This window comes from Polyodon spathula, chromosome 6 (assembly GCF_017654505.1).
Source record: "Polyodon spathula isolate WHYD16114869_AA chromosome 6, ASM1765450v1, whole genome shotgun sequence".
In the NCBI taxonomy this organism is placed as follows: Eukaryota; Metazoa; Chordata; class Actinopteri; order Acipenseriformes; family Polyodontidae; genus Polyodon; species Polyodon spathula.
In genome coordinates, this window is record NC_054539.1 from 60,731,123 (window position 1) to 60,846,530 (window position 115,408).

At 39.2% G+C, this 115,408-nt stretch overlaps 2 protein-coding genes across 7 annotated transcripts; one reads left to right on the plus strand and one right to left on the minus strand.

The window, feature by feature from the left end:
* Positions 1 to 22,856: 22,856 nt before the first annotated feature.
* On the minus strand, positions 22,857 to 91,153 carry LOC121317418 (sestrin-1-like). 6 transcript variants are annotated; one of them, XM_041253337.1, is made up of 11 exons: positions 31,117 to 31,205; positions 27,426 to 27,474; positions 27,049 to 27,114; positions 26,596 to 26,796; positions 26,307 to 26,489; positions 25,893 to 26,123; positions 25,469 to 25,616; positions 24,975 to 25,087; positions 24,669 to 24,859; positions 24,427 to 24,571; positions 22,857 to 24,180 (listed from the first exon to the last, which is right to left on the minus strand). In XM_041253337.1, the coding sequence occupies exons 4-11, from the start codon at positions 26,701 to 26,703 to the stop codon at positions 24,094 to 24,096; spliced, it is 1,206 nt and encodes a 401-aa protein (XP_041109271.1). In that variant the 5' UTR covers positions 26,704 to 26,796; positions 27,049 to 27,114; positions 27,426 to 27,474; positions 31,117 to 31,205; the 3' UTR covers positions 22,857 to 24,093. The 6 variants fall into 6 exon arrangements, with proteins under 6 accessions (XP_041109271.1, XP_041109267.1, XP_041109270.1 ...); XM_041253333.1 differs by lacking the exons at positions 27,426 to 27,474; positions 31,117 to 31,205 and adding an exon at positions 90,672 to 91,153; XM_041253336.1 differs by lacking the exons at positions 27,426 to 27,474; positions 31,117 to 31,205 and adding an exon at positions 82,113 to 82,313.
* Positions 91,154 to 95,857: 4,704 nt separating this feature from the next.
* cep57l1 (centrosomal protein 57, like 1) lies at positions 95,858 to 102,832 on the plus strand. The gene is made up of 11 exons (XM_041251619.1): positions 95,858 to 95,931; positions 96,580 to 96,757; positions 97,376 to 97,552; positions 97,885 to 98,006; positions 98,232 to 98,348; positions 98,448 to 98,525; positions 99,196 to 99,288; positions 99,720 to 99,800; positions 100,254 to 100,495; positions 101,667 to 101,811; positions 102,560 to 102,832. The coding sequence occupies exons 2-11, from the start codon at positions 96,583 to 96,585 to the stop codon at positions 102,785 to 102,787; spliced, it is 1,458 nt and encodes a 485-aa protein (XP_041107553.1). The 5' UTR covers positions 95,858 to 95,931; positions 96,580 to 96,582; the 3' UTR covers positions 102,788 to 102,832.
* The last annotated feature ends 12,576 nt before the right edge of the window (positions 102,833 to 115,408 follow it).

Below are 115,408 nucleotides of genomic sequence, written 5' to 3' on the forward strand. Positions count from 1 at the left end.
CAGATATAATTTATAAATCTAATTACAAGATTGAGCAAATGAGCTCTGCCCACTTTGTGTTATTGTGTAATAGAGCCAATCAAATTGCGTGAAAGCATTCATTTGCATACAAACTCCAGATTTAGCTGGCCAGTTAAGTATTTAGCTAAATGTTAAGTCTTGTAGTTAGATTTATAAATTCTATCTGAATGTATACATGTAAAAAAAATATTTATTTATTTTCACAACATTTAAAATCTGGGGAAAAAATACAAGATTTAAGTTAAATCTGGATAAAAAGACAATTATTAATGTTAAAATATTAATGCTTTTTTTTTTACACTTGGCACCCCATATGTTTCCTGTCATTAACCAACCAGCAAGTAACATGCTTGGACCCAGTCAGTGGCATCGTTTGTCCCACGGTGTCCAAAGCTTGATTCCGGGGCCCCTATTCCCTATTCCTACCAGTAATACTATGTTATGATACCATAACTTTCAAAAAGGGCAACAATGACATTATTAAATATATAGAGCATAAGAACATAAGAAAGTTAACAAACGAACAAACGAGAAGAGGCTATTCGGCCCATCTTGCTTGTTTGGTTGTTAGTAGCTCATTGATCCCAGAATCTCATCAATCAGCTTCTTGAAGGATCCCAGGGTGTCAGCTTCAACAACATTACTGGGGAGTTGGCTCCAAACCCTCACAATTCTATGTGTAAAAAAGTGCCTCCTATTTTCTGTTCTGAATGCACCTTTGTCTAATCTTCATTTGTGAACCCTTGTCCTTGTTTCTTTCTTCAGGTCGAAAAAGTCCCTTGGGTTGACATTGTCAATACCTTTTAGAATTTTGAATGTTTGTTTAACTATTATGCACAACAGTGTTTTTAGTTATTGGATCTTCTGTTTAAAAAACTGTGTTCTTTATTTTGAAAAAGATGTCATCGATTACCACTGATAAATGCCTATACGATAATCGAATAAGAAATGAGGTTGCCGATTGCACCACTACACTGTACATATACTAGTCTCCACAGTAATAAATGAAAAGGGCTTCCTTATCTGTCAATGCCACCACATATTTAGAGCATTCAGGTGTATCCTTGACAAGGGGCGTGATTTCCTGCCATTATGCTTGGAGTATATGAGTTTATTAAAGGGTACATCATGCCAATTCAACAACACATACACAAGTTTAGAAAATGACATGTTTAACGATGTGATTACAATCAAAGTGCCAATTGGTCATATTAAGTCACCCTAGTGCTTTGACTTCTTGAACCTAATGTTGACATAATGTTCATCTCACAGAACAAAACGTTAAATGCTAAATTAAATGTTAGCCTGCGTAGGGGGGGGGGGGGGGTGCAGCAGGGGGCTTAAAATTTCCTGTCAATAAGTACATATTCTCTATTTAAGCCCTGATCACTTGCACTTTCGCTGTCTAATGTTTCGTTTTTACGAGCAGGCCTCCCTCCTCTCCTCTATCCTTGCCTCCAGAGCAGGCCTCCCTCCTCTTCTCCACCCTCGCCTCCTGGGCAGGCCTCCCTCCTCTCCTCCACCCTCGCCTCCGAGCAGGCCTCCCTCCACTCCATCCTCACCTCCGAGCAAGCCTCCCTCCACTCCATCCTCACCTCCGAGCAGGCCTCCCTCCACTCCATCCTCACCTCCGAGCAAGCCTCCCTCCACTCCATCCTCACCTCCGAGCAGGCCTCCCTCCACTCCATCCTCACATCTAGAGCAGGCCTTCCTCCACCCTCGCCTCCGAGCAAGCATCCCTCATCTCCATTCCTACTTTCATTCATCCTTCTCCGATATAGTTGCTGCTCCATCTAAAATTGCTAGTATGCCCAGAGTGGGGGCTTCCTGTCTGCCAGGGCCACTAGAGGTTTTCCCCTAATTAGCCTCAAGGGTTTTTTCTTCTCCAGTGAGCAGCAGGTATACACATAGTCACACCATACTAAATTACTAGCCATCCTCCTGTTTGTCCTGTTTGTCCTCCTGGTCTTTTGTTTGTTATGCGCTGGCATGTGCTGTCTTTTGTTCATCTCACAGTGTGGGAGATTTCGTAAGGAGCCGGGGGTCCATCCTTTGGGGGGCAAGTAAGTCTTACTTACCCGACCTCAGAACTAGGCATCAGCCTTCCCTTTACCTTCAGGGGGGTTCTCACCATATGAGTCAGAGAGGACCCCTGGCCACACTCTGTCCTTTCACAGCTCCCGCGCTTACCTTACCTCACTCGAGGCTCTGTTCTATACTCAGCTCTTCCTGTTTGATGATTTTTGACAGACCTGTAAGTTTCACACACACACACACACACACATATATATATATATATATATATATATATATATATATATATATATATATATATATATATATATATATATATATATATATATATATATATATTAGTTTGATTCAGAGGATAGATTTACAGAAAACTGTTATTCAATGGTTTCACAAAATTAAATTTTTAGCATTGATTAGGCCCTAGTCATATTAACTGGTATGATCAAACCAATCTATATACAAATACTATATAAAATACTATACTGCATAGCATTGCATATGAATGATACATAAAAGATTACGATGGCAGTAGAATATGAAATACATAACATATATTACAACTGACCTGCATTTCTAAAGAACCAATTGTCTGCATAATTACCTTTATGTGCGTTTCCAGGTTCCATTTTGCTTTTTCACAGGATACTATATTAAATTCTGATTATGGCTAAAGCATGGTTACTAAAATGTTATTTATTGTTTTGAGGACTTTGTGGTCCGTATTTTTTTCACTCTGGATAATTTGACCACCAAAAACAATAAAACTCAAGAACAGTTCTTTAAGAAAGATGGTAGCATCGACAATGGAGTTGTTCCGCGTTTACTATGAGCTGGATTTTACCTCAAAAGCCCATCCGAGTGTTGAGGAAGAACAGGAATATGTCCAAATACACCCCTCCGAAGCTGAAGATGTCCTCATAAAGCTAATCAGTCCCCGAATGACTCGCCTGGTAAAAGCAGTGCCACTCGGCATGCAGGGTATGAGTCATACAACCAGAGATCGCAAGTTCGAATCCTGTTTGTGCAAGGCAGCCGGGGGGTGGGGGGAACATTGGCTTAAGTGCTCCCGGTGTTGGGGTGGTGGGATCCGGCCGCCTTATCTCATGTGTGAATGCTCGAAAAATGAAAAGGCGGCCCTGGGCCAGGTGAAATTTAGACCAGCTTTTTGATGCAGGCTATAGTATCAATGCCACCTCAGGGCCGGCCTGTCTGCGTGTGTGAACCCAACGCAGGCCATGGGCTGGCCTTAACGCATCAGTTCGGTGACGTCACTCAAACCACTCCCCTACTAGGTTGAGTGTAGTAAATCAAACAATGTCGGTTTTAAGGGGTAGCAGCTGCGACGATGCAGAAATTAACCCTTAGCGGTCCATTTATTTTGCGCTTGTCAGACGCGTGAGGTCCAATTTATTTTCACATGCGCTGTTTTAATTATTATTTTTTTTCCCAGAGTAAAGCAGGTTTAAAGGGTATTGAATTGCAAAAGGACAGTCCTGCATCTCCAACGAAGCCCCCACTCCTTGTTCACTGTATTTTTCACATACCTCTTTGTAGACGTAGATACTCTCCCGATCCTCCTCAATAATGCGATCCAAGTCACTATTTTATTACTATAACATCTCAAATAGCTCTGCAAATGTCCGTGATATTCTTTGAACACTGCATGCAGAAGCAGATTTTTCCTTTATGTCCGTGTTATCTCTGGTGAAAACCTGCAAGTTTGTCCGAGAACTCTTGGAAATACTGAGCAGCAGGCCAGAAATAAACCCACCACGGATCTTGGATTTTATGGAACCCACAGTGATCTCCAGCCCGTTAAATAGCAATGGGGAATGCACTGAATACACCGAAACTTTTGACGATGATGATGGGTCAGTCATGAATGGTAAGTATTTCTTCATCGTACAGCTTTCATTAAAATGATAAAACTTGCGCTCTCTCGCACTCTGTGTGTGTGTATACACACATTTCAGATTGTAGCTAAGATTATAAATCTCAATATTGATACATTATGCACACACTGTTGCATATTCAGTCACCATTAATATAATAATCTGTACTGTGACTAATGTAATGTACATGTCCTTGTTTGCTGCATTTACGCATGATCCAACACGATCGCTTCTTTCCACAGTAACCGACTGCACTGTCAACACACGCCTTTATCGTATCTTATGCAATAAGTACAGTACCAACAGTGTTGCAAAAAATAAATTGCCATATTTACGTCTGCAAATTTCCTAGCTCAATCTCTTATGTTGACTTCCAGGAATGCGGTGTTTACGTCACTGTTTACATTCCCGACAAGCACTTTGCCACAATTTAGGCTTCCTTTTCAGCCACATATGTGAACGCACTTAGGCCCCCTAAAAACTCAACTGTGAACGGAAATTTTGAGGCAGCCCAGAGACGGCCCAAGGCTGGCTCAGAAAGTGTGAACGGGGTGTTAGACGTTTCTCTTCACTGCTCTGCAGACACCCCTACAGGTCAGGCCGAGTGAGCATGGGGGGCAGAGATTTGCTGGGCTGGTCTTTGTCTTCCAGAGACGGTAGCCTACAAACATCGCTGTCAAGTTCCTGGGTCTAAAAAGACATCAATTTGCTCGTGGGATTGGAGGACGCCCACTGAGCCTCAGTTCCCAGAGCTGTTTGAGGAATTGCCACGGTGAAGGAGAAAAATAATAATATCGGGCATTACAAATTGAGAGAAAATTAAAAATAATTGGAAATTATTTAAATTGGGGATTATCAATTTTTTTTTATTTAAAAAAATAAATAAATAAAAAATAATCAGAGTGTTAGCAAATGTATCAATTCACCTTACTGTAGGCACCGCAATGGCTACTAACCCAACACGCACACGACTGCTGGTCAAAGTACTTGGTTATGTAATTTGGTTTAAATTGTGCATACTGTTTCACCATTTTTTTTTTTTTTTTTAGCAAAACTGTATAATCTTTGGGGAGGATAAACATTTAATTGTTACTAAATGTTTAAATAGATTATCACTGTTGTCATGTTTTAAGTTCCTGTTTAATGGTGGATTGGATACAGGGTTACTACAGGTATGAACAATTGTCTGTCCAAAATACCACGCAGATTTTTATTAAGAAAACAATTTTGGGGGGCTCCCGAGTGGCAGATCTGGTAAAGGCACTCACCCCAGAGTGCAGGTTGCTCCCTTATAGCTTCAAGATCGCCAGTTTGAATCCAAGCTATGCCACTGCCGACCATGGACTGGCGTTCCCAGGGGGTGGCGCACAACTGGCCAAGCACTGCCCGGGTGGGGTCGGGGTCACACCACACCAGCAATCCCTATGGCTGGCCAGGCACCTGCAGGCCAGCCTGTACACAATTCAGAACTGCGTGGTCCTCCAACGCTGTAAGTTCTGGATATGGCTGCACGCATGCGGCAGACAGCACTTGTTTCGGATACCTCTATCAAAATGGAAAAGATACCGGAATTCTTTTGTACTATATCGGATACCGGGCAGTAATTGTCGACAATTTATGTAAGGCTTGAGGTCTGAAAAATACATTAACATGAATCAAACAGGAAATCATAATTGGTTAGTTTTATATATATTTAAATTGGAATTACTGGGACAAAATGTTATCCTGCAGAGTGATATCCTGTTTTGATCACATTTGTAACTCATATTCAATCTGATTGTATAGGTTTAGACAGCACACAAAATGCTTGTTTGGAAACGTTGCACCACATAAAAGCACATTTCCAGTTAAGATTTAAAGTGAGAATATGACTCATGTATGGTACCTGATGTAGTATAATTAGGAGCAGTATTTTACCAAATAACCACAATTGCTCACAAATGGAGACTTATAATACAGTGTATAGACATTCACTCTTTGGAAACTGTTTTTAAATGAATAATAAATATTATGCATGTTTTGCAAGTTGCAACAATTGGAATAGATTAAGTAAAAAAAAAACTGGTTTGGTTAAAAACATCTGGTTTGGTTAAATTCCAACATGTAGTAATCAGCCATCCACAATACTGTTTATATTAGCAATTTATTTAAGTGAAAAGCCATATTCTACTCTTATTCATAGTACACTATCTGCCAATTATTGCAAAGTGACTAAACAATAAAGATGTAATGGTTCAATGAGGTCACTATACAGACTCAAAAGAGATAACTCTTTGTAGTCTAAAATGGGAGCAGTGGCAACATTGTATTGTTATCTAATAAGAGGTTGACATCATAATATTACATGGTTGAGCACAGTGAGAAGTATGGTGATGCAGCGGTCTCTTGTCACCTAGACTATAATGAATATCATTGTTGCACCACTAATGAGCACACTAAATCAACTTGTTTGTTGCATTGTTTTGACTCCGAGTGCAAATCGATTGATGAATGCGAGGAGCTAGTGATCAATGCTGCAGCGACCATCAACAATCTGTCCTTCTACCCAGTAAGAAACTCAGAGCCGAGCACCTGCATCTTGCTGTGTAAGCCAATCTTTTATTTATCTACATTACACTACTGGTCTTATTTGTTAAAAAAAGGACATTTATTTTGTCAAATGTATACATTGTGAGCATATTTCCTTCTGTTACAATGTTGTCAGCATTGGATGTTCTGTTTAAAACAATCACTGGCTTTCTTTACACAAATAAAGACAATCATGTGAAGAAAGCTTTGAAAGCCCATAATAAACACATTACCACAAACTGCTTTTATAATGTTTTGTGTGTGTGTGTGTGTGTGTGTGTGTGTGCAAATCATTAACTTTTGGTCTATACTGCATCCAAAACGCTCTAGAAATCATAATCTCTCACAACTGCTTTGCCCACACCTAAGCAACTGATTGTCTGCTCTCTGTTCCATTGTCTGTGTAGTGTTGCACATGCAGTTTTGCTTGCTTAAGGGCTCTATTGCTATATTTATAGATAAAGCCTGATCTGCATTGTGTCAGAATATATATATACCAAGCATCCAAACAAACTCATCAATATTATAACACATTTATTTATGGAAATGATGGACATTGACTAAATGTTTTTGGTTTCTTTTCAATCACTCAATCATTCATCCTTGACCATGACACGCTTGAGTGACTATGACTGAAGCATGTGCACTTAATCACCTCATTAGTGAGACAGTTGATTGGACACTGGATATGGAGTGATGTCAGCTGTTGAATTGCAAGCTTGAATGAAAGCAGAAAAGAAAATCATAGAAAAAAAAACAATATGGCACGTATGTAAAGAGAGCATCACCTCCATGCTTTCGGCATGTTGGAGTCTGGACTAGGGCAGCGTACTGTGGCTTGCCGTCTTCGGTGCTCACAGCCAGCAATTTCAAGCCTGGCAAGACGGTATAACCAGATACACTCTGTCAATGACAGGCCACGAACTGGGAGACCAAGAGTCACAACACCTGCCCAAGATCGACAGATCATTTTGCAGCATCTTCGTAATGTCAATTGTTAATCCGCACAATAAAAAGTCACTGCACCTGCTCTAAAACAGAGTTTGTTATTTTTCGATCACATGTAGTGCATTTTATCCAAATATAAGTGATACATTTCTTCTGATGCTCAAATATAAGTGATACATTTATTTTAATGCTGTAATATAAATGATACGTTTCTTTTAATGCTGTAATATAAGTGATACGTTTCTTTTGATATATAGTATTATATATATATATATATATATATATATATATATAATATATATATATATATATATATATATTATATAGCTCCCGATCCAATTAACAGAGTAATCAGACTTATTGATCAACTAAAGAGTTGATAGCAGATTTTGTTTTACAATTTCATAGTGCCGAATTATTATTTTTTATATAAAATAAAATCAACCAATAGAAGATCCGCATTTTCTCTGCGACAGTCCGATGATAAGTGAGTGGAGGCAGGAAATAAACACCTGAAGGTATTCTCTGCCTCGGTTGAAGGTCTTGAGTAAGTTTAACAAATGGGAATGTCAAAGATCTGCCTTGGTTTTGTAGCTGTTGAATCATTAATGAGCAGGAGTGGGGCATAAATATGCTAGGGTAAGTGAAGAATAGCTGAATTTCGCATGATATTGCCTATTATAGAGTGTTATTGAAAATTACAATATATTGAGAGTGTCAACGTAATATTTTTAATGACTTTTTACAAATAATCGAAGGCATCGTAGTCAAATCAATTTTCAAGAACTTCTTTCTCAGAAAAAAATGGAGATTGTTTAAAAATGGAGACATATACCACAAATACCTGAACCAACACAGGAAGGGAACAGATTTACTCGCCACTTCCGAAATGTAAATTATGAAAGGTGACTTACTGCTGAGAAAAGACTGACCAAAATTGTACTGCCCAATCTCGAATCATCCCTGACATACAGGCAGCCATTTTCAAAGAAGCGTCATTAGCTTCCTGAGGGATTCAAAGAGAAGCTTTTACAATTTCAGCATTTCTAACAAACTGCACCAGCCTGGACAGATCAGAAATGCTGATCAGACCCACATTTTTTTTGACATGCCAAGCAATACTACAGTTCACAAATAGGGAGAAAAACAGGTGTGAGTAATCACACCTGGAAATGAGAAGCAGCACATAACTGTTAGCAGCCGCAGACTGCCTCCACATGCATAATTGAGGCTGTATCTTTGTAAATGCATATTTATTTGATGTAGTATTTTTTCCTCAAAATTGAGGGTGGGAAATTTGGGCTGTGTCTTAAATTTGAAGGAATAGTGTATATATTTTTTTGTTTATACTGTCTTTAATTTCTACAGAGATGTAACTGTGTTAAATAGAAAGCAATAAAGTCACAAATTAATTCAGGCAGCAGTGTTGTTAGTGGGAGCTGTGCCAAGTATGATGTCATCCCCATCCAAGGGCAAAGCAGATTCAGTGTGGTATGTAAGCCAGCATTACACCTGGCTGTTTTAAAAAGCCCTTGTTAAAATAATCTGTTTATTGCATACTTTAATGCTTCAACCAATACAATGTTATGTCTGCATTTTGTAGTACATTAAGTACTGTATTGTGCTATTTCAGCTTAGGAGAGATAGAACAAGAATGGATCAACTGAAGTCCAACTCCTCAAAAAAATCTACTTTAAAAATTAAATAAGTTATTGTTAAATCACTTAAAACGTATTACATTACCTTGTAGAAATGTTTAATTTAACACAGCATCTAAAACTAGGCTTGCCTCCCCAAATCTATTAATATTTATAATCAGGAGAATTACCATTTCAATAACATTCTAAGCTCTAATGAAACTGGTTTATCTAGCGGTCATTGCATAGAAAATAAAGAAAGCAATCATTTCATTGAATGCTCTGTGTGTTTAGTGAATTGGTATATAAAACTAATACACTTCTAGTTGTATTTACTGTGTTGTAAAAGGATTGTTTTAATAGATATAGTAATATTCTCTTGTTATCTCTTGCCAGAAGATCTAGCTTTAGACGACAGCTCAAAGACCTAAGAGAATTCCATAAAGTATGCTGGGAGATGGAAGTCATCCCCATGGCTCAGCAGCTAATGAATAGGGATCCAGTCACTTTGCTTTCCTGGAGCCTCTCACAGCTTCATCATAGCAGCAACATGGGATGTTTTCAAAACACTGCAAAGTGCACTAAAGCAATATTTCCTTTGATTGCTGACTGTGTAGCAGAACCCTTGATTTAGGCTTTGTTAATTGTATTGTGCTTCAACAGTATATTATGTAATCTTACCTGCTGAAGATAATACATCATACAATAGATTAGCTGGAGATTGCACAATATATTATGCACAAAATAAGCAGTACAATTTAGTATTAATGCAATGCAGATGGAAATATTTCAGGTTTTGTGAAATAAAAGAAGCTTGCTAAGCAACATTATTAATAATATATTGACTGTAAAATAAATGTAAATAAATCAGTGGTTCATTGGTGTACAGTGTATAAAAGTGAAAGGGAAGCTTGACAATTGTACGAGGGTGCATGTTTTAAAGATCCACAACCATGTTACAGTACTTTATTTTAAATGAGATTAGAAATGGTATGTAAGATGATCTTTTATACAGAACCTCTAAAGCAGGGGTGTCAAACTCCAGTCCTCGAGGGCTGCAGGGTCTTCTGGTTTTCATTCCAATTAAGCTCTCAATTAACATAATTGATTTAATTATTTGTTGAATTTGCCATATTTAATATTTTTCAAGGTCTTTTACAGTTGATGGTTTTAAAAATGTATTTGATTCAAGGTACACTACCTATGAAACATTTTGAGGCCTGAAGAGAAGTGTTAAATGTGTCCAGCTAATCAAATAATTAGACCAATTAAGTAACTGAGAGCTCGGGTAGAAAAAAAGCCAGAACTGAGTTTGACACCCCTGCTCTAAAGGGACATGATGTGATTTTAAAAAAGGGTTTGTATCTCCTGCACACAAGTTAGTCATTATTACTAGTAAGATTGTGTTGGCCTCATTTGATTTTCTCTTTTATAATTTCTCTCTCAGCCTTTGCAATACTTTCATTTTGGTAGATGAGTCATTATTTTGCGTTGCAGTTGCACCCACTTACTGAGAACAAAAGCAGAATCAGCCTCAATCATCAACGTGTAAGTCTCAGTATTAACTTGCAAATCACTGAGACACACATGACTCAATTTATTCCTTATCATGAAGGCCTTTATGGGGTAAAATAGCTTTCTCATGCAAGTTAGTCTTCAGGATCTATGAACTCCTGTATGACGTAGCCTGCTGTATAATGTAAAGGACATATACAGTACCTATAGAAAGTCTACACCCCCTTGAACTTTTTTCACATTTTGCTGTGTCAGTGCCTCAGTTTGCATTTAAATGAGGATTTTTTTCCACTTATCTACAGACCATACTCCACACTGTTAAGGGGAAAAAGTTTCTATTGAGAAACAAACTATATATTAAAAATACAAAACTGAAAGATCATGAATTGGATAAGTCTCCACCCCCCTGAGTTAATACTTGGTGGAAGCACCTTTGGCAGCAATTGCAGCTGTGAGTCTGTTGGGATAGGTCTCTACCAACTTTGCACACCTAGATTTGGCACTATTTGACCATTCCTCTTTACAAAACTGTTCAAGCTCTGACAAATTCCTTGGGGAGCATTGATGGACAGCAATCTTCAAGTCATGTCACAAATTTTCGATTGGATTTAGGTCTGGGATTGACTGGTCCACTCAAGGACATTTAAATTTTTGTTCCTTAGTCACTCAAGTGTACCTTTGGCTGTGTGCTTTGGGTCATTGTCATGCTGAAAGGTGAACTTCCGTCCCAGTTTCAGCTTTCTTGCAGAGGGCATCAAGCTTTCCTTAAGAACTTCTTTGTACTTTGCTCCATTTATTTTCCCTTCTATCCTGACAAGTGCCCCAGTCCCTGCTGATGACAAACATCCTCATAACATGATGCTGCCACCACCATGCTTCACAGTAGGGATGGTGTTCTTTGGGTGATGTGCTGTGTTGGGTTTGCGCCAAACATAATGCTTTGCATTTAGGCCGAAAAGTTCAATTTTACCAGTCTTGACCATAAAAGCCTCTAGCTCTTGTAAAGTTGCCACTGGCCTCTTGGTAGCTTCTTTGATTAGTTTCCTTCTTGCTCAGTCATCCAGTTTGGAGGGACGGCCTGATCTAGGCAGGGTCTTGGTGGTGCCATACACCTTCCACTTCTTAATAATCGTCTTGACTGTGCTCCAAGGGATACTCAAGGCCTTTCATATTTTTTTATACCCATACCCTGATCTGTGCCTTTCAACAACTTTGTCCCGGAGTTCTTTTGAAAGCGCCTTGGTGCTCATGGTTGAGTCTTTGCTTTGAAATGCTCACAGGAATGGCTGAATTTATCTTGAAATCATGTGAATCAGTACAATTTAACACAGGTGGAGGCCACTTAACTTGGTGTATGATTTTGAAGGTGATTGGTTAAACCTGAGCTAATTTAAGATTGCTATTACAAGGGGGATGGACACTTATCCAACCAAGCTATTTCAGTTTTTATTTTTAATTAATTTTCTACAAATTTCTAGAATTTTTTTTTTCACTTGGAAGTTGTGGGGTAGGATGTGTAGATAAATGAAAACAAACTATTTTAATGCATTTTAATTCCAGGCTATAAGGCAACAAAAGGTGAAAATTTTGAAAGGGGGAGACTTTCTATGTGCATATTTTTCTTGGTGATAAATCGAGATAATGAAGTCATGAATCCAGTAAGAGAATGCAATTGGATGCAATACATAATGTTTTTATGTTAAAATAGCATGAGTCTAAAAGCACGAGTTTTGCATATTTGTAATGCAATGAGAAAAATATGGCGATTGTCTCCTAACCAACTGAGCTCTCAGTTACTTAATGAAACCCTTAATTGAGCTAACAAGTAGCTTCATTAGGCCTTGTTAATTGTTCTCAGCTCTTAAAAAGTTGCAGACTTCAAGATAAGATTTTATAGTTAAGCTGAAATCTCCAACTGTTTAAGAGCAGAAAACAATTAAAAAGGCCTAATTAACTGAATTAATATTTCAATTAAGGGTTTAGTTATGTAACTGACAGCTCAGTCGGAATGAAAACCAGAAGACACAGGGGTCCCCTGAGGACCAGGATTGAGAACCACTGTCCTAACTTATCCATGAGAACGCCAGGTGTCTGCTGCAGTCAGCAAGATATTAACTACCAAAGTTTAAATAATTATAATAGGTCCCTCTGTAGCAGTGCACACAAGTCTCCAACGTTTACATCAATTAAATAGATCGCTTAAAGCACCCTCTGAAGCCGTCGGCTTTTTAAATTGTAAGATTTGTATGGAATTTTATACTTTCAGATAATTTACTCGATGAGAACCACCCTGGAGCAAGGAAGAGGTATCGTGGTGATCTGCACTTCGTGGTGAATCCACACTTACCCCTCCAGAGGAGACTGATGCAAAGGCATGAGAAAAAGAGGAGGGGAGGAGGAGAAAGCAAAACACTAGACAGAGGAGTGTGAGATTGGGGTTTAAATGGAAGGTTAACCCTATGCGGTCCTATATCGGACCAGGTCCGACATTACAATCTTTTCTTTACGGTCAGATGTCATCAAAAAGACATCATCAAAAAGACGTCAAGCACAGGTCTCTAGTCGTTTTTGCTCTGGAAAAAGCCAAGAAAACCTTTCAGCGAAGGAAGGACAGTGCCTCACATCACAAGCTGTGAAAGTATGATGTGGCCAGGGGTCCCCTCTGACTCACTCGGTGAGAAACCCCTAAAGCAAGGACGAGGTATCGTGGTGGTCTGAGGTCGGGGGAATGAATCCGCACTTACCCCCCAAAGGATTGACCCCTGGCTCACCGTAGAGATCCTCACTGTGAGACAAGCAATAGTGTCACCCCAGTACATAGCATAAAAGAAACAGCTGGAAAAGATGGGAAAGGGACATACGAGACAAACTGGATAGGTTAAAATAGTGTTTGTGTGATATGGTTATGTGATTACCTGCTGCTCAGTGGAGAGGAAAAAAAACCCTTCCTAGAAGGGGGAAACCTCTGATGGCCCCAGAGGTCAGGTAGCCCCCACTCCAGGCATGCCAGCTAGTCTTTTATAGCTATTGCTATGTTTGTAGGGGATGAATGGATGTATGAATCGATGCTGCAGAGGACCAGCACCCCATGCTTCTTGACCGGATGGAGATCGATGTTGACTGTAGCTGCGGAAGTAGCTGCTCAATACGAAATGATTGGGGAGAAAGACAGTTCTGGAGATGAGAGTGGCAAGACCATCCTATGTGTTAGTTAAGTATTGAAAAAGCGTTAGGTATTGAAAAGCGGTTTGCTACCATCATATCTGCTTGAAATGGAAAAGGAGAACTCACATTCAGAGATTTGGTTAACTCCATTCTCCTAATAGTGGAACTATAATCAAGACAGATTACCAGGTTCGTAACACTTCTGTTACCACTTATTAATGTTTGTAGTATTTGAAAGGATGAGCGGACATACAAATAGATTGCTGAGGAAGTCAAGCGGAAATGGCTGCCACGATCTGAGTATTGGAGGCAAGCTAGAGCATTGGAAACTCTGGAGGAGGACAGCTGTAGATTTAAGCGGTAAACTAAAGAAACTTTTGCCTGCTGCAACAGTGAGCAGATCTGAAGAGGGAGCCGAGATCTGCTGTAGTGAGGAGTGATTGAGAGTAGAGGGAGGGATTTACTGAACAGTGTAGAGATCTGAGGAAGTAAACAATGGAGTGCTGTCAGTAGCGTACAGTGGCCCAGCTGTAGAAAACAGAGATCTGCTGAAGCAGGGTAGGAGGTCACCATGACTGAAACGTTGATAATAGTAGGGAATGGTTTCTGTATCCGACATGTGTCTCATATCAAATGAACGACGGTGTGAAACTTAATGTCGCATGACCTGAGTGTAACATTGATATCTTTACCGTCAATTATTTATTTGGTAAAAGTCCTGAATGTTATTTAAACTATTGTTTCCAGTTGGTGGAAATGAATATCTTCTATTATTTGATTTTGAATGTTTGGAGAGAGTGTGGTGCCTAATGGTAGAGGCTGAATGAGAACCAGATTGCTGATACTAAATTTTACTCGGGCTATGCCTGATGATTCCTTGCAGTATGAGAAGGACTGTTGGGATAGACAGCAAGATATGGGAAAAACTGCCAAAAAAATACTGGATATTGGATCCCACTAATGTATGATTTAATTGTGCCTAGAGCCAAATAGAGATCTTGTGTGTGCGATGAAAGCAAGGATCCAGTCTTGATTGAACGGATAGGCAGAATCCAGTTTTGAGCAAAGAAGACTGATAGCAGTTACAGCCTGTGGTGCAAGACCACCTTTTGGATGGAACACCTGCAGTGGGACTGGAGCTGCTGCTGTGATGAGCTTGCGGAATTTGATGATTCATGAAACCCCTGAATCCTAGAAATGAGGCGTCTGTGAAAAGGGACGAGTCATGGGGGGCTGAGATGTAGTCGTTGTAGAATAGTGAAAACCTGTTACAATTTTGAATTAATAATGCACACATTTTGATGTCCTTCCTGGATTGCGCGGATATGCTTTTCTCAGCTTCTTGCTGTAGAAAAGGAGCAACGAGACGTGAAATGAAGGTGCTGTAGGATGATGCGAATTGCGTAATTGAAATGGCCCAGTAAGGATAGCAGGTCCCATTTTATTTATATATATATATATATATATATATATTTTTGTCGCAACATTTTTTTTGTATTATTATTTTTTCCCAATTTAGTCGTGTCCAATTATTTTTAGGCTCAGCTCACCGCTACCACCCCTGCGCCGACTCGGGAGTGGTGAAAGAGAACACATGCTGTCCTCTGAAGCGTGTACTGTCAGCCAAACGCTTCTTTGCACACTGCAGACTAACCACGCAGCCACCTCAGAGCTATAGTGTCTGAGGACAATGCAGCCCTGGGCAGCTTACAGGCAAGCCTGCAGGCGCGGAGTGTTTTTACTGGATGCGCCACTCGGGAGCCCTATTTATTTATTTTTTAATATAAATTAAGGATCCGAGGTTGCCGAGTGTAAGTTATTGCGAATGTGTGATGATACATTATGAAAATATCTGTAGTTCGGTAGCAGTGAAACTGGATGTGTACAGGATGGGTAAGTCCAGTACGAATAGCAATGTGAAGCCCGTTTCTAAAAATAAACTTCACAAAAAAACAACTCAGCCATTTCTTTTACTACTTTCAAGCAGTCTTAAATTAGAACTGTTGATTTAGGATGTTGATATTGTTGTCAAGCAGGGTTTTTTAAAGTTAGGCGAGTGGCCAATCCTTATAAAATAGCGGCTCCGAAGGCTGAGCATCCTGGCGGGGGCATTTTGATCTCCATAGTGCGGGAGCAGCAGGTCTGGTTGCTGGGAGAAGTCTGCAATAGAAGTAGACGGTACTGAGTTTCCATTGGAGAAATTAATGAGATATTGTTGAGGAGAATCCGGCAGGGAGGTTTCCTGATCTGAGTTGGAGTTGTTTCAGGATGAAAATTAATTTTTTTATTTTATGCAGAGAACAGGTTGCATCGCATGCAAGAAATCAAAACACTAGACAGAATGAGTGTGAGATTGGGGTTTAAATAGAAGGTTAATGACCCGTCCGCGTAGACCCTTTAAAAACATAGCTGAGCAGGCTAGTAAGCCGGCAGCGTAGGACGGTGATCCGGGTCACACGGGCAGCAGCGACCGGGATATTGCTGCAGAGTGCAGCACCTTTTCTTCATAGTTTTGTTACAGGTTTATTTTCCCTGTTTCTTTGTGCCTTCTGTTTTGAATTATTGTTTCGAAGCACCTGCAAGGGCGCCGGTATTGTGTACCCTCTCTTGGTATGCCCGTGGTTCTGTTTACCATTGTTGGTAAATCAGACCACGGACCCACAGCGCCATCTGCGGGCTAAAAAGAAATAAGGCATCCTTCAAAATAAAACTGGGCACCTGTGTGGTGTTTTCAAGTACACCTGTCTGTCTCCTGGTCAGTGAATTACCCACAACCCTTCCACACGTGGTGTCAGAAGTGGGATTCACTGGAATTGCCCCAAGAAGTGCATCCACAGGAGCAGACGGGCAATGGATGCTACACAGTTTGCTGCGATGATGGACCTCCTGCACCAGACGCTCACCGCAGCATTGCAGGGGGCGGCTAGACCAGCAGCTTCAGACCCCCAGTTACAATGCCCCACAAAAATGACGGCCGAGGATCGACCCGACGCCTATTTAGAGATGTTTGAGGCCATGGCGACCTCGGCCGGGTAGGATCCAGCACAGTGGGCTAGCTACCTGCTGCCTCAGCTCACGGGTGAGGCGCAAGCAGAGGCGAGAACGCTGTCCCAGGATCGGATGATGGATTACCCCACGTTGAAAACCGTCATCCTTAATCGCGTGGGGGCCACACCGGAGGGGTATCGGAAGAAATTCCGGGAGGAGCAGTTTGCGGCAGGGGAGCACCCACGAGCCATTGCCCACCGTCTGAAGGATTACGCCCTGGGTTGGTTGAACCCGGATCTGAACACCAAAGCCAGGGTGTTGGAGATGATCGTGGTGGAGCGCTTCCTGGAGTGTCTAGCCCCGGGACCTCGGCTGTGGGTCCAGCGACAGCCACCAGATACACTGGACCGGGCGCCGAACTCGCCGAGCAGTACCAAGCAGCGGAGCCAACGCCTGCGAAACTGCCCGGGAGGAGTGCGGCTACTGGATCGTCCCCTCAACCGGCCCCGGAGAGGGCAAAGGGACTGGGGGGAAGGGGTAGTCCAGGATTTGGTCGGGGGGTGTCGGAGGGAGCTTCCGGCCCAGGAACTGGGGCAGGGTGGGGATACCTACGGGCTGCTGCAGTGTCGGACCAGGGTCTCACGCGGACGCCTTATCGGCGAGCCCCTTTTATGACTCCAGTGTTTCCCCCTTTTGCCAAAACTTCAGGGAGAGAAACCAGCCCGCCGAGGTGTTGAACGTGCAGGGAGGTGGGCCACCTTGCCCGGGACTGCCCCGTGATGGAGTGTGACCTCAGCCGACCAGGTAGGCGCGTTCAATTATCTCAGTCACTTCAGCACCCGGCTTTTGTTATTCCTGTGACAGTGGATGGTACAAAAACCCAGGCTCTCCTGGACTCAGGGTGTGGTCAGTCTCTTGTACAGGAGAGCCTAATCTCACCCGGGCATAAACGCATATTGGGACGGTGCATATTAAATGTATTCATGGGGATGTCCGCTCTTATCCCAAGATCAATGTGTGTATGACTATTGGCCAGCAGGTGACGCAGGTGCAGGTAGGATTATGTCCTCGATTGCTGGTACCAGTAGTTCTGGGATGGGACTGTGAGCAGTTTAAAGATTGGTTGGCTGCCCTGACAACCCCGTCCTCTTTATTGGCTAAGAAAGAGGAAGTAATTGGAGAGATCTTTCCCTTTCACGATCCAAAATGGTTTTGCTATAAATTTAGACCCCGTAAAACTAAACGGGAGTGCCGGCAATGGAGGGAGTCGGAGAAGTTTCAGGTGGGGGTGGTTGGTGAAGAGTCCAGGGGGGAGGTCGCGGAGCCAGCGCAGGGGTCTGGCTTGGTTACCTCTGCTCAGGACCGACCTGACCCCGAGTTGGAAGCCATGGGAGCTGATTTCTTAGCTCGCTCCCATGACTTCCGACTCGAGCAAGGGCGTGACGATGTGCTGGGCAGGCTCTTTGACCAAGCAGCAGTGGTTAATGGTCGGGTCGAGCCCAGACGCGCCGCCACGTACCCCCACTTTGAAATTGATCGAGACCTACTGTACCGTGTTGATAAATTACCCCAGACCAGTGAAGTGCGTCATCAGTTGCTCATTCCTCAGCCCTTTAAGGAGGATTTGTTGCAGCTGGCTCACGCTATTCCCCTGTCTGGTCATTTGGGAAGGGATAAAACTAAAGCAAGGCTTGTGTCACGGTTCTTCTGGCTGGGACTGGATGGTGATGTTAAGCGGTTTTGTGAGCGTTGTGGGGAATGTCAAAAGGCCAGCCCTAAGCCGTTCCACGAGCCCCACTGGTGCCTTTGCCCCTAGTGGAAGCTCCGTTTGAGCGTATTGGGATGGACATAGTTGGGCCACTAGAAAGGAGCGCGGCAGGATACACCCACCTACTTGTCATTCTGGATTATGCTACGCGTTATCCAGAGGCAATTCCTCTCCGATCTATGTCCGCTAGGTCTGTTGCCAACAAGCTTGTGAAGGTTTTCTCCTGGGTGGGGATTCCCAAGGAGATACTCACCGATCAAGGCACCAATTTTATGTCCCGGCTAATCTGCGGAACATGTAAGCTTTTGGGAATTAAGACCATTAGGACCTCGTTGTTTCATCCTCAGACCGACAGTTTGGTGGAACGCTTTAATAAGACCCTTAAGAACATGTTGTGCAGGTTTATTTGTAGTGATATGCTTTACTGGGACCAGCTGATTCCTCCCCTTCTCTTTGCGATCAGAGAGGTACCCCAGGCTTCTACGGGGTTTTCACCATTTGAGCTGTTGTATGGGCAGAGACCCCGGGGAGTGCTCGATCTGGTCAGAGAGATGTGGGAGGAGCAGCAGGACAATTCGACCAATACCGTCCGGTATGTGTTGGACCTGCGCAAACTCCTTGAGTCTGTTGGGAAATGGGCGCATGACAATTTGCAGCAGGCACAGCACAGACAGGAGACCCAGTATAACCGAGGAGCCCAGTTGCGCAAATTTCAGCCGGGGGATAAGGTACTTCTATTATTACCCAGTTCTGAGTTGAAACTTTTGGCTAAGTGGCAAGGACCCTTTGAGGTTACACGCCAGGTTGGGAAAGTGGACTATGAGATCTGCCAGCCAGAGCGACAGAGAAACACATTTATCATATCAACCTCTTAAAGCCTTGGTTGCAACCACAGGCGTTGTTAGTGGCGCATGCAGATGACGTCACGGACCTGGGACCTGATCTTTCTGTGTTGGCAAGAAAAGGATCGGTACAGACTGCAGAGAATCTGACACCAGCACAGAAATGTCAGGCTCACGGTCTGGTGGCGGAGTTTCCTGACGTGTTCTCTTCCGTCCCGGGGCAGACTCAAGTAGCCCATCATCACATTGATATTGAGCCGGGGGCGCTAGTTCTCCAGAGGCCGTACCATATACCTGAACGTAAAAGACAGATAATAAAAGCGGAAATTGACGAAATGCTGAGACTGGGGGTAATAGAAGAGTCCCAAAGTGACTGGAACAGTCCAATCGTTTTAGTCGATAAGCCAAACGGGTCAACTCGATTTTGCATTGATTTTAGACAAATCAATGAGAAATCGAAATTTAACGCTTATCTGATGCCCCGGGTAGATGAGTTGCTGGAGCTTCTAGGCACAGCTCATTTTATGACGACACTGGATTTAACGAAGGGGTACTGGCAGATACCCCTGACTCCGGAATCTAAAGAGAGGATGGCGTTTTTGACTCCCTTCGGGTTGTACCAATTTAGAACCATGCCCTTTGGGTTACACGGAGCACCCGCCACTTTCCAGCGGATGATGGATCGCATCTTGCGGCCCCATCAGCAGTACGCCGCTGCTTACATAGATGACGTGGTTATCCACAGTGAGGATTGGCCGAGTCATCTGTGTAAGGTGGCGGCGGTGCTGCAATCCTTGCGGGAGGCGGGGCTCACTGCTAACCCAAAGAAGTGTGCCATTGGGAAGAGTGAGTCGGAGTATTTGGGGTATTGAGTAGGGGGCGGCCAGATCAGACCGCTGGTTGCTAAGGTGAAAGGCTTGGCTGACTGGCCAGTTCCTACAACCAAAACCCAGGTGCGCTCTTTCTTGGGACTAGCGGGCTATTATAGAAAGTTCATCCCGAGCTTTGCTACGCTTGCTGCTCCCTTGACAGACCTCACCCGGAAGGGGTGGGAAAGTGGGTGTGTGGACTTTCCCCCTCTCTTAATGGCTGAGAGGCGAGTCTTGGGCGATTGCTAGCCCTATAAAAAAATGCTCTGCTGTTTCCTCAGGGTTGCCCTTTAAACGCGCCGAGAGTGCGGAAGCGCTGGTCCACGACCGAGAACCAGTCGGAGAGAACGGAACGGAGGTTCAGAGCAAGACAGTGAGGGCAGGGAACCCTTTGGCAGACCCCTCAAAAGTATAGCTGAGCAGGCTAGTAAGCCGGCAGCGTAGGACAGTGATCCGGGTCGCACGGGCAGTGGCGACCGGGATATTGCTGCAGAGTGCAGCACCTTTTCTTCATAGTTTTGTTACAGGTTTATTTTCCCTGTTTCTTTGTGCCTTCTGTTTTGAATTATTGTTTCGAAGCACCTGCAAGGGCGCCGGTATTGTGTACCCTCTCTTGGTATGCCCGTGGTTCTGTTTACCATCGTTGGTAAATCAGACCACGGACCCACAGTGCCATCTGCGGGCTAAAAAGAAATAAGGCATCCTTCAAAATAAAACTGGGCACCTGTGTGGTGTTTTCAAGTACACCTGTCTGTCTCCTGGTCAGTGAATTACCCACAACCCTTCCACACCAGGATTCAACAGGATCCAACCCAGCTTTTAAAAAACAAAATGACAGGGTGGTTCTGGGACTGATTAAAACGTGCACTGTGTTCTACTGACTTTAGCTTGGAAAAATAACATTGCTAAATTATTACCACTAAGAACTGCATACTGAGCTTTTTAATGATCATTTCAGCAAAGCCCATTGTTTTAACTACAGCAGAACACTTTTTTTTTTAATGAATTTGACAGTTGCAAAGTGATTGCTAAATGATTTGAACACAAGAAATCAGTTATTCCATGTTAAACTGTTTGTATCAGTGGTTTCTGTGGTTATATTGCCTGTACAGACACATAATTCTTAGCTGTATTAGTCATGCTCTAAAATATAAAAAAAAAACATTCTTGTGGAAGGAAAAGGAGTGAGCCATATCAGTTTTCAATAGGAAGCAGCTGCACTAGACTCTTGAGCTGCGGTGAAACTTCTACCAAATTGCCAGTACTTTCATGTTCATTCAAGCGTTGACAGTTATGTTGCTGTGACTAAAAAAATAATGATTTATTGTCATTTGCCTCAGTGTTATGACCACAGATAATGTAAGTCCTATTGACAATATTTTAAATGGCTCTATCCTATTATGTAAACAGGACATCCAGCACTAAACTCCTCGCTATTTTTGATACAATAGAGAGCATTATTGTGCAGGGAGACAGCATGTTTTTGTAATCAATGAAAGCAACAGAAAATGAATCAGTAACTGTGGCTTAATTATGCCTAATTTAGAGTATAAGAGGTTTACATTTGTTGCTAATTACTGTACATGTTTTTAAAAAGCAAAGCTTGTATTTTTCCCATGAGCAAATCTGTAGCCCCAGGGTGTGAATGGGAAAGTCTAATAATTGCTTTATGTGATACCGTGCACAACACAACCCCCAATGTTTTTTTTTTTTGTTTTGCTTTTTTTAATCCACAGCTACATATAATTACCATTCCAGTAAATAATCTTTCTTACTAATTAGTAATACATAAGTATTAGCGATAATCTCCTTGTTTATTCGTAGGATGTAGTATATATTTTGGCACAACATATTTATTATGCAGTACTGTAGCTCAGCACGTGTCACAACCTAAAGTATCTTTTTATTTGAATTGTTTTACATATCAACTTCAGTTATGATTATACCATTCAAGAAAAGAACCCTGGAATGTAGCACTTTGTATATTGCAAGGGTACAAGCTAACAGGCCAGACATTTCACATCTGGTGTATTTTTCTATTTGAATGTTTGCTCTTTAGGGAGATACTGAAAAGCACTAGCAGCTGAGGAGGTCTACAATGGAAAGCCGCTCTGGGTTATGTGTCTAGGGAGCTGGATGGACTTCTTAGAGCAAGGCTGTGGTTGTGGAGTTTGAACCTTAATTGCAAGATATTAGTCAAGATCACCCAATTACAGAATGTGAGGGTTAAGATTGTACTGGTTAGGTGGCACAGTGTGCTGAACAGAGACTTGGCAAGTTTGGTAGTTCAATTTTGCTTTTCCCATAGAAAATACAATACTAAAGGTACTATCCAAAACACTAATTTACTATACTACACCACAGTACATTACAGGAAACTATTGTGTTTTTCTACAGTATTATAGTAATGCTTTATATTGGTTGGAAGTCAGTAGTCTGACCTCCACATCATAAAGCACACATACAATTCAACACTGTGCACCTATATATCAAATAGGGTTGTCCTTCCAAGTAGGCTTGAGGTAGGTTGGCTGGAAAATGCAGGGATCATTTGAAACACGTACGTGGATATGAAACATTGTATGTTATTCAATGAAAACATAAACATGCTTTTTCTTGGACTGCTTTATTTAAAATGCAATACTGAAATGTCTGGAAACATTTAAGCTCCTTATAGGTTTAATACAAGCATTTTGATGCATTTAAATCATTTTTGTTTTAAACCCCTACAAAAAACATGCGTTTACACATTGATGTTCATGTTCTTCAAAATCAAGTACAGTACTGGTTATTTTTTAGTACACAAAACATGATATACCAGCTTTGTCATGAAAACTGTTGATGGGTAAGCTCACATAACCATGGTGAGAACTGACATCTCAAAAGATTGCAGAAGCACTGTCAATATAATACCATTCTCCCTGAAGCTCAGCTGCCAAGAACAAAAATGCAGTAGCATCAAAGGGAGGATAAGTGCAAAACAATAATTTTGCCCACATAGAGCATATAAGGATGTATTCAAATTTGAAGGCATAACTATGTTAAAATGTTAGATGAACATCTACGGAAGACATAGGGAAGAAAACCCCTAAAATGTAACAAATCCACTTCTCTTAGGAAGACAGATATTTATTGAGTTACTATAAGGTGAAGGTGCATTTACAACAAAGCTTCTTCAAATAACATTTTGTATACTACAGAAAAAACAAGAGAAAAAACTGACAACCTTCAAACTGCTGCAAATGGAGAAGTTTCAAATTCCAAAGTGTATAGCAAAATAAATAAATAATAAAAAAACTCAGCAATACAGTAATTAACAACACCAGCTGTTTCTTACAGTAAACCACAGGCTCAGTTGCAGTGTTTTTTTTTTTTACTTTCATTTGTTTTAGCTTACATGGACAGCCAGTGGTCAACTGATTCCACTGGCTGGAAAGAGTACTGGAACAGCACATTACACATTAGGCACATGTTTCAAAGCCCTATTTCTTTAATGCATTTAACTCCTGTTTCAATATCAACGTTAAACACAACACAATACTAAACACTCAATGCAGCTTGATGCACTGCTACAAAGATTTAAAAGTTGCACATGTTGCATTCGATGATGATGTCAAGTACAGATGAAATTGAATACTGAAGTTTGCTGCTTCTTCACAGTCTTCTATCTGTATATTCTGCTGAAGCCAACCTCTGAGTATTAGCCTTGATGCAACCACAGCACATTATGGCACAATGGAACTCATAGCCAGCTAACCAACTCCCGGTTCAGATGACTCAGCACCCACAATGAAGATCTACAGTACGTCCCATTCAGGCTCCCTCGACGCGTCCCAAAATAGCACTTCATGTCATATAACCAGTAATTGCTCTTAAAGCATAGAGCAGCTCTGCTTGCATACGAGCTTCCATAAGAAGCAAATTTACATGTACCTACAAAACAAATAATAAATATAAAACTGTTTTATTCTTCCCCTTTATTAGTACAGTTAAGACTAACAAAGTTAAAAAAAATACATAAAATAAATAAATAAAATGCTCCGTTACATTGCAATATATAAAGTAAATTTGTTTTAACAAATAAATCATAAAAGTCTAACTATACATTTACAACTGGGAAATTATTAACTTCCTTGTAAACTACCTTCATATAGGTCAAAGCACAAAAATAACCCTCACCTTCTCAGAATGTTTAAATTCCCTCCAGAAGCTGTCATACATTCTTTTGGTGATCTTCTCGGGGCTGCAGACCACGGTCTTGATGTAAACTTTAAAGCTGCGATCCAACAGCTGATTGATTTCCCCATAATCATAGTCGTCGTATCTGTGGAAAAAGGGAAACAAAAACACTTGCAGGCTGTTTTTTAGTTTTAAAAAACATTAGATCTGTATCTAATATATGCTGTTTAATGCGCACAAACCTTATTCCAAACATGCAGTGGATGTAGTTCCAGATTGCCCTCCTCAGCATGGAGGTGTCCACATCCTGGTGCATCGCCATGGTGTTGTATGTTAAGTTGTAAGTGATCTGGAACTTCTCATCAAGCAGCTGACCCACATCGGGGTAAAGACGATTCACCAAGGAGTAGCCGTGGTCCTCCCAGCTGTAGTCCTGCAAGTTAACAATAAAAATCACTTCAGTCAGTGCAATTTCAATCTTCCATGCAATGTGTACATTTCATCAGACTAGTATTTACAGAACTACTGTCCGTGTCTGAAGATCTTACCTGAGCGCGAAAGGTAGGCACATGCTCCCCACGTCTTGAGAAGTCTTTATATCCGTAACTCGTGTCTTCGAAGTGACGGGAGACATCCCTGGTTGGCACTGAATCTTCTTCCTCTGTAAATTATAAGAACACAACATTCAGAATTTGCGACAGTGCAAAACCATTTAAAAAAAATTCAAAGTGCAAAACCAAATCAATTCTAGAGTTACAGCTTACATTGTATTTTTAAATCTCCAACATTAAAAGCAAGCAGTGCATTTACCACTCTCCAATTCAACAAAGAGGAGTTTCAGATAAAGCCAAATATATTTATATATAAAAATGAATAAATAAATAAATAAATAAATAAAATTATTATTAATAATAATAATAATAATAATAATAATAAATAATAATAATAAATAAATAAATAGATAAATAAATAACATGTTCTCCTCCTTCTGGACTGATTTGGTGTATGTTATGATCTTTAAGATGGTGAGATTTCTTCTCACCTGCAGCTGCTACCAGCATGCTTTCAGTTTTCTCCCTCTCAAAGCGGGTTGCCATCTCCTCTTGACTCGCCTCTTCCTCGTCTCTGCATTCCTGCAGCAGCTTCATCTTCTCCATTAGTGCCTCCACCTCACAAGGGGCATCAGTCAACTGGAAAACAAAGACAATTTACAGATTTACTCACCACGCTCTGCCACAGCAGCTACACTGCAGATAATTAAGAAAAATAAACACTTCCATGGGTCAGAAGCTGTAATGACAATGCTAAGACTCCACAGTAACAGAGTGGAGGCTGGCCACAAAGTGGAAACAATGCACAGAAATCTAAAACGTCACACAGCTGTCTTTTGTTATTTGGGACTACAGGTACTGCACTGTTTAAAAAGTGTAAGAGTAAAAGTGTGTCACTAAAATCCTCACACTCACCGCATGTTTGCCTTGAATCTCATCCGGCGTGCCGTTTCCATTGGCGATGTCGCAGGCGCAGTAGTTGCTGACGGAAGGGGGTTGGAAAATGTGCCCTCCATCACAGTGAATTTCAGGACTGATTCCACAACCGAATGTGAAGGAGGCCAGCGAGTGGTAGTGTGTGAGAAGGACCACTGCATGAATGAGCTCGGCTAGGGACCAGCTGTGCTCTTCAGCCTTCAACAGTTGCTAAGAAAAACACACACAAAAAAAGGAAAAGATAATAAGATCATATGTTGTTTCCAGCAAACAGGATTTATATCTGAGACTCAAGGAAGTAAAATGTGAACTAGCTTATGACAAGAAGCCCCAACTGTAATCTGTGGTTTCTCGTGGTCGGTTTCGTTCGAGAAAGCTCCTTTGAATTCATACCTTGATGTGAGCTTTTGTGACAAGCCATGGTCGGTGTGCGAGTATTTTATTCAGCTCCCCCAAATGCTGCAGCTTCTGTGGGGCTCCTTCCAAACCATTCAGCCACTTGGAGTCCCCTCCCACTTGAAGGAAATCATTCACGTGCAAGTTCACCAGATAGGAACACTGATGCCTGGCTGCAGCCTGAAACAAATAAAAAACATGTAATTTAACACAAAGAGCCACTAAGATGAACACCACTTGCCACAGAATAATCATTTCCTAGTCTGTGTGCTCGGTCTACACTCACCATGATCCCAATGTAGTGCCGGCAATGGAGTGAAAGGGGGCCATCCATCTGCAGCAGGTAGTGCTGTGTCCTAAGAAAGCTCTCCAGGTACTGAGGGTGGAATCCCATTACTAGAGAAATGTTGTCAAGGCGACCCAAGGCAGCAAAAGTGTCTTCAAAAATCGCCTGTGTCTTATCATTTACTTTACTTACTTGAAGTATCTGTCAAACAGGAAAACAGGTCTAGGATTACAATTGTTAAAATCTACTGAACTGCAGTGCCCTCTGTCTAACCAAGTTGTAAGTGTATTTCATCTAAACAGATTACTGTGGCAATGCCACATCTCACAGGACTATTACATAAAAGCCTAAATCCCATCGCCATTCTCTTGACACCCAGCTCCAGCAAACTGCACTGCAAACCACTGGTCTTGTCTCTGTCAGACTCCAGATTTATTTATTCAAAAGATTTACCTCTTTTTCAGGGATAAATCTGCTTGGTCCATGTCCCAGAGTCCTTGGAATTTGAACTCCAATGTCCTGAAGAGAAGGAAAAAAAAAAAGAATGTTACGAATAAAAAACGATTTTACCTGTGTAAATGCTTTCGTATTCACAGTAGTCATCATGAAACATCCTAAAGGTTATAAAGTTCAAACATTATGTGGTGTAGTGACCTAGATACATGGCAATCCATTGCATAGAGATCAATGGTGTGAAACATGCTTGAAACAAAGATCTAAAGGGACAATAAAAACAATTAAAGTACTACCGTTGGTGGAATCCACTTGGCCCAGTGCCTAGGACACAGAGTACAGTTCAAATTCAGCAAGAATGAAGTTTTGACACTTACAGCACCTTGGTTTCATACTTCAGCGCTCTGACAAATTGAGCTTCTACATCTGTCAGGAAATCAACAGAGTAAGAACATCAGCCTCTTAAAAAGCAGAGAGACCGAGGACTACTGCAAATAGAACCACAACTGAGCTCTACCAGCACTTATGTATGAAAGAGTACTTGTGAGAACTCCAATTTGATTTAAATGCACAAGACCTTTAATGTTTAATAGCAATTCCCGAGCACCATCACCTTCGTGCACTTTCACTTTGCAACCAAACACACAACATTATTCATTGTCCGAGACGGAGATAGACATGTAAACAATCGCGTTGTTATAAAAATTGTTGCCCCATTATTTGTATTAATCCATCCAATATTTGTTTATTTCTTCTTTAAAAGCAACTATGTGCTGTTTTTGTAAATATTTGACATGGTGCATTTTCCTGTCCGATAAATTGAATTGCACAATATTAAAAAAAAATTAAAAAGCAATAAATCAGAGAGATAGATAGATAGATAGATAGATAGACAGATAGATAGATAGACAGATAGATAGTGGCTGTGTGCAAGGATTTATAAAAAAATAAAAGTAAGAATATGCTGTGAAGTTCTTTTATTTTGTAATTCAATTTCAATTTTTTGCATGGTGGGTATTTTAGTCAACAAATAGGTCCGACACTCATCACTTAATTCTATCCATGGCCTGCTCATAATGTAAAATGTTATTTCAGAATGCAGACTATTCTTAAGGCAACTGCTTCCTCAAATGAGTCATTTAGTTTGACAAGCACCCATGGATCCTGTCATTATGGTCATGTAGTATCAGGTCGGAGAGAGTACAGTGGTTAAAGCCTGGCAATTGCACTGCTTTATTTCACAGTCATGCCTGTGTCATAAACTCACCCAGTCCTGTTTACTGTAGTAGTAATAATAATAACAATAATAAAATAAAATACATTTTAGAGTGTCCTTCTATCATTTAAGAAACATTGCAAAAGTTTGATCATTCTTGTCTTGGATGATGCAAAGAAAATAGTACATGCTTTTGTTTTTTCTAGGTTAGAATACTGTAACATCTTAATTTTCTGGACTTACAAGTCACGCTATATCACGCCTACAGCTAGTGCAAAATGCTGCTGCTAGAACGCTAACTAGAACAGAAAACAGGGCTCACGTTATGCCTGTGTTGGCATCATTGCATTGGCTTCCTGTGCATTACAGAATGATTTTAAAATTCTATTACTAGTTTTTAAAGCACTGAATGGACTATCTCCACAATATCTAAATGATATTCTAATTCCTTATCAGCCTAAACGATCTGCAAATGCTGGCCTTTTATGTATTCCGAAGGTGAATGGTTTAAGGACGGGTGAGGCTGCTTTCTGTTTTAATGCCCCCCATACTCTGGAACTCCTTACCCCCTTTTATCAGAGATTCACCTTCAATTGCAATCTTCAAATCTCGATTAAAAACATACCTTTTTAATATAGCTTTTCCATAACAGTTTTATGTTTTATTCTGAATTTTACTGTTACTTCTGTTTTTAATAATTGTACTCTTTTCTTACTGTTTATTATTGTATTGCTGTATTTTTTTATCTGTATGTAAAGCGCTTTGAATTGTATTGTACATGACTTGCGCTATATAAATAAAGGTTTATTATTATTATTATTATTATTATTATTATTATTATTACACTATGTAACACCATTTTTGTTCCTTGGTAGTAAGTGTTATTTCCTAATTGCTTATGCCTCAAAAGTATAGAAAATGGCTATTATTCCCCACAAACTTTGCTTTTGTGACCAGGACAGTGATATTTCAAAATATCACTATTTCCAATGGGAAAACAGGCAAATGTGTGTCTTTTCGTTCACATAAAGTCAGAAAAAACAACATATGAATCCAAATTAACATGTATTTATACTAAAGTAATACAAAAATGACTACAAAAGATTTAGAAGTGAGCAGTTTTTCGAGATTTACGATATTACAGTATTTACAGTATAATCGTAAATCTCGAAAAACTACTCACTTCTAAATCTTTTGTAGTCATTTTTGTCGAAAAGGCACACATTTGCCCGTTTTACCACTGGAAATAGTGATATTTTGAAATATCACTGTCCCGGTCACAAAAGCAAAGTTTGTGGGGAATAATAGCCATTTTTCATGCTTTTGAGGCATAAGCAATTAGGAAATAACACTTACTACCCAGGAACCAAAAAAAAAAAAAAAAAAAAAAAAAGTTACACGGTGTTATTATTATTATTATTATTATTATTATTATTATTATTATTATTATTATTATAACAACAACAACAATAATAATAAAATATTAACAACAACAACAACAATAATAATAATAATAATAATAATAATAATAATAATAATAAATAATAATAATAATAAATAATAATAATAATAAAGTTGCTATCTGGCTTGTATAAACTGAAGAGGTCATCACTTATCGCCATGCAGCCAACCATAATTGCCATTTGAATGTATAATTCAGTACGACTAGTGCTGGCAATTAATGGATCATTATATGCTCACCTAACAAAGTCTATGAAACAATAATAAAAAGTAACAGTGACATTAATACATAACTAACGTAAATGGCAGCAGCAGAATTTATTTATATTATATTACTTATTTCTCATCAGACGCCCTTTTCCAAAAAATTATACTGCGTCATGACACGTAGGGCAAATTTATTATTTATTATTATTATTATTATTATTATTATATTGGACGTTTTTTTGTTACTTGGTTGTTCCAACTGCGGTCACGTGCAGAAACTTTTTTTACGTCAGTAACGTCGGAAAATTTACTCAGTCACTAACATTACAATGAATTTCGTTCGATAAAAAAAAGATGAACTTTTCTTTTTTTTTTTTTTTTTTTTTTTTTTTTTTTTTTTTTTCTAAAGCAAGCTATTTAAAAAAATATCAATAATAATAATAATAATAATAATAATATAATAATAATAATAATAATAATAATTAGTTATGACCGTGAAGATTAACAGTCGATTGTATTTCAGAAGATGATGGTTACGGCAATACAATATTAATATCTATATTCCATCTGTCTCACATATGCGTCTCGTCGTACTCAAAATGAACCAGTTTATAAACGCAAAATGAAAAAAAAAAAAACAACATAAAGAACAAACACATTCTCTTTGTCTGTACTGCTATAGCTAAAACACTATCTAGCCTAATCTGTTCTCGTCTCGGCTCCCTCGGCTCCGGCCCCCCCCCCCCCCCCCCCCCCCCCCAAAAAAAAGATGCCCCAACAAGTACAGTATCTGCGTTTAAGATTTTTTAGTTTTAAGATGATCACGCTTTGTTATAAACAAGCACTTGGCAGGTACGCCACTTGTAAGATCGCTCAGATATTTGAAAGTGCACGTTCTACAGAGGAAGATAGTGGTAAAAAATACATAATTATGAAATACGTTACAGAAATATAAATCGAATATATTACTAACTGATCCTATAAGTTCCAAGTATCAGTGCAACGCACGGTGTATATATCCACAATCAACTCTCTAAATTGGAGTTGTACTGTATTTATTTTATTTTTTTAACTCATGAAAAGCATTTACACTTGTAAAATGCATTTAAAACTAATGACGGGTTGTGCAAGAGCTACAATTATTGGATATTGTTATACCGACATTTTCTGTCACTTTCTCTTACCTTGGAAAGCCTTTTACAATGAGAGCAAATCTTCAATAAATCGCTAACCATCAGAGAAGTGGTTTCGACCGCTTTGTTTGGTCTTGTTGCATGCCTCATACTTTGGCTTGTCGATATTTTCAGACAATTTTTTATTTTATTATTTTTTTATTGAATTCTTCGGTGTTTTTCGCCATAAGCAGTTCTAGCCTGAATGTATCGGTGTTTCTGTTCAGGGCAAATAAATGGCACGCTCCAAAAGTGACGTTTACGACCCGTGACCAATCAGGACCAGCACGGAATGCATGGTAAACAACTCCTGCATACATTAGCTGCATATCCCCCCCGAAAGCAACTTCGGCTATTCACTGAGTAAAGCTGCAAAGCAGCGATCCAACCAACAGGCTTACTGTGCAATGAGAGGGTGGGCACCCTGACACCCGGAGGCTGTTATTTGTGCTGTAAAATGAAACGCGATGATTAACAGGCCTGACACCTCAAAAAAGAAACAATTGGAACACAGTGACCCTTTGATTGTGAAGCAATATTTAGCTTCGGAAAAACTAAATGTTTTGTACCACCACCTTATATAGCACGTAAACTGTTTGTTTATGACGGTGTGTGCTTTAAGTTAATTTCAATGCACTGATATGACAACAACACTTCCTTAAATAACCCCCACAAATCTACAGAATACAACAGTATTCATATATTTATATTTAAAAACAAACACAAATAGTATACACCCTCATATCTTGTTTTATACTACAGTAAGTAGGAAAGCATTTAGTAGTATAACAAAGAAAATAATTAAATACCTTGTATGAAAATAAATAAATAAATAAATAATAAAAATAACACCCTGGCGAGATCTGCAAAAAACATGTCTTTTCTTGTCCTAATCAAGTCAAATCAAATCTTATGCTTTCCTGACAGGGTTGTAAATATACACAATTAGAGCTATTAGTATAGTGAAAAGTATATAACCGTGACCTACCGTACACAGTATGTACATGGTAAAATATACTGGAAGCGTGAGGTGGATACTGTAGGCAGACAGGTTCTTCCCTACTATACAGATCTTGATTCTGGGTCATTCCATGAAAATGGTATGTTTACAGTAACACAAAACAGAGGGGAAGCCCGATATTTTTGTGGTCAGCAGTCTATCCTGAAACACAAATGTAGAGCACTTCTCTAGATACTTCAACATACAGTACGTTTAACATACAATGCTTCCTCAGTGACCTCCTTCTCATCTCTTTGCGTGGTGCAAATGACAGCACTGGTAGTTAACCTCTAGCGTAGTAGATATAGAAGAAAAGCTAACCTCTTAGGATTACTGTACATCAATACTTGTATACTGACAGTTACCCTGAACATTAAATTAATACTGATGAGAACATTTGTAAGTGTAAGAGCTCTATGTTATCTTGTCTTTTCTGAAACAAACAAGACACCTTTAAAACTGGAGTTTGTTTTCACAGGAAGTAAGGCAAACAATCGGTTCCTAGTTATTATGGTACTGCACCCAAAAGACACTCCCAATTTGTATTGCTTTTGCTGCAACACATCTCTGCCTCGAAAGGTACAGGGGACAGAATGTTTGGTGGAACAACATCTGGTTATCCTTGATTACACCACGTAACAATTTTTTTTTTTTTTTTTTTTTGTTCCTGGGTAGTAAGTGTTATTTCCTAACTGCTTATGCCTCAAAAGTATAGAAAATGGCTATTATTCCCCACAAACTTTGCTTTTGTGACCAAGACAGTGATATTTCAAAATATCACTATTTCCAATGGGAAAACGGGCAAATGTGTGTCTTTTTGTTCACATAAAGTCAGAAAAAAACAACATATTAATCCAAATTAACATGTATTTATACTAAAGTAATATAAAAATGACTACAAAAGATTTAAAAGTGAGCAGTTTTCGAGATTTACGATTATACTGTATTTACCCATTGGAAATAGTGATATTTTGAAATATCACTGTCCTGGTTACAAAAGCAAAGTTTGTGGGGAATAATAGCAATTTTCTATACTTTTGAGGCATAAGCAATTAGGAAATAATACTTACTACCCAGGAACAAAAATTATGTTACATAGTGTTATTGTATGTGGCATTGTTACAGCATAGCCTGAAAAATGTTCTTACTGGATATGCTATGAGCTAACTACAAATTAACTTGCTTACATACATTTCTACATGTTTCATGTAATTCTGTTGTAAGCTTGATTTGTGGAACATATACCAACACCCATATTTTGAACCTGCTGCAGGTATTATGATATAAAAATTCAATCTAAGCTGCTATTGACAACTGCTGAGAATTAAGGCTTACCCCTACCTACTGTACACTAAAAGGCAGTCACTGTAAAGTGAACGGTAAAATGATAAATGTCAATATACGTGGGGCCGTTATGAAATTGATTAACTTAAAGCTCCTGTCTCTTTAGTCACACGACTGAACTGAAGAACAGTCTTTGAAACTCTGCTGCTGCTGCCAGCAGGCATATCATTTTTTTGTTCCTCAAAAGTGATTTCACTAAATGTTGAATAAAAAAAATATAAAAGCAGGAAATGATCAGCTAATTTTAAGCCACTTGCTCCGATCCACTGCCTTGCGATAACATGGCAAAACTGCACTAAAAGAGAGACTGCTCCACTATTGACCAAACCATCTGGTTTATATATAACTGCACGATCAAAATGAGGAAGTTCAGCCTCTACACAAGAATGAGAACTGTAAAAGACACAGGAAGAAGCCTACAACGGGAAGAAAGCTACCGCCAACACTTAAAGCACCTGTAAAATAATTATGCTGGCACTAGATTAGTTATCTTAATTGTTGTTCTTAATTCCACCCCTCCCCCTGACCTATCTATATATTCAGAAAAGGCTCAATCACAGACATACAGGAATTCAATATTCCATTTTTTGATTGGTTCACTTGCTAGTTTCATGAAAAAAACAATACATTTTAAGTAAGAGAAAGGATATATTGGTCTATTCACCCACACACATATTGTATTTAGTGTAAATATATGTATTTGTGTGTTTAGACACTGATCATTGCAAGAATGGATGCGACTCACTGAAATTTCAGTCGTGTATTCAAAGTTTCCAAAATAGCTGGGAATTTCCTGGCCATTTCCTTCCGTGTTAATAGTGCCTTTACTGAAACACAGTCAAGAGTTCTTACATTTTAACACAAGACACATTTCAGGTTTTTAAAATAATCAAACCTGAAAAAGCGGACCAAATGGTACAAGTTCAAGATGGTTTTATGAGAATGATCTGTCCCCTTACAATAACACTTCCATTTAGAAAGTGCTTTTCTTTTCACGTCTGATATCCCCAAGCAAGCATACAACATTTCAATTTGACTTTACATGCTAGTCCACTTGTGCTTGGCTTCAAAAAGAAAAGGAAAATAAAGAGAAAAAAAATTCAGAACAACGTAAGGTTGCGGATACAACCCCGGTTCTCTGAAAGAGAAAATAGCCATCAACGAATGGGTATCGCCGTCAGGTGATAGGATTATGCTGAGCTTAATATAAAAGCTGCCTTTAGGCCTCTGTAGCATTGATGTCAGTGCCCAGCCCCTCGGGTGCTGAATGACTATGCAGAGCGTAGTCTTTTGCTTCAGGCCGCAAGGGCTACTGAAGCGACCTCGTTGCTTGATGGCTATTTTCTCTTTCAGAGAACCGGGGCTGCATCTGCAACTTTACGTTCTCTTTCAATTCGAAAATAGCCATCAACTAATGGGTACTGTGCACCAAAGCAGTCGCGAGGGAGATCATGCTGAAGCAATAGCCAGCACAAACGCATAAGGACATGAGCTTCAGATCCACAGTGTGGAGTGGCTCAAATGGGGCTTTTGCAAGGGCTTCCAGCACCACATCAAGGCGCCACGAGCAGAGGCTAGATGTCCTGGGAGGACGCAGCCTCCTCGCACCCTTAAGAAATTGGGATGCCAGGAAATGGTTTCGAGGCGATAACCCATCTATGCGTGTGTGACAAGCAGATATGGCTGCCAGGTACACCTTTAATGTGGAAGGGGACATACCATCATCTAATAGTCTCTGGAGAAACTGTAAGATAACTGCCATGGGGCAGGTAACTGGGTCCTGGCCCTGGGCCAGACACCAGTCCTGAAATAACTGCCATTTATAAGCGTATTACGACCTGGTAGAGGGAGCTCTTGCGCTCTGAATAGTGGCTAACTGCCAATGACAGCCCTACAGCTGACAGGCATTCCCATTCAGGGGCCAGACCCATAGCTGCATCAGCTGGGGGTTCGGGTGCCACAGATCGCCCTGGGCCTGAGAGAGGAGATCCGTCCCCAGGTCGAAAACCAGGTCCTTCAGGGCCACCGAGGAGCTACCACAAGCACTGTAGCTTTCTCTACCCTGACCTTCTCTAGGAAGGCGGGAGCAGTGGTATCAGTGGGAAGGCATATAGGAGACAAACCAGCCATTCGTGGGCCGCGTCGACTCCTAAGAGACTGTTGAGGTCTCTCATCGAGAACCAAAGAGGGCAGTGCGTAGCCTCCCATGAGGCGAAGAGATCTACGTCTGCTCTGCCAAACCACTCCCAGATGTGTTCCACCACCCTGGGGTGGAGAAGCCATTCCGAGGCCAGGGGACCTCCTCTGGAGAGGAGATCCGTGGCGTTGTTGAGTCGGCCCAGTAAGTACTGCTCGAAGAGAAGTCAGACGGGGCTGCGACCACAGTAACAGCTGAACCGCCATGCGGTGAAAGCTCGGAGATCTCAGCCTGCGATGTCTGTCTCATTGCGGGTGAAGTGCAAACGAGTTGAACCAGGCCTGGAAATGCCTTTGGTGGAGAAGGCCCAAAGGAAAGGCCTACGAGGCAGCAGCCATCAACCCCAGTATGCGCTCACACAGCACCATGCTTACTGTCTCTCTTAACCTGAATAGTGAGAGGCAAGACTGAACCTTAGGCCACGTGGGGGGGCGCAGTCGTGGGACCCTTGGATAGCTGGCGATTGCCGCCACCTCCCCTAGGGCGCCAATTGCCCCTCTTTGCAGGCCGACCGCACTGCGGGGCAGGTGCTGCCGGGTGTGCCGTAGGAGCATGAGCAGGCCTGAGCATAGGCTGTCGCCCCTACAGGGGGGAATCCCTCCACTGTGGGGCCAAACGTATGGCCAGGAGTGATAGGGACGTCCAGGAGAGACGTTCTGCTCCTGAACTCTAGCCTGGGAAAGCCAGAGTTGCCGTCTGGTGACCACCAGCGCCGCAAGGCATCGGACCTCCGCTCTGGCCGTGAGTTGGGCCAGTCTGGTGACTGCCTCAGAGACCTGGTTCAGCTCTTGTCTGTGAGCCACCATATCAGGGAGCTCCTTAATAAGGATGGCCTGATAGACAGAGAGCATGCTTGACATATTGGAAAGCTGGGCAGCTTGGGAGCAAGCGGCATACGCCTTCTTGAGGTGCATCTTTGTGGTCCGACACTGTCTGTTTGGACATTGTAGGTCGTTGGCCGATCCAATGCCCAGTGCCTGTACGAGGGCCGCAATGGCGGAGTCCACCGGGGGGAAGGCTGCCAAGCCGGCACCCTCCACTCCCTGCATGGAAGAAAAAACCTGAGCTCCAGCCACCGTCCTAAGTGCTGACACTGGGTTGGACCAGGAAGACTGGTTCTCCCTGACAAAGTCGGGGAAAGGGGGCAGTGTCCTGTCCTGTACTGGCTTAACTGATGAGAACCAGGAGGCCTGGGGCTCCTTGTCTCTGGGCCATTCCACCCGTAGACGTTGATCCGCTCACTCAACCAAAGCCTCAAATTCTGGCCCTGGAGATACCTCTGGTTCCTGTTGCAGCTGGTCCACTGAGTTGCAAGAAGGTCCCTCTTGCACAAGCTCGTCGTCACCAGACACCTGCAGAGAGAGGATGTCCTCTTCATAGTCTGAGATGGCCTCAGACTCAAGCTCAAGCTCAACAGTCGGAACGGGCTGCTGGGGAACCGGAGCAGCCGTGGTGCCAGGGGCCGACAACATACTCATCATGAGTGACTGTTGTCCCATCACCACCTCCATAAAATGACCAATCTGGTCCGTGAGGGCCAAGATCCCGCTAGGCTGTTTGTCCCTAGGGGACCTGGAGTGCGCACACTTCCGTGTGGGAGGTGAACGCTCCTTAGGAGGGGAGAGCCAAAGCTGCCCCATGCTCCTGGTAGGTGAGCGAGAGTGTCGCCCGAGAGACGGGGTGATCTGGATAGTTGCAGGCGGGCAGGAGAGAGATGCTGTACCACCTGAAGGGGGAACAGACTCACAATTAGATCCCCTGCTAGAAGGAGATCCCAGCCCCACTGCCCTGTTGGCTCTAGCCTTTAGGACCCACCTCTGGAACTTCCTGCAGATAGCGCAGAATGCTGTGTCGGACAGAGCCAATGCAGCATGTTCTGGACCCAGACATGAAACACAGAATTCATGCGGGTCCTCTGGGGGCATTTTTCAGCTACAAAAGCCGCATTCACGGAAACCCAGCATAGTGCACAGCACTTGCCCAGGTTGCACGGCGGGTACAAGCCGAATATGAGAGCTAAAGGTGGGTGCAAAATTCAACCGAGCAGTCCACACTCAGCGGACGTAACTAGGTTTTCAGTGACATAAACCCGGGGAAGGGGCAGCCGCCAGCTTCCCCTGCACAATTAAGGCAACGGAGGGTACAAACACTGAATTTTATTTTTTAATAACAGACTGTTAGAACAACAAATAGATTACGCTCAATCCTGATTAGCAACTGAAAGCAAAAGAGGCTGGGCTTTCTACGCTCTGCATAGTCATTCAGCACCCGAGGGGCGGGGCGCTGACATCAGAGCTACGGAGGCCTAAAGGCAGCTTTTATATTAAGCTCAGCATAATCCTATCACCTGACGGCGATACCCATTAGTTGATGGCTATTTTCGAATTGAAAGAGAACCATGCATTTGCTTTGTACTTGATTTCAGCAAAGTGGGTTGATGCAGTGTGCAATTAAAAACCCCATCCCTATTAAGATGACCTCACAGAAAAGCTGCCACTGAATAGAACTGTGGATGTGTAGCTCCTTCACTCCTGACTGTAATTAATATATTGTACACAGAGACGGTTAGAGAGTTATCTTTTCAAATCCCCAGGACATGAGAAGGAAGAAGTGGTGAACAGCAAACAAAGCCTAGAGGCTGCCAGCAGGCATGTTGTTTTGCAGACTTATCTCTTCAGCACCCCCTCCCCCCAACCACTTCTAAAACAAGATAAGAAGTCTGACTTGTGCAAGAATCCAGGCTTTTGTCTGGTGTTTACAGAACTCAGCGGAATCATGCAGCCTATGCTGTGCTGAAGGCTCTGCTGCCAGTGCTCATTATCAGCCTTCTCTCCCCCACAGCTGCAAGTCCGATTTGTCTCCATCGTTATCGGCCAGATGGCACCGAGATCCTTGAGTCCCGCTGGTACACGGAGCTGTGAGAGCTGTCCACTGAACATAGAACAGGGGGAGTGGAAAAGGGGAGAGAAGGGCAAGAGGTTTGTAAGTGGGATGTGATCAAATAATGCTCAAACGTATTCTTTCATGGAACAGCCAGGGTGCATGATATTATTAAAAAGCCTACCTACCCTGGGGTGAGATCTGGATACTAAGCGGCACAAACATTATAATGTGATGTAAGGATTTTGCCTTGCACTTAGGCAATTGCTGACCCACCAAAAACCTTACACCTTTATAAAAGGTGCAAACCATTGCAGAGGCGAGTAACTAAGAGTTGTATAAAAGCACACACGTGCAGATACCTGAGTTTGGCTTCAGGATGGCTGCTGTGTTACACTTTCTGATGCGGCAACATTTGGCTCTTATTGAGGAGAGGCAGAAACACTTTGTTTGGGATTCGGTGCTTACTCCACAGGTCATCCTAGACCTAATAGCTGAATTGAAGGATGAGCTAAACCCCAGCGTCACTCTAGGGACCGCTATCCCTGCACATGTGATACTGCTGTGTTCTTTGCACTACTTAGCCTCTGTTTCCTTTAAGACAATAGTTGGAATGTCTAGAAAAGGTGGACTGGGCTATCTCTCCAGAGTGCTAGGCAAATTTCTGGATGTCATGCTGAAACAAGCAGGCCAACACATAGCATTTTCTAAGGATACTAGCATAACTGATGTTGGCTGAGGCTTTTCCAAATAACTGCTTCATGCTGAGTGATAGATGGATTGATCTAGCAAGTAGAATAAAATTAAAAGGGAGATGAAAAAAACTCAAATGAGGAAGAAAAATGTACCTAAATATAATTAATTGGTGAAGTAGCTGTTGCTAGTACAGTCACCACCACTTACACCTTACAGGGTTATTTTGGGCAGCCGTTTATATCGGACAAATAGTGTTTGTCCTTTGCCATTTTTATTGATTTCAATAACAAAGGCACTGTTTATAATGTGTTAAGCATGCTGTATATTTCAGACAAACTGAGCTGTTTGGATCTTGTTATATGCCATTAACATAGATTTCAATAACAAACACACTGCTTATACTGTAGTAATCGCTCATTTTCAGATGTTTTCACCTCATTACCTTGTAATTCACATAGATTTCAATAAAAAAAAGGCAGCACTACTGTAATAATAAAGCTTGTCAGGTTGATCAATCAGCTGTTTGCGCCTCATTACTGAGCGATTACCCCTGTACTGTACCTTGGCTATTTAATCCCTGTATCAGTGTCGGGTTTACAGTTTGAAAAAACAGCACTGACTGCAACAGCAAGCAAGCATGGCTGGAAAGAGAAAAGCGATGAGCAACAGCATGAAAACTCAGTGTAAATAAAATGTCTGTTAGATGCTGCTGTGCGCTTGCTAAAGCATGCTTGGAACACTGTCAGTCATAAGAACATAAGAACATAAGAAAGTTTACAAACGAGAGGAGGCCATTCGGCCCATCTTGCTCGTTTGGTTGTTAGTAGCTTATTGATCCCAAAATCTCATCAAGCAGCTTCTTGAAGGATCCCAGGGTGTCAGCTTCAACAACATTACTGGGGAGTTGATTCCAGACCCTCACAATTCTCTGTGTAAAAAAGTGTCTCCTATTTTCTGTTCTGAATGCCCCTTTTTCTAAACTCCATTTGTGACCCCTGGTCCTTGTTTCTTTTTTCAGGCTGAAAAAGTCCCTTGCGTCGACACTGTCAATACCTTTTAGAATTTTGAATGCTTGAATTAGGTCGCCACGTAGTCTTCTTTGTTCAAGACTGAACAGATTCAATTCTTTTAGCCTGTCTGCATATGACATGCCTTTTAAGCCCGGAATAATTCTGGTCGCTCTTCTTTGCACTCTTTCTAGAGCAGCAATATCTTTTTTATAGCGAGGTGACCAGAACTGCACACAATATTCAAGATGAGGTCTTACAAGTGCATTGTACAGTTTTAACATTACTTCCCTTGATTTAAATTCAACACTTTTCACAATGTATCCGAGCATCTTGTTAGCCTTTTTTATAGCTTCCCCACATTGCCTAGATGAAGACATTTCTGAGTCAACAAAAACTCCTAGGTCTTTTTCATAGATTCCTTCTCCAATTTCAATATCTCCCATATGATATTTATAATGTACATTTTTATTTCCTGCGTGCAGTACCTTACACTTTTCTCTATTAAATGTCATTTGCCATGTGTCTGCCCAGTTCTGAATCTTGTCTAGATCATTTTGAATGACCTTTGCTGCTGCAACAGTGTTTGCCACTCCTCCTACTTTTGTGTCGTCTGCAAATTTAACAAGTTTGCTTACTATACCAGAATCTAAATCATTAATGTAGATTAGGAATAGCAGAGGACCTAATACTGATCCCTGTGGTACACCACTGGTTACCACACTCCATTCTGAGGTTTTTCCTCTAATCAGTACTTTCTGTTTTCTACATGTTAACCACTCCCTAATCCATGTACATGTGTTTCCTTGAATCCCAACTGCGTTCAGTTTGAGAATTAATCTTTTGTGCGGGACTTTGTCAAAAGCTTTCTGGAAATCTAAATAAACCATGTCATATGCTTTGCAATTATCCATTATCGATGTTGCATCCTCAAAAAAATCAAGCAAGTTAGTTAGACACGATCTCCCTTTCCTAAAACCATGTTGACTGTCTCCCAGTACCCTGTTACCATATAGGTAATTTTCCATTTTGGATCTTATTATAGTTTCCATAAGTTTGCATATAATAGAAGTCAGGCTTACTGGTCTGTAGTTACCTGGTTCAGTTTTGTTTCCCTTTTTGTGGATCGGTATTACGTTTGCAATTTTCCAGTCTGTCGGTACCACCCCTGTGTCAAGAGACTGCTGCATGATCTTGGTTAGCGGTTTGTAAATTACTTCTTTCATTTCTTTGAGTACTACTGGGAGGATCTCATCCGGCCCAGGGGATTTGTTTATTTTAAGAGCTCCTAGTCCCTTTAACACTTCTGCCTCAGTTATGCTAAAGTTATTTAAAACTGGATAGGAACTGGATGACATGTGGGGCATGTTGTCAGTATCTTCCTTTGTAAAAACTTGTGAAAAGTAATCATTTAACATATTTGCTATTTTTTTTTCTTCCTCTATGATTTTGCCATTTGTATCTCTTAAACATTTAATCTCCTCTTTGAATGTTCTCTTGCTGTTGTAATATTGGAAAAACATTTTGGAATTGGTTTTAGCTCCCTTAGCAATGTTCATTTCTATTTCTCTCTTGGCCTTTCTAACTTCCTTTTTGACTTGCATTTGCAGTTCTGTGTACTCTTTCTGTGTACTTTCTTTTTGGTCCTTTTTTAATGCTCTGTAAAGTGCCTTTTTTCGCTGAATATTTTTTTTAATTGATCTATTAAACCATTTTGGCAATTTAGTTTTACATTTAGATTTGTCTACTTTAGGGATATAATTGTTTTGCGCCTCTAGTACTACATTTTTGAAGAACAACCATCCTTCTTCTGTGGGTGTTTTCTCTATTTTACTCCAATCTACTTCTGTTAGTCTCTGTTTCATGCCTTCATAGTTTGCTTTTCTAAAATTGTAAACCTTAGCTTTAGTCTTTACTTTTGAGGATTTAAAAAACACTTCAAATGAGACCATGTTGTGGTCTGAGTTTGCCAGTGGTTCTCTGACCTCTGTTTTAGTTATTCTATCTTCGTTATTTGAAAAGACTAAATCAAGGCATGCCTCCCCTCTAGTGGGTGCCTTCACAAATTGTGTTAGGAAGCAGTCATTTGTCATTTCCACCATTTCTATTTCATCCTTCGTGCTACCCACCGGGTTTTCCCATTTTATTTGGGGGAAGTTGAAATCCCCCATTAGTATGGCTTCTCCTTTGCTACACACATTTCTAATGTCATTGTATAACAGATTATTTTGCTCACCGTCTGAATCTGGCGGTCTATAGCATGCTCCTATTATTATGCCTTTTGAATTTTTGTCTGTTATTCTGACCCATATTGATTCGGTTTTATTTTCTTTGTCCAGGTTTAACACCTGGGCTTCAAGACTGTTTCTTATGTATAGCGCTACCCCTCCTCCTCTTCTGTCCTGCCTGTCTTTCCTATACAGTGTATACCCACAAATATTATATTCGTCCCCATCACTCTCAGATAACCACGTTTCTGTAACACCTATCACATCATAGTTACTTGTTAGTGCAGTAGCTTCAAGTTCTAGAATTTTGTTTCTGATACTTCTAGCATTTAGATAAATACATTTAATGGTTGTCTTACCTGAGTTGTTGTTCTTGTTTTGATGCGGTCTCCCTTCTGTTTTTTTGTTGATTTCTCCCCCCTTCCTTTCTAGTTTAAATGCTTCTGAACCTGCTCGAGGATCTTTTCTCCAAGTAGACTGGTTCCCTTGTTATTTAAATGCAGTCCATCCCGTCTATACAGATAGTCCTCGTTGTAGAATGTGGTCCAATGATCAAGATAGGTGAAGCCTTCCCGTGTGCACCACGTCTTCAACCATTGGTTTTGATTAATTATTTCCAGCTGTCCATATGGTCCTTTGCAAGGTGCGGGTAGTATACCAGAAAATACCACAGTTTTGGTTTTCTCTTTTAATTTCCTTCCTAGCTCTCTGAATTTGTTTTGCAGGGATTTTGGTCTGTCTCTTCCAATGTTGTTTGTACCGATGTGGACGACTACTACCGGGTCGTCTCCTGTTCGTTCTAGGAGCCTGTCCACGTTTTCAGTGATGTGCTTGACCGAGGCTCCCGGAAGGCAGCACACTGTTGTAGTAAGGGGGTCCAAACTGCGAACTGAACTTGCTGTGTTTCTCAATATGGAGTCCCCAACAATCATGACCTCCCTTCTTTTTACTGTCTTGTCACCACTGTCAATAGGGTCCTGGATGTTGTTCCTTTCATTCTCTTGTTGTTGGTTCTGCTCATCACAATTCTGAAGTGACTCAAATCTGTTGGTTGTTTTGATTTCTGGTGGTGTTTGACGAAGTTTCTTTTTTTCCCTGCTTCTGCCTACCTGAACCCAGCTGTTCTGACCTTCTATCTCCCTGGTGGCTTTCAGTCTGTTAGGGGTGATGCAGACTTCCATGAATTGTGGGTGTGCCAGTTCCTCAAGATCCTGTTGCTGTCTCACTTCTTCCAGCTCCATTTCTAGCATGCTTACTAGTTTATGCAAATCCTGGATCGTGCGGCACTTTACGCACACTTGGTTTAGCTCCGCTGGGTTTTCTCGGATTTCCCACATCAAGCAGGTGTCACAGATTACTGGCTTGAAGACCATGTTGAGGGTTTTTTTTTTTTGAAGTTTAGTTTCTTCTGCAGCTGTCCACCTGCTTTCAAACTGCTTCGAAACTGCTCTGTACTTTTCCACGCCTGTACTTCTCCCACTCGCTGTCGCTTCCACTCGCTGTCGCTGGGAAGACTGCCTCGTTTAACTGCGTTGTTCTGCTGTGCTGTCGGCTCCTCCCCTCGCCCGTGTCTCAAAACGGCGCTGAATTTGAATCAGCTGCTCCGAGTTTCAGCTTGTTTGTTATCAGAAAAACACACGCGGCTGTGTTTCCCCAATGTCCTCTGTTTTCTGATTAAAGCAATTCAAGATGCAATTTCTCCTTTCTGCTTCGAAACTGCTCTGTACTTTTCCACGCCTGTACTTCTCCCACTCGCTGTCGCTTCCACTCGCTGTCGCTGGGAAGACTGCCTCGTTTAACTGTCAGCAAACAATGTAAATTTGCTTCAAAAAGCTGGGGACAATGTGGGAATTGACCTGATTGTGGACTGGGGAAGAGGGTGGGAGTACTCTGTAAATAATGTGTGTTTGTAAACTGTGTTATTCTTGTTTAGATCTGTTAGCATTCTCTGTGGGTTTTAGTGCTTGTGTGACTTAGAGCTGAAGAGCCTGTGTGTGAGTGCATCACTAAGGGGGGTGGGAGAAGGTCTGACACGAGCAGAGAGTGTTGGACCAATGAGTGAGGAAGAGGGAGGGACTTGTGTGTGTGTGTGGAGATGACAGTTTGAGAGAGAGAAGCGGGATCTGGCGGCGGGAGAATTGAGAGAGGGAGAGTTGAGTTTGTGAGTGACGGGAGAGGAATGAAAGCTATTGTTCACTAAAAAATAAAAAAATAATAAATTCAGCAGTTTCCTACTGCTTTGAACCGTAACTGTTGTCTGTCTCATTATATCTTGTAAAGACTGCAGCTCGGTGCTAGTATATGTAAATAAATCCTGTTCGCCTGCGGGGCGTATCAACTTCGATCTCCTGCCTGTCACTCAGCAGCGAATGCACACACCCATACTGCAGACGGCTACTCTGTCACAAGCATTGATACCCTGTATCTTCCTAAACAAGGGATTTAGGGGAGCTCCCTAATAAAAGCTGAATCTCAAAACTATAATAATATAGTGCAGTAATTGTTCCAGCTGTGTATAATGGTATCCGCCTTTTTACATATCCACCCTTACTCTGGCCCCATCGCAGTTGGATACGTGATGGATTACTGTACTTATTACATTCACAGGTTTTAATACATCTTTATTCGTGTAATGAGTGCCTTAATAAATATTTTTAACTGCATACATGCTTGTTTGTTTTGATTAATGTACTGGGACATTTTGAATGTCAGGTTATTGTGTGAGAGTTTATACCGTCCATCACTTACTGTGGGTGAATCACATTAACACAAACGCGCCCATTCTAAGCTGTGGTGACTGTACTGAGAGAGGATTTGAAAAAGTAAAAACAAAAAAGAAAAGCAGATAGCAAAGCTCTTCCTGCTGCCTTTAACCCAACGCATGTAACATGTCTTTTGTTATCCATCTAGGCAATAATGAAAATATATAGTTATCTTACACAACTTGTTAATAAAATGCATTATTACTATTATTATCATCATCATCATCATCTTACCTACTGTCGCCCAATATCTCATCACGAATATGTCCACTGGCAAGGCGATCGGCAACATCACAATTTGCCTAAATGAAACTGCCGCTCGTACTCCCATTGTATCGAATGACAGCATTTAACACAGACATTTCTGCATGTGAGAATATTATACGGAATTAAAACCTTTCCTGCATATACAGGTGCTCATTCACAGCAGGGGACAACACTGGTATTTGAGATCCATCTTTGGCAATTCTTGATCGAATAAAATCGCAGATTACAAAATGCAGCAAATGTGTGTGTGTAATTGTGGCAGGAAATGCCGTTGCGGTGACTCAGACCAGAAGGAGGAACAACAACAGACAGGTTTAGTGCAGTGGCGTACACGCCATTTTATTAAAGAATACAAAAATAAACACTTGCTGACAGAGCAAAATAAAAGGTTGAAATAAAACAAATCTCGAACAGAAAATACAAATACACCTTAGGTCAGGCTGGGCAACTGCCTTCACTGATCCTTATTTATCTGCTGGTGGAGTTGGGAGTGACAAGCAGTCCTCCCACTGAGGTGGAGGTGGAACCAGCATGCATTCTCCCTCTGCTGGTGGGTACCTGGGCTGTGGACGCACCGGCTCCCCCTTCTTGGGCTGTGGACGCTTGGTCTCCTCCCACTCAGGCGCAGGACGCTCGGGCTCCTCCCAGTCAGGCGCAGGACGCTCGGGCTCCTCCCATTCAGACTTAGGACGCTCGGGCTCCTCCCACTCAGGCGCAGGACGCTCGGGCTCCTCCCACTCAGGCGCAGGACGCTCGGGCTCCTCCCACTCAGGCGCAGGACGCTCGGGCTCCTCCCACTCAGGCGCAGGACGCTCAGGCTCCTCCCCTCTTGGTAGAGGTGGCAGAACCAGCAGGTATTCTTCTAGTGGGAGGGGGCAGTTGAGTGGAAAGTGCCCCCACTCCCCACAGAGGTAGCACTCCTATGTCACCCCTATGGTGTGGAGGAAGGCTTCCCAGATGCTCTCCTCCAGTGGCTGTGGTGGGACCAGCACGCAATCCTCCTCCGCTGGGGCAGGCTTGGGCTGTGGCTATTCGGGATCCGCCGCACTGGTGGAGTCTGGTCTCTCGCCCAGAACCACTCTGCTGCATCCCCAACCAGGCCCTGGTTCTGGGCCTCCTCATATTGTGGGTCGCCATAGGGGCAGTCCTCTCGAACGTGCCCAAACTCACCACGGGCTCCGCACATGGGGGCCCCTTCAGCCCTCCATTCTTCCTGCTCGACTGCCCAGTCCAGAGGTCCAAAATGAGTTGGAGCCCGGGTCCACCACTTCTTCTGCTGCTGTGGTTGCCTTTGCTGCTGCTTTTTGCAGCTCTTCCTCTTTCCTCCCATCCTTCCTTCCTTTTCCTCACTCCAAAAAAATAATTATAACAATTAAAAAAATATGAAACTGCAGTACCCTTCTGCAGTACCTCTTCTGGCCTGAGTCCAGTGGGCACTGGTATCCCATACTGGACACCACATGTGGCAGGAAATAGCATTGCGGTGACTCAGACCAGAAGGAGGAACAACAACAGATGGGTACGGTGCATGAGCCGTTTTATTTAAAGAATACAAAAATAAATAAAATATTTAAACAAAAATAAACACTTGCTCGCCGAGGAACAGAGGGACGGACGGGGAGACCCTGTTCTAAAAATAAACAAACAAACTATATGTAAGCAGGGCTTTCCTACCACCCTCCTACAGTTTTATATATATATATATATATATATATATATATATATATATATATATATATATATATATATATATATATATATGAGAGAGAGAGAGAAGCGGGATCCCATTTGAAGTATGCAAAAAAACAACCAAGGGGCTCACTCATGTGGCAAAACGTTTGGTCCGACGAAAGTAAAATGGAACTTTTTGGCCTAAATGCAACGCGTTATGTTTGGCGCAAACCCAACACAGCCCATCACCCAAAGAACACCATGACATCAACCCAAAGCAGACAGCCAAAGCTGCACTGGAGTGGCTAAGGAACAAAAAGGTAAATTTCCTTGAGTGGACCAGTCACATCCCCGACCTAAATCCAATCAAAAATTTGTGGCATGACTTGAAGACTGTTGTCCATCAACGCTCCACAGGGAACTTGGCACAGCTTGAACAGTTTTGTAAAGAGGAATGGTCAAATATTGCCAAATCTAGGTGTGCAAAGTTGGTAGAGACCTATCCCAACAGACTCACAGCTGCAATTGCTGCCAAAGGTGCTTCCACCAAGTCTTAACTCAGGTCTTAGCAATTATGATCTTTCAGTTTTTTATTTTTAATATATCATTTTTTTCTCAATAAAAGTATTTTTTCCCCCTTAACAGTGTGGAGTATGGTGTGTAGATGAGTGAAAAAAAATTCTCATTTAAATGCATGAAACTCTGAGGCACTGACACAACAAAATGTGAAAAAGGTTCAGTATTTGGTATTTGAGTTGAGTTAAAATTGCCAAAATGCGTTGACTAAGAATCTGTATAAATAGCCATTCGAAAAGACATGATTTTAATTAATGCAAGAACAGTGAAAGATAGGACCATGGCGGCAGAGAGAGTGGTGGAGTGTTTTATTCACCAATGAATGCCGATTTGCCCTTGACAGACTTGATGGAAGACAGTGTGTGTGGAGATGTCACTGTGAGCGTTATGCTGACTGTCGCGTTGTTCAAACTAACCACTGGAAGTGTGATGATGTGGGGAGGGATCTCCTTTAACACAAGAATGCCTTTGGTGCAGATTGAGGGCAGCCTTACTACTTAGCAATAAATTGACAAAGTCGTTGAGGCAACAATTTTTTTGTTCCTGTAAGCCAATCTGGAATTTTCGATTTTCCAGCAGGACAATGCAAAACCACTCAGTGCTAGTATTACAATTGCACGACTTCAGGAAAAGCATGTCAAGGTTTTTTCTCCTTACCTGAGTCCAATAGAACATCTGTGAGACCAAATCGCCAGTGCCATCGACAGGAGACTGCTGCGACCAGCCAACCTTCGCCAGCTGACTGCAGCTGCACAGGAAGGGCAGTGGAACATTGTGTTAATGCTATTTTTGTGTCGTTTGCAAATTTAACAAGTTTGCTTACTATATTAGAATCTAACTCATTAATGTAGATTTGGAAGAGCCGAGGACCTAATACTGATCCCTGTTGTACACCACTGGTTACCTCACTCCATTTTGAGGTTTCTCCTCTAATCAGTACTTTCTGTTTTCTACACGTTAACCACGCCCTAATCCATGTGCATGCATTTCCTTGAATCCTTGCTGCATTCAGTTTGAGAATTAATCTTTTATGGGGGACTCTGTCAAAAGCTTTTTGAAAATCTAAATAAACCATGTCATATGCTTTGCAATTATCCATTGTTGATGTTGCATCCTCAAAATAAATCAAGCAGGTTAGTTAGACACAATCTCCCTTTCCTAAACCCATGCTGACTGTCTCCCCCAGGATACTGTTACCATATAGGTACTTTTCCATTCTGGATTTTGGTTCAGTTTTGTCTTCCTTTTTGTGTACCGGTATTACGTTTGCAATTCTCCAGTCTGTTGGTACAACCCCTGTCTCAAGAGACTGTTGCAATTTGGAATTGGTTTTAGCCTCCTTAGCAATGTTCATTTCTATCTCTCTCTTGGCCTTAACTTCCTTTTTGACTTGTGCTTGCAGTTCCAAGTACTCTTTCTGTGTACTTTGTTCTTGGTGTCTTTTAAATGTTCTGTAAAGTGCCTTTTTTCTCTGAATATTTTTTTAAAGTCATCTATTACACCATTTTGTTTAAGGTTTTGATTTGCCTACTTTTGGGATGTATTTGTTTTGCGCCTCTAGTACTATATTTTTTAAAAACAACCACCCTTTCTCTGTGGATGTTTTCTCTATTTTATGCCAATCTACTTATGTTAGTCTCTGTTTCATTCCTTCATAGTTTGCCTTTTTAAAATTGTACTTACATTACTTTTTGGGTTTTAAAAGGCATTTCAAAATATATAGGGGTGTGCAATTCGTATTGCCCGACGCCCGGGTCAACAAGGTTTGTGTGAGGGACAACAAGCTTTGCCATTATAGTAGTTTTTATTTATTTATTTTTCCTGTTTGTTCTGTTGCTATAAAGACACTCCAGGTATATTTTTAGACAGCCAAACAAGTTCCTGAAAACTGGAATTGCGGAAGTCTAGCACCTACACACAAAGTGTTTACGTCCCACCCACATCACTTCTGATTGGCTAGTTGTAGGAAAAGTGGATCTTCTATTGGTTACCAAAAACCCAGAAATGGCTGCCAAGAGTGCTTCTGGCAATGCACAGACTAAATTAGACAGCACAGCAAGGCGAAAGCTGGTCTGGTATGCAACCCTCAATAAATATTCTACATTGTGCAAAGGACAAGCGCATGCAGTTGCCTTTCTTATGTGACAGCGGTTGTATTACAGCAAATATAAAATGAACAGGTGTCAAGGTGATCAAAATGTCAGAAAAAAAAACACAGAACCCATGAAAAGCGGTTATAGCCATTGAGGTAATGCCAACATGAAATAATAATAATTCAAATGAGAAGGGAAAGTGTTGAAGAACCTCTCTTGGAAAGAAAGCCTGCAAATTAAAGCACAGTGCACACATTGCAGTGTAGACCTGCCACTGGCAGTGAGTCGCATAGTCTCCATTCAGCATGTTCATTGTGTGCAGGCTGTAAACTGAGGGAGCCTCAGTCAGCACTGCCGGGAGACAGCTTTAGGCTGAATGGCTCAGCACACTAACCAAGGCCTGGAGAGTGATGGGCTTAGACTAGAAAAACGCTGTCAACAAAGTCAGGGCCAAATTACTGAAAAACGTTCCATATAATAACACAATAAAAAGGAAAAGTTAAACATAATCTACATTATTAAAAATGCCATTAGTCACTTGTTAAATATCTTACTGTGTTTGTTCTGCACAATTCTCTGTTGTTATTTTAGCTTAGTTCATTACTTATCATGCTAACTGGCTGTTCCAGCAAAAATGTATTTTATTAAAAGCACTGGGTCTACTTTGAAAACTGAATTTCTAAAGTAATGACCACTTGGGTCGTGCGACTATAATTTCAGTCCATTCTACTATTGATTTTGGATAGTGAATTTCCATAACCAGTTGTAAAAAATGCCGTGCAAAAAGTGTAGTTGTCATTTATAAAACCCCACTTTATAAATTCAGCTTTAACAAGTATTTTCTAATGTGCATTGTAGCCCCCAGAAGGACATTAGTTAGTATGTTTAATAAATAATCATCTATGCAGAATAGATAGTGTAATTATTTTAAAAGGCACTGTAGCAGGGCGGTAGGAAAGCCCTGCTTAAATGTATTTTGTTTGTTTATTTTTAGAACATGGTCTCCCCATCCGCCCCTGTGTTATTTGTGTATTTTGACTTATTTATTTATATATAGATGATGGCGAACCTCCGTGTGTTTTGTTTATTTATTGTTTATTATAAATGACGACAAGGCCGTATTTTGATTGTGCAGCGTGGATGAGAAGCCCATCCACGTTAATAATTAAAACCTGTGCAGAAGGTGATCATCTCCTGAATTAAGTGATTAATTTGTTGCTAATCGGGAGATGGTCACCTGCATAAGAAGGCTGCAGCTCTCCATGTTCAAGGAGGTGGGGTGTTCAGAGGCGGAACGAGAGCGAACGAGGAGAGAAATTTAAAATATAAAGTAATACAGGATCAGTGACAGCAATCTGCCCAGCCTGACCTGTGTGTGTGATTTATTTTGTGTTCGGGATTTGTTGTTGCTTGAATATTTATTTTGCTCTGTGAGCGCAGTGTTATTTTTGTTTCAATATTTTATTTATCTTTGTTATTTAATAAACGGCGCACGCCGCGTCTTTTTGAAACTGCAGATACCTTGGTTGTTGTGCTTCCTTCTTCTGGTCTGAGTCACCACAAAGCCATTTCCTGCCACAGGCACATACAAAAGTCAAACCTAACTGTTGTTAACTTTGACAAATTTAATCTACAGAAAATTGTGTTCAGTAGACTGAAATATCAGACCATCACAGACATCTGGTACAAAGATAGATTATCACAGCCAGAAGATGAACACCTTCCATATCCACTGTGGTCCAATGAGCACAACAAATCACAGTTTTTAAAAAGGAGTGTCATGACTAACTAATTGGTAAATACACCAAAAGACAGGGTCTGGTGACCATTAAAATAGTTTGATTTGAAAGTGATATTCTCCCTGCATTTTGTTTAATAAAGACACTGCTGTGACCTTGAGACGAATGTATATTTTCTGTTATGTTGTGTGTTTAATGTTGGTGTATAGTCATTGGTACACAGGATATAAACAGGTCTGTGTAACACGAGTGTTTAAAATGTATATTTGTATTTAGACATGAGTTTTGCACAGCACTTCACGTGCAAGTAAAAAGTAATAATATGTGAGCAAGGGGAATTGCACTTTATTAATTCACGTGCAGTTGTACCGAGACTCCAATTGAATGATTGATTAGCAATCGAGTCTTGGTACAGCTGCATAAAAACAGCATGTTTTCACCCACTCGCGGTTGGGTGTTCGGTGAGTGGAGAACGGGAGAGAGAGTAGGAGAATTACAATTGCTATTGCGTGCTGGTGGGACCAGCACGATACTTGTGTGTTCAAAACTCACCGTGTTTGTCAGTGTCTGTCCGTGCACCGTTTTGTTAAGTTTAGTCCGTTTTCGTTTCTGTTTATTTTGGCTACCAGTGCTGTGTCCTGTTGTTTTCTGTTTGTTCAACTGTTTTATTTACAATAAACCGGCGCAAGCAAGCGCCATCATCATTTCAATTCACCGCCCTGTCTGTGTATTTCATTCCTTTTCCTGGTTCTGATGCCGCCCACTTTGGCCGTCTTTGTGACACGTGGTGTCCTGCGTGGGATAACAGCACCTCCAAGTGTCAGACCAGGAGAGGTGTTTTGTCAAAAAAAAAAAAAACCACAGCAACAACAACAAAAAAAAAAAAAATAAAACATGGAAGGCTGGGACTGGAGAGATGGCTACCAGGACCTGGAGGAGTTCCTCGGTGGTCTAGAGGACCGAGGCTGGTGCCTTGCTGTGGGGAGTTCGGGCACCCGGTGGTGCGCTGCCCCTACCAAGAGGGGGAGGAGGAACGGGCGCAGGAGAGGAAGGTGAGAAGGCAGAGAAGGGGAAAGGGGAAGAGGACCAAAGAGTGTCCACCGCCCAAGTCTCCACCAGCAGGGGAAGAATGCCTGCTGGTGTTGCCTCCAGAGGGAGAGAAACCATCTCCAGTGCCAGAGGGAGAGGTCCCACTGCTGTCTCCAGAGCCACACCAGTCCCCTGCAAGTGAGGGAGAGCCACACCAGTCCCCTGCAAGTGAGGGAGAGCCGCACCAGTCCCCTGTAACAAGGGTAGACTACACGTCGCTCTCACCTCCGTCACCAGGAGACTACATGCCTCCACCACCTCCACCGGCAGGAGCAGAGCAGCAGGAGCAGAGCAGCAAGAGCTGCCTCTGCCTCCGCCACCTTCACTGGCAGGAGACTACACGCCTCCGCCCCCTCCATCGGCAGGAGCAGAGCAGCAGGAGCTGCCTCTGCCTCCTCCACCTCCATCAGCAGGAGCAGAGCAGCAGGAGCTGCCTCTGCTTCCGCCACCAGCAGAGGGTGAATGCCTGCTGGGTCTCTGTCCACCAGCAGAGGGTGAATGCCTGCTGGTATCACTTCCCCCGCCAGCAGAGGGTGAATGCCTGCTGGTATCACTTCCCCCACCAGCAGAGGGTGAATGCCTGCTGGTATCACTTCCCCCACCATCACGAGGAGAGTAGCTGGAACTGCCTCTGCCTCCACCTCCATCAGGGGGAGAGGAGCAGGAGCTGCCTCTCCCTGCACCAGAAGGACCAGGACTAGAAGCTGGCGGTCCTCAGCAGCCCTTGTATAGGCTGCTGAGGGAAGCACTGGGAGGAGCCATCTGGCTGCAGTGGCCGAGACGAGGGCCGGCACCCGCACCCCAGCTTGTCCTGACTCCCTGCCGCGCTTCGCCCAAGGATGCCTGCCTAGCTTCGCCCAAGGATGCCTTTTAAGGGGGGAGGTGGCCATTGAGGCCATGTGTGCTTTGCACGGGGGGGGGGGTTAGATGTGACGAAGCGCCCGCCCCTGTGTATATTTTCTGTTATGTTGTGTGTTTAATGTTGGTGTATATTCATTGGTACACGGGATATAAACGGGTCTGTGTAACACGAGTGTTTAAAATGTATATTTGTATTTAGGCACGAGGATTGCACAGCACTTCACGTGCAAGTAAAAAGTAATAATATGTGAGCAAGGGGAATTGCACTTTATTAATTCACGTGCAGTTGTACCGAGACTCCAATTGAATGATTGATTAGCAATCAAGTCTCGGTACAGCTGCATAAAAACAGCATGTTTTCACCCACTCGCGGTTGGGTGTTCGGTGAGTGGAGAACGGGAGAGAGAGTAGGAGAATTACAATTGCTATTGCGTGCTGGTGGGACCAGCACGATATTTGTGTGTTCAAAACTCACCGTGTTTGTCAGTGTCTGTCCGTGCACCGTTTTGTTAAGTTTAGTCCGTTTTTGTTTCTGTTTATTTTGGCTACCAGTGCCGTGTCCTGTTGTTTTCTGTTTGTTCAACTGTTTTATTTACAATAAACCGGTGCAAGCAAGCGCCATCATCATTTCAATTCATCCATCCTGTCTGTGTATTTCGTTCCTTTTCCTGATTCTGACGCTGCTCACTTCGGCCGTCTTTGTGACAGACCTACAGAAATTGACAGCCTGGGAATTCAAACTGTTTGAGTCAGCCTTTTTAAGTGGGCCAGTCTGCTGGGTGTACAGTACTTCAAATCCCACAAGGAATCACAGGTTCTCAATTTGAAGCCAGCCATTACAGCTACAAGAACACCCACTGTTACAGCATTGCTCGATTATAAAAGACAGTAGTAGAAAGTAGAAAAGTTAGAAAAAGAAAAAGCAAAAATCTCACAGAATGTGATGTGATTTACAAAATTTGTATGCACTGTATAAGAACAGATTAGCAGCAAGTAGGGCCTTCTGATGGGTTTAAACAGTCCATTGGATTCGAAGAAGTTAGACTGTGAGATTTATTGAGGGGAAATCATTATTTTGTCTAATTGAATTTGGTGCTTTTCAAAATTGACAGCAGTTAAATTTTGTGAAGAACTCATTGAAAACGAATGATCACTAAACAACTGCATAAAAAAAGCAGCCATCGCCTGTCCTCTCTGAACAGAGGTTGAATCTACAGCTATGGCCAAAATGATATCACAGAAGTCTACCAGAAGCCATAGTGTATTGTTTTTCATGTTAGATTTTCAAAATGTCACAATCACATTTTTCAATTTGTCAGTTTTTTGTATATGTGAAAACTACAAAGCGGTATGTAATTCAATATGTTAATGAAACATTCAGCATGTTTCACTTGACTTTATGAAGCAAAATTTGTTAATTCTGTAGGGTGATGCAAAACTTCAGGCCATACTGTAGCTGTACAGTACAACAGTGACCCTGAACATATTACTCACAACAAAAACTGATACAAATAACTAAAACAGTACAGAGTAAAGTACCTTGAAATCTATTAACTAGACACAATAATTCTGTATATTTTGTTTTTTGCAAGCTACAAAGGATTTGTAACCGGCCTGCATCCTTTTAGACCAGGCAAAGCCAAGTGCTTTCAGTAGTTTTGATTTGAGTCTTGTCATGCTTCCTGTTACTTTCAGTACCTGTCAGTTATCCAGAAAACAAAACCGCTTACAATAAAAAAATCTTTGAAAATGGTTTATTCATAGCGGCTAAAATTACTGAAGAGCAGTATCAAGTTAAAACAGTTTTGCTGCCCATAATTTGTGTGTGTGTGTGTGTGTGTGTGTGTGTGTGTGTGTGTGAATGCTGGAACAAAATTCCCTATAATACAGTATTTTCTACAAACTGTACAATTTGCTTATCCCTGTATCTTAATTTGAAATATAACTTCAAAACAAAAACAAGACTGCAATAAAAGTGATGTGCTCTTTGTGGCCAGAATGAACATGTATAATTTAGCTTTTTAAAAGTAACTGAAAAGATTTAAAAAGCCTTGCGGTATTCATATTCAGTCCAATATATGGTCTTAACAAATTCCAACGAGAAACTTGCAGGAATCAGTTGTTAATATGATTAAGCAGCAGTTTGTAAAGAAAAGAAAGATAAACAGAAATATTAAGAATAAACCCTTTCCCTAATTGATGCAATGGATTAGCAATGTATTTCAAATTAATATTCCTTAGCACTGAAATACTATACAAGGCTACTGTAGGAGTACCGAGAGTTGTTTCTCAAGGTTAGGTGCATTTCCATTATTTGTCTTCTGTCAGCTTAACATAACCCAAACAGCCAAGTGGGCATTCTTACAGATGCTGTCTTTCTAAAGCACTGGCTGTAAAGTTGTAAAACAAAATATCAGCTGTTCTGTAGTTTTTTACACCACAGTATTATGTTAAATTAGGTTACGGGTTTATCTTGCCATAAAAAAACTAAAAACAAATACAAAAACCATGATGTTCACAATGTAGTAATGTGCCTGTTCTAGAGTTGTACAGTTGGTTTAGTTCAATCAGTAGTACAAGGGATAGGTGTCCGGAGCTAGAATGGGCTTGCAGAAGTGTACCATTTGTAGTAAGTTTGCACTCCCGCAGCCTGGTAAAACTACATTTGTGGAGTGCTGGCACGAGCTGGTTTGATACAGAACCAGTCCATCTGTGGGCACTTGGCTGCTGCTGGCACAATGGAATAGAGCTCTATTTATGGGCAGCTGGCTGGCAGGCACTGGCTGCTATGAAACTGCAGGCCTCCAGTTGAGAGGAGAGTGGCCCTGGCTGGTATCGAACAGAAGTTTGTAGGTAGTTGTCGGCTCCAGTCTGAATGATGCTGGTGTTATATAAGCAGGTATTGTTGAGAGTTGCTATGCACCGTGCAGCTTGCAGAAAGGGAGCTGGCTCTAACTTGGCTGTGTGAAACTGTTTGCGCAGCGGGAGATACAGGGACCAGATGTCTATTTTTAGGTGAACAAAACACAGCTGACACTGAAATAACAGTGAAAACAAACTCAGTTTAAGTACAGAACTGCTGCAGATTGAATTATTTAAACAATGTAGCTTGCTTTGTATACACAATATTTACTATATGTTGTGTGTATTACCAAAATATATAGCAAATACTGTAATATCGTAATATTTTATGACCGTTTTTCTATGTATGCAAGCACTGCCATAAATAAGCCATTGAACCATATTTGGCCCTGAAAAGGTGATAAGGTTTTGCTGATGCACTTTTTGGCTTGTACTTTAACACACTGAAAACCACAGTTTGGTATTAAGCAAAGCACAGAAGCTTTGCCGAAAAAACAATGACATCAGCCTAGCAACAAGGCCCAACCAATCAGAGAGCTGAACAACAAAGACAGCTTCCAATCATTTTCTTTCTTTTCCTCAGGCATACTTTGAAAAGCACAGCTACAGGCCTATGTTCTGATAAACATCTCAAAAACAAGGGAGCAGACTGATTCTACAGGCATTTCAGAAGAACTGCTTCGTGAAATCCTATGCAGGTAGCGTTATTTAAAAAAGTGTACACTGTACTTCAAACACAAATATATCGAAATTAAATTGAAATAGGGAGTTGTGGAAACTAAGGAATGCTTTTGGTTTTAAAACTTGGTGACTGTGGCTATTCTCCATCAGGCTATACACTTTTTTAAATGTATTTTTTGTAAAACTTAATATGCACATTTGTAGAAACAGAATTTGTAGCTATGATAGACCATGTCATACAGTAACAACTTTTTTTTTTCAAACTCAAGCAGCATATTTAATTTTTAAAACAGATAATACTGCAAGCAGGAATTATGTCTGTGTATGTGTTTTCCCTCTGCAGCCAGAAGCAAACAGAATCTCAGCAGGAGAATGCAAACGTCACAGCAATTTTTGCAACACCAGGTAATCTGGATTCAGAAATTTAACTGATAGGGGTATTAAAAAAAATGGCAGAAAAATTCATAAACTAGCACTATGCATTTGTACTAACCTAATATTAATACTAATCAGTCCCTCCAGGATATTGTGATTATGCAATTGCAAAAAAATAAAAATAAAACCTGCATAAAATAATCCCTCTCAGAATTTGTTGTCTGGCACATAATTTCTGTCTTGTATCTATATGACAACTGCATTTTAACATTTGCAAGATGCTGACTGTGGCAAGTTGAAAGCCCTAAATGTAAATACTGTGAATATTAGGTTGGCAGGGATGGGGTTAAATCTGCCCCAGCTAACAATCACAGATGTGGCCATTCCCAATTAGGTAATTGAGTGCTAATTGGGGAGTGGCCACTTGTGTAAAAGGGGGGAAATCCTTTGTTTGATGAAGGTGTTTGACTTTGCAGGGTGCAGGGTGCAGGGTGGGTGTTCTGTTTTGATAACTTCATAGTGAAGGTGAATTGTGCTTTTGTTGTTTGTTTGTTAGTTTAATAAACGTGCGCAACAGAACTTAAACCAGCAGCTTCTGTCTCTGAGTCTTATTCTTGATGCTATCCAGCTACACTGATGGCTTAAGTATTTTCTTCCTCACAGGTTTAACTCCTTTAAGAACCCCTGTCCTCCATTTCCCACTCATGACCTGTTAATATGACAAACACCATACTGCATTCGAACTGTGCGAGCCGTATGTGAAAGCCTGTAGCTGTTATTGAAATGGTCCAGACAAAAGCCATTCGGCTAAAAATAACTCTTTGAAACATTGCGCAAGAGTATTAAAAAAACGTTTTGTGATGATGGGGGTGGGGGAAGGTGTTTGGCGTTCTGTGCAACTGTGTGGTAAATTAGACCAGAAAAACGATGATTGACAACCATCTGAAATTAAAAAAAAAAACATCTTCACAAATCAGATGAAAAAAGTACCAGCAGCCAGCATTTTTGATTTAAAAAAAACTTTATTTTTCCTTTTAGATTTGATGGATGTAGGCTACTTGATACTATTTTGATATATTTATTGATTTTTCGAAACTTGTTTCTTTTTTAAAGGCTTTCTCTGTAATAAAAGTGATGCATAATTTGTTATTGTTGACACAAAAACATGTCAAAAAAATGCATAATTGTACTTTCTTTTGCACAATTTTATTTTCTCTATATAAAATTTAATTTTACATAAAGAAAAAAAACCTTCAAAAAGCAACATTAAACATGACTTTTATTGTACAATATTGATTTATAACATATCTGGGACCAGGGGAAGTAAATTGCCAACATCAGCAATCAGATAAGTCTGAGAAGCAGAAGACCAGCTTTGCTGATTTTTTACAAGGTCTGATAGGACTCAAGAGAACAGTGGATAAATACACGAGGCCAGGAATCCGTTCCCAAAGAGATCAAAGCTGCACCAGCATGTCATATTGTCTTCATTTACTGAAATCATTTACAACAATTAAAATTAAAATGTCAGGATTATAAAACGTCATATTAAATCTTGTAACAGCTGACAGACGGATGCAGTAGTCATACACTCCAGGTTTTTAAGGTTGTTATCATTTCATTATTATTAGTCCTTGTTGTGTTTTCATTAAAAGAAAAAAAAACTTAAGAGAAACCCTGCCCTCTGCCCTTTACAGTCCTTGCATCGAAATACCCACACATCTGGGCTAGAAATAGCTTTTTGCTGCAGTGGGGGATTTTGTGAATGTAATAAAATGATCATATTTAATGACGTGAAAGTAGCAGAGGAAGTGAAATTACCAATAAAAATAGCATACTGTGCTTGTGCAATATACTGTACGGTAGTCATAATAAATATTTAAGTGTATTTATATCAACTGTGCCATGTACATTGGCCAGGCCTAACTTAAATTAAATATAGGGGTTTTGCAAAGTACCCTAAAATGCAACAATTCTGGAGGAATAAATTGCAATTTATAATAATAATAACAATAATAATAATAGCAAGGAACATTTTTCCAGTAGTTGCATTCATTTTATCTCAGTAGTTTCTCGAAGTTATTATACCAATTTGCACTGAGTATCATTTCAGGGACAATGCATTTAGATTTCTATGTAACACAATACACAATGTGCAGACACTGCTATTCACTTCATATTAATATATGGAAATTTCCAGTTTCTTTTAAACAGCCAGTGTCTGCCTTCTCCAGTTTCGAGGACAGAACCATTGGGCTACAAACTGAAATATGTCCACTTGTTTTCATTATGCAGTATCGGTGCCTGTATGTAAACTGATTTCTTCTTTTCTTTCCAGTGGTGTTTCATATGAAAACCAGAAACCTCAACCCATAGTAGTCAATGCACTGGAAATAAAGTTGCTCTGTCCTGGATATCAAAACAAAAACATACTTAAAACAATACACTAGGTTAAGGACATTAAATAATGTGTCCCTTCAATTTCTTTAATAACTAAAGAATGTCCTTTTTCAAGGTTTATCATAACCATACAGTTCTCTAAAATATACAGTAAATATAAATGTGTGACATTCAGACACAGTCTGTTGGACTGACAGGCAGCTTCCATATAGCCCCAGGTTATGATATTCTCTGCTAAAGAAGGTCCTTATCAAGGTTCACTATTGGACAAGCGGTTATGTACAGGTAGATCGATTCTACATTCCAGTCTGTCTATGAACAAACTAAAGCATCATTCTTGAAGTCTGGTCATACCTGTCATCAATACCTTCAAGAAAAAGGTTCACAGGAATTGTGTTAAACCAGCAGGCTATATTCTCAAAACAAACTTGAGCTGTTCTCATTGGCTTCACTATATCTGTGTGTTTTCATACATATCCCATTGGATTCAAAAAGCCCCCTGCTAATAATCACACAGCTTTGTTTGGCTCAAAGTCCTGGCAAGAGGATTGGTCCAAGAAAAACAAAAGCAAAACTGACTTGAATGCAAAAAATGGGACTGTTTAACAAGACAGCAAATTTAATTTGTTTTTGGAAACAAAATAAAAACCGCACACCACCTACACACAGAGTTCCGCTGTGCATGTTCACTCTGCTAAAGAACCATAATGTTTCATTTTCATTGTTGAACATGTTACTACACATTTTTTCTACTATTTCTCTCCCCTCCCTACAATTCTGGTTTATTATAACACTGGTTCATCCCAGCTCTCACCATTAAAACAACAACTGTAGTCTTAGAGTACTGTACAAGTCACTCATGTTGTTTTAAACGCAGGTGTCTTTTGTTCGTGGATATGCTTCTATATTCCAGCAGCAATAGTAGATTCTTACCTACAAACTGGAGATTACAGGACTAAACCAAGCTAAAAACAGGAAGCTTTAGAATTGCTGCAAGCACTATTGAAGACATGATAAAAAAAAATATAAAAAAAAAGTTTACACAGTATGGCCTGCCTTTAAACTCTTCCATCTCTATTTTGGCTCCCTTGTCAACAGTACTTAAGTGTAAAGTTTGGTTGCTTTAGCCGACAGCCTTCTTATTTGCTGAATTTACTAATGTTCTTTGTCAGCAGTTTTATGTACCGATATTCTCTTGTGAACCCCATTCACTCGGTAAGACAGGATTCCTTGTAAATAAGTCATTGATTTTATTTTTTTTTATTATAAATACCCCCCCAGGAAAAAAAAAGAAACTAATCAATGTCCTCATGGTGAATTTGTCTATGGAAATGAGCAAAAGTTGAAACTTCGTTTGTCAAGTAGCCAAATGTTCAAACTGCAGTAGTTACCCGAGCACTTTATAAATTATCAGTTAACAAATGTAGATGCTTAACCTCAAAGCAGTCACTGTAATTAGGCTTCAAGAGCTCATCGTGAGGAGGCGTTTGCAAGAACTGCTGCTCGATTACACATATGGAGGCAGTTTGAGGCCTACACAGAGAATTACAGTTATGTGCTGCTTCTCACTACTCACACCTGTTTTTCTCCCAATTTGTGAACTGTGGCATTGCTTGGCATGTCAAAATACAGAGGTCTGATCAGCATTTCCGATCTGTCCAAGCTGGTACTGTTTGTTAGAAATTATGAAATTGTAAAAACTTCTCTTTGAATTTCTCAGGAAGCTAATGATGCTTCATTGAAAATGGCTGCCTGTATGTTATGGATGATTCAAGATCGGGCAGTAAAGTTTTGGTCTTTTCTCGGCAGTAAGTAACATTGCTGCTTGTGTATTTGGGCAGGGACGTCTTAGTTCGTCTTTTCTCCGCAGTCAGTCACAATGCTGTTTGTGTACTTGGGTAGTCGCGTCTTTTGTTGGTGATTTTAATCCACAAATCACTACAATGTACTTGAATGCAAGACGCAAAAACTAGGAGAAGCAAAAAATGGCTTAAAAATGGCTTAATGTTTTAAATTCGAAGGAATACGGTAATTGTTATTTTCACCTAGTGTTTCATTACATCTGACCCCTGTTATGTTCTTACTGGCCAACACACTGTCCTGGTTCACACAGGAGATACCCCTTAACACCTGAGCAGGTGACACACATTAGTTTTTGTATTTCTTTCTTAATTTCTGTGTTCAGTTAAAAATACTGACAGGGGTGCAAATAATCTATCAATAGTTCTGAGCACCTGGTCAAAACTTGTGTTATAGCGCATGCTAAGTTGAGGGTAAAGCCCAGGACAGACAGGCATGGCACAGCGTGGCACCGCTGGGCATTTTCACACTGCAATACTGCTAGTCCACACCCGGGCACACATGAGCGGTATGCACTACACAACTAACTTTTCTTACAAGATCGCAGAACAACTGAACGGTACAGTACAGTAGTTGTCGGTACCACACCATAGGCTGTGTATTCAAATATAATTGACATGTAAATTCTAGTAGAAAACTAGAAAATTAGGATGCAGACATTATTAAAAAACAAACAAAACAAAAAAAAAAACACTATATGAACATAATTTCGATATTTTATTTATCATGCAATAAATGAAACTATAAAATGATATTGCAAAAGTTTACCGGAAACTACAACAGTAGTACAGTATTTGTAATTCAATAAGTTAACATAACATTCTTAATTCTATGATGCAAAACTTTTGGCCGTAGCTGCAATGCCCCCCATATGATCTACTAAATGAAAACAAACGTGTTTTTCTGTCATCTATATGCAGGTGTATGAAATGAGCGATCAACTTAGCAAAGAAACATACAAGAAAATATATCCTTTTACAGCCAGTTATTTAGTAAAAATAGTAGTGAACTAAAGAAATCATTTTTGTAAAAAAAAAAAAAAAAAAAGATAACAGTATCAAATTGGCTACAGGAAGGATGCTTATCAGGGGCAATGTATAAAATACTGACCTGCCTGTCCTTGTATGAAATATGGGAGAGATCAAACACTTCAGAGTGCTTGGACCTCCGTAGACAACAGCTTCATTCATGATTTTTCCTGCCAAGCACGTGTTGCCACCATGTGGCTGTGAGTGGTTAATCCACCGACAGCACCGCACGGCAGCTGGAAAAAAATCGCTCTGGATTGGATTTGAGTGGCACCGTGGGACTAGTGGTATCGCCACGCGCTGCTCTGTCTGTCCCGGGCTTTAGACATCCATTTCATAATATTTTATTAAGAAATGTCTCCGTAATAAAACATAATGCAAAATAAACCAAATAAACATAGATAAAAGGGTCAACAGGTTCTGTGCTGTAGCTTAAGGAAAGCAGGCACTTAATAGCATTCAAAGCATTATTGAAGCAAAGAAAACAATTAAAACATTAAGACAGTGATTGTTCCTATGTAACTTTTTTGTCCTAAAATACTTGGTTCGGCATTGTACGCTTTTATGTAGGTGATCCAGAAAGGTTGTTTTTGATCAGTGTTTATTTTCTTTTTATATATTCACGTTTTCATAGTTTTTTTCGCTGAAGTTATGATTACACACTATCTTCACACATATGGAAGAGTTTAGTGCATTAAGCCACACCGCTAAAACACACCATGGCTCAACTAAAGAAACAATCCAGACATTATGATAAATGAAATGCAAACATGACTGGTTTGAATAATTTTGACATTAGTTGGGATTTCTGCCATGTAATATAGCTTTCCATAAAACATGACTTTAAAAACATTCAGCTCCAGATTCAGTACACTCTGCACTTACGCTCAAAGCAGTAAGAAACAGAAATCTAAAAAGGTTTCTCTGATTTTGAACCAATATTCATAGTTTTATTTTTAGTGGTGGTTTTTATTTTATTTATATAGAGCGGATAAGTTTTGCACTAGAGAGAAAGCATAGGAATTCTAGCCCATCAACTTGGTTATCCAACACCCTAGCATGGATGCCATGACGAATCTCCATTTTGTATAAAAATGAGTGGTGATCTGGCATTCAAGAAAAACATATTACACCCGTGGGTTTATTGGCCAGTTCTTCAGCTGCTGTTTCTTTATCAGATCAAGATGGTACTTTTTTTTTTTTTTTTTACACTTGGCTGAAAGCAGAAAAAAAAATAGGATACTGTTTTAATGCAAAATAACAAGCAAACGAGAAAGCAGATTTATGGGCAAATGAAAATGGGGGTTTAATGTGGTTACCCACTATGCTACTGTATTTGCTTACCTCTGTACACCGCCATTACTTATCTACACCATGTTAATAAAGGGTACAAAGGGGGGGGTTATCTCCATTTTTGTTTATAGAGCATCCACGAGGGGCTTCACCCCAATTTTGTGGTTCAACTTTTCCGGCTAACCCTAATCCTAATCCTAGCTCAGTCCTTTAAGATCTGGGATTAGTCTAGTTGCTTGGAATTGGGCTCTCTCCAGGTCCACAATGTCTCTTTGGTACTCCAAATGCAGTCTCGCCAGTGCATTATAAAACCTCATCATAACCTCCATGGATTTGCACTCTACACTATTGCCTATATACTCAAGCATTCTGTTTGCCTTTTGAGAAGGACCTTGGTGGACCTGTTCTAGTTCTATACCCCCTATTTGGTGTTTGGATCTTACATTTTTGTGACCAATGTGTAACACTGGGTAAGTGTGTCAGCCACTCCCCCGATCTTTGCGCTGTCTGCAAATTTCAAAAGTTTGTTAATTATCCCCTGTGACAAAAATATAATGAGTTCTGGTTGTAAATCTCCCTCCTGACCTGTGAGGGCGCTAAGTAGCGAAAGAGGAAGTCTTTGGACGGGCTGGCCTGACAGTTCATTTCCTGGGTTGGGAAGTCGGTCAGCCTGGAAGAAGACGAGACTCTGCTGCAGGAACGTATTGACCCGGAAGGTAAATGATGTAGCAGCTGCAGGCAATAGAGACAGCTGCAATCGTTTACCAAGGGGTCATGCGTTACAGCATAAAGGGGCCGGAAAATCTTAAATCATTTCCTTCACTTGGTTTGAAATAAGCGACTGGAAGGACCGTAAGGGATGCAGAGAAAACTATGTAAAAAGATATTCGTGAGTGTTTTGTTTGTTTGTTAGTGTCTGTTAGAAACTGTCTGTGTTTGTAATCACTAGATGGCTAACATGAATCCGGAGCTGTCGCCTTGGGCAAGCACATAACAGTTTAAGGTTTGAATACTGTTTAAAAATACTAAGTGAATATTTGCAAAATCTTTCATTTTGAACTAGCCTAAAAAGTATATAGCACCATATAACAAAGAAGCAGCACAGGAGTACAATAAGTCAGATATTCCATCCATCAAGTACCTTATACACAAAGGACAAAAAGCTCTGCTGTGCAGTGGAATGTATGTAATCTATCATAGATGTCATCCATGCATTGGTTTTCTTTGCATGAAACAGACTTAATGTTCTGTTATGGGAACAGATACAAACATGGTCCTTCTTGCCTCTGAATACATTTCAAGTAGTGTTTATTCCAACATTTGAATACTGCATGGCGGTAATCATACTGAATTCTGCAAGGTGAGGTGTACAGTATACACAATGCTTTTGTAAGCACACTGTACTGTATAATGAACCAGAAATGTTGTCAATATTTGGCTCTCTCAATGAAAAGTGCTGCTTTCCTTGTAAATTGACAATTTCAGGGTACCACTGTTTTTTTCATGGTTTAACTCTGCAGGAGATAATTTCTTGGTTCTCAAATGGCTCTGGGCTGTAATTATTCACCATCAGTGGGGCAAGAAAAAAATCAAGAGAACAGTGAAAAAAAAAGTCTCTGCAAAACCCCTTTGTTAAGAGAGGTCCTGGGAAAATCAGAAGACTTCTTTTTTAACTAAACTGCTTCAATGGCATTTCTGCCATGCATATTTTAAACCCAAGCAGATAATGGATCACTATACAGCAACAGCATAATGACTTATTTACACCCACAACAAATAATCACTCTTTCGTAAACTTAAAAGGCGCTTTTTTTTTTTTTGGAAATGTTATAGTGAAAATGCAAAATTTCTCAGCCATGGATCCCTGTTTTAAAACAAGGGCATTCTTTCTGAAAGGAATAAAGAGCAGTATGTAATCAATCAAGTTGTTTACTGACAGTTTAAATAGCAACTGGGTACAGTTCTGGAATATCACAGTCATTCTAATGAATGTGTTTGTTTGTTTTTCTTTGGAATCATATCGATTATATTTTCTATTTCAGTCATCCATGTCTTCTCACAATGTACAGTGGGAACCTGTCCCCATTCAACACCCTACTCCTCATTTGCTCATGGCTATATGTTATTTCTTACTGATGTACCATTGTCAAGTGTTGCAGGGGGGTGTGATTATGGTTACACTCGGGCTGTACTTGGATAGCAGCCCTGGTTGAGAGTTCCAACCAGGACTGAGATAGAGAATGATATTCAAACAAGAACATGCATGTTAACTGTGATATTCCATATAATACATGCTGCACTTTAAGAACATATTTATTTATTTTGGGTTAAAAAACAAAACAAAGAGATGGCCCCAAGGAAAACCACATCAACAGACAATGGCATAATGATTTAAAACAGGGTTAGAACAAAGACCAGCAGTGGAAGGGACAACATTGGCCTCCCCTGCTCTACAGTCAATACTACTCCTTCATCATCGGTACAGACACACACTAGAATATTTCAATGGGACTGCACAACTACACATTACCACTTTGGGACTAGCAAAGTGTGTGTGTTTTACGGCAGATTTGCCAGTATGTCAGCAATCACACCTGTATATTGCTCTTACAAAATGGCTTTCAATGGCTATATTTAAATTTGTACATAATCTGTATACTGCTGTTTTTTTCTGTCATTTTCAAAGGTATACAATAAGTATGTAAACAATATTTACAATATGTACACTACTGGTCAAAAGTTTTAGAACACCCCCATTTTTCTAGTTTTTATTGAAATTTAAGCAGTTCAAGTCCAGTGAATAACCTGAAATGGTACAAAGGTAAGCGGTAAACTGCCAGAGGTTAAAAAAAAGTTTAGGTTACCAAAAACTGAAAAATAATGTACATTTCAGTGAGTACAGTTTCCTACACCATCAAAAGGCACTTGGAAACTGGAGGAAACTCTGACAGGAAGAGGTCTGCCAGACCCAAAGCCACAACAGAATCAGAAGACAAGTTTCTGAGAGTCAACAGCTTGCGTGATAGGTGGCTCACAGGACAACAGCTTCAAGCACAGCAACACTGGTCGAAGTAAGCAAGTCTCAGTTTCAACTGTGAAAAGAAGACTTTAAGACAGTAAGAAAGCCATTGCTAGATGGCAAAATAAGAAAGAGAGGCTTGCCTGGGCCATGAAGCATCGCCAGTGGACTACTGAAGACTGGAAGAAGGTCTTATGGACCGATGAATCCAAATCTGAAATCTTCGGTTCATCACGCAGGGTTTTTGTACACCATCGAGTAGGCGAAAGGATGGTTCCTTGGTGTGTGACACCAACTGTCAAACATGGAGGAGGAAGAGTTATGGTCTGGGGCTCTTTTGCTGGATCCAGAGTCAGCGACTTGCACAGAGTGAGTGGCACCCTGAACCAAAACGGCTACCACAGCATTTTGCAGCACCATGCAATACCCTCTGGTATACACCTAGTTGGTCAGGGGTTCATCCTAAAGCAATATAATGACCCAAAACATACCTCTATACCTCAGAACTACCTTAGAAGAAAAGAACAAGACGGTAGGCTTCAAATCATGGCACTGCCAGCACAGTCTCCAGACTTATACCCCATCGAGCTGGTTTGGGATGAACTGGACAGAAGAGTGAAAGCAAAGCAACCTACAAGTGCAACACATTTGTGGGAACTTCTGCAACAGTGTTCGGAATAACTTTCCGAACAATATTTGATTTCCATTGTAGAAAGAATGCCACGAGTGTGTTCGGCTGTTATATCTGCAAAAGGTGGCTACTTTGATGAGTCAAAAATTTTGATTAAATTTTGTTAAACAAAACTATTCCATGGTCTCTTTTTTATCTCCAATTGTTTATTTGTTCTATGCTTTAATTTCAGAGTACATTGAGACATTAAACTGCGTAAATTTCAATAAAAACTGAAAAAATGGAGGTGTTCTAAAACTTTTGACCGGTAGTTTATGTTTAAAGTTGGGGGCCATTTTCCGAAGGTAAAGCAAAAGCTACCTTCACTCGCAGCGCATCCACGCAGGCTCTAAATCAGGCAACTTAAAGCAGCTTGTTTTTATATATATTTATCCTGTTTTTCACAGTTTATTTTTGTTGAGTGCACAAAAAGCTGTAATACTTCCCTCACCTTTTTACCTTTGCTACTTAATTAAAGTATCTCGGGTATATATATATATAGTATATATACTATATCTAAGCTACCTGGATGTGACAGTAGAGGAAATTAAGAAACGGGAACACAAGCAAAGCATCCCAAGAGCTTAATGTAAGAGGCATTGCATATCTTGCAAAATACGTCTTGATAAATGTTGTAGGTTTAAAATCGAGTAGTTACATAGAAATAATGTAACATTTAAATGGGAAAGCTGACAGTGAAAGGATGTTAGGCAGACATGCTTAGTTTACCATGGATACTAGTCTTCGTCCCAGATTCAGCTGGTCAAAAGCATATTGTAACAAACTGTGGTTCCTGCAGGCAGGAGTTTCTCCCGCTCTGAAGCACAGCTCCAATACCATTGTACAAAAGAGGTGGCTCCCTTGCAGGAGCAGATATCAGGCTTATGTCTTTTAGATTGCGTCGCCTACCAGCCTTGACCCCTACCCCCTGTGCATGCTACAATATAACAAATCGAAAATGACTGCAATTTCATATCTACAGTATACTGAACCGGAATTTGCTGGGGGCAGGGGGTTGTTATATTGATGCTGCTTCATATGTTTAACAAAGAAAGCTGTTCAGTTTATATATTTAAAAAAAAAAAAAAAAAAAAAAATGAAACAAAAAACAAAGCTGTTTACCCCAAGCTTAAAAGCACACAACTTGTTTATTACATCTAATGCCTGAAAACCGCATGGAAATGGCTAATGAAAAGTAAATACATTTTTTAAATAGCTGGAGGTGTTGGGTCCAGCTCAGTTTTACATGACTTGCGCATTTCAGAATAAAATAAGACATAAAAAGACAGGACTTCACCAAAACAGACCCATAAATAAAACAGATCTTAAACCTGTTACACCCAAGCATTCCAACAGAAATGTTGCCCATTTTTCAGTATAAACAAACCTTTTTTTGGTTATTGTTGTTTTTCTTAAAACATTTGAAATCATAATTAAGGTTTGCTTTTATTATTAGGTATTTGCTAGGTGATATTACCCAAACCCTCAATTTCCCCAGAAAAAATGCTATTGTGTACATTAGCTATTACAAATTAGAAATTTTCCTGGGCAACATTAAAATTAGTGAGACCATTAACATGCTAGAAAAAAGAAATGCAGTACATGGAAGTGTTATTAAACTTGGAACTTCATCATGTTATTGGTTAGGAACTCAAATCTACCTGCTAAACTAGGCCATTATAAGGCCATTTGTAGTAAGTAAATAAATAAATAAATAAACAAATAAATAAAAACCTAAATATTCACATTCACAAAATTACTAAAGTGGAGTACATAAACTTACATAAAAGTGCCTTGGTTTGTACAGGAAATGCCTGTTTGTTGCAGTACTAGATTAAACATCTGAAAAGAGGAATGGTTAGCCACTTGCAGGGAACATATGATAGCCTTTAACACCATCGACTGACCTTCACGAAAAGATGATTTGATTTATACAGCGTTCAATATGGATGTATCCCTTCCAGAAAGAATCACCCTGCTCATTTTTCAAACAAATTCTCAGCTTTAATATGGTAATGCTTTCTCGATTTGCTTCCTGTGGTGTAATGGATGGGCACTCTAGAACACGCCAGATACATCAACTCAGCAAATTTCTCCTAGTAATATATCATGAATTAAAAACAGATTACACTAATTCAAGTACTCAATGCATTTATATATTAAAAAAACAAAATCCTGAAGAAGCATGTTTAAAGTATAAGGTTAAAAACCAACAAGACTGATATGATCTGGCAAACGTTCATTAATAATATTGCATTTATGGCCCTTGTTGGACTTAGAGTTCCCTACTTAAACAGGAGAAAAGAAGTTTGTATGTTTAAAAAAAAAAACGAACCCATTTCCAATAACAGAAGAACAGTGCCTAATTCTAAAGTAAAGAGAATTGGGAGTAGATTACACAGCAGTTCAGTTCTACTCCTCCAACATCAAATATGAAAGCAGATCCCTCAATGACTCAACACTCTTGTTTATTTAACATTACCCTACACAGTTAAGTATTTATTTTAATGTTCTGTATCTGCTTAGCCTTGGCACTGTTCTGAAACTGAAGTGACTAGATCATTAAAGCTATAAAAAGTCTTACGACACCAGGGAAGACATTAACATTAGTACAAAGCCAATATCTTCAAGTGTTAGGTCTTCATCAGGAAACCCAATATACATCCAGCTTTGGTCACTGGTCAAAGTGAAGGCTGCAGTTGCATTTTGCCTGAGGAGTACCCAGCTTGGTTTATGAGATATTACCAATAGAACAGTAGGTGCAGAATGAAGTGGCAGGTTTGCAAAAAGATGTTTTAAGATAACAGTGTCTTTTTACTCTAAAACCATAACCATTAGACCACATCACCCTGACTACTGTATAATCACTCCTGCTGCACTCAAGACAGTCAGATACATCAACTATATTCACATACAAAAAAGGTGGTACAAAAGAGATGTCTGTGTTTTAAAACCATCTTTCTTGCTTTATCTCGGGACACATTTTCTCTCCGTCAGCTAAGGCCAGAGTTTCAGCTTTATTGAAACCATCAGAACTACCCAATTTAAAAAGGAGATTCTATAATAAAAACCAGATTTTTGTTTTGCTTGCCATTGATCTGTTTTAGGTTAAAGGTTAGTGGAATATCATATTGCAGTGCCAGATGCCGACTTAAGAATTACTACCCGTGTTTAAATACATTGCAGTGTTCATTGTAGACTTTTTATGCCAGTTGTATGTAAGACTATGCTTCCTTTGGCACAACTCCAAACCATCTGTGCGACAGATTTCAAGTGATGAAATGTCTAGGTTTTATTTTTTCAGACGAAGTCGTTTAAAAGTAGCGGTGGGCAACGATATGAAAATTTGACATTGATATTGTGCATGTGTTTCAATATCAATAATATCGAATTCTTCCAAAATAAACACAATTGCAATATATTAACACTAACATAACAGATGTTGGTAGATATTACATGTGAAAAGCAAACTCCATCAACAAAAAATCTCCATCCACCCCCCGAAACTAAATCCCGGCTACGCCACTGGGTTTAACGTAAGAGACGGGCTCTGGATGGAAGTGGTAAGTACTGATCCAGGGAGCGAAATAACCAAAGGCAATTGCTGAAGTGCCCAAGCAGCTTGCCGCAATGCCTCTCAAATAATAAATAAATAAATAAATAAATGTTACGACAAAAGTTGCCGCCAATATCCATCAGTCTACAACCCATTCCCAAACTTGCACAGCGTCAGCTGGCCTGTTCTCTGTCTAATCTCGTCTAACCCCCCCCCCCCCCCGAAAAAAAAGAAAACCATCAGGGTATGAAGGGGTATGTTAGATAAGCAAAAATAGCTGTCAAATGTTGTACACTGTTTTTTAAAAAAAAGTGTATCATAGAAATAAACAAAATTAAAAAAAAAAAAAAACATTTTGTCTGCAGAATTTGACAGAGACTACTGTAAATATTGTGTGCACTTTGTTAGAAAAATTTAAAAAATTGGGAGTTCAGCAGTTACTAAACTGAAACATCATGAAAATTTCGTATCTGTGATGCCACAAACTAAAACACATGTACATCAGGAGTTGGATTCAGCTTATAGATAAGTGGGGGGAAGGGGGGGTACAGGCAGAAAATGAGGTGGGGTGGCAGGGAATCTTTTGTGTATCTTGAAGAATTCAGTGAACCAGTCAAGCTACGCGGCTAGATCCACCCGTTAACTACTAATTGACTGATTGTGTTCACTGTTAAATAAAACCAAAATCATACAAGTTATATTCTATCTTTTGTATGTGTTTTGTGCAACGAGGAGGGGGCAAGTAGATTTTTCTAGCATTTTTTTTTTTAATTGCACACCCTTGCTTTATGTGTTAGTTTTATAATTATAGTCTGATAAATGACTGATTCTTTATATATAGTTTACATTATAGTTTAGAATCCAGCAGGGTAGCGATTTAATCAATCGTACAAAAACATTTGACAAATACACAACGGGCAAGTCTGGACATGCACAACTTAAAGAGTAAGTAGTGGGATTGCAAAAAATACAGCATTATACCTCCCCAGGTGTTGCTACAACTGTTTAAATAACATACCTGTCATTTTTCTTATCATTGTTAACATCCTGACAACTTTTTACACTTACAACTTTAAAAAGTCTGTTTTAAAGCTCTTTTCAAAATGTCCGCAACAGTGCACTGGGCTTTGAGATCTGTAAATAACTGCAGGAAGAGAGATTAAAAAACCCATAACAAATGCTCTGGCTTTTCTGTTCTGTACCCCAACATGGATCATTATTGCGGTCTTACCTGTTTGACTATGTGGGCAATAATAAATTATCAGGGCACTAGAGACAGTCTGAAAAGAGCTTTGAAACAGACTTTTAAAAAGTGTAAAAAGTCAGGATATTAACAATGAAAAGAAATCAAAGGTACGTTATTTAAACAGTTGTAATAATATGATGCATGTATATATTCTATTGGGCTTTATAAAGTGTTTTACAATCCTGATGCGATGACTACACCAATATATTTAATGATAACGAGACCCATTATTAAACTGTGCCGAACTACACACAATCGCTCACACACACACACACAAACTGAAGCCAGGCAAACCCAGAGATTATAGCACAGGAAAGAAGAAAAATGTTCTCCTCTCTTCTGAACAGGAAACAGATAATTCAGATAATTTTACAGAAAGAACCGCTGGCTCATTGTAGAAAACATTAAAAAAAACATTCTAAGGGGCAATAGCAGAAAGTAGTCAGAATTCTATGTGAAAACAACAAGTTTGCTGTCTCAACAAATATTTCAGTGTACTTTGTGTACTTAACTACTGTATAGTTTTACCTTAGACTACAGAAACACCTTGAGTAGTAAGCTGCTCAAGTACTGACATACTGACATACTGAGCCCTGACACAAGTGCTCACCACCTGTTTGTTTTTTTAGTGCTGGCAAACAATGAAAATACACTTGAACTCTTTTGTCACTGTGATCATTAACTTGCCAGCCTGGCCTTGGCTTACCATCTCAGATGCCATTTTATGGGACCGCACCCTCGCCAACCAGCTGGGAACTTGCATCAGGATTATTATTTATTTTTATATTTATCATAGGATAGGGGTCTCCGGCACATTCCTCTTACCATTTTATGACTTGTAGTTACTCAAATATTTATTTTTGTTTTCATACAGTTTCTCGAGCTAATCTTTCAGCATGTAATATAGGGTAAATCAGCACAAAATGAAACTTGATTTGTCAAGCTAGAATGTGTTACATATGTCTATTTAGCACCTACGCCTGAACTAAATAAATAAATACATACATACATACAACACTGGAGAAATGGTTATAAGAAACAATTTTAATATTTGGAAACTTCCTAAAATGACAATGGAAAATATTCATCCTTACCTTGGCTGATAAGACTGAATTATTTTTTTCATTAATTTTAAGTGTCTTTGTAGGTTTGGTCAGTCAGACAGTTGCACCCCCTGTGCATACATGTACACAAAACCACAGAGCAGAAAACCTTTCCTAATAACCTACTGCAGCCCTGGTGATAGAAGCTGTTTCAACTGCCTCTATTATTACATTTAGGGTAACAAGTCATTAGCTGCATTCAACTGATGTATTGAACAGCAGATGCAAAGACCACACTGGGCTGTATTTAAATGTGCATACTGCAGTTTTTCCATGACAAATTTACACAGCAATGTTTTGCCAATCATAAAACTGCAAAAACAGTAATGGAGAAATAATTGAAGCATTTGAAGGTTCATCTGTTAAACTGTTCCTGGACAGAACAAAAAAGAAACCAACAAACAGGCTTTCAGGGAATTTATGCCCCATTGGAGTGGTTACAGGTAGTGCCCATACGGTATTTTTGTGAGAAAATACACCTTTGTTGGTCCAAATAGTAGATCAAAATACAAAGAAAGGCAAAACTCAAACCTCAACAGTTCCTGATACAGTATTATTGTTACCAGGTTGAAAATGACAGAGGGACTCTCTGTACCTAAGTATATATTAAAAAGCAAAAGCATAACAAAAGCCATTGAATAGAGTAAACAGAAAATTGAATTAGATAATCGAATTCCACAAATCACTAGCGTAACTGATTACATACCATATGATAATGTAACAGTAATTATACAATTATTATCAGAGAGCAGGATGCCAGTATAAGGCCTGTTCGTTGACAGTTCGCTTTACAGGGCCTGAATAGCTCTGTAACCTAAGAGTGCTTGAAGAGCATTACCCAGTAATAGTCCCAGTCCTGCCTTTCCACTGAACTTTTCACCCTAATGCAAGCGCTGCCTTACGCGCAGCGTCTGACACCTTCTTACAACCTTTATCTCTGGGCAGCGTGGCACTTATGAGCCTCCCAAGTACTGCAAACAACTTGCGTTACAGAACATGTCAAACTCTATACTGATAATTAAGAGTGGGCTGACTGACAAGCCCTCCACTAACCACTCAGACTTCACTCAAGTGACATTAGTGAAAATCAGGAGTCACACAGTGAATACATATTTCATTAAGTATTACAGTACCGGACAATCAATTAGATGGTGAGAAAGGCTTTAATACTTTTAATGTTTAAAAAAAAAAAAAAAATATATATATATATATATATATTAGATAGATATAATATATAATAATAATGGGTTATAATATCGTCCTAATATTATATATATATATATTATATATATATATATATATATATGTAAAAATGTTACTGATATTGATAATTTACATATAAATATATACATTTTTACAGATGACTAGAAAATAATTTAAATGTTTTATTGATCTATTTTGGGCAGGTTTTCTCACACTCACAAGCGTCACCAGTTCATATGAACCCACCCCCACAGAGAACAGAAAACCACACAATGCTTATCTGACCCAATTGAAATGATCAGAAACATCACTGATGAAAAAGAAGAAAACACACAATTACATTAAATGTAACAATTCTCAGGTTTTTCTTTTTTAGTTTTTTTTTTTTTTACAATCATTAAAATACTGTGCATAATTTGATTTTTGATATAGTTATACACGTTAAAATGTGCTTTCATCTCGGTTCAGGGGCACCTCTTTGTTAGATATATGTATGTAACACAGGCTATATCAGTGCATCACACACAAACAACTATAACAGCAGGGAATATGCCACAGAAGAGAAGTCTTGATTCCTATCTCTGTCACGAGAGCGAGCATCGAGCAGTCTGACATTCCAGCCTGGTATTCAGTTTGGGAACTTGCCCGGACTGTTGCAAACAGACTAAAAATTGCATCAGCAAACAAAGCTGCAAATAACTGGTCACTGAAGGACTATTAACAGTCGAAAACACAGTTAACAAAAAGGAGAAAACTATGCATTTACCTACAGTATAGGGCTTAGAAGTGCCCTCTGCATTATATTAAGACAGGGATCTCCAACCCTGCTTGTCCTGTAGGTTTTCAAGATGTCTTTAAATCATCAATGGCTAAAGAGCTGGAACACCTGTTAATCTTGACTAATTAAGCCAATAATTGGTGCAATTAAGTAACTGAGAGCTCGGATGAAATAAAAACCAGCAGCCACAGTAGCTTTCCAGGGCCAGGGTTGGAGACCCCTGTATTAAAGAGTGAGAGGCGGGGTTCCAAAAAATATAACATTACAGGTCCCCACATGCTGCTACAACTGTTTAAATAACTTATCTGTCATTTCTGTTTTCTGTTTCAAAGCTGTTTTTATAACTTTAAAGTCTGTTTCAAAGCTGTTTTCAAAATGTCCGCTCTAGTGTAATGATTATTGCCCACATTGTCAAAGAGGTAATACCGCAAATACAATCCATCATCTGGTATGGAACAGAAAAGCCAGAGCACTTTATTTATTTTACTTAGATTTGATTTGAAGTACAAATCTCAAACCCCAGTGCACTAGAGGGGGCATTTTGGTTTTCAAACCAACGTTAACCGCGACAGTGTTCCAATCGTGCACAGACGTACTGTACCAACTGCACTGTGCAAAAATGAAGACTGGACTGTTAAAATGCTTTTCCATACTGCAGAAACCCACATAGTATGATTACATGTGGTGTTTCTTTAAATAACTTACTGTACAGTATTCACTCGACCTTGAGTCTTCTTGAACCTGCGTTTTTTTTTTTGTTTTTTTTTTATGTAAACTTGCACTGGCTTCCACTTACAGGGCAAATGAGACATATCCATACGTTCTCTTAAAAACAAGTTCTGTTAACAATCTTTACCAGTTGTTCGGTTACAGGTAATCAGAAACCATACAAGTTTAACAGAGACAACCCCATCCGCCTTTATGCTTAATAACCACTATCATGTCCATGTAAGTCCACTTGAAAAACCGTTCAGCACATTTCTTGGAATTATGAACCACTTTAGGCATCTCTAATCTATCCTGAAGTTTGCTTATATTGTTTCCTTTTTTGTCCTGGAATTAGTATCGTCATTCTTTCCGGTCAGGTTGCAAGCCGAGTTCAGAACCAATGATTGGTTGTCATCTTGTGTCCTGTTCCTAACTACAATCCAGATTGTTCCTGCACTTCGGTTTCAGTAAATTAGCCTTAATGTTTTTCTATGTCCATAGGGCCGTACTCAACAACAAAAAAAAAAAAAAGCTTTATTGTGAATGGGACTGAAAGAATCTGAGCTGCAAATCTACCTCCCAACCAGGAAGAGCACTAGGTAAGGTACGCCTTCACAGGGATGGCCTGACTTGATGGAAGACGGAAGTGGAATTCGTCCATCTTGGGAAAAGGCCGTAGCTGCAAGATTGCTGAACAGCAATTGTGATCAGCTGTGTGCGATTAAATTGAGTCCGGAGCACCACTTATTTAAAATAACAATAATTGAGCGTGTGCAAACAGCCCTTAATGTCCATTATTAGTAAGTATCACAAGTCCTCTCCAGTCCTGCATTATCATTTATTTCTTTTATGGCATATGCCCATGTTGTTTTAAAAGGAGCCCCTGACAAATCTTAACAATAATATAACAAATCAATAACTTATTTTAATAAAGATACTGAAAAAAGGCATGTTGTCAAAACCATCGTTTATCATGCTTCTTTATTAGTTTTTTTTTTCTCCAAGAACTATATTTTACCAATCAAAAACAACAGCACATTTCATAACAAAGCTATAATAGACAGTTCTGCTTTGCTGATGGTATAAACGAAATGGTTTATGAAAGAAAGGTTTCAGTTGGTCACTGCATACTTCAAGCATGGGTGTAGAATGTTTTGAATTTGAGCTGACCCCCCCCCACCCTCATTGTACATGTTTAGCAGTCTTACATTGAGTAAAAGCCTCCTCGTGGTTTTAATGTCCCAGCACGATGGATGACCTGTTCATCATCTGTACTGTCTACTCCCATCACCACTTGGTGTGTTTGTGTATGTGCAGAGCAGGCAACCGTGCTGCAAGGGGGGCTGTCCATTTCAAAATCGATGGAATGCAAGTAATGATATTTTTGAGCTTTTTTGATCACAACAGAATACAAGCTCAAATTTCTCTTAACAAGGCTTGCATATATATATATAATGTTGACAAAACCACTTTAGCCCAAAGGATATAGAAAACAAACAGTAGCATTTCCTAGAAGACACAAAATGCCTCCGGTGACAGGTTTAAGAAACAGCTTTCTTTAGTAGCCCACCCCTCCACCCCTCACTGGGCTTCAAGTAATGTTCTTTTCATAGAGAAAACTGTTTAGAAATAAATTCTAGGGGTGTGTGCCACTCAGCCAATAACAGAGCGGAATCCATGCCCTTTCCATGCCTCTGGGCCAATGGGAGAGGGGAGGAGGAGGAGATAGAAGTTGTTTTTCCCTCCACTTCCTTCAGATGATAGATGGTTGTTATGAAGCTGGAGAGATCAACTTCAGATATTAAAATACTTTGGATTCCTTCCCACTATTTCCCAGCTGTAGAGCTCAATTTCACAAGTTATTAAATATCAGGGGCCAGCAAGGGATCATTCCTAACTCAATGTACCCTCTGTGAACTGAGTATGAAATCACATCTCTTTTAAGAACCCTGTAAATAAGGCAGATGTTTGTGCACAACTAGTGCCCCAAAAAGCAAAAAAATAAAAAATAAAAATATTGCAAATGTATAGCTCTATAGTCTTAAGGCTATATGAACCAGGTAAAACATGCCCATTGAGTTTCATTATTGTTTTGTAGTATATAGACCTACATCTTTTTCTGTCAGTCCTTCTTCAGTTGCTACTGACAGATAACCCTAGAGACAAGTTCATTTATATTTAGGGTTTGCACTACAGTGTTCATTTTTGACTAGTGCCCAAAGTACCACAAAGAAACGAATGTGTTCTTCAACGATACACCTTCATTGTCAAGCTGTGACTCAACAAGTGGACAGATGATGGGAGCATGCATGTTGGAAGTCAGCGGTATACTGTATACTGTATTACGACTGGGTTGACCAATCCAGTTTAATGCTCATGTTTAACAATAAATCAGAAAGACTTTAAGGACTGGGGTCTAATGTTCTACTGTCCCTTATTAAGTTTGGTTAATAAGGAACCTTCACTCAGGTTACATACCAGGGACAGGCAACATAAAAATGCAGTTTTGGAGTAAAAAGAACATTTGGAATTGGGATATTTTCAGAAAGTGTGATTATATGCCATCAGATTAGACATGAGCCCCTGGTTCATTGTTGAAGAATTGGGCCATAACATATGACTTTCCCATATCATTCAACTTGTGTGCACACCACATTGTTGATCAACTATCCTAAGTCAACTCAAAACACATTTCAAGGCGAGCGATTTACAGTATTTTTTTTAGCAAAATAACAATACCAGCTGCAAAAACCTTGGTACATTGATAAAATATACACATAATATATTATAGGCAACAGGGCAATCTTAGGACAAAAGGATCACAACGATATAGCGACATGTTTATGCATACAGGGTTTTAATTAATAGAAACTTTCAAAGGATAAACAATTTAAAAGCTTATCAACAAGGGGCACCCTGGAGATTAATTTGGCTTGTTTCAAACCTCTAGTGTGTTATCATTACTGCAGTGTAAGAACTAGTTGACTACACAACACACACAAATGCTGAAAAAAACAGGAGGTACTGACCTACAAAGCACATACTAGGAATAATGTTCTGCTCATTTATTGAAGGGTCACAGGGGAAACTGCTGTTCTAATTTTTTTAGAATTGGTCACAATTCTTTTCATTGGACTGCAATTTTTTCTATTAGCTGCTGTAACATTCTCGCAAGTCTCCCTATTGTTTCTGTAGATCGTTTTGTTTTCCAGACATTGACTCTGGTGCAGCAGGTATTAGAACCTAACCTAAGGACATAAATCCCCATACCTCTGTGAGCCAGCTAGGTCTGGTACTGCTCTACTTAATGCAGTATGTGTTTATAAAAGACACATTAACTATCAGCTTGGTACGGGTCTATATTCTTCTTGTTTCAATTCACAGAGTAATATTTTCTGCTAAGTTTAACACATGCCTCCATACAGCTCTCATAACCAAGTACATCTTGTACCACACTGGATAAAAGAAATACATTAGCAAGAAATGCCACACAGAACAAACATGTACTTCTTACATGTACCTTAGCAAGAGGACTAGTTCATTGTTACACTCTGGTGTGCCTGATGTACTTGGGAGTTGGAAATGATTGAGAGAGGCAGCAGGGGAGCTTTGAAAGTCACCAGGATGTGAAACAGAAAATTAGATGCCCCTTTATATATGCTCTGTTAAATTACCTTAGATCCAGGTTTGAACCATAACGGTTACAGTTGATTGCATTACTTGAGCTCCCCTTATAAAAGTTTACCAAGGTAAAAGCACAGCAAGGTGTAATAAAATGTAGAGAAAGCACGGTAAAGCATTTTAAAAGCACAGATATGCTGGATTGTATCCCCCCCACCCCCCACTGAAAAATAGCTTATTTCTGGCACATCATGGTTTAAAAATAAATGTTTCATGATCAAACATAACAATAAGCAGAAAAATAGCCTTGTCACATTTAAAATCAATAATTTATCTTTAGTTATTATACAACAAATGGGCTTAAATACTTACCTGAACAACAGTAAATGATAAATTCCAGAATATTTCATTTTTTGTCCATCTTTTAAATATATTCTAATTTCACAGTGAATCAAATAAAATAAAAATAAAACATAAATAAAAATGTCACCAGACACATGACACGTGCCACGTGCCCTTCTTGTACTGGACAGAGCGATCTTTAGCAGAAATATTTCTCATCTTTGGTGCATTTAGTGTCTTTGTCCTTGAAGATACTTTAAAGAAATTGTGCTGTATGTACATTTACACTATTGTTTTAGAAACAGGGAATTTTCACAGGGAGATACATATTACACGGCATTGGGCAAGTTTCATGGAAATCTAGTGTTCTGTGATAACTGAAAAAAAAACACAGCTTTACAGATACACAGTAAAACATATAGAAAAAAACAAAACACAACAACAACAACAACAACAATATGGCAAACAGTGAAAAATACAAGCATAACCACAAGGACATGGGAAAACCTGAAAATGTATTATGCAGACTTACTGTGGCAAGCTTGTGTAAGTGTCAGTCTTGTACTAAACACATTCATGTTATTTTTGTACGGCTGAGTCTACTGACAGACCGGATATTTTTTTTTGGGGGGGGGGTGGGGGTGGAATGACTATCCATTTATTGAACAGCACAAATTTGTCTTCAAATTCCACCTGGTTTCTATCCATCAAACCAGTGAGTCATTTAGAGGCCAAGAGCTATGTGGTTTTACAGTGTTTATCTGACAACATGTGCCAAATCTATGTGCAAATTAGAAGATTGTTACTCTAGAATCTAGGTCTGTTGTCTGTCATGGCAGAAAATAAAATGTATTTTCTATAAAATACTTTTATTTATTCATTCATTAAATTGTCTAAAGATGAGTACAGTGTTTAAATTTTAAAGCCTATAGTAAACACTTCCAATCCGTTTGCTGTCATAGCAGTATGGGGAAAACATGATGTAATCTCTGAACAAGCTGTGATAAAACACAAAGAGGTAGTGTTTGAATAGCACATCGTAAACAAGACTCCTGACAGCGTGCCTTTATTAACTTACTGTAATAAAAACCTGATAATGGCTGCCACAATGCTACAGTCATTAGGTGACTATGAACACTGTGCACTGCTGCTGTAGGAAATTAATGTGTTGTGCCCAAATATACTACATTCTGTTGCACGTAATGCTTATGAAATGGTGGACATATTATGCATTTGATTTTGACAGGGCAGACAGAACAGCGCCCTCCACTGCCTGTTGTTTTAGTCCTTGTTGCCCATAATGTCTGGCCTGTCACTGCACACTGAAGATAGTAAAACAAACCCTACAGGAGATTACATTGAAACTGCATCTTTTTAAGACAACAACAATTGCTGTAAATACAGTGCTGCATATCTGTCTGTCTTGGAATTGAATAAATATTTCAGACATGTGTTGTAAATTTCTGTGAATGTGTCACAGTTTATTTATTTGTAATAATGTGCAAGAACATAATGCACCCAAAACCGTACGGAACACTGCCACTCTGATGTCACAGTGACATTTCAAAGATTAGCCATATACAAACATGGTCAAGAAGTTTTGAAACCACAACAATGAACAATTCGCCCTTGTTAAGAGCAGACGGTGAAAAACTGAACAAATGGGCAATAACAATTTAAACACAAAAGATACATATTTTCAGCAAGAATGAACAAAACAACAACACACAAAACATGAATGGTGCTCATTTGTCCAGGACAAAGATGCTACAGTACTTCTTCCATCAACTCAATATTTTCTGAGTGTATAAAATAACTGCGATTTAATATATTTTATAGAAGCACTCACTTACTGTATTTAGCACTGAAGTGTGTAGTGGCATGAAAGGGTAATTCATTAAACATCTCACAATACAGAATTCCACTGGGACTGTAATCCGGTGAAGGCTGCAGTTCTATCCTAAAGCCTTCAGAATGTACCAAGGCTGTTGCAGCTTTCCCACAGGTCACTGTAGCCAGGCTGCTTTTCATCTGAACAGTTCAACTCCTGTAAGATTCCAATACTCGTCTCCACCAGTAGTCTAACATGTTGACAGTTAATATAAAATCTTTAAAAAAAAAAAAAAAAAAACACTTTTTCTAAATCTAAAACTTTGTTTTGTAGAACATTTTGTACAAACTGATTCATGCATAACTAAATTGGCCATATGAGAGGGCCTCTTTGATTTAAACTTAAATCAATGACAGTTCTCCAATTAGCTCAGTATTTCATTTTTTTTTTATTTTATTTTTTTTAAACAGAAGGTCTGGTGAAATTCCCTCAGCACATATTTCATGTCTGCATTTTTAGCTCTGAAACTGTGTAACAGCAATTTCCTCTTGATTCAGTTTTGGCTCGATTACTTGGAACTTTTCCTTCTCCCAGTAAAAGATTGCTCAATTGAGATGCTGCATCTAATTGCCTGTCCAAATATGTACTGGAATGTAGATAGGAGGACCTATCACAAGCCAGTCTTGTGACTTGTCCCATGGTCACACACATACAGACACACAGACACACATAGGTAAGTTCTACAGATTTAATAGGGAAATTAAACTAACAGGGTATTTATTTGCTTTACTGTACCAGCTCTGCTCTGCTCTGTTCGAACTTGCCCCAATACCTGTTTCATGTGTGTGGGTGTTTGTGGGTGTGGGTGTACTGTCTAAGAATGTAAAAACAACCGGCTCTTGTGTGGAGAGCAGGATGCGCACTATAGCCTGGACGTCGGTGGTTCGAGTCCAGGTTATTCCATTGCTAGGCCGGCCAGGGTGTCCTCGGCTCATCACGCACCAGCGACCCCTGTGGTCTAGCCAGGCGCCTGCGGGCCTGCCTGTAAGCTGCCCAGAGCTGCGTTGTCCTGAAACGCTGTAGCTCTGATGTGGCTGCAGGGTGAGCCTGCAGTGTGTAAAGAAGCTGGCGGCAAATGGCACACACTTCGGAGGACAGCGTGTGTTTATCTTCACCCCTTCCAAGTCAGCGCAGGGGTGGTAGAGGTGAGCTGAGCCTAAAAATAATTGGACATTCTAAATTGGGAGAAAATAACAAAAATAATTGGCGATGACTAAATAAACATTTTTAGAAATGTAAAAACAAAAAAACAACATGGTGTAATATGCATTCATGTTTATACTAGAACCTCTCATATCTGATCCTGTAAGATACGATACCCTCGATTAACCAGTGGACCTCTAGCATGTGTCACACATGTTGGTACCAATTGAACAGTACATTTTATTAAATGTATTAATGCATTATTTTATTCTTTCTACATTGTGCCTATTGTATAATACATTGGTAACACAGTTAATGCCTGTTTGCAGTAGATGAAATTGCTCATAGGTGGAAAATTACAGGATTAAAAGTACTTCATGTCTCCCTCTGGTGTCAGTCTGAAATCACTGCAAGCAGCTTCTACAACTTCACCTCAGAAATGCAGATTGACTAGTTCTGCAGGAAACATTTAGGAGGAGGGCAATATGATGACTGTATAGTGAGCTGTGGCACATTGTAATTGCAATGTTACATACAGTGACTTAAGTGTTTAAACACCCCTGGTGGTTTGTGGATCTTGAGCGTAGGACACCTGCCAGATCAGTTGCTCACTTGCTATCCGTCGAACATCTCCCCTTCAAATATATGCAAAGGATTTGAATATGCAAGAAGGAGTAGAACCTCGAAATTATTTTCTACCAATGCAGAATGAGTGGGTGAGACATTTGTTCTTAATGTGTCACTGCTAAGACAGGTACACAAATCTGTTTAATTTAGATGACCAATTTTTTTAATTTATCCCCCCCCCTCAATTTGGAATGTCCAGTTATGTTTTTTTCTCCTCACCGCAGCGAGTCTCCACACAGCACAGACATTCTGAGGGTGTGTGTGCATCCTCCCATCTCACCAATCTAAAGCCAGAATCACTTCTACGCCGAGCAATCCAGAGAAGAGCAAGCTAACAATCCTAGAGAACAGTGATCAGCCTGCTTTTTATCCACTCTGAATGGGCTCAGCGTCTGGCCAGTAGGGTTCGCTGTTGCGCAACGAGGAGAAGCAATCCCTGCCTTTTTCCCACCCCAGGAGCGTCAAAGCCAATGTGACGCCCCCCTCAGGGTCCCTAGCAAAATTCAGCCTCTTTGCAGAGCCCGGACGTGAATTGCAGCTGTCCAAGCTATATAACTCATCCTGCGGTCCCTGCGGCAGCGCTTTAACAGAATGAGCCACTTGGGGGACCCCTAAGGTATGCAATTCTAATACGGTACTTGATACAAAAAAGACACTTGAGCAGCATCAGAGCAAGGCCCCAATTTAACTGCCACTGAACGAGTCCGAACAGAAATTGATTAGGTCTTGATCCTCTGCTGTTAACAATGAATAAGTCAAAACGATTTCAAGTCATTCCCCAGGACAGACAGAAAAGTTGCATAAAGGCATTAGCTGTGCTTGTAAATAAATAAATAAAGATGCACAGTTCTCTTGTACACATTTTAGCTGACAAGTTTGGTTTCATGAATGAATATCAGCCTCAAATTGATTTTTCGTTTAATGCCGAGTTCTATATGCCTCCAAGCTGAAAGAGTCTTGAAATCAATCTAGCTTGTTTACAACTGGTTTGTGAATGCATTTATAAAACACTGCTACCTCAAGGTGATCTTTGATCATTGTGAAAAAGTCCAATTACAGACTGGATGGCAGAAATTTACAAAGAGTTTTAATGGTTATTTTTACATCTTTTTTGGGTGGACCTGAATTAAATATCATCAGCATTAATCCAGGCCTGGGGGTTCCTCGTTAGAAAAGAAATCAGTAGTAATTTCTCAAGATTAAGAGAAAGTAAAGCAAGAAAATTGAAAGATGTTTTACATAAGCAGATACAGAGTAACACAAAGTAGTTTCAAAGTTACAGCAGCACTGAGGAACAACCAATGTCAACTTTGGAACCTGGTGAGGCACAACAAGGAATTTGATTCCAGACAACAGAAAGTGAATATTTTAACATCCTTAATGAAACTAAAATCATGCATTCCAGAATCTGAAGCCACTACCTGTGTGACCTATTTCAATTGAACTGATTCCCTCAAAAAATAATAGGTTCATACTGATATGGTGAGTACATAATTTAGGATGCGTTGTTGGCTGTCACTGCCTTTTTTTCCATGTCATGGATTTCATTCGAACAGGATCCAAGTTTGGAGCTAAATCTGTAATCCATATTGTTTCATCATCTATTATGTGACAGTCATAAACAAAATTGCTTTTTTGTGACCTTGACATGGAGGTCAAAGGTTTCCCACAATCAACATATGCCTGTGTGGCACAGCAGAGCTCTGCCCTTTATAAATTGGCAGGGATGGGGTTAAATTCCCCTACCTGTCTGGGTTTATTGTGTTCAGGTGGCTGGGGTTGATTAGCGTAATTAACGATCAATCAGCACCCAGCCACCTGACATAAAAGGAGGCCTCAGCTCCCCATTAGGGAGAGGAGGGAGCTGAGGAAGCAAGCTGGTGTTTGTGTTTGCTGTTTTGTGTGTTTTTTTTTTTTTTTTTTTTTTTTTTTTTTTTTTTGTATTTTCTGATCCAGTGAAGGCATTGCCCAGCCTGGAAACCTTTATTTTTGTAAGTCTTGTTCTGTGTCTTTCTATTTGTGCTTAAATACCTTTGTTTTGGCCCTTGTGCCCTTTTATTTTGAGCTTATTTATAATAAAAGTAGTATTTTGAACTGCAGAACTGCAGTCTGTCTCTGGGCCTCTATCCACTGTCACAGCCTGGTTTAACAATAACCTCCATGACTTACATAGTTTGTGAAACTTAGTTTGGTGAGGCAAGTGTTTTCCACACATTCATTTTTGAAAATGTTAGTGATTTGTTTTTAAGAGCTGTAACTTGTAAAATGTTAGTGACTAACAGAAAAACTTTGATACCAAAAGAAACAAATGACTTAGCCAAGTAAAAAATATTTTACAATATGTATTTTTTAAAAATAAATTTAAATTATTATACATTCCCCCAATTCTGTCACTATGCTGCTTGTGAATCCTGCATTCAATACATCCACGTGTGCCATCACAACAGACCACCCAACACTTTTTCCCCTTGCCGTCTTCGGCGTGAACAGGGGTAAGCGGCAACACAAAGTGATGCTTAAGGAGACACCGGCTCATGTTGTGTCCGGTGTGAACACAACTTCAGGCTACATTTCACATATTATCTACTGAACAGACATAAGGAGAGAAAAAAATCACCTTCTTTTATTAGTTTGGGGGGTTGCAAAAGCAACAATACTGTGCTGTGCTAGCTGGTGTGATAATGCAGGAGACAAAAATACTGCAGTCTACCGTATGCTTTTAAGATGCTTACACAGAAAACCTCCTGCTTTAAACACAGTCAATTAAAATAGCAGTTAAATATTTCACATTCATGCTTTCTCAGTTTTCTGACTGGCAGACTGTATTGCACTGCATGGTTGCATAGTATTTCACCTCAAAATTCCTGTATCATATTCAGGATTTTACCAGGCAGCTGGTAAAAAAAAAAAAAAAAAAAGTCAATTTAGTAAAGTCCATTTAGTCTAGAATTCCAAATGAGAACCATAAGATAAAGCATACAACAATCAAGTCACATTTACTTACAAACAATTTGAATGACACTGCAGTCAGCATAATAGAAAGCACAAAAGTCTTGGTAACAAAAGAATAGTCATGGGGCTCTATAATAGGCGCCAATCAAAAGTGTTTGTTACATTGGTATGGATATTACCACCTGAAATTTGCCCGGGAGCAGACTGCTGTTAAACCTTGTGGAAATGCAGCTGGGGATTTGAGTCACCAGTTTGTGCTTCACTCTCACTTAAGTTCCAGTTGTCATGCATCTGTCTCATGACAAGAGATATTTTTAACAAACAAATGTTCAGTAGTTTGCCTAATTTATGACAAGCAGACATATTTGGCTCTCTGAAAACAATATTCATATTTAATCAATTAAAGACTAAACTTGTCAAATTTGTCACCTGCCCTTCAATCCTAGAGAGGGCACTGGATATTGTAAATAATGTTAAATGCAAATGAAAGGAAGCTACACTGTGCTGCTGCAGCTAACAGACCCCCATCTGTGTACTGTATCTGTCCTTGCAAGATAAAAACCTGACCACTGCCAAATCCACGACTGGCAGGGCGCAGAATAAAAATTGTTGGCTGCAAACAAGTCAGGAAGTCACTTGTAAACAATACAGCCCTGGCAGATGTTCCAAGTAAATTTCTTAGCCGATCATCTCCAAAAGCAAGTTTGTTTTCTGTCAACAACCCCTTTTCGTTTTCTTTCTTTGGCTGTAAACAACCGAAAAGAAAGAAAACAAAAGAAAGTCACAGCGGCTACTGTAGCTTTTGACAGCTCTCTTTATCCTCAGTAACACATACTCTACTACGTTTTCCTCCTACACCTCTGGAAATGCTTCATTACTTATTTTAACCACAGAGTGTCTCAAAGAAAGGGAGGGTGAGGGGGGCAGCATTTTCCACTGGTTTCACTTGACAGTTGAAAAGAAGGCCGTGCCATTCTGTGAATGTGGTGTCCTATGAAAAGCACAGCACACCGTGACTGCAGTAGCAATGCTCTGAAACCAATGCCAGCGCTGCCATAGCGACCGGTCATAAACTGTGTGGAAACCTTCACGAAGCACAACCCATACAATTAACTGTAGATGATAAAATAATGACTTCAGAACCTGGGGAAATAGATTGAAAGCTACAGCTACTTGAGTGTCCAATCTTTTCCATCATCAGTGCTCATGCTCATGTAAAAATTCTTGCAAAGTACAAGAGACTCGTTAATTTTCTCTGTTGGTTTGCCGTATAACATAGTTTTGGAGGTTGAATCGCAAATACCAAGCAGACATATAAATACTGCCAGCTAGAGCTTGAAACCTAAGCTTGACCTCGGTAGAATGTCAACCCTGGTTACGACGCTGATCATAATGTATGGATTACATTCCAGGTTTCAACAAAGCAGCTATTTATTTTAGGTAATAAAACAGGATATATTTGAACCTCTAGGGTATCATCTTATCCCATTAAATTTTTCCTAACAATTTTGCTATAGTTTCACTGAACAAATGAACTGAATAGACATTCTATTTAGTTTTATATTGGGACTTTAAGGTGTTAGTCAGCAAATATACAACTCTCATAAGACCCCTCCCAATGATATATTTAATATTTGTATTATCCCAATTATATATTCTTTATCATCATTATTACTATATCCAGTAGATACCCCTAGAGGTTGTTTTTATACTGGACTTATTATACAAATTCCACCTTGCTCAGGCTTGCTCAGACACAGTCCCAAAGATAAATATTTTTTTTTAAGTTTTAGAGTGAGATATTTATCTGTGTAGAAGGGGTTACTGGTATTCGATACAATAACTTGTCACCCCCTAGCTACAGCATATTGGTTCAACAATGGACTACAAGTTATACAGTCTTTACAAATTAGTGAAATTTGGAGGAATGCTAGACATGCAATTAATACAGGTGTCACATAAACATGTAAGTATTTATGTAAATTGGCTGCTCTTGTTTTACTGCAGCTCATCTATTCTCTATATAGGCTGCACATCATTTTGTACAGAACCACAAGTACTGTAATTATTCTTTATCTCTTATGATGCCATATTCTCACACCATTTATTTCCTTGGGAATTCTGAGGCATTTTAGATGCCTCTATTCATCAGCACAGGAGTGCTGAGCTCTTCCTTGCCTTTCACAAAAGTTCACACTTATGAAAGAGCTACAGTATATGCCAAGGCAATGCACACTAATTAAAAACAGCTGCAAGCTGACCACACAGGTAGCAGGTAAACCCCAAAGCAGCTTTCCTAGATGCTGTTGTTAAAGATCCCAAAATAAATTATTTGTTGAAGCTGATTTAATGGGAATGTTGTCAACAAATTAGAATGATTAGATGGAATTTACATTTTTTGAGCCAATTTACTTGAGCCATGTGCAGGTCTTTCAAAACAGCAGATAAACTGTCTGTAAATGCATAGAGTAGTAAATAATGATCCACGACTCTGTTTATACCCTTTGTCAAGAAATGGACCCCCTCCTTCCTGTAGTTGCAATGCACTGGTCCATTTCTGTCATGTGCTTCTTTATTTCCAGTGTAGCACCATATCCCCTCCTGACAACAATACAGCAACTGGCTGAACACAGCAAACAAAAACACTGCCTGCCAGTCACCAGGTTGTGACTTAGAACTACACTGAATTAATCCACAATCATTAAATCTGATGAATCGCTTTCCGATTGCCTCTAGACTTTGCTGGAATGCAACTGCCAACTCAGCAGTTCTTCACTTCGGCTGAGCTGTGGGTTAATGTGGAAAATACTGCTTGTTAAAATGCTAAGGATGTATGTAATAAAGATGGGACCCTTACTGCTGCTATTTACTAGGCTCTCTTCACCCCAATTAATACCAAATCAGGTTAATACAAATAAATAAATAAAATATAAGGCAACACCAATCTCAAAACATATACCAACAACCACATAATTTTATAAAATGTGAGACCTAAAATATACCAAAAATAACTTTATTAACCAAATGTGACATCATAACAAAGTGTACCTTGTGAATGGAACAGTACCTTTTGTGAAAGCCTTATTGTAAACTATAAACTGTTTTACAGAGACCAAAACAACTAGACAAACTAACTAGGTAAAGTACCTAAATTACTCATGCAAGGTTTATATTGACCTAACCCTTCAAATATGAAGTCACTATCTTAAATGGTTTCTGAAATTTTAGGCTTTAACACTGTGGTGGCTGCAGCTTTATCAGTTAACTAACACAGAAGTGTTTGTTATCATTCAGAAGGCATCATGTAGCTCCTATATATAAAATATTGCCTTCTACTGCTTTAATACTACTCATAAGATTCATCTAGTATCATGTGGGCTTAGAGAGCTTACAGAAAAGTAAATAAACCTCAAAGTGAGAGCATGTGACTCATAACCATTTAATTCCTGGCCAAAAAAAAAACCTGTATGCATTTAACATGCCTTTCTTTAATAAAGTACGTATTTATTTTGTTTTTGTTACTGTCATTTTTTTTTTTTGTTGGTATTTTCTAAAGTATACAATATGTACATTATATTATATTAACTTCATAATATGTATGTATATTATACTGAATGAACAGTGATGTAACGATAATGTACTTGCAAATAAACATTCTTTATCTTAGTAATACTGGAGACCGTCCATAATATTACACTAATTTAGACATAGTTGAAACACACAAATCACTGGACAAGTTTTGCAGTTTTAAAATTATCTCCAACTTCGGTGTTTTTCCTTGCACAAGGTGTTCACCTACCTGCACGTTTTGCAGCACGGATAAGCACTTATCTCTGACGTCGGCATAAGGACACCTCCGAGACAACATCAGCAGCCGGGCAAGCATCCAGTTCAAGTCATCGGGAGAGCGGACAGACGATCGAAGTGGCTGAAGGACGTCTTTACTAATTGGACCTATCTTTTCAGCTCTGCGCAGCACTTCTTGACTTATGTTTTCCATTGACATTTCTCTGGACCTTATGTCTCTGCTCCCCAGTCCATCCCACATACCGGCACCCTCGCTTACATCCATACTGAACGTACAATACTGTAGGTATTTAACACTGTATTGGATAGCTTAGTGCTTCAAATGTATTCAATTATGTCTTACATAAACAGCTTAATTAATGCAACTTGCAACGTATTTTTTAAAAGTTCTCTTTTGATTTCAGTGATTGATATGAATGTATATAACCACACGACTCCCAAGTTACTTCTGTAATAATTAAAAATAAAATATATGTATACTTAAGTTTTTTTTTTTTTTTTTAACGTACTTAAAATCTGAAAAAGTTATTTGCTAAACACTAATAAATGTATCAGGTCTGTTCTCAGAACAACGACCATAATTGTCAATTGTTCAGCAGTACTCAGTTCTTTTGTGATATGCGAGTCTTCAGGTGTATAAATTAGTTATTATGTTAATGTATTTAACAAGCATGGAAAACTCGAGGACCGTTCCAATAAATTCTTCTTTCGTTTCCCAGTCCTGTGTTTAGACCAAATCCGTTCTCTCCTCGTCCACTAATGTCCAGTGACAATATGCAAAACGTCAAAACTTTACTGCTGCTAACTGCGGTAAGACGTGTTTATCAAATCGAAGAACGTTATAAATAACGCTGGCATTTTGTTATTTTTGCTTCAGATAGATTATGTATTACACGCCGTATCTTGTTTCGCCTGCGGAGAATAACAACGCGATTACATACTTGAAAATACAGTTGTTCAAAGTGTATGTTTAATGCACTGCAATTCGCACACAGAAAGTAAGTAATCTGGAGGAATCTGTTTTTCAGAATCCCCGCTATTAAACATCAGGATTTTCAGCCTCTGCACTGGTAACCCGCTAGCTAGCTGTTTGCTAACACGATCACTTTTCATAGTAATTATTAATGTTGTCATCCAGACATAGCATTTTCAAATTTAACATTATACAAAACACAACTCCAATTAACTGTAAACAACATTAATTATTTAAACCTACATCTTCCAACCCATAAGCATCTTGCTGCTGTAAATCTTGCTTCTGCCACTGACTAGCCCCTGCACAGCTTTCCCACCTCTAGTCAGAACGTTGCATTTTAATTGGCAGCTCAACCACTCAATCAGCTACCCAGTCCTTGACAGAGGCGTGCCGTTAAGGACATTCAACCAATAAAATAAATGGATACAGCTTGTTTCTGATTTGAAGGTTGGTAAAGACTGGGACAACCCACATTGGTTTCTGGGAATTGGTGTTTCACGAGTGTTTCAATTCCTTTGTATAACTATAAAGACACGCAGTATAGCTTTGACAGAAACTACAACTCCCGAAAGGCACGCGGAACTTCTTTTCAACACTCGGTTGTTTACGAACAGACCATCTGTGATGTGCACGCCCTTTTTCAAGAATACTGTTATAGCTATTGTCCTAACTGCCCTTACTGAACAGTATGTTAGCCCATATTTTAATTAATAATTTACGTTTAAAGTTGCACCATCACACAACCGTAATATGCAATTTTGTATCCAACAATTATATGACTTGGTGACTGCTTATAACAATTTCGGTAACTGTATTTAAAAAAATGTACCATGTCACGTTTCCCATATATCTGTACTGTAAAATGTTTTCAGTGTTTTGGCGGGGCAACTTCTTGTACCCCATGGAGTGACATAAACAGTTTTTTTTTTTTTTTTTTTTTTTTTTACTTATCTGATTTGTGTCATTCATTGTGACACCGTCTTTAGTACATGTAATCTTTCTCCTGTCTGTCCCAACACACAGAGAGAGAGAGAGAGAGAGAGAGAGAGAGAGAGAGAGAGAGAGAGAGAGAGAGAGAGATGCACTTCTTAATACACTGTAATAAATACAAACATACAAGACATTTTCTTCCGTAAATTCTACAGTTCTGTCTCAGATTTCTCAAACATGCCCAACACAAAGATTGTAAGTCCTGCTGGGGGAGGACATCCACACAGTCATACCCGCTGGCCAGAACATAGAAACCTGTCACAGCCTGAGAGACACAGAGTGAACACGTCACACCACAATCCCATCACAGGGCTGCAAATGAGAGTGAAGGACAGGGAAGGAGGGAGATGGATGGAGGGTCGAGGAAAGACAGAAAGAGAGTAAAGGAGAAAGAGATGGTGAAAGATGGAAGAATCAGAAGGGAGATAAGGAAGAGGTGGGGAAGGGAGAAGGAAGGAAGAAGAGAGGGAAAAGGGGAGGGTGAAGGATAAGGAAAGAGGGAAATGTTTTAGCAATGTTTAATGTTTAGTAATGTTTAGTTCATATATATGCCAGTTAATTGTTCTATTGTTATGAATTGCTTTAGCAATACTTCTAATATAGTCATGCCAATAAAGCAAATATCAATTGAATTGATCTCAATCAGATCATCTGGGTAGGCCTGTGCTACTCGGCAGTCTTGACAGAAGCAGACTGGAGATTTACAGGGTCAGACTGCAAAGCATGTCATGCTCTCCGGTATAAGACAGTTGACTAGTAGGTGGCTAGTGTATCAGGGATGCAAGGGGATCAGCACAGTAAGAGTAGACTGCACTGTCCCATGAAAGAGGAAGTGAGCTATGAAGAGGAATACAAAATTATACGTTCTTGCCAATACACTTTCCAAATTTTAAGCCTGTAATGCCTGGGTGGCTAACTTGGGGATTTTTTCTCAACACTGTCGCTGTTTTTTGTGCTACAGATTTTATCAGCCTTTTCTGTTTGTTAATTATTTACCTTAGTATACTGTATTGCCAAATATTTACATAAGCATGCTGTGCAATTTTAATAGTCAGGATGTATTTGCTGTTGAATTCACTGCATAATAGAAAATAATATATAAAATATGCACAGTATTCTTGCAGTTTGCCCTTATTTTTCCATGCTTTACAAACTATATGGTAGTGTTTAGTCTTCCATTATACTTTACTGTGTTAGGCATTATATACCACAGCAAATGTTTAAAATTATATTTTTAAGGCTTTGGAACATATAAAGCTTACATTAGCATAACAATGTCTTATCATTATTTTAGGACAGTTTGAGACAGTTCAGGATTTTCAATTTACATCGCAATGCACCACCTGTCTCAGGTACCTTTCACAGCAAGACTACACTTACCAGAATGCATTGGGGTGCATTGAAAAGCCTAAACTGTACCAAACTGTCCTCGTGTACATGGATTTTATAGACTTTATTTTATCTTTGACTCTTTCCTAGTCCATTACAGCCTTCTGCACTGTAGATTCACTCCCTGTGTAACAGGTTTGTCGAACCCACCTGAAACTTGAAATTCCCTTTGATGCACATTTAACTTCATCGGCTAGTTTCATAGACCCTAATTACCACTAATCTTGGACAACTCAATGTTAATTTAAGTAAGGTAATCCACAACAACCACATCTGTGTATGTAAAACTAGCCATCGGTATGTACATCAGATTTGGAACCAGGAATCTAACCTTGTAGATCACCAGAACATACATAACAACCAAACTAATCAATCAATCTATCAATCTTCATTTAATATTGCACCTTTCACAACAAATTGCTGCAAAGCACTTTACATAGATATTGAAAGATATCAGGAGGAGTACATTTTATACACACACATTCTGAGACAAATGGTTTTAGGTTGGATGTTATTACAGGTTTGGATCGACCAAACCTTAAGCCTGTTAAAAGCAGATGACTATGACTAATCCAAAAGGGCAATTCATTAATGACACACTGAATAGGCCAAATACTCATACCAGATGACTTAAAAACAGCAGCACCTCACAGTTCCATGTGATGGACATCATTGTTGACATCATTTAGTTGTTGTATAGTTTTGTATACCTTTACCATCACAAATATCTTCAATATTATTAGCTGTTTACAGCTCAGAAAGATTGTTGTTTTCAAACATTTCTTTTAACTGACTTTTCAGTGGAATAACAATTTAAAAAATTTCAACAAATTCCACATGTAGTTTGAATATCTGAACCGAGATACGTAGAACATTCAGGACAGCAGAAATTAATTTAAACAATTCCTTTTAAAATATCTGCGTGGTACTCGGTAGGAATGATTGTGGCATTAGAATACAGAGAAAGGAAAGCAGTTAAGCTATGATAAATTATGGTAGACAACAAAACACATTATTAGAAATATAGCCCCTCGCCCCCAACTGTAACTGATGATCCTTCATAAAGTGGTGGTTCATTTAAATCATTTTCTCCACTGAGATTTGAAGTATAATCACATGTCAAATTATATATATATATCCTGCAGTTTTTAAACAGTATTTGGGTTAAATCAAACTTTTTAAATAGGCCTATATATTACAAGACCTTTAGTTAACTATTTTGGCACTGTTCTGCCAACATTTAGCGAGTAATTATAATACAAGTATAATACACATCCTTTTCTACTCAGAAATGACAACGCACATGTGAGGTGTCATGGTATCTGAATACAACTATTTCATTCAATAAACGCTCACTGCATAGTTTCCTAACTAAGAATAATTTATCATTTAAGTTTCCATTAGCATTGTTTGAATAACTTCTTCCCTTCGATTATGCCCCTTGAACTCCACCCTCCTACCCACTTCCTGGTTCATTTTACAATACCCCTATCCCTCCATAAATCTCACATTATAACTGGGGAACTTAATGTTGTGTCAGGAAGGAGACTATTGCTCTGCAGAGTGTTTACTTCAGACAAGGTAGGCTTCAAATTCTGCAGACTTATACTTAACAAGAAACGTTTTCATTAGCTTCATGCTTATGTTTTATTATTCCACTGTTCATTTTATATTTATGTTTGATAATTCTTTGGGAATTGTTCTGGAACACACTACGTACTACTACTTACTACTGCTTTAGGTCACGGCCCTGCCCTCAATTTATACTGGTAGTGGAGGTGGGGCTTGTTCGGTCAGCGGGATAGGAGGAGGGAAATTTAAACAGTCAAGCAAACAACAAGAAGAAACAAACGGAAACCTGTTAGCTGGGGTACTGATAGAACAAATCCATCAGCAGGTAACGTTCAGAAATGCTTAATTGTGTAATTTATGTGTATTTTTAAAAAGGTTTGATTCAGGCGGAATCTCGTCTTCTAAAAAGACCATTCTTTTTACCTTTTTTTTTTTTCGGAGATTTTTTTAATTTTATTAATTTTTTTATGTGAAATCGGGCTTTAATCATTTCATACAAACCAGTTATTGAACCCTGGCTCCGTGGCATGTCATGTAGCTTGGATGTTATTCTGTTTGTTACCTGGCTGTAAAGTTACAGCCTGGATACGAGCTGCCTTTTGTTTATGTCATGAGACCCGAATAACTCCGGTGTTTGTGTTAAAGAATAAAGTCAAGATAATTATTACTATTTGCAAGTTGGAAAACACAAATTAAAAATCAATGTAATCGGGTCATTACAGCTCTGGTGGACGAAACTGGTTGGTGATGCATGAAGTGGTCTACATTTCAGTCAAACAGTTTCTGCTAGGACTTGACAGAAATGTATTATTCCATTGTAAGATAAAACCTGAAAGAACCAGTAGATTCCAGGCACAACTTCACTTTTATAATATCCGATAATATATATTATATATATATATATATATATATATATATATATATATATATATATATATATATATATATAAAAACATTTTTTTTTTCTTTACAGAGCATGGGATCTTCATTTCAGCACAGTTACTTGGGTAGTTTTCACCAGCTTCCAGAGAAAATGTCATCTGCTTTAATTGTAGATCGCAAGCATCATTTTGATACTGTTTCGAAAAGGGTTGACATCCAAAGAATCAGTTCTGAAATTGAGAGAGGGAAGTCTGAATCGAGCACTCAAGGTAAGAGATAGATAACTGTTGTGATGGAGAGTTAAAGGTAGAACCAGATAGCCGACTAAAATAAAAAAAAGTGACAGTTGCCCTTAAACTGCTAGTCGACTAATCACAAACTTCAATTTAAAAGCAGCAGCAGTATGGTCATGTATTTAAAGTGTAGACAACCACAATCTGCTGTTTGAGTTAAGCGGAAAGTGATTGTGAAGTGAGCTGTTTCAGATGAACAGAAGTACAGTTGTGGCTGCAATGTATTACTTAATAATGACATTTTATACTATATTTAGAACATTAATAAATCATTTAAATAAATAAATGAAATCCAAACATATATAAAATAAAACATGATTCTGTTTAGACTATTCTACTGCTCAGTGCAGTTCCAGGAGTAGTTGTTCCAGTTGTGTTAAGGACTGCAACAAAAGTGATAGTACAGTGTAGCTAAAGTACAGTTATTAACCCTATTTTGAAGTGTACATTTATACAGGTTTTGTTTTCAGTATTAAAAAATAGAATCAGTTGCTTTTATAATGCACGGACAATTAAACGCTTAAGAACATGAAAGTGGCATGCCTTGATTGAACTGTTGGAAGGGGTATAAATTGGTTGTGTTGCTAATATCAGCAGTGATATCGGCCTTGAAGACCCTTCAAGAGAAGATTCGCCGTTTAGAGCTGGAGAGAACTCAAGCAGAGGATAACCTGAAGTGTCTGTCTGAGAAAACCCTGCAGCACAAACACGTTTTAGAACAGGAAAAGAGCGAGACAGACCTTGAGCAAAAAGAGGCTCAACAGAAAACAGGTATCTTAAAAATGATTTAAAGGGATATTTGTGTGCTTAAAGGCTATTGTGTTATTTTATTTATTTATTTGAGCAATTGTAGGTATTACTTTTTATAGCACATTTTCATTTTCAAGCAATAACCAAGACATTTTTATTCACTCATTTCAGAATTTAACAGAATTTTTTTTTTTTTTTTTTTTTTTTTTTTTTTTTTTTTTTTCAGCTGCCGGTAAATATTGCTACTTAGCTTTAAGATGTTCTACCACTGTAAGCTTTCCTATCTGGATGTATAGCACTTTTAAAGCAGCAACTGTAACTGCTTTTATTGTGTATTTTGCATGTCTATGTAGAGCTTACTTCCCAACTGGGTTCAGCTGAGGCCCGCTGTTCCCTTTTGGAAAAGCAGTTGGATTACATGAGGAAAATGGTGGAAAATGCAAAGCATGAGAAAAATGAAACTCTAAAGAAACAGGTACTATATCTGGGTTATCTCATGTTACCAAAATATGAAATGAGTTTGTTCATGATGATCTTCTGGTGACAACTTAATAGGGGCCACTTACCACATTTTAATGCTATTGAAAAAACATTTGATTGTAATTCCAAGGAGTAGAAAGGTTGTTTTTCAAGCATGCTGCAATATATTAAAGTTACTGGGCATTACTTCTATTATGTAATTTTCAGTTGTTTTTTCCAGGTGTTGCTGCAGAAAAAGCGAATTCAGGACCAAGTTGAAGTGCACACGAAATTGGAAAAACTGGAAGCCCTAGAGCAAGAATGTCTTAAACTTACAGCCACTCAAACTAAGGCTGAGGTAAAATTCACCCTCATCATACAAACTTATTTCTGTTATGCTTGATAATGAGAGCTAGTATATGAGAATATCATGAATTCCTTTTTTATGCTTTTTTAGATGAAGATTCAGCAGCTGGAACAAAGACTTTTGAGAGAAGAACATCAATGCAAGCTTGTACAGGAAAAAGCAGCCCAGGTAGGTTATTTAGAGATGTGTACGCTTATAAATGTATGCTTTTTTTAAATTGAGACTCTAGTAGTATGGATTTTTAAAACCAATGTTTACAAGAAGTGTCCAATACCTGGAAGGTGATTGGTTTAAATGGCAGTTCACCTGCTGTTGAACCCTCAAAGGAACTGCAGTTCCAGTTCTATAACTTTCCAGCAGGTGTCACACTTGTACAGGGTACTCAAGGTATCCTAGACAAGGTCAATAATGTATATTGGCAAAATAATAACTTGGAAGTATTAGTTTTAGGTTATGTTGCAAATTCCTCAAAAGTAACATGGGAATTTTTTTTTTGGAGGGGTGTGGGGGGGGGGGGGGGGGTGTAATATTGAGAAATAGAAGGCATACCAAAGAGAAGAAATCTTTAAGAAAAGCCTTCTCATCAAACAGGTTACATATATGTGACACCTCACCCCCACCAAATAACTATCTGTAAAGCCATTTTTTACTTTTTTTTTTTTTTTTTTATTAATGAATGAATATACAGTATTTTGTATTGCAATTATTACACTCCATCAAATTGTATTCAGTAATTGAGTATTGCCAACCAGGGAACACATTCAGAGCATTTTGTGTCATGTTCCTATATTTCACAAAACTGTTCATAATACCACACCATTAATTTTACCTGTCGTAGCTTCAGACAGGACTGGAAATTACCAGAATAATCCAGTCTTCACTTCCTGCTGAATGTAAACCAAACAAAAGAACAAAAAAGGCACCTGCAAAGGTAGGAGGAGTCTTTCACTATCTGTAGGCATGGACAGTATATTTATTTTAACCTATGCACTATCAAATATCAGGGGAAGAACATACACAAATTAAATTAAAACCGATATTCAAATGTAAACCAAAACGGGCAAAGTGAAATGTAAAAGATGCTGCTGTATGGATAAACCCTGGCTGTGGATCTGAGAATTTCTGATTTGGATTTTCATCCAAATTACTTTTATGTAAGCCACAGATTATGGTGTTGAGTGGCACTTTAAACAACAGTTGGAAATAGTAGCTTGCTGAGAAGTTCAACAGCAATGCTCAAATTTTAAAAGCAATGAGTAGCACCTCCAGGGTTGGGTACTGCATGTCAAATTGTGATATTTGTTTTCTAAAAACCCCACCAATTCTTGGCATAACCTTTGTGCTGGTGTTTTGTTTTCTTAGAGAATTGCTTGTGCAAAGAAAGAACTACCTGTGCCTCCCATTTATCGCAAGGCAAAGTCACTTCCTTTCGTGGCTGGAACAGTAAGTTTTTGTTATTTAGAATAAAATATGGTCATGCTAGCAAATTTATCTTGTTCTGTACTTTGTTAGGTGGAACTTGAAAAGTGTAAATAAAAATGTGTATCTGTACTTCATCCCTATACTACTATGACCCTGATTATCTTTGACAAGCTAATGGTATTTTAGGTAAAGTAGACAAAACTAGTGCTAATCGGGGTCTGTAAAAGCAGCCGTCAAACTGAGTTTAGGCCAGTTTCTATATGGATGTCCTATATATAATATATATATAATTTTTTAATCAAGCTTACTAGTAATTCGTTGAGAGCTGAGAATTGCTAATTTTAGCATTATCTAGAGCCGTGGACATTACTACTTGATTATAGACGACTTCAGCAACAGTTAATGAAAAACATGCCTGTGCCCATGGTTAACTATTGCACATTCATTCATTCATTCATTTATTTGTATTTAAAGTCTACCAGTCCCAGTCATTCCGTGAGAGCTAATGTTCAAAATGTCCTGCACATTATGAAGTACCACAACCCAAAGCTCTACGATGGAAGCCACGCTCTTCCCGCGAGTTCCCCAAGAAGAGCAGAGCGTGCAGAGAAGAGGTCTTTCTGCAGATCTGCGTCTTCATGCTCAGCCTCCTCTTCGCTCGGGAGCTTGTCAGAACTGCTGCTGGCTTTGCAAGATGAACTGGGACAAATGAGTTTGTAAGTGGTGTGCTCAGTCTTTCACAAACCTAGAGTGATGCAATATGCAGCCTCTTTTACAATACAGTGTATACTACTGTATTGGCTCTACCATTGTTTCAATAACTTGCACATTATTTCTAAATAAACTTTATTTGGAAGATTTGTCATGTTGAACCTTTCAAAAAATTAGTTTTGTGCGTCCCTGTGGCAAAGTGGTTAACACTGTGCAGGTGCAGGAGTGAAGAGGTGATCAATGAAAGGCAGACAACAAGAATCCAAAGTGCAAGGAGGTTTATTTTTATAATCCTGGTCTGGTGACCGTAAATAAAAATCCCAGGCCATACACAGCAATGTGTATTGCACTGTTCAAAATAAAGGGTTTGCAGTCCCAAATAATAAACATAGTCAATTACACACACAATATAGAAACACGGCCACCAGTCCTGGATGCATGCTGTAGTGCTTGTGGTGCAACTACAATTTATATCGTGATATAGGTGAAGTGATGTCTGAGGCCAGCACTAATCCGGACAACAGCTCCGGAACGTGTTAGCCATCTACTAATAAATAACAAGTAACAAATTAGAGACAAACGAACAAAACACTCACGGTATGATATATATAAACACTTGTCCTTCCGGGTCGCTCCTTAACCATAAACGGATGGAACAGATCACGTCGCTCTGTTCCCTGTTTGTACCGTCACTCATGACGTCTTGGTAAATTATTGCAGCCGCTCCTCCAATCTGTGGCTGCCACATTGTTTCCCTTCCGGGTCGATGAGTTAGTGCACTGGAGTTCTGCCCCCTTTCTAGATGACAGACTTCCTTTTAACCCTGGGAATGAATTGTCAGGCCATCCAGTCCAGGGGGGTATTCTGTTCCCTTTACTTAGCGCCCTCACAGGTCAGGAGGGAAATTTACCACCAAGAATCATCCTATTTCTGTCAGTCCCTTAATTTTACTTTTTTGTTTTTGGGGGGGATTAATATCTTTCTGTATAAACTAGCAATAACTTATTTAGTACCATTACTTAAGAGCTGCTTGCAGCTGTTCCTTCCTAGTTTTTATACATTTTACAATTGTTTTATTCCTCTCTGACAAATTAATGTAAGGTTTTACATAGCATATTGTTGTATTGCCGCTTTTTGGGGGTGTTGTACAAGTTTAATGGGTGTCGTTTAATCAAGTGAACATCAGGAGCTACTGAAACAGATACAGGAGACCAGGAAAACAGAAGAGTGCGAGGACCTGGAGAGGGAGCTGGACTGTCTGGTGAAAAGGATGGAGGTGAAAGGGGACCAGATTTGCAAGCTCAAGAAACATCAAGCTGTTGTAAGTTGTTGAACTGATGTTGCACACTGCTTTGGGTGTATTCAGTTTTGCTTGGATATTGTTATAGTCCTAAATGAACTAGACATAAAGGTATTTTTATGAAACTATTGGATTGTAATATATGGTTAGCCTCTGTAACCCACGCTTAGAAAAGTGCTAGTTGTAATTAGAACTGTGGATTACGACAAAATTACATCAGTGGAATGCAGCTTCTAATGTCCTCGGGTCCTACCACATTATGACCCAAAAACTTGGAATTCAAAGTTAGGTGTCAATTATATTATATAAATAGATTACTGGCTAAAATACAAAATATGTTTCCACTTGAGGCATTTGACAATAGCATCAGACGCTGCAAGCATTTCTGCTTGATTGTTGGCTACAGCCACAGATGAAGAAAGATAAGCAAGAATATACAATGACAAGCTGTCACTATCACACTGGTTAATATCAAGCGTAAATGTCACTTCCAGAACTATCACTTTGGAAAACTTCATACTTACATTTAAACTATATAATTGTAAGTTGCTCTGCAGTATTGAAATGTTCTGACCTATAAATTAGCACAGTATAGCATATATAACTGCAATGTGTATGTTTAATTATTACAATGTGTTGCATCGTATAATAGAATGTAGTTAATTCAACGCTTAATACTAGATTTGTTTCACTTTTTTTCATTTTTTTTTTTTAAGATATAAAATATTATTTTATTTATTTCTTGTCCTGGTATTGCCTACCCACAAAGGTTCAGAAACTAAAGCAGAGAAGTCAGAAGACAAAGAGTCGGCTAGCCAGCGCTGGAGCACAAACAGAAGAGAGTGAAGTGAAGCCACTGTCCTCCACTCTCAGACATAGAGGACCTTCCCCTAAGCCCACCGAGGGGCACAAGAGCCAGGGGAGCCTGCAGCTGCTGAAGAGTGTACAGAAACTGCAGATGAACCTGCAGAAGGATGATATCATGTGGGAGCAGTAACCAGAGGCTCCCATGGGACTGATGCTGAAAGGGCAAGGGTCAAGAGCTGTGTATCTTAATCAAATCACATTTTTTAGTAACTTATTTTTTTAATGTAAACACTGTCAGAAGTTTTGTTTTTATAATAAATAAGGTTATTACAAAAAATGAATGTTTTGTAATGGAGAAACATTTGTAAAATGTAGAAGAGTTGAAAGTTTCATAGACCGGCATTGAGGTAGCTTACATATACAACAAAGTACTGTAGGATTACAAGACTTCAACTTATATATATATATATATATATATACACACATACACACACACACTGTATATGGTGCATTTGTGAATTCAGGTTTCACTTTTTTGTGTATAATATTTTATTATAAATGGTAACAATTTCAGAAAGATGTTGGAAATGCAACAATGCAGTGGAATAGCCCATTTACCTAAATCTGTCGACTTAAATTGAATTAACTTCTATTTTAAGGAGTTTACTTTTCAAGAACCACATGCCACTCCAAAACAAAAGCTTTCTAATGGGGTGGGGGGGCTACGACAAAGACCATGACTCAAAATCTAACTATATACAACTACAGTGGCTAATCGGAAAATCATTCTCTGGCTCTTTCCTGGTATCCGTGTTAGAATGTGACAGTTTAACTTTTTCGCTGTCTTGCTGTAGCAACTGAGTGGCTGAGGTTTGCTAGCATGAAAGCACTTTCTAAAAAGATATGGATGCCTGTAAGGTGAGCAAATTGGCCCCTGTGGGTAGGTCTCTGTTTTTTCAGTTTCAGCATTTCAATTCAGTTTCAGTTTTTATTTAGTTGGTAAGATTATTATTATTATTTTGTTTCTCTTTTTTTAGCTTTCATTTTAAATGTGTTATTTAGTTTCAGTTAATTAAATATAATTAATAGAAATAAATATTTCAGTGTTAGAACAGTTTCAGTATGTTTACATTTTAAGAGACTTTTAGGTTAACTGAGTTGCTGCATACAAAAAAATAAAAATGAATCACTGAAAATTCTAGTTCTTTTTTTATTTTTTTGACAGTGCAAACATCCATGTGCTCTGGGCAACAGTGCCACAGCAGAAATTTATTGCTGCTTGGCTGTGCTATTTATATAGCATTTTCCTGAAATTATATTAATATAACTCATGTTTATTTTTCTGTTTTCAGTTTTTAAACATTTTTCCAGTTTCTATTATTTTGTTAAAGAAAATGTTTATGTTTTCATTTTGGCCTCTCATTTTTAGTTTTCGTGAACTGGAAAAACACTGGTAGGTCCACAATTAGCACAGAATGGCTCCTTACCTGTGAATTAAAGTTTATAATGATGCCTACCAAGTTTCCCAGAATGCAAAAGCAAAACAATCATGAAAATAGGTTGTACTGTTTATAGTGTATAATGTTCAAACAGTTCAATTCTAGTCAAATACAACTTTTAACATTGCAAGGGAACCCTAAATCCAGACATATAATTATTCAGTGATGTAATTATTGCATGTTACAACAAAATGTAGCAATTTAATTTAGCAACATATGCCTGAAGTGAAGTGTGAAGACAGTTTTTTGTTTACTGATGCTGTAGATTGTGCCATAATAGCTACAGCTTGTTTTGGCATTTTCCCAGCAGTATATGACTTCTGAATCTTACTAAACAAAATTTAAAGTTACCTATTTATGTCACCAGATGGCACTATACTGGTAATTCTAGACGTTACAGGCTTGATGGGTATGGCTCTATTTTGAAAAGCGAAACAGCAATGCTGTATAAGGTGATAAAATGTAACTACTTGGAACTAGCAATAAGAAAGGTCTAGTTTTATACCATTGAAAGTACCATATTCCTCTGAACATATACCTTCTGCTTGCCTAAAAGTAGTGCATGTCACCTGTAATAAAATCTCTATTTTCAAGTTTTTCAGGGTGTCTGTAGACCAATCAGCGCTGACTGTCACAACAGGGGCAGGATATTTTACAAATCACATGGTGGCAATCTCATGAGAGTTGATTAGTAGTTGGAACGCATGAGCAATTATGTACAGTAGAAAGCTTAGTGAAACTGTCCCCAAAGATTATCAGATTTTTTTGGTAAATTATTCAGTGGCACCACCTGCTGAAATTAGCTAGTCACAGATGCACTAACTGGAGGAGTTGCTTTGTGGAGCAATACTAAAAGCGTACACAGGGGAATTGTGGATGTGCCAGATGTCCATTCTCTAATGATAGTGGAGCACAAATCAAACTTCGACTTTTTCTGACTGTCCTTGTCTTCAACGATTACTGTAAATAAAATAGATCTGTTTAACCTGTTTTTTACAAGTAAACGTTTCTAAATTGCAGTATTTAAGTGGATCATAACTGTATGCACTACCGTTTGATTAGTTTGCTCGAAATGTTTTATGGTAAGCATGTTGTAAAGATTGTAGGAAGGACTGTGGTTAAATATGTTTTATTTAAATAAACAGTCCTTGATTTGTTTTATTAACGTGTTTAACATAACAGCAACTGAATGCATGGCTTCCATCAGAGGTTACAGTTTTGTTTAATGGCTTTCAGCACTCCCACTATAAAAATTGTTCCAGCGCTGCTGGGTAAAGTAGTTCCCATAGAGTAGAACAAGTTAAATGCATAGCCTCGCAAAGTGTAGAAAAAGCATAGTTAAAAGAATAGTTACCAGGGAGCACAGTACAGTCTTGCCACTGTACAAGAGTGGAAACCAACAGTTAACCGTGGAGCACAGTAGTCATACTCAGTGGTGGGGTAAAGAAAGTGGGTAAACACCCCTGTTTGGTGGAGGTGAACAGATAAATTCAACAGATAAACATGAAGTAATACATTGTTATTGTCCCTCACTCAACCACAGCTCACGTTGAGAGCTCTCAGCTGTCAATATCTCATGCAGCTCACTGTTAAACATCTTGTCTTTAACCCAACATATCACAGGACAATATCCCTCATATGAGAAGTGGGTAAACGCAATATTGCCCCAATTAAAAGTGGGTACACACAGTCTACCTGCATATACCCTTGACTAGATCACTGGTCACACTAGAAGTGTGAAAAAACATGGCTGACAACAAAATGACCCTGCACATTTCCTGTGGTAAATGCTTGTTAGGGACTTAAGTCACTGAACATGCAAAAAACTTTGCTTCAGCTGCTGTACATATCTGTCAACTGTTTCTAACACCTGTGAGTTTGAATTTTTAATGGAACAAATTTGACTTTATGATCATTTAATGTACAGTACATCATTGGAGCATGCAAAAAAAAAAAAAAAAAAAACATTTGAATATTGGGAACATGTCATCAAACAAACTACAAAATGATATTGCAAGTGTCTACTGGAAGCCGTAGTACAATGTTTCATGTTAGATTTCAAAATTTCAAATGTTTCAATTTCTATTTTTTTTTGTAAGCATGTGGAAAAACTACAAAGCGGCATGTAATTCGATTTGTTAACGTAACATTATTCAACAGGTTACATTTGACTTTATGAAGCAACGTTTGTTAGGGAGATGCAAACCCTTTGGCCATAGCGGTACACTTTGGTTATGTACCCGAACATTCAGTTTGACTTTTTGATTGCTTGCCTGCACTGTGTGGTTGTAGACTACCCTGAAGTAGTTGAAGAGGTCTTTCATTATCTAAACAGAAGTAAAATAGAACTCTATATTAATTCTGCTGGTTGCCCTCCTTATTTACTGCACTCGATAAAAATAAATAACAGTGAAATGTGGTCAGCGATATCCAGGTAGTGTAGACACAGCTTGTGAGTCAGGAGCCAGCTTGTAATGTATCTGTGTCTGTCAACAGAGACAGCTGCTGAAGGAGTCTGAGCACCGGTTGGCCCAGGAAACTCGCAGCCGGCAGCAACTGTACAGCATGAAGGCAGCTAACCTGTGCTGCTGGAGGACGTGGAGAAGGAGAAGCAGCTGTGGGTGCTCACTGGAGAGCTGGACAACACCTCCAAGACCACCCAGCTCCAAAATCACAAGACAAACACGAAGATCAAACACCTGAGCAACACACAGATACAGCACACTAAAGGAAAGCTAGTGTTCACTTTGTTTGTTATAGCTTTACCCTATAATCCTGAGGAGTTAGTGATGTTATGGATGAGATACAGCACACTGACAAAACAAAAACCTGTATTTTCTTTACTGCATTTGAGTGTACTTTGGAGTGGTTAGACATGACCTTGGGCATGTCCCAATTGGCATCCAGCCTGTACTGTCAGGTAATGAGGCACTTTGAATACAAAGTTCCCTATAGGGTTGAGTGGTTCTGTGCAGGGCTTTTAACTTCACAAGGAAGGAGGTACTTATTTGTTCATGGTTTTTGCGATGTAGACTCTGTATGCGCGGTGAAGCTGCTGATCTTGAAAATTTGAAGACTTGTTTTCACAGCCTTGAATTAGAACCACATATGCAACACTTTTTCTGATTCCTATAATATTACTATATCAAGGCATATATATTTCCAGGAAGCTGCACAAAGATTTCCAAATAAAGAATTATCTTTGCATTAGAGCAAGTTAATGTTTTCCTTAAAATGTACTTGTTATGGGGAAAAAAGGTCTTGAATTAAGAAACTTTTTCTTAATGAGTGCATCTTTTTTTTAACTAAAAAGGATACATCTTGAAGGCGAGAAGTGATATGAGATGCTTGCATTTTAGAGCTTATTCTTGAAATTGTAATAAAACAATATTGATGCAAATAATTGACAGATTGGAAGCACCACTGTCTTGCATTGCTGTAAGGTGGAACACCAGCTCTCCCTCGAGTGCAACTTTCCAGCAGGCCTTCCAGCAAGCTGACAAGCTGCAGTCAGGTGTACAACATTGAAGCCACTGTCCCAGAGGAACTCCATTGCAGGTACAGTAAACGTTTACACTTCAAACTCTGGGTCAGTCAAATTGTTCAATTTACCATTCCTGGGATTTGTTCCATTCCTGCACCTTACTATTGAATTGAACCCACAGCAGGTGTTCAGCTAAGTCATTTAGGACCTGGTATTCTGTGGACCTGAATTTTCACATATACTGTTTTTATTGATATATATGCTCTGAGCACACTCTTAATCTCAAGGGAGACGTTCAGGGAGGACAGAGATGTTTTAAACTCCTGTAGTGGTTTTGTTCATGCACTGGGCTGGCTATATGTCCAGACAACTTTTAAATATTCAAGAAAATCACAGAATTTGAAGTTATACGACTCAGAGCAGTGTTAGTACTCTTTCGGTTTATTAAATGCTTTAAAAATTGGATTGGTTGGTTGCACAGACCACCATAAATCCCAAGTAAAAAGTAGTCTGGGAGATCCAATGCATTACAGGTTTAACAGCATTAGTACTTCAATACAGTAATACGAATATGGTATATTTAGCCATCAGGCTATGCATGCATAATGCTAAAAACGCCCACCACTAAATTCTAGAACATTCAATATATTGTAGCAATCTCAATGCAATGCATCAATATAAAAGCAATGCATCAATATAAAAGAGATATTATATTCAAATATATGCTTACTTTCCAGTATATGGAAGTGTAGTGTAGGATATATTGAAAAATAAGAACTGTCTTCAAAAGGCAGAGACTTGTGATACGACCAAACAACAATCAATTTTTTTCAGAGATCCTCAGAGCATGGATCATAGAACTTGTAGTTAGAAAGTTGTGTGATACTTGACTGGGGTTTTACCTTGGTTTTTATAGGATTTTCCCTCTGTTGAATACATCAGGAGTCCCAATTAAATCTGATCATCAATCTGCCTTGACAGTTCCTATCTTTGAGTTAATGATATTTTCTAGAAGAATCCAGTCAACTCTGTTTTCAAAATTAACTGAATGTGAGCTCATGGTTCATTATCTTCCACCCTTCCTTTCCCTAAAAATTAGGTGAACTGGAATTCACAGGGTCCTTGCTATCAAATACAATACAAGCATATGTGTATATATGAGAGATGTTTTTAATATGTAACACCAGATTTATTTAATTCCATTAACCTCTTAGCCGCATATTACCTTTTCAGTGTGTTGTCAATGGGTCAGTTTAACTCCATATACAAATGTTTGTTAACAAAGTGAAGAACAAAAAGACTTTAGGGGTTTATCACAAGCCTTTGAATAAGCATACAGTGGTCACTTCAGTTATTTCCAATTAAATCTAAGCGATAATTAAACATGTTAAATATAATAGCCTTATATTAAGCTTGACCTCTCTCTCGGTTTCTAAAAAATCTGCCTGCACAAGCAAGTTTCTTGCCAAGGCCAGTGTTTTAATTAATATGAAACTCCACTGTAAGCACTTTTCCAAATTCAAATGAAGCAATTTTTTAGCCAATTCAAGAGACGCCTGGACCGGTATCTTTTCAGATAATCCAAAAAAGCGTGCATCCCAATTTTTTATAACTAAGCTCTTATTCTTTTCTTATAATATAATGAGATACATACTCCTGTCTTTCTAAAAGCACCTTCCGTTGGTTATCATTCAAGGTTGGCAAATCCCGCTTTCAAGAGCCAACACCAAATCCTGCTTTGAGGTGCCAAAGACTAAGCCTTATCTTTTGAAGGTCTAATGCCCTTCCAGAATTATACTGTGTGTCTGAGACAAACATCTACAGAAAAACCGCAGACCCCAAAATGATCTATTTCACGTTCTACAGCTTTTTCTGCAAATAATTATCTTTGTTTATTGCTGCAGTAAAATCTTTACATAAACTAAGCATGTATATTCTTTGGTTTAATTGATATTGTAATGTCTAAACAACACTTTTTGTTTAGTTGGAGAAATTGAACTAATTCTTAAATTGATTTAATTAAATGAACATTATTTTAAATGTGTCCTAACAATATATTTACAATATTATCAATACCATACTTCTGTTTTAATAAACTTTCAACAGTGTAACTGTAAATGGAATTATAGGATGTATCTCTAATTAAGTTACTTCAGTATCATAGAAATTGTAATATTATTTTACTCAATTGATAAATCTTTTATGATTTGAATGGAAGGTTCAGTTATTTATATCTAAATACAGGCTGGCATTAATACACCAGAATACCATAGTGCTACAGTGACTGAACTGTGTCTGCCCTTCTTCACTGTTCATACAAAATCCAGTCAAAGCAGGTTTTAAGACAACCTCTGCTTTTTGCCAATTATTGCCAGTTATTATATTAGGTTTTTTATTTATTTAAATACATTAGTTTTTTCTTACTGTAGTCAAATCTAGTTTGATTGTGTCTGATATAGACATAGAGTTTGCCATTCTGCTCTCGCTGGATCAGAATGTTTTGAGGCTCTGAGTCTAATTAAAATAGATGCTTTTGCTGATAAGGGAGGTTTAGAACTTTCAGCAGTCCAGTCTGACCTTCAAGGCAATTTGTATCCTAAAGATCAGCTTGCTTCCAGTAACTGTGACAGTCTTGGGTCAGTTTCTGCTCACAGGTGTGGGTGACAGTCTTAAAAGCCTGATACCTGCAAAAACTTCATTCTTGATAGCTGGGCTCTCATCTCTACATTCTCATTCCCATCGTCAGTGGGCAAACACATTTTAACTGAATCTGGGTCCATCAAAGACCCGCTCACCTTTGCAACCAAGGCCTTCCATGCAAAAGGATCTAATGACTTATAGCACCAAACGAATGTGCCAGAACCATCTGTGACAGCCTGTTTTGGAATGGACTGAGCACTGCTTGTCGTTATTTTGTTTTCAGGTTGTGAAACCTTTAGTTTATGTTTGCTTTGAAGGTGTCATTAAGAAGTCCCTGATGTCCAGAAGTGCAAGCAGCATCACAGGTACACTGCCTGGTATTAGGAGTTTTTTTCATTTGAAGAGCCTAAATTCACATATTTTTAGTCCTCCCATCCTTTATATTTTATATCTCAGGGTCACAAAGGTAAATAGGTTCATATATAATATTATTTCAGCATTCTCACAATAGGAATGGTAACCGAAAAAGCCAAAAATGAGTCAACTTTTGTACAGTTAATGCTTTTGAAGTAAAAAAAATATCGTCAACCACACGATATGGATACAGTTTTGTACAAACACACATTTCAGTTCCCATTGATTTTCAGGGGAATTTGTTCAATGAAAATAGGTCCCACCATCTTTCGCAAAGCACAGTGCAGTTGTTATGATGATGCTGTCTACATGCGGTAATGACAGCATGTACAAAAGGTTTTTTTTCTTCATCGAAAAGACAGTGACTGCATTTAGTGATAACCAAGAAATCAAAAACACAAAACAAAATCCTAGCTCACTGTTGAGCGTTAACTAAACAAAACACTCCTATAAGCCCTAGCTAATAGTCGGACAGCTAAGCCGTTTACCGATCCACCTAAGTTAAAGTTTCCCAGTATACACACAGTACCTTTTGGGCTTTTTTCCTTCATTCACCCACTTGTAGGCCTCAGCCTTGCCACCAAACCTTGATCAGCCCTGAGTTAGCACAATGTATTATGGGAAATGCAGTCCTGATCCCCCAGCTTAGTCAGAACTACATTTTTCTCTATCCAGATTTAAAAGGAAACATGCCTCAATGAACTCTTGGCCTAATGTACCTTCCATCAATTATTTTACCCCTCATTTTACCACGTCATGCACAAGTAGCATAAGGATGTGGGGATGTAAGAATTTTAAAACAGAAAGTTTACATGACGGTCTGTGCCTACAAAACTAGCAATCTTGCTTTGACTGTTATGGACTTACGGTACAGTCATAGTGAAATCAGTCATACAGTGTTCGAAAACAATGTTTAACCAGTTGGTTGGTTGAGAAGTTTCTAGCTTGTCAAAACAGATTCCTCTCCAGTGTTTGAGCAATCTGGTTTATTAACCAAACTTTGTATACCTTTACCATTTTGCATAACTGTGGCAAAGTGCCCGCCCCTGTGTGTATTTTGTGTTGTATGTTGTGTGTTAATGTTGGTGTACAGTCATTGGTACGTGGGATATAAACGGGTCTGTGTAACACGAGTGTTTTAAATGTATATTTGTATTTAGGCAGGAGGATTGCACAGCACTTCACGTTCAAGTAAAAAGTAATAATATGTGAGCACGGGGAATTGCACTTTATTAATTCACGTGCAGTTGTACCGTGACTCCAATTGAATGATTGATTAGCAATCGAGTCTCGGTACAGCTGCATAAAAGCAGCATGTTTTCACCCACTCGGGGTTGGGTGTTCAGTGAAAAAAAAAAACTAATAGCGGGTGTGGAGAGAATTAAAACCGAGAAAAAACTAGAAAAGTAAACAAAGTAAAATATATATAACCGTTGTTTTCACTCATCGTGTTTGTCTGTTAGTCGACTGTTTGTTTAAGCGTTAGTCCGTTTTGTTAGTCTGTGTATTTTGGCCTAACATGCTGTGTGCTGTTTTTGTTACAACCTTTTTATTTACTGTTCTGTTCTTTCATTAAGCAAGCAAGCGCTCAGCTCCACCCAACTCTACCTGTCGTTTATTTCCTGGTTCCTGTTTCTGGTCTGATGTCCCCTACTCTGGCCGTCTTTATGACAATAACCCATCAAACTTTTTCTCCCCTGAATTCTTGTGTCACATTCCCAAATCGGTGCACCATGCAAATAGTAAAATACAGTTTTCCACATCACACCCATCATCGATGCATCTCTCCCCCATCCAGAACTGATCAGCTCATTATCAGCCGTCATATGACATCCCTATATACACTACTTTGACAAGCCCAGCTCCTACACCAAAAGCAAATAAATGCATCCCTCTCTCTTATGAAACTGCAAGATGTGGAAATTGGGGATTTATGGCACGTATTGTAATTATGCAGCTTATTTACAATACTTCTTATAGTAATGTTGTAAAAATAATTAGGTTGGTTATAAGATTTCACATGAAAATCCAAATCACAGAACAGAATCACATTTGTATGAACAACAGCTATTAGGTTTTTTTTTTTTTTACAATCAGCAATGAACATGTAAATTAAAATAACTGACAGATTATTCCATGGTCTGCACCTGTATTGTATATGTGCCGTAGTTGTTAAAATGTTTGTGGCTTTTTTTTTTTTTTTTATGAAAAAAAAAAAAAAGCCAGTGTGTTAAAAACAAATAATGAGACTAAGTGAATCTGAAACTGTTAATACTTGTCAGCGTGTAAAACAGAAAGTATGTATATACAAAAGGGAACTGAATATGACTGGAGTTTCAAAGCCTGCGATTTTGGTTCCGTTCATTATGATTGTTCTCATTTATGGAAAATAAGAGCACACTTCAGTAGCACTGTATGACCAGTTTTGCCCTACAACAGGTTTAACTTTAACAAGAAAAAAATGGTTTTAGTGAAATAAGACACATTAAGGAGCACTTTGATGTAATGTCCAAAAACTATTTATTATTATTGTTATTTTAAACACCCTCAATTTCAAAGTGACATTGGAAAGTGGAAAAACAAGACACCTATAAAAAAACACACACACAAAAATAACTAAATAGCATACAGCAAAAACAGTATCAAACTCGTTATCATAAGGCAGGTTATGCAGCCAAAACACGGCAGCAGGAAGTGTCTCTGAAGTGTGAGATTCAGTGTAGGCACTGAATTAAATGTGGACCCAGTTACTGGCTTAAGGACAGACCACTTTACTCTTGACAGTAAAGCATCAAGAAATAAAACTTAAGTGATTATAAAAAAAGTGTGTGCAATATATATATATATATATATATATATATATATATATATATATATATATATATATATATATATATATATATAGACACACACACACACACACACACACACATTATATATTTTTACATTTATTACAAAAAAAAAAAAAAAAAAAAAAAAAAAAGGTTAATTAGGACAAACCACCCCAGTTACATGAAGTGTATTCTACGCTTTGCGGGTCAAGGACTGCTTGACCAGATGTATGCCAGTGTTTGTGATATTCTCCTGTAAATAACCTTTTTTCGTCTTATTTTTTTTTTTTCCATAATTCAAATAAATGGCTTTTTTAAAGTAATTTTTTTTAAGGCACTTATATGCTTTGTTGCAGCCAAAAATAACCTGTTTCATGCAACAAGGCTTACAGCAAGCATATCTATCCGCTGTTTTCTATGAACATGTATGCCTTGTTTCCATCCACTTCAAAACCTGAAATAGCCAAAAGATGAATGAAGAAAATTGAAGATTTCCCATCACACTGGGATACGTATTGAAAACCAAGTGTTTGCATCCTTATTTGGACCCTCAAGATGTTCAGAGACTCTTTTCAATTTATCTAAACTTCAGCAGATGTAAATGCAGCACTCTGTATATAATTAAAATAGGGCCCTTTATGTAGCAAGGTTATTAAAATCATACTGTATCTAACAGTGTAACATGTCTCTTTTTTGTATTACACTGTTAAAATAAGTAAGTGCAAGGGTGGTTACGATGTTTTCAAACAGCAGTACTATGACTCCCTGTTTGCTATGTAAATAAATGTAATCAGGTGCTGGAATTAAATGCTGCAAATGAAAAATAATAGCACCACCTTTAAAGTAATTTATTGTTAACAGGTCGTCAAAGTTAAGACCAAGACCTCCATCTATGGCAAACACCTGCAATAATGCTGTAACCAGGCCAGTTATGTACAGGTAGTGGCTTTGTGAAACAAGGCATTGAGACTGGGAGTTTGTAATCTGCTAGTTCGATGCTGGCATTCTGCAACATGGGTGTGCTAGGCACTTCACAGCAAACCCCACATGAAAACAAAAACATTCATATTACAGGTTCAAGGTAAACTTAAGCTAAATGTAGGCAAAAATACACTACCTCATTCATGTGCTACACATATAAAGACCATACATACTTCTTTGGTCATGATCATTATTACAATCAATTAGATGTATTCACTTCTGTAATTTGCCCAATCTATAAGAAAATGTGAAGTTATTCAAAAAAGTTTTAATGCAGGACAGTGGTGACCAACACAAGTAAAATGATTAGCAAACAACACTTGTAATCAATGTTATGAAACTCTACACACTTCTAAGCAGGATTGGCAGAAAGATACTCTCATTTATTATATTTTGTACAAATCATCATTATACGCTGGCAACTAAATCAACATGGCATTACTTGTAAAGAACTCAGGAATTTTGGTGGCAATTTTTTTTTACTACAATACAAAGTGACAACAAATAAAATAATTCACAACCCATCCAGTGCAACCGCTCATGCTTGACCAGCACATAGTATCTAATTCAAATAAAATAATTGTTGCTAAATTGTCATAGATACGTGTCCAAACCCCACACAATTGTAACCATGGGCTCACATAATGCAATTCAACAACTTTTACGTGCTCTTTGCATAAAACCTGAGCCGATCGATCAGTATGAACTTTTGACAAACTCTGTTCAACAAACCCTTCACTTGATCTCATTCAAGTTTTTTATTCTATTTAATTTTTTTAAACTAGCAAGTTGTTGCTGCTTTTTAAAAAAAAAAAAAAAAATCACTTAGTAATGTGCAGAAACAAACCAGGTCTTAAACAGATTTGAGGGTCAAACATAAACCTTAAAGAACCCTGCTTTTGAACATAGCAATGTTTGTTTCCTTTTGCCAGTTCAAAAGGCAGTTTCATCGCATTACAGGG

Bases quoted from the DNA above. Each gene is read 5' to 3' on its own strand.
- LOC121317418 (XM_041253333.1), bottom strand. From the start codon at position 90,944: ATGGATGTAAGCGAGGGTGCCGGTATGTGGGATGGACTGGGGAGCAGA. The intron at 25,088-25,468 runs GTGAGAAGAAAT...TATAATTTACAG, and splicing joins CATGCTGGTAGCAGCTGCAG to AGGAAGAAGATTCAGTGCCA. The intron at 24,860-24,974 runs GTAAGATCTTCA...GTTAACTTGCAG, and splicing joins TGCCTACCTTTCGCGCTCAG to GACTACAGCTGGGAGGACCA.
- cep57l1 (XM_041251619.1), top strand. From the start codon at position 96,583: ATGGGATCTTCATTTCAGCACAGTTACTTGGGTAGTTTTCACCAGCTT. The intron at 98,526-99,195 runs GTAGGTTATTTA...TACCTGTCGTAG, and splicing joins TACAGGAAAAAGCAGCCCAG to CTTCAGACAGGACTGGAAAT. The intron at 101,812-102,559 runs GTAAGTTGTTGA...CTACCCACAAAG, and splicing joins TCAAGAAACATCAAGCTGTT to GTTCAGAAACTAAAGCAGAG.